The 144,179-nt window shown below is 43.8% G+C and overlaps 3 protein-coding genes and 1 long non-coding RNA gene across 14 annotated transcripts in view; 2 read left to right on the forward strand and 2 right to left on the reverse strand.

Annotated features, from left to right (window-relative positions):
• Window positions 1-4,464: 4,464 nt before the first annotated feature.
• LOC130273099 (protein adenylyltransferase SelO-like) lies at window positions 4,465-71,156 on the reverse strand. Of its 3 annotated transcripts, none has more exons than XM_056519350.1 (20): window positions 71,018-71,156; window positions 64,784-65,052; window positions 63,421-63,539; window positions 61,143-61,271; window positions 60,939-61,003; window positions 60,000-60,056; window positions 57,862-57,960; window positions 54,999-55,066; window positions 47,478-47,565; window positions 46,313-46,382; window positions 41,508-41,580; window positions 38,088-38,171; window positions 26,083-26,212; window positions 22,717-22,761; window positions 22,557-22,638; window positions 22,376-22,468; window positions 21,469-21,548; window positions 6,486-6,529; window positions 6,019-6,098; window positions 4,465-4,667 (listed from the first exon to the last, which is right to left on the reverse strand). In XM_056519350.1, the coding sequence occupies exons 2-20, from the start codon at window positions 64,989-64,991 to the stop codon at window positions 4,545-4,547; spliced, it is 1,737 nt and encodes a 578-aa protein (XP_056375325.1). In that variant the 5' UTR covers window positions 64,992-65,052; window positions 71,018-71,156; the 3' UTR covers window positions 4,465-4,544. The 3 variants fall into 3 exon arrangements, 2 of the variants coding, with proteins under 2 accessions (XP_056375325.1, XP_056375326.1); XM_056519351.1 differs by lacking the exon at window positions 71,018-71,156 and adding an exon at window positions 70,922-71,001; XR_008843870.1 differs by lacking the exon at window positions 6,486-6,529 and having other exon boundaries at window positions 4,528-4,667.
• On the forward strand, window positions 70,964-100,215 carry PDSS1 (decaprenyl diphosphate synthase subunit 1). 3 transcript variants are annotated; one of them, XM_056519353.1, is made up of 11 exons: window positions 70,964-71,082; window positions 82,088-82,146; window positions 83,346-83,481; window positions 84,221-84,351; window positions 84,474-84,615; window positions 85,525-85,636; window positions 87,006-87,115; window positions 91,906-91,986; window positions 93,246-93,359; window positions 95,277-95,357; window positions 99,839-100,215. In XM_056519353.1, exons 1-11 carry the CDS (start codon window positions 71,029-71,031, stop codon window positions 99,977-99,979), a joined length of 1,161 nt encoding a protein of 386 aa, XP_056375328.1. In that variant the 5' UTR covers window positions 70,964-71,028; the 3' UTR covers window positions 99,980-100,215. The 3 variants fall into 3 exon arrangements, with proteins under 3 accessions (XP_056375328.1, XP_056375327.1, XP_056375330.1); XM_056519352.1 differs by having other exon boundaries at window positions 71,019-71,278; XM_056519355.1 differs by lacking the exon at window positions 70,964-71,082 and adding an exon at window positions 81,850-81,988.
• A 15,819-nt stretch (window positions 100,216-116,034) lies between these two features.
• The window catches only part of ABI1 (abl interactor 1), a 100,802-nt gene continuing 72,657 nt past the window's right edge, over window positions 116,035-144,179 (reverse strand). The window contains exons 4-12 of one of the 7 annotated variants that reach the window (XM_056519361.1): window positions 141,136-141,150; window positions 140,249-140,349; window positions 139,125-139,265; window positions 137,433-137,533; window positions 135,500-135,568; window positions 128,503-128,679; window positions 123,539-123,625; window positions 119,901-120,086; window positions 116,035-118,270 (exon numbers count right to left, since the gene is read on the reverse strand). In XM_056519361.1, coding sequence (XP_056375336.1) covers window positions 118,095-118,270; window positions 119,901-120,086; window positions 123,539-123,625; window positions 128,503-128,679; window positions 135,500-135,568; window positions 137,433-137,533; window positions 139,125-139,265; window positions 140,249-140,349; window positions 141,136-141,150 — 1,053 coding nt within the window. In that variant the 3' untranslated portion in view covers window positions 116,035-118,094. The remainder of the gene's footprint in view (window positions 118,271-119,900; window positions 120,087-123,538; window positions 123,626-128,502; window positions 128,680-135,499; window positions 135,569-137,432; window positions 137,534-139,124; window positions 139,266-140,248; window positions 140,350-141,135; window positions 141,151-144,179) is intronic. The other 6 variants (XM_056519356.1, XM_056519357.1, XM_056519359.1 and 3 more) reach the window with 6 other exon arrangements.
• The window catches only part of LOC130273103 (uncharacterized), a 42,140-nt gene continuing 33,006 nt past the window's right edge, over window positions 135,046-144,179 (forward strand). Inside the window, exon 1 of the long non-coding RNA XR_008843871.1 lies at window positions 135,046-135,090. This is a non-coding gene — a long non-coding RNA (uncharacterized LOC130273103). The remainder of the gene's footprint in view (window positions 135,091-144,179) is intronic.

A 144,179-nucleotide genomic window follows, 5' to 3' on the forward strand; every position in this document is an offset into this window, starting at 1 on the left:
CTTAAAGGGGTACTCCAGTGGAAAACTTTTTTTTTCTTTAAACCAACTGGTGCCAGAAAGTTGAACAGATTTGTAAATTACTTTTATTAAAAAATCTTAATCCTTCCAGAACTTATTAGCTGCTGAATACCACAGAGGAAATTATTTTCTTTTTGGAGCACAGTGCTCTCTGCTGACATCTCTGTTCATTTTAGGAACTGTCCAGGGCAGCATATGTTTGTTATGGGGATTTTCTCCTACTCTGGACAGTTCTTAAAATGGACAGAGGTGTCAGCAGAGAGCACTGTGCTCGTGATTCAGCAGAGAGCTCTGTGTTCCAAAAATAAATAATTTCCTTCGTAGTATTCAGCAGCTAATAAGTACTGGAAGGATTTAGATTTTTTAATAGAAGTAATTTACAAAACTTTCTGGCACCAGTTGATTAAAAAAAAAAAGTTTTCCACCAGAGTACCCCTTTAAAAGGGTTGTCTCATCAGGAAACCTCTATCTATACACCCTATTAAATCTATGGACATCGCAGAGGAAGGGGGTCCCCTGTACAGCTTAACCACAGCTTAACCCCCCAAGGTTTGCAGATGGTTGCCGGAGGTTCTAGGATCCAGAACCACAGTGTCCAGTTATTTTAAGAGAAAAGGTTCCTTTGATGAGACAAAGCCTTTAAGCTGTATCTGCCTGAGATGAACATGTTAAGTCTATGGACATGGTGGAAAAGTGGACATAATTGCCGCGCTATGCTTAATAAGACTCAATCGGAAACACTTAAAATTCCAGACTCTCATAACTTAACAGAAGATTGACTGCCAAATGTAAAATGAGCGCTCTCCGCGAATATAACCCTGGGTGAAAGCAATCTGTGCAGGAAAGAAGCTGGCAAGCCATGCTGTGTGCTGTGCTACCGCTACAGGCGGGAGGGGCTGGCGTTACCTACAATGACCACCTGCTCCAAATTAACCTGGACCTGTTCAGGCAGCTGCGCCTGGCACATAATGGATGAGAGTCATTATAGATGGGCAGAATTAGCAAAGAAAAATAGCTTCTGGGAGAGAACACGCTTCCGCCCCCCAGGCATTGCCTCTAATGAAATCACAAGCTTCAATTTGTCTTTGGTGTGCGCAGTGCTACCGCTTCAGATACCGCTATCTGTACATACAGGCGACAGGTCCAAAAACTTAGAGATGTAAATCAGTGGTCTCAAACGATGGCCCTCCAGATGTTGCAAAACTTCAACTCCCAGCATGCCCGGACAGCCGTTGGCTGTCCGGGCATGCTGGGAGTTGAAGTTTTGCAACATCTGGAGGGCCACAGTTTGAGACCACTGATGAAAATCATCACAGGCAACATTATAATATGTATATTAATAATAGGTTATATGATTTTGTACGGAAGAGCTATATTTTAAAGGGCGTTTCTTGTAGTATTTTAAAGAAATTAAATAAAGCCTTTTGAGTTTTACTCCTATTGCTAGATCCATTTTGCCTTTGTTCTGGATATCCACATCAAGCATTGTCGGCCCAGTGCTGATCCGTACGAACTGCACAGAGGTGAGCTGGACTGTACAAATATTCACTGTCTGCTGGTCTTATCACTGCTAAAAGCCATTTAATGGTTTGCATCCCTTTAAGGGGTACTCCACCCCTATACATGTTATCACCTATTCAACAGGTAGGTGATAACATGTCCCAGCCGTCATGCCACCTCTCATAGACATGAATGGAGGGGGCGCGGCGTGATGTCACGATCACGGAAGCCCCAAGCTGGATAGGGAATAACATGTCTAGGGGCAGAGTACACCTTAAAGGGGTACTCCGGTGGAAGAAAAAAAAAATTAAAATCCACTGGTGCCAAAAAAGATTTGTAAATGACTTACATAAAAAAATCTTAATCCTTCCAATACTTATCAGCTGCTGTATGCTCCACAGGAAGTTCTTTTCTTTTTTAATTTCTTCCCAGTCTGACCACAGTGCTCTCTGCTGACACCTCTGTCCGTGTCAGGAACTGTCCAGAGCAGAAACAAATTCCCATAGCAAACCTATCCTATCCTGGGCAGTTCCTGATATGGACAGAGGTGTCAGCAGAGAGCACTGTGGTCAGACAGAAACGAAATTCAAAAAGAAAAGAACTTCCTGTGGAGCATACAGCAGCTAAGTACTGGAAGGATTAAGATTTTTTTAATAGAAGTAATTTACAAATCTGTTTAACTTTCTGGCACCAGTTGATTTGGAAAAAAATTGTAACCCTTTAAGATCACGGAAGCCCCAAGCTGGATAGGGGATAACATGTCTAGGGGCGGAGTACTCCTTTAAAATCACTATATAAATGATTTGTATACAAAAGACGACAGGGATGGCAAAGCCAACATTATCAATATTATCCAAAATAATAAATAGAAAATACTGTAGTTATAATCATAAATGCAAAAAGAATCCGAAAATTGTAAAAGAAAAGAAAAGCTAAAGTTAAAAAGAACAAAAAAAACACACAAACCACTATAATAATTCTCATGGTACTGAGGTAATAACGCTTTTTCTTTGGAGCAGAACACCAAAAGGAGACTTAGGTTATGTTCACACGCGCGGGGAAGATTGGCATTAGTGTGAATGAGTCTTTCCGCGAGACCCATTCACACTGAAGAATTTCAATGGCGGACAATTCCGCCGCTGAAATTGTTCCATGCAAAGAACATGTTCATTCTTTGCGCAGAAGTCCACAAGCACTGCATGGCCATCAATGGTGACGACACAGTGCCAAGCGGTCCTACAGATGAAGTATTTTCGGCAGCGCCCGCCAGATGGAATCTCCACTCGTGGAATTCTGAAAGTGGAGATTCCGCAATGTGAACATACCCTTAGGTTATGTTCACACTAAGGAATTGACAAGGAATCATGTCAGGAAATTAAGCATATCTGCCATCTTTTGCTTGGCAGGGAATTGGTGTGGAAATGGTGCAGAATTTGACACAAAATTTTAAGAGGAAATCAGAAAATGCTGTGGAGGAAGTTCAGCTAATTTGGGGCTTGATCTGCATGAAAATTCTGCTCCAAACTCATTTGGTCAGGAAAAATAAAGTCCCAATGGCTTCAATGGGCTTTTCCCCGTGAATTCTGCCAGAAAATAAGTTCAATCTTCTGGTGGAATATGATTCCGAGGGAAATTCCTCAGTGTGAACTGATCGATGGAAAGACCATTACATTCAAAGGAACTTTCATTGAAGGTGGAATTGGAGCTAAATACTGGCGTAGAATCACAGCAGTAAACATACCCTTATAAGTCTGGGAAAAAAGGATACGCAAAGTAGCTCGGAATCTGTTGGCGTTACATAAAAAAATGACTCTGCCCCAGAAGGAATAGAGCTTGTTCTCTGGTGTCACTTATTGGAGATGAGCATCGCTGCAAGTCAATTCTCTTAAAGGGAATCTGTCAAACATTTAGGGTGCTGTATATACATATACAAAATATAACCATAAAAGTTTAAAAAGTTAAATCTTTAAAAAGTCAAGGAGTGTTGAAGAGAATGATCCGGTGTCCGCCACGCTCTGGGGCCACAATGCCACGCACGCACTGCGAGTGATTAGGAACCTCTCTGACACACCACGCATGTGTCATAATAGCTCATTGGCTCCCTGCCTCTAGTGACAGCTCTGTTATTATTGGTGCCACATGATTTATAGGCACAGAACGTTGATCCAGGGATTTATTCTGATAGACGTATTTGAAGACGGGAGACTTTTTTTTCCTCTAGTATGGTGCGGTTGGCGTCAGCCTAATGTTTTTTTTTTTAATTTAATTTTATTTTTATTTTTTTGCCTTCCTCTGGATCAACACAGTGGGGAAACAATAGGGATATAGGTTGAACTTAATTGACTCTGGTCTTTTTTCAGCCTTATAAACTACAGAGAAGATTTATCAAAACCTGTGCAGAGGAAACGTTGACCAGTTGCCTATAGCAACCAATCAGATCCCTTCTTTCATTTAAAAAAAGGCATTTAAAAAATAAAAGAAGTGATCTCATTGGTTGCTGTGGCAACTGGTCAACTTCTTCTTTGCACAGGTTTTGATAAATCTCCCCCTATGTTACTATGAACTATGTGCAGGACAACTACACAGAGCTGCCATGGACAGGCAAGCCCTGTTTGTCAATCAATAGAAAGATTGGGAGTGACGTAAGTGGAGTTACAGCCCTGGAGCATAAAAGATCCCAGGCCACATCTTTAAGAAGGCTAGGACATGGCTGGGGATTTAATAATTTCTCAGAAGGGAAAGCAACCTATATGTAGACAGCGCTTTTGGGGTTGTTGCCCATGGTCAGTACAGAGCACTGTGCACCCAATAATACACAGAAAAAGTACAATTAATGGATACAGTATATGATATTTAGGAGCGTTCATTTAAATGATGTCACTAGATTGAAACACTCCATTGGAATCCTATGCAATACATATATTGCTTTGTTACTATTTGTATACGCAGCAAGATGGCAGAAACCTGGCACAATGAGGTTTATATGAATTTATTGATAATTCTCACATCCATCAGTTTACGCCGTATCAGGATGAGCAGCTCACTTTCAAGTCTTTGGCCCATTCTGGAGGTCTTTGGGAGTATCCAGCCAGCTCAGCCATCTTCTGCATTTGAAAAGGTCGCTGTAATACTTTCTGCAGTAGGTGAACCTGAGGCAGAGGGAAATATACACAGTTTTTTTTATTCCAAAGGAAGTCTGTCCAACTCCTTTCAGACTTCTGCAAACGTCATTGTACGGCCGTGTTCACATAAGTCAGTTTCTTTTATTTTCTTTCTGGTAAGCCCCTAAGGGCTCTATTTTATAGGACAATTATCTGCTAAACAGGCCGCAAATCACCATACGTAACAAGGCCAGTGATCAGATAGATAGATATATAGACAGACAGACAGGAGATAGATAGGAAATAGATAAATAGAGACAGACAGGAGAATACAGCAGCACACTGCTAGCACAAAGATACAGATAAAACATGAAATGCTATATTGCTACAATGAAAAATTGAGGTGCTTCGCTCACCATTTGGCTAGATAGTTTGGACCATCCCACAGCGATAAGATGACCTCATAGGGATGGACCCTACACATGTGCCTCTGCGCAATCAGTTACCAGGCTTGTAAGGTCTGAAACATCCAGCACCTTATAAGATGGATGAGGTGCAGGAACTAACATGGAGGTAGCCTCTCCCCCATATGTATAACACAAAAAAGCATAAGTTGGCCAGCACATACTGATTGCACAGAGGCACATTCACAGTGTAGGGTCCATCCCAATGAGGTCACCTTATCGCGGTGGGATGGTCCAAACTATTTGGCTGGAGCACCTCAATTTTTCATTGTAGCAATATAGCATTTCATGTTTTATCTGTATCTTTGTGCTAGCAGTGTGCTGCTGTATTCTCCTGTTTGTGTATATTTAGTCTAGCAGCGTGCACCTGTATGCCGGGTCCATGCAATAGTTTGGTATCAGTTTGCGCTGGCCAACTTATCCATTTTTTAGATAGATAGGTAAATAAATAGATATATAGGTAAATAGATCGATAGATAGACAGATATGAGATAGATAGATTTGAGATATATAGATAGCAAAAAGAAGATCACTACAGCACTCCAATGGTATGGAATAAAGTGAGGAGCGTTTATTCCATAAAAAAACAACAGGCAACATTTTAGTTGCTACAAGGTGCAGCCATTCTCAAGCCTTGTAGCAGGTGAAACGTTGCCTGTTGTTTTTAAATGGAATAAATGCTACTCACCTTATTTCGTACCATTGGAGTGCTGCAGTGATCTTTTTTATTTACTATCGTGAATTGGAGCCCTGAGACCTGGGAGTTCTATACTGGTTTGCACCCAACCAGATGTTTCATCAATGGGTGTGCTGCTACCTTCTTTGTTGTTGTTTTTTTCTCGATAGATAGATAGTTCTACTGTACCACAATATACTTTTCTGGAGGTATACAAAATGTTGACAAACAATGCAACATTTTCCAATCTCAAACTAACCTCTGAAAAGTCATTCTTCTCAGCCTTGCGAACTGCAGATTCCGCCATCCAGTTCCGTAGTATATATCTAGGGTTGGTCGCTGTAAATAAGTAACATTCATTGTTGATTACAGAGAAAGAAAACGATGTTCCCCTTTCCATATGACATATTAGGTCACATGGGTACTGGGGGAGAAGGGGTAACAGGCTCGGTAATCGAATGCCGATCTAGGAGACAAGTTGTGACCTCCATATTAGTTGGAGCAGAGAGCAACAGCAACTTGTGTCACACAGTTTTACATAACCACATATCACATGGTCGCCCATTTAGTTGAATGTAATACCACATACTGGTCATCCACAGCTCGAACCATTGGTACCCAATGGTTAAAGGGGATCTCTGTTACTAGACTCAGTCACAACAACCCTTTTAATACGACAGCAAAGGGAAGATACAGTAAAGAAGGCAGCACTGCCTCAGGTCTTACTTTTCATGCGTTGTCTTCTTTTAGAGTCAGACTCATCTGGATTACTAAGTGGAAAAAGAGATGTCAGATAAGATATCAGTAATGAGGAATCAACATTTCTTGTCAAACACCAACTGGAAGTAAAGTGACAGGTGCCTTGCCCCCTTTGTACACAGTGAAAGGCGTCCCCGCCCACCTCTCTTTGCTTCCTGACTTCACCAAGTAGATGTCTAAGTGACCATGGTCTGCTATGACAGCCGCAAACCCCTATTTCCCACATTAGACACCCCTAAAAGTAACATAGCTGGGGTATGTAGGAATATACCGATGAATATAAAAGGCTCTATGTAAGTGGTCGGGAATGATTTTAATGTGGAATCTAACACCGGTCATTCACAGAGTAAGCAGAAGCTGCATAAAGTTTTGCATTTAATGCAGTAGAGATGAGCGAACTTACAGTAAATTCGATTTGTCACGAACTTCTCGGCTCGGCAGCTGATGACTTTTCCTGCGTAAATTAGTTCAGCCTTCAGGTGCTCTGGTGGGCTGGAAAAGGTGGATACATTCCTAGGAAAGAGTCTCCTAGGACTGTATCCACCTTTTCCAGCCCACGGGAGCACCTGAAAGCTGAACTAATTTATGCAGGAAAAGTCATCAACTGCCGAGCAGAAAAGTTCGTGACGAATCAAATTTACTGTAAGTTCGCTCATCTCTACAGAACAGCTTTACATACAAAAACTTAGGAACCTAAAGTCCTGATATAGTACCGTACATGGCTATTCTGACTCTCGTGATTCCCTTTCTAGGTGCACAATTTACAGTTATGTTACACCCGCTTTATAGGTGTTTCAGGTACTATATGCATGACAAATATTCAGGAAAATATTGTGTTAGCCAAAATAATATACATTGCAACCAGGTATTGTTCCTAATTAAACTAAGTATCAGTGGTGGACTAAATGGGTTAGAGTGCTTTCCTAGTGCACTCTGCTTGTGTAAACATTAGTAAAACACATTGCCTGCATTTCTTCTCACAGTGAACAAGCCCTTTCAGAACACCATACAGCTCCAGAGACATAGAGCAATTTACTTCTTGTAGTACCTGAGACGTGAATATAACAGTTTCTCCCTACATCTATAAAGTGTCCCTCACCTGTGCAGCAATATAAAGTAAAACAGCATAAAGAAACCGAAGACAGTGTGAATGTTTACAATAGTGGATTCATAGCATTCTATTCCTGAAATAACCAATACAGCAAAAACAGGACCTCCAATGTGATGACGGGATTGAGAGCGCAGAACACCCAAGTAAAAGGAAATGAGGTTTATTCACCCATGATGCAAAGCGTTTCACAGATAGACTGCTTCATCAGGCATCAAATAACCAATAACCAACATACATCTCTTTTAATACTTACCAGGTCCAGTCACAGAGGGGGTGTCACTACGGCCGGAGCATTGGGACCTGGTAAGTATAGCTCCCCACCCAGGGGACTACTTACAGCAGGAAGACTTTTAAACTTCATCTCCTCACCATCCCTGCAGGCAGAAACGTCCCCTGGGGATGGTGAGGATAAAGATTTTACCACATATATATATAACTTTTTTTGCCAAGCATTATATATAGTAAAATCTACTGCTTGGATCCCTTTAAAACACACTGCCTTTTTAAATATGAAACTATTCAAGAAAAAATTCTGTTCATAAAGTTGTGATAGATCTGCCAGAAAGGTCTTCACTGAAAGAGAACATCTCATGATCTTGTTAAATGTTATAATCCTCCCAGTTCACTGCCCCCATCATGATAAACCACCCCCTGCCTTTATTTTTATTATTTTAAAATTTTCTTCCTTGATATTGCTCTGTATTTTCTGCTCAGTCTCAGTCAGATTCACAGACTAGGAAGGGGCGTTCCCCAGAAGGCTGTGACATCATCTGAAGCCATACAGGGGAGAACTTCCTCCCTCACTCTGCTACACACAGCCCAGAGCAGTTCAGTGTGTGAGATAAGCTATGACTGGATAAGGCTGCACACGCCCCCCTCAGTATTTCCTGTTTTTTTTCGACTTCTGCCAGGCCAGCAGGAGTCCAAAGTCTGTGCAAGAGATGGGGGAAATGTGCTCTGAACAAGTAGGGAGACACATAGTGGCAGCTTTTTTAAACACAAATAATACATAGGAAACGTCATTTTTTTTAAACAAAGTACTTATTATGATTTTTTATTTACCATAAAGAGTGCAATAGTAAAAATTTGTTTTAATGAGAGTGCCCATTGAACTTTGTTTATTACAATGGGATCCAGTGGGTATCTTTCAGGATTCTGTCTTTTAGCAAAAAATAAATGTTTCATGCTACAACACTGTATTTAACTTGATGGAAACCACCAATATGACATGTCAGATGTTATATGAATGTTTAGGTAAGTTTTAAAGCAGTGTTTTGCAACCAGTGTGCCTCCAGCTGTTCCAAAACTACAACCGTGTTTCCCCGAAAATAAACCCTACCCCAAAAGTAAGCCCTAGCAGGATTATCAGGGTGGGCTGCAATAAGCCCTACCCCGAAAATAAGACCTAGGCCAGGTGTAATCAACTGGCGGACTGCAGTCCAGGTCCGGACCATGGCCGCCAGTAATGCCTGCAGACCAGACCGGGGCAGGGACGCTGTCACTTTAAAACATCCGCGCGTATGCACGGCCGACGTCACAGAAGGAGATCCCGTACAGTACAAGGGAGGAAATGTGTAAGGTACCGTAATTTTTTATGGCAGAGGGGTGGGGGGCACTGTAGGAGTGTGGAGGACGATGGGGGAAGGGAAGAATTGGGGGCCTGTAGCAGTGTGGAGGATGGGGGGCTGTAGGAGTGTGGAGGATGGGGGGGCTGCAGGAGTGTGGAGGATGGGGGGGCTGCAGGAGTGTGGAGGATGGGGGGGGGTTGCAGGAGTGTGGAGGATGGAGGCTGCAGGAGTGTGAAGGATGGGGGGCTGCAGGAGTGTGGAGGATGGGGGGCTGTAGCAGTGTGGAAGATGGGGGGGTGCGGCATCCTCCACACTGATACAGCACCCAATCCTCCACACTGCTGCAGCCCCCCATCCTCCACACTCCTGCAGCCCCCCATAAATAAATAAGCCCTACCCTGAAAATAAGCCCTAGTGTGTTTTTTGGGACTAAAAAATTAATATAAGACCCGGTCTTATTTTCGGAGAAACACGGAACTACCAGCATGCTGGGAGTTTTAGTTTGGCAAAAACTGGAGGCACACTGCTTTAAACCATTGTTTTTCCTCTCATCTAGGGGAAATATTTAGTGTCTCATGGTGGTTCTGTGGGACCTTAAATATTTTGACTTACTATCCTTTCTACAAGAAGTACATTGTATACTCTTTGGTTAATTGATAACATGTTACTGGGTACATGTATACAAAGAGAATTCATTCACTTAAAACATTTATAATTTGCTTTTGTTTTTTTGCTTTTTTTCATTATTATTTATTTTAAATACCATAATCACTTAAAGTCGTCTACTGCACATTTTCCCCCTTGCGATCAGCTAATTATCCCCCTTTCCGGTGGATAGGGGATAAGTTTGGTTTGGCTGGACAACCCCTTTAAACAAGTACTACAGTGTAAGACAATTTTTCCCCTATCCAAAAGATAGTGTATATGTGTGTGATAGCGGGGGGGGGGGGGGGGGGGTGGTCCGACTGTTGGAACCCCCACAATTTCCTGCACGACGTGAGCAAGGGGCTAAGCACGTGTCCTCTCGTCATCTCTACAGGAGAGCCATAGATAACCGAGCGCTGTATACAAAAGTGTAAAATAAAATGTTTTCACAAATATAAATTAACCCCTTTCATAAAAAAAAGTTCAAATCAACCCCCTGTTTCCATTTTCCCCCTAAAAATGTAAATAAAATAAAAAGAAACATATTTGAAAAAGTCTTCAAAAAGTCCCATCAAAACAAACAAAATTGTACCAATAAAACCTATGGATCATGGCACAAAAAATTACCGATAACAGCTCAATAGGACGGAGCATAAAAAAGTTATATAGGCCAGAACTGGGAAATTTTTAGCATCCAAACATTTTTTTTCTTCACGTTTTTTATTTTTTTAAACTAGTAAATTATATATATATATATATATATATATATATATATATATATATATATGTATATATATAAAACTATGTAAAATTAGTATCGTTGTAATCATAGTGAAGGTAACATTTCAGTTTGACTATATGGTGAACAGCGTAAAAAAAGTACAATTAGTCCTGGAAAAAACAAGTGCCTGTAGGTGCAAAAATAGTTATTGTATTAAAAGGCAAGGAAAAAATGCCCTGTATTTAAATGGGCATGGTTTAGATTAAAAAACTTCTTATATGTTGTACATCTTGGCAAAACATTTATCTTTCTAATTGTTACGCCGAGCGCTCCGGGTCCCCGCTCCTCCCCGGAGCGCTCGCTTCACTCCCTCCGCTGCAGCGCTCCGGTCACGTCCTCTGACCCGGGGCGCTGCGATCCTGCTGCCAGCCGGGATGCGATTCGCGATGCGGGTAGCGCCCGCTCGCGATGCGCACCCCGGCTCCCCTACCTGACTCGCTCCCCGTCTGTTCTGTCCCGGCGCGCGCGGCCCCGCTCCCTAGGGCGCGCGCGCGCCGGGTCTCTGCGATTTAAAGGGCCACTGCGCCGCTGATTGGCGCAGTGGTTCCAATTAGGGTTTTCACCTGTGCACTTCCCTATATTACCTCACTTCCCTTGCACTCCCTTGCCGGATCTTGTTGCCTTAGTGCCAGTGAAAGCGTTCCTTGTGTGTTCCTTGCCTGTGTTTCCAGACCTTCTGCCGTTGCCCCTGACTACGATCCTTGCTGCCTGCCCCGACCTTCTGCTACGTCCGACCTTGCTTCTGCCTACTCCCTTGTACCGCGCCTATCTTCAGCAGCCAGAGAGGTGAGCCGTTGCTAGTGGATACGACCTGGTCACTACCGCCGCAGCAAGACCATCCCGCTTTGCGGCGGGCTCTGGTGAAAACCAGTAGTGGCTTAGAACCGGTCCACTAGCACGGTCCACGCCAATCCCTCTCTGGCACAGAGGGTCCACTACCTGCCAGCCGGCATCGTGACAGTAGATCCGGCCATGGATCCCGCTGAAGTTCCTCTGCCAGTTGTCGCTGACCTCACCACGGTGGTCGCCCAGCAGTCACAACAGATAGCGCAACAAGGCCAACAGCTGTCTCAACTGACCGTTATGCTACAACAGTTGCTACCACAGCTTCAGCAGTCATCTCCTCCGCCAGCTCCTGCACCTCCTCCGCAGCGAGTGGCCGCTCCTGGGATACGCTTATCCTTGCCGGATAAATTTGATGGGGACTCTAAGTTTTGCCGTGGCTTTCTTTCCCAATGTTCCCTGCATCTGGAGATGATGTCGGACCTGTTTCCCACTGAAAGGTCTAAGGTGGCTTTCGTAGTCAGTCTTCTGTCCGGAAAAGCCCTGTCATGGGCCACACCGCTCTGGGACCGCAATGACCCCGTCACTGCCTCTGTACACTCCTTCTTCTCGGAAATCCGAAGTGTCTTTGAGGAACCTGCCCGAGCCTCTTCTGCTGAGACTGCCCTGTTGAACCTGGTCCAGGGTAATTCTTCCGTTGGCGAGTATGCCGTACAATTCCGTACACTTGCTTCAGAATTGTCCTGGAATAATGAGGCCCTCTGCGCGACCTTCAAAAAAGGCCTATCCAGCAACATTAAAGATGTTCTGGCCGCACGAGGAATTCCTGCTAATCTACATGAACTTATTCACCTAGCCACTCGCATTGACATGCGTTTTTCTGAAAGGCGTCAGGAACTCCGCCAAGATATGGACTCTGTTCGCACGAGGCGTTTCGTCTCCTCGGCTCCTCTCTCCTCTGGTCCCCTGCAATCTGTTCCTGTGCCTCCCGCCGTGGAGGCTATGCAGGTCGACCGGTCTCGCCTGACACCTCAAGAGAGGACACGACGCCGTATGGAGAACCTCTGCCTGTACTGTGCTAGTACCGAACACTTCCTGAGGGATTGTCCTATCCGTCCTCCCCGCCTGGAAAGACGTACGCTGACTCCGCACAAAGGTGAGACAGTCCTTGATGTCTACTCTGCTTCTCCACGTCTTACTGTGCCTGTGCGGATGTCTGCCTCTGCCTTCTCCTTCTCTACAGTGGCCTTCTTGGACTCTGGATCTGCAGGAAATTTTATTTTGGCCTCGCTCGTCAACAGGTTCAACATCCCAGTGACCAGTCTCGCCAGACCCCTCTACATCAATTGTGTAAATAATGAAAGATTGGACTGTACCATACGTTTCCGCACGGAGCCCCTTCTTATGAGCATCGGATATCATCATGAGAGGATTGAACTTTTGGTCCTCCCCAATTGCACCTCGGAGATTCTCCTTGGACTTCCCTGGCTTCAACTCATCTCCCGCTTCTATTGGTGGCCGACTCTGGAGACGGATGTTGGGGACTTTGTGCGAGCCTGCACTATCTGTGCCCGGGATAAGACTCCTCGCCAGAAGCCCGCTGGTTTTCTTCATCCTCTGCCTGTCCCCGAACAGCCTTGGTCTCTGATTGGTATGGATTTTATTACTGATTTACCCCCTTCCCGTGGCAACACCGTTATTTGGGTGGTCGTTGATCGATTCTCCAAAATGGCACATTTCATCCCTCTTCCTGGTCTTCCTTCTGCGCCTCAGTTGGCTAAACAATTTTTTGTACACATTTTTCGTCTTCACGGGTTGCCTACGCAGATTGTCTCGGATAGAGGGGTCCAATTCGTGTCTAAATTCTGGAGGGCTCTCTGTAAACAACTCAAGATTAAATTAAATTTTTCCTCTGCATATCATCCCCAGTCCAATGGACAAGTAGAAAGAATTAACCAGATCCTGGGTGATTATTTGCGACATTTTGTTTCCTCCCGCCAGGATGACTGGGCAGATCTCCTTCCATGGGCCGAATTTTCGTATAACTTCAGGGTCTCTGAATCTTCCTCCAAATCCCCATTTTTCGTGGTGTACGGCCGTCACCCTCTTCCCCCCCTCCCTACCCCCTTGCCCTCTGGTCTGCCCGCTGTGGATGAAATTTCTCGTGACCTTTCCATTATATGGAGAGAGACCCAAAATTCTCTCTTACAGGCTTCTTCACGCATGAAGAGGTTCGCGGATAAGAAAAGAAGAGCTCCCCCCGTTTTTTCCCCTGGAGACAAGGTATGGCTCTCCGCTAAATATGTCCGCTTCCGTGTCCCTAGCTACAAGTTGGGACCACGCTATCTTGGTCCTTTCAAAATTTTGTGTCAAATTAATCCTGTCTCTTATAAACTTCTTCTTCCTCCTTCTCTTCGTATCCCTAATGCCTTTCACGTCTCTCTTCTCAAACTACTCATCCTCAACCGTTTTTCTCCCAAATCTGTTCCTCCCACTCCTGTTTCCGGCTCCTCGGACGTCTTCTCGGTCAAGGAAATTTTGGCTGCCAAAAAGGTCAGAGGGAAAAATTTTTTTTTAGTAGACTGGGAGGGTTGTGGTCCTGAAGAGAGATCCTGGGAACCTGAGGACAACATCCTTGACAAAAGTCTGCTCCTCAGGTTCTCAGGCTCCAAGAAGAGGGGGAGACCCAAGGGGGGGGGTACTGTTACGCCGAGCGCTCCGGGTCCCCGCTCCTCCCCGGAGCGCTCGCTTCACTCCCTCCGCTGCAGCGCTCCGGTCACGTCCTCTGACCCGGGGCGCTGCGATCCTGCTGCCAGCCGGGATGCGATTCGCGATGCGGGTAGCGCCCGCTCGCGATGCGCACCCCGGCTCCCCTACCTGACTCGCTCCCCGTCTGTTCTGTCCCGGCGCGCGCGGCCCCGCTCCCTAGGGCGCGCGCGCGCCGGGTCTCTGCGATTTAAAGGGCCACTGCGCCGCTGATTGGCGCAGTGGTTCCAATTAGGGTTTTCACCTGTGCACTTCCCTATATTACCTCACTTCCCTTGCACTCCCTTGCCGGATCTTGTTGCCTTAGTGCCAGTGAAAGCGTTCCTTGTGTGTTCCTTGCCTGTGTTTCCAGACCTTCTGCCGTTGCCCCTGACTACGATCCTTGCTGCCTGCCCCGACCTTCTGCTACGTCCGACCTTGCTTCTGCCTACTCCCTTGTACCGCGCCTATCTTCAGCAGCCAGAGAGGTGAGCCGTTGCTAGTGGATACGACCTGGTCACTACCGCCGCAGCAAGACCATCCCGCTTTGCGGCGGGCTCTGGTGAAAACCAGTAGTGGCTTAGAACCGGTCCACTAGCACGGTCCACGCCAATCCCTCTCTGGCACAGAGGGTCCACTACCTGCCAGCCGGCATCGTGACAGTAGATCCGGCCATGGATCCCGCTGAAGTTCCTCTGCCAGTTGTCGCTGACCTCACCACGGTGGTCGCCCAGCAGTCACAACAGATAGCGCAACAAGGCCAACAGCTGTCTCAACTGACCGTTATGCTACAACAGTTGCTACCACAGCTTCAGCAGTCATCTCCTCCGCCAGCTCCTGCACCTCCTCCGCAGCGAGTGGCCGCTCCTGGGATACGCTTATCCTTGCCGGATAAATTTGATGGGGACTCTAAGTTTTGCCGTGGCTTTCTTTCCCAATGTTCCCTGCATCTGGAGATGATGTCGGACCTGTTTCCCACTGAAAGGTCTAAGGTGGCTTTCGTAGTCAGTCTTCTGTCCGGAAAAGCCCTGTCATGGGCCACACCGCTCTGGGACCGCAATGACCCCGTCACTGCCTCTGTACACTCCTTCTTCTCGGAAATCCGAAGTGTCTTTGAGGAACCTGCCCGAGCCTCTTCTGCTGAGACTGCCCTGTTGAACCTGGTCCAGGGTAATTCTTCCGTTGGCGAGTATGCCGTACAATTCCGTACACTTGCTTCAGAATTGTCCTGGAATAATGAGGCCCTCTGCGCGACCTTCAAAAAAGGCCTATCCAGCAACATTAAAGATGTTCTGGCCGCACGAGGAATTCCTGCTAATCTACATGAACTTATTCACCTAGCCACTCGCATTGACATGCGTTTTTCTGAAAGGCGTCAGGAACTCCGCCAAGATATGGACTCTGTTCGCACGAGGCGTTTCGTCTCCTCGGCTCCTCTCTCCTCTGGTCCCCTGCAATCTGTTCCTGTGCCTCCCGCCGTGGAGGCTATGCAGGTCGACCGGTCTCGCCTGACACCTCAAGAGAGGACACGACGCCGTATGGAGAACCTCTGCCTGTACTGTGCTAGTACCGAACACTTCCTGAGGGATTGTCCTATCCGTCCTCCCCGCCTGGAAAGACGTACGCTGACTCCGCACAAAGGTGAGACAGTCCTTGATGTCTACTCTGCTTCTCCACGTCTTACTGTGCCTGTGCGGATGTCTGCCTCTGCCTTCTCCTTCTCTACAGTGGCCTTCTTGGACTCTGGATCTGCAGGAAATTTTATTTTGGCCTCGCTCGTCAACAGGTTCAACATCCCAGTGACCAGTCTCGCCAGACCCCTCTACATCAATTGTGTAAATAATGAAAGATTGGACTGTACCATACGTTTCCGCACGGAGCCCCTTCTTATGAGCATCGGATATCATCATGAGAGGATTGAACTTTTGGTCCTCCCCAATTGCACCTCGGAGATTCTCCTTGGACTTCCCTGGCTTCAACTCATCTCCCGCTTCTATTGGTGGCCGACTCTGGAGACGGATGTTGGGGACTTTGTGCGAGCCTGCACTATCTGTGCCCGGGATAAGACTCCTCGCCAGAAGCCCGCTGGTTTTCTTCATCCTCTGCCTGTCCCCGAACAGCCTTGGTCTCTGATTGGTATGGATTTTATTACTGATTTACCCCCTTCCCGTGGCAACACCGTTATTTGGGTGGTCGTTGATCGATTCTCCAAAATGGCACATTTCATCCCTCTTCCTGGTCTTCCTTCTGCGCCTCAGTTGGCTAAACAATTTTTTGTACACATTTTTCGTCTTCACGGGTTGCCTACGCAGATTGTCTCGGATAGAGGGGTCCAATTCGTGTCTAAATTCTGGAGGGCTCTCTGTAAACAACTCAAGATTAAATTAAATTTTTCCTCTGCATATCATCCCCAGTCCAATGGACAAGTAGAAAGAATTAACCAGATCCTGGGTGATTATTTGCGACATTTTGTTTCCTCCCGCCAGGATGACTGGGCAGATCTCCTTCCATGGGCCGAATTTTCGTATAACTTCAGGGTCTCTGAATCTTCCTCCAAATCCCCATTTTTCGTGGTGTACGGCCGTCACCCTCTTCCCCCCCTCCCTACCCCCTTGCCCTCTGGTCTGCCCGCTGTGGATGAAATTTCTCGTGACCTTTCCATTATATGGAGAGAGACCCAAAATTCTCTCTTACAGGCTTCTTCACGCATGAAGAGGTTCGCGGATAAGAAAAGAAGAGCTCCCCCCGTTTTTTCCCCTGGAGACAAGGTATGGCTCTCCGCTAAATATGTCCGCTTCCGTGTCCCTAGCTACAAGTTGGGACCACGCTATCTTGGTCCTTTCAAAATTTTGTGTCAAATTAATCCTGTCTCTTATAAACTTCTTCTTCCTCCTTCTCTTCGTATCCCTAATGCCTTTCACGTCTCTCTTCTCAAACTACTCATCCTCAACCGTTTTTCTCCCAAATCTGTTCCTCCCACTCCTGTTTCCGGCTCCTCGGACGTCTTCTCGGTCAAGGAAATTTTGGCTGCCAAAAAGGTCAGAGGGAAAAATTTTTTTTTAGTAGACTGGGAGGGTTGTGGTCCTGAAGAGAGATCCTGGGAACCTGAGGACAACATCCTTGACAAAAGTCTGCTCCTCAGGTTCTCAGGCTCCAAGAAGAGGGGGAGACCCAAGGGGGGGGGTACTGTTACGCCGAGCGCTCCGGGTCCCCGCTCCTCCCCGGAGCGCTCGCTTCACTCCCTCCGCTGCAGCGCTCCGGTCACGTCCTCTGACCCGGGGCGCTGCGATCCTGCTGCCAGCCGGGATGCGATTCGCGATGCGGGTAGCGCCCGCTCGCGATGCGCACCCCGGCTCCCCTACCTGACTCGCTCCCCGTCTGTTCTGTCCCGGCGCGCGCGGCCCCGCTCCCTAGGGCGCGCGCGCGCCGGGTCTCTGCGATTTAAAGGGCCACTGCGCCGCTGATTGGCGCAGTGGTTCCAATTAGGGTTTTCACCTGTGCACTTCCCTATATTACCTCACTTCCCTTGCACTCCCTTGCCGGATCTTGTTGCCTTAGTGCCAGTGAAAGCGTTCCTTGTGTGTTCCTTGCCTGTGTTTCCAGACCTTCTGCCGTTGCCCCTGACTACGATCCTTGCTGCCTGCCCCGACCTTCTGCTACGTCCGACCTTGCTTCTGCCTACTCCCTTGTACCGCGCCTATCTTCAGCAGCCAGAGAGGTGAGCCGTTGCTAGTGGATACGACCTGGTCACTACCGCCGCAGCAAGACCATCCCGCTTTGCGGCGGGCTCTGGTGAAAACCAGTAGTGGCTTAGAACCGGTCCACTAGCACGGTCCACGCCAATCCCTCTCTGGCACAGAGGGTCCACTACCTGCCAGCCGGCATCGTGACACTAATATACTTCATATGGATATAATGGCTTATAAAAAAAAACACAACTAACATAATCTTTGTCCAAGATAACATGCACGGCCCAGGCATGGACAAAGTCCAGTTATTGAGGGTGGGACTAGCACTCCTCTGTGCTCACTCCTGTCCTATCAGACTGCAGCATGAAAACAGAGAGGAGGAGGTTACAGAGCCTGCAGTGATTGGATGCACAGAAGACTGTGGAGGAAGTGAATGCATATGAGGACCCCCCCCCCCAAAAGAAAAAAATACACAATGAAAAAGCAAGTGAGCAGCAGATGTATTTGTGAGAGAAATATAGGTGCTAGACAAATATACATTATATGTACATGATCAGAATTAGGTACTGAGTAACATATAACTTTTTAATAGGTGCTTTTTAATGGTTAACCCATTGGTGGTCACCAACTTGTGGCTTTCATGCTTTAGCAAAACTATAACTCCCAGCATGCAAATGGAATGATAGAAGTGTGTAGTTTTGCATCTGGTTAGGAAACATTGCTTTAGATGTATCTCCAGTTCTGGGCGGACATGTTATTTTTGTAGTATTGAGCGCACATTCAGATAGTGCTAACCCACAGCCTGTCCTATTACAGTAGCAGCTTCCTCCTTCTCATCATTTACGCTCCTGTATAAGTTCTTGGGTTGCACCATAAACATATAAATATACACATCTTCCAGTAACATCTTCCTTGTGTTCTCTTTGGGATCTCTACATGAATACAGCGCAATAAAAGGGGACGGTATGTATTGCTCCTGCAGCTACTGGATACTTGTTGCGCTAAGCATCTGGAAGTACTCGAAGATGTCGGGTTCCAGCTTCGTCACACACCATTAACTTAATAACAATGCAGATGGCGGTATTTTTTATACACATGTTAAAAGTCATTTAAACACCATCAATTTCTGACGTGAAATCCATGTATACATATACATTCCTTCCCTTGTTTTGTCAAACGCCAATGGAAGCAGAATGATCGCTAATTGAGTATTAATAAGCTGATAACAAAGCGCCCCCTACTGGAATTCCTGGCGATCGGCTGTAATCTATGGCAGTAATTGTTCAATTTCCCTGCAGTGTCCCCGGAGGGGAAATAAAGCATTACACAGTGTCCATTCACATCATTGTGTTGTCTGTGTGATGCAGGACAGGACTGGTCCTCCAGACTGAGAAGGACACTCTTTGAAGCCGATTTTTTATCTGGATAAAAGATGGGGATCCTAAACAGAGGACTCTTTCTCTATTAACTTATAGGTCCTTAAAGGCTATATGAAAATGTTTTTTGTTTTTTTTTACTGGACAACCCATTTTAAGAGGTTCTCTAAAAAGAAGCATTTATAACAGTGGTCTTTAAACTGTCACCTCCAGCTGTTGCAAGACTACAACTACCAGCATGCCCGGACAGCCAATGGCTGTCCAGGCATGCTGGGAGTTGTAGTTTTGCAACAGAAGCCTGGCGGTGGAACATGCATTGGGGTCTGAGGTGGAGGTCTGGACCCAGAGCTTGAATTTTTGATTTTGGGTTTTTATTGTATTTATCTGCTATTTATTGCACCACCACATTTTGGTATCTTATTGTATTGTGATTTAGTACTTGCTACCGTTACAATTGCTATAGTCAGATAATTTTTTATTTTAATTGACATACAACCAGGTTATATATTAGGTTAGACTTTAACCTCCCCACCATACGTGTTTTTACTTGTTGTCATTTGCATTCAACAAAGATCGATTAGGCTATGTTTACATTACGGAATCTCCGGACAGAAATATTCGCCTGGCGATGACTGAATCAGCCTGTGCTACAACCACGTGGACATTGTCCCCATAGATGGCAATGTATTCCTTGCGGATTCTGCCGAGAGAATGAACAGGATCTTTCTTTTGTTAATTTCCGCCACGAAAATTCAGTTGTGTGCACTGTGCAGCCGAATCCCATTGGCAGCAAAGGCACCGGAAAATTCTGTTTTGAAATTCCGCTAGGAATTTCCGTAGTGTGAACCCGGCTTTATTATTGTTACATTTGGTGTGCCAGGTTATTTTGCAGGATATAGGAAAAACTGTGAATTTCTCTGAGCAGTGGTTTACATGGGGGATGGGGGGGGGGGGGACGGAGCTTCAGGGCACAACCGTGTGGAAATAAGTCACATGTTATTTCTTTTTTGGAGTCAAGGGGAGCTTGTGCTACGTCTCTCGGCACTGATCTGGGCAGAAGGGGTGGGAGAGCAGTCTGGACTTACAATTTAGCGGTACGTACACATGGGCAGATGTTGTACGTGTTTAGAAAGATAAGCAGCAGATTACATTGACTTCAATAGGGTCTGCTGCTGAATTTCCGCCACGGAAAATTTGCTATGGCTGAAACCCGATGTGTGAAACTCGTAGTAGATTCTGTCTGGGTGACCGTACTCTTACGAGTTTATCTAGGAAAACTTAATAATTTGCAGTATGCCTCCCTATGCAGTAAGACAACAAAAGCCTGCATACTTACCTCACCCACTCCCCCAGCACTGCAGAAGAAAAGCACAAGAGTGGCAACCAGAAGACACAACAGCAGCACAGGGGGAGTAGGTGAGGTAAGTATGCAGGCTTTTGTTGTTTCAATGCATGGGAAAGCATAGGGTTACCGTAACTATTGTTTTTTTCTGGAAAACCCCTAAAAGGTAGGGTCACGTTTGCCTCTATTTTTTGTATTTGCTGCTGGTATTTTCCTACACAATGAAGTCAATGGGTAGCAAAATCAGCTAAATATTTTATTACCCTTAGACTTCAATGGGTAGTAATATACACAGCAGCAAATATGCAGCATAATACAACACGTGTGACCCTACCCTAAGGCTAGGTTCAGACTACGGAATCTCCGGGCAGAAAATTTCCGTCCGGAGATTCCGAGTGCGGCCAGCGCTGACTGAATCAGTCGGCGCTAGGACCGTGCGGACACTGCAATCTCCAATAGACTGCAATGCCAAGAAAGAGCAACGCCATTCTTCAAGCGGAAATTTCCAAGCGGATTTTCCGTTCACAAATTCCACTTCACAAATTCCGAAGTGTGAATTTGTGAACGGAAACCCATTCACTACACTATGCATTTTAGCAAGCGGAATTTCCGCCTGCAATTTCAAAGCGGAATTGCAGGCGGAAATTCCGTAGTCTGAACCTAGCCTAAAGGTTCTGTTCACGTTTACATTTTAGGTTTCTGTTAGGGGGACCCATATTTTTGATGGTAAAAACTGTAGCGCTGTCATGGCCATTAAAAATAATGTAACCCTGATAGATGCCACAATAAGTCAATAGGGCCCATCGCTAGTATGATTTGGTAGAGCTATCATAGCTCCGTTATACATGCAAATCATGACACATATTTCAACAGAGCCTAAAGATTCATGACTTTATTATATAGTTTTTACCTTTTTATTCTCTGTAGGTATGCAGTTACCCAAGCTGGGAAATCCTTGTGTTGGCTAATATCATGGAGCGCCCAGAATTCCTTTCAGAATAAACAAAGACATAAAAGCATCAGGTTGGCGACACATAGCAACAACAAGAAATATTATAAATCACTCCTGCTCAAATACTTATTCCAATCAATTGGAAAGCAAGGCCAATAAAGGAGCAGGATCAATATCACAGCAACATAATCACGGGCCATGGGTTATAGCGGTGACATTGGTGGTGGGTTCCCATTGGGATATAACCTTGTAGTGAACTTAATTGTATATGCTGTAATAAGTGAATACAACACATAATAAATATAAATAAATAATAAAGGCATTTTCTGTGACGTTAAAGAAGCACTTCGGGTTTGTTTGTTTGTTTTTTGCCCATATCATGCACCCTCGCCTTCACGAGTCCTATAGTGCTATCAGTTTCTTTCATTTCTGTAACTGGGTCCTGTGATCACCAGCCTGACCTACAGTGTTTAATGTGTCGGAAGATATGGTCCTGGGGCAGCAGACTTCTAGTGAACTACAGGATGACATAATCACCTACCAGAATCTCCTGGCAGCTTCCAGAACTATCTGTATACTGCTACAGCGGCTAACTCACACGTTGCATTATTGCCAAGCTTTTTCAGGTTTTTTTGCCATGATTTTTTTAAAGTCACAACAAAAAATGCAACTTTTTTTTTATTTTGCAATAGCTGGAGGCACACTGGTTGGGAAAGACAGCCATAAAGAATTAAAAATAGTATGGGATCTATAACACATATTTTGTCTTGCATAACAAAATATGTCATGTTAAAGGGGTACTCCACTGGCCCTTTAACATGGCCCTTTAACTACCCCCTTAACATGGCCTGAGTCTGGCAGATACCTCAGGAATGGCAGGACTCCTTAGCTCCTTATCTGTTATCTCACTCAGCTGACGAAATGACATTGTAAAATCAGCCTTTGTGTCTTCCATCATCTGCATGGAGAAAAAACACAAATACACAGTGATATTCTGCTCAATCTGAACATCCTATTCACACTGCCCCCTGCTGGATATAACATACATTTAGGAAAGACACAATCAGCATCAAGTCTTCTTCCCTTGCACCTAAAAATCCCAGTTTGGCGCTAAAGAGCTCTGTGAATCTAGAAGGAAGAAGAAGAACATCCTGAGATTGTAGACCAACCCAGATCAGGAGGAGATGATTCAAATTACTAACATACCTCTGGTAATATAGATCTGGAAATCCTGCAAGAATTTGGGAAGCTCTGAAATGAAATTGTATCTAGTTAGTATACCAGCCTGTTGCAGATAGAGGGTACGGATATGTCTGCCACCATTTTGACTACTACAATGCATTTGTAAAAAAAATAAAAAATAAAAAAAAAAGAACCAATTTGTTCTGCATAAAAATAATAAAAAGAAGCAATTTGTTCTGCATAAAAATAATACTGTTTTTTTTTTTGGGATACAGCTCTTATGCAGGCAAATGTGTCTCCATGGCTACAGACTACAAACAAATCCTATGTGTAGTCTGATTCTGCAGTTGTGTTATTTACGTCTTTCTAATCTAATATACTGTATTTATTTTATTTATAACAATACATATATGGTAAAATAATATGCATTTACATTAGTTATTACAATAATAATTATAATAATAAAAATGGGCATTAAAGGGGTATTCTAGGATCTTTTTTCTCCAGTCTTGGAGCACAAGATGTCAAGTTATAATACAGTGTAATACGTTTCTATTACCTCCATGCGCCGCTTTGTCCTGTTTCATGCACAGGACCCACACCCCAAAGTGCTGTAATTAGAGATGAGCGAATTTATAGTAAATTCGATTCGTCACGAACTTCTCGGCTCGGCAGTTGATGACTTATCCTGCATAAATTAGTTCAGCTTTCAGGTGCTCCCGTGGGCTGGAAAAGGTGGATACAGTCCTAGGAAAGAGTCTCCTAGGAATGTATCCACCTTTTCCAGCCAACGGGAGCACCTGAAAGCTGAACTAATTTATGCAGGAAAAGTCATCAACTGCCGAGCCGAGAAGTTTGTGACGAATCGAATTTACTGTAAATTCGCTCATCTCTAGTTGTAATACAAGTCTTTTAGTTTTACTATTGTCTCTGATCTTTCCCAGCACTCCATGCGGCCAGAGACATTATGTCATAAGTCATATGGTCTCCCAGGACGTGGCTATAAGGCTGTGGGTGGGTGGATAGCAGGATGGAAGGGATTTACTAAAGCAGTGTTTCCCAACCAGGGTGCCTCCAGCTGTTGCAAAACAACAACTCCCAGCATGCTCGGACAGCCAAAGGCTGTCCGAGCATGCTGGGAGTTGTAGTTTTGCAACATCTGGGGCCCCTGGTTGGGAAACACTGTACTAAAGTATTGTCATACACCCACCCACTGCAGCATAGCCAAGCCTCCTTAAAGGGGTATTCCAGGAAAAAAACTTTTGTTTATTTTATTTATTTTTTTCTAGATCAATTGGCTCCAGAAAGTTAAACAGGTGTGTAAATTACTTCTATAAAAAAAAATCTTAATTCTTCCAATAGTTATCAGCTGCTGAAGTTGAGTTGTTCTTGTCTGTTTGACAACATTGCTCTCTGCTGACACCTCTGTCTGTCTCAGGAACTGTCCAGAGCATAAGAGGTTTGCTATGGGGATTTGCTCCGACTCTGAACAGCTCCCGAGACAGGTGTCATCAGAGAGCACTTAGACAGAAAAGAACAACTCAATTTCAGCTGCTGATAAGCACTGGAAGGATTAAGATTTTTTAATAGAAAAAATTTACAAATCTGTTTAACTTTCTGGAGCCAGTTGATATATTAAAAAAAAAGTTTTTTCCTGGATAACCCCTTTAAGACCATGTAACTTATGACATTTTGTGGTTAGCACAGTTGCCTTGCAGCGCTGGTGTCCTAGGTTCAAATCCAACCAAGGACAACATCCCACAGGGGACACAATACAAAGACATAATAGGTGAATTTGGGGACCAATTTGAGTGAACAGTGTTCAGCTCTGCAGAAAATGTGTGCGCTACATAAATAAAGAATTATTATTATCATCTAATGGGAACCAACGCGCTCGTTGCAGGAAGTGCAGCCTGTTCACTTCTTCCAGAAACACCACTGTCTAGTGGCTGGCAGCTATACCAGCTCATTCTATTGATGTAAATGGGACGAGTTGCAATATCAGGTACAGATGCTGCCCAATGTATACAGTGTATGGTAGGATGTGAAGAGGCCACAACTCTTTTGCATGAGCGGCTTTAATCGGCAGATAAGTGGCGGTGCCAGGAGCCGGACCACCACCGATTGGATATTGATGGCATATCCTAGGAATAGGCCATCAATAAATACTGGAAATGCTAATAAAACATTAAAGGGGTACTCCACTGGAAAAAAAATTATTTAAAGGACATCTGCAGCGTTACAAACACTTATCCCCTATCCTCAAGATAGGGCATAAGTGTTTGATCGCGGGGGGTCCGAACGCTGGGGCCCCCGGCGATCTCCTGTACGGGGCCGCGGCTGTCCCGTGCAGGGGGCGTGCCAGCCGCAGCATGACGTTTCGGCCGGCACGCCTCCTCCATACATCTCTATGGGAGAGGCGGGGAGGCAGCATTCGTGCCTTCGCACATCCCCCATAGAACTGTATGGGGACGGGGAGGAGACGGGGCGTCACCGTCGACCTCTAGGTCGACGCTACGCACCTTAGCGCTCACCATGAGCGCTTATGGCGGCGCCCCGTTAGGGAGATCGGGGGGGGGGGGGGTCCCAGCGGTCGAACCCCCCGCGATCAAACACTTATCCCCTATCCTGTGGATAGGGGATAATTGTAATGCCACTGCAGTTGTCCTTTAAATCAACTGGTGCCAGAAAGTTAAATAGATTTGTAAATTACTTTACTTTAAATTACTTGTAAAAGTTCTTTTGGTTTTGGATTTCCTTTCTGTCTGTCCACAGTGCTCTCTGCTGACACCTTTGTCCAGAGTAAGAATTGTCCAGAGTAGGAGTAAATCCCCATAGCAAACCTATCCTGCTCTGGACAGTTTCTGACATGGACAGAGGTGTCAGCAGAGAGCACTGTGGTCAGACAGAAAGGAAATTCAAAAAGGAAATAACTTCCTGTGGAGCATAAAGCAGCTGATAAGTACTGGAAGGATTAAGATTTTTAAATAGAAGTAATTTACAAATCTGTTTAACTTTCTGGCACCAGTTAATTAAAAGAATTTTTTTTTTCCAGTGGAGTACCCCTTTAATGTTTAATACGTATGCCTTGGGTACCAAGCTCCAGAAGTTAACCTGAAGAAGGCTTCACATTTACTCTCACTGTGCTTCCAGCAGGCTGTCATGCGGCTTTTGAAAATGGCTCAGTCTTCTTTTGCAAAAATAAACACCTAATTCCATCTGTCACTGGTCATTTATCAACACAACATTTCTCAAAGTCTGTCCTAATCCTCCAAGGGATTCAGTATCAACATGTTCAAAGGGCCAAAAGAACACACACACTTAGCTGCCTCCATTGCCACCATACCAGCTTCATGGGGTCCTAGACCGTTCCTGAATGATGGGACTCACATCTGTTTTTGTCTGTTGTCCATCAGGGGGTTTAAGGCTACAAGCAGCTTGTTCAGATTATACATTCCAACATTGGCCTGGTTTCCGATCCTATACCTCCCTTCATCGTCAGATGTGTTTGGAACATAACCTATTTAATGAAAACAGAGCGCAAATTACCAAGGTACCGACCGAAAAAAAAAGGAATTAAAATAAATAGTAATTGCAGTAATTTCAACAATAGACCTGGCTCAAGAACTAAATGAGAAGCTTAGAAGGAACCAAAGCCTTTCCCATCCGCAGCGCTGCGAGCTATAGGGTATTTATTTTCGCAGGAGAGGCTACAGATTTCCAGATGCTCCCCCATCATCCTCCTGGCAGACACAAATTGTAAGGCAATTGATTGTTAGTGGTACATAATAAACCTTCCCCTGTTATGTTAACCAGAGTAATCTGTGTAAGTTGTGGCAAGCGCATAATGCTCATCTATCATCTTGAACATTTGTTTTCTTTGGAAAATATGTTAAATCCTTCCGTGCTAGGGGCAAGGTAGCCAGGGCACTGCGCATAAGGTTAAAAGGGAATGTAGAAAACAAGACTTCGGAACATAGAAGTAAAGTTCTTTTGTACTATAAATTACACAAATACAGTCATGGCCATAAATGTTGGCATCCCTGAAATTTTTCAAGAAAATTAAGTATTTCTCACAGAAAAGAATTGCAGTAACACATGTTTTGCTATACACATGTTTATTCCCTTTGTGTGTATTGGAACTAAACCAAAAAAGGGAGGAAAAAAAGAAAACTGGACATAATGTCACCGAACTCCAAAAATGGTCTGGACAAAATTATTGGCCCCCTTAACTTAATATTTGGTTGCACACCCTTCGGAAAAAATAACTTAAATCAGTAGTGTCCTATACAGGGGCGGACACAGACAGCAGAGGGCCCTTGTGCAAAGAATGTGCCTGGGCCCCCCCCCCCAAAAAAAAAACATCAATTGTTCAGGACCCCCCCCTCCATGTGTCACCTACTCAGGTGGACCCCCATATGTCACTTGCTCGGGAAGACCCCCCCCCTGTATAAGTATCTAATTATTTATTAAGGGCTCCCATATGCCGCAGCTCATTCAAGCCCCCCACATTAGGTAGCATAGCTTTCCCACGTTAGGTAGCATAGATTCCCCACATTAGGTAGCATAGATTCCCCACATTAGGTAGCATAGTTTCCCCACATTAGGTAGCACAGATTCCCCACGTTGGGTAACATAGTTTCCCCACATTAGGTAGCATAGTTTCCCCACATTAGGTAGCATAGTTTCCCCACATTAGGTAGCATAGTTTCCCCACATTAGGTAGCATAGTTTCCCCACATTAGGTAGCATAGATTCCCCACATTAGGTAGCATAGTTTCCCCACATTAGGTAGCACAGATTCCCCACATTGGGTAACATAGTTTCCCCACATTAGGTAGCATAGTTTCCCCACATTAGGTAGCATAGTTTCCCCACATTAGGTAGCATAGTTTCCCCACATTAGGTAGCATAGTTTCCCCACATTAGGTAGCAAAGATTCCCCACATTAGGTAACATAGTTTCCCCACATTAGGTAGCAGTTTCCCCACATTAGGTAGCACAGATTCCCCACATTAGGTAGCACAGATTCCCCACATTAGGTACCATAGTTTCCCCACATTGGGTAGCACAGATTCCCCACATTAGGTAGCACAGATTCCACACATTAGGTAACATAGTTTCCCCACATTAGGTAGCCATAGCCCCCACGCAAACACACAGAGACACAGACACACACACAGACACACTTAACTGCCCTGCACAGCGCTTCTCCTCTCCGGCGGCGGCCTGACGAGTGACGTCACTGACGTCCTCCTGAGCAGGTCTGCAGAAGTACGTCACTTGTGCGACGTCCCTCGTCAGACCCCGGTCGGCCGGAGGCAGACTCACTGTCTAAAGTGCCCGCTGTGCTATTATACCCCGCAGCTGCTTTAGAACAGTGAGCAGCGGCGGCGCCAACCCTACCATGAACCTACTAGGCACAAAAAAAGGGGGGCAGCAAAATGCCACCCCTGAAAAGTGCCACTTGGGACTTATGGTCCCACCGGGTCCCATGGTAGGGCCAACCAGAGGCGGCTCTAGACTTTGTGAGGCCTTCGGCGAAACTTGAACATGAGGCCCTGCTTTATTTTCTGCTGAAATTACATGGTGGTCCAGCTGTGAGATGGTTATACTGTGTCATCACTGTGTATTATCCCTGTACTGTGACATCACTGTGTATTATCTCTGTACTGTGCCATCACTGTGTATTATCCCTGTACTGTGACGTCACTGTGTATTATCTCTGTACTGTGCCATCACTTTGTGTATTATCTCTGTACTGTGACATCACTGTGTATTGTCCCTGTACTGTGACATCACTGTGTTTTATCCCTGTACTGTGACATCACTGTGTGTATTATCCCTGTACTGTGACATCACTGTGTATTATCTCTGTACTGTGACATCACTGTGTATTATCCCTGTACTGTGACATCACTGTGTATTATCACTGTACTGTGACATCACTGTGTATTGTCCCTGTACTGTGACATCACTGTGTGTATTATCCCTGTACTGTGACATCACTGTGTATTATCTCTGTACTGTGACATCACTGTGTATTATCTCTGTACTGTGACATCACTGTGTATTATCCCTGTACTGTGACATCACTGTGTATTATCCCTGTACTGTGACATCACTGTGTATTATCCCTGTACTGTGACATCACTGTGTATTATCCCTGTACTGTGACATCACTGTTTGTATATTATCCCTGTACTGTGACATCACTGTGTATATTATTCCTATACTGTGACATCACTGTGTATAGTATCCCTGTACTGTGACATCACTGTGTATTATTCCTGTACTGTGACATCACTGTGTATTATTCCTGCACTGTGACATCACTGTGTGTATTATCTCTGTACTGTGACATCACTGTGTATTATCCCTGTACTGTGACATCACTGTGTATTATCTCTGTACTGTGACGTCACTGTGTATTATCCCTGTACTATGACATCACTGTGTATATTATCCCTCCCTGTACTGTGACATCACTGTGTGTATATTATCCCTGTACTATGACATCACTGTGTATATTATCCCTGTACTGTGACATCACTGTGTATTATCCCTGTACTGTGACATCACTGTGTATTATTCCTGTACTGTGACGTCACTGTGTATTATTCCTGCACTGTGACATCACTGTGTGTATTATCTCTGTACTGTGACATCACTGTGTGTATTATCCCTGTACTGTAATGTCACTGTGTATTATCCCTGTACTGTGACATCACTGTGTATTATCTCTGTACTGTGACGTCATTGTGTTATCCCTGTACTATCACATCACTGTGTATATTATCCCTCCCTGTACTGTGACATCACTGTGTGTATTATCTCTGTACTGTGACATCACTGTGTATTATCCCTGTACTGTGAAATCACTGTGTGTATTATCTCTGTACTGTGACATCACTGTGTATTATCCCTGTACTGTGAAATCACTGTGTGTATTATCTCTGTACTGTGACATCACTGTGTATATTATTCCTATACTGTGACATCACTGTGTATAGTATCCCTGTACTGTGACATCACTGTGTATTATTCCTGTACTGTGACATCACTGTGTATTATTCCTGCACTGTGACATCACTGTGTGTATTATCTCTGTACTGTGACATCACTGTGTATTATCCCTGTACTGTGACATCACTGTGTATTATCTCTGTACTGTGACGTCACTGTGTATTATCCCTGTACTATGACATCACTGTGTATATTATCCCTCCCTGTACTGTGACATCACTGTGTGTATATTATCCCTGTACTATGACATCACTGTGTATATTATCCCTGTACTGTGACATCACTGTGTATTATCCCTGTACTGTGACATCACTGTGTATTATTCCTGTACTGTGACGTCACTGTGTATTATTCCTGCACTGTGACATCACTGTGTGTATTATCTCTGTACTGTGACATCACTGTGTGTATTATCCCTGTACTGTAATGTCACTGTGTATTATCCCTGTACTGTGACATCACTGTGTATTATCTCTGTACTGTGACGTCATTGTGTTATCCCTGTACTATCACATCACTGTGTATATTATCCCTCCCTGTACTGTGACATCACTGTGTGTATTATCTCTGTACTGTGACATCACTGTGTATTATCCCTGTACTGTGAAATCACTGTGTGTATTATCTCTGTACTGTGACATCACTGTGTATTATCCCTGTACTGTGAAATCACTGTGTGTATTATCTCTGTACTGTGACATCACTGTGTGTATTATCTCTGTACTGTGACATCACTGTGTGTATTATCCCTGTACTGTGACATCACTGTGTGTATTATCCCTGTACTGTGACATCACTGTGTATTATACATGTACTGTGACATCACTGTGTGTATTATCCCTGTACTGTGACATCACTGTGTATTATCCCTGTACTGTGACATCACTGTGTGTATTATCCCTGTACTGTGACATCACTGTGTATTATCTCTGTATTGTGACATCACTGTGTATTATCCCTGTACTGTGACATCACTGTGTATTATCCCTGTACTGTCACATCACTGTGTATTATCCCTGTACTGTGACATCACTGTGTATTATCCCTGTACTGTGACATCACTGTGTATATTATCCCTGTACTGTGACATCACTGTGTATATTATCCCTGTACTGTGACATCACTGTCTATATTATCTCTAAACTATAACATCACTGTGTGTTATCTCTATACTGCAACATCACTGTTGATACTTACACTGCACTGTGACATCACTGTATATATTAAGCCTGTATACCCTAATGTCACTGTACATATTTACCTTGCACTGCGAGTGACAATACAGGGTAAATATGCACAATGACATCACAGTTCAGAGTTAATATAAACAGTAATGTCTCTGTACAGGGACAATAAACAGTTTTGCCACTACAAGGTTAATAAACGCAGTGTTGTCACAGTAGAGGGTAACTATACAGTGATGTCATTGTACCGGGAAAATATACACAGTGAAGTCAGCATTCAAGAATAATAAACTGTGATGTCACTACAGGGTTGTTATACACAGTGACATCAAATTACAGCATGAAGCACAGTGATGTCAGTTTATTATGAAGCACAATGATGTCACAGTTTATTATGAAGCACAGTGATGTCACAGTTTATTATGAAGCACAGTGATGTCACAGAGACTGCAGAATGTACAACTGTACGTATGATAAAGATGGCGGGATGCTATCGAAACGTCACACATACATGGGGGAATAAAACACTTTGTTTTTGCACCTTATCTGGGAGTGCCGCTGGATCTTTAGTTTTGTAGATAGATAGATAGATGATATATAGATAGATAGATAGATAGATAGATAGATAGATAATAAATATAAGATAGATAGATGATAGATAGATATGAGATAGATAGATAGATGATAGACATGTGATAGATAGATAGATAGATAGATAGATGATAGATAGATAGATAATAGATATGAGATAGATGATAGATAGATATGAGATAGATAATAGATATGAGATAGATAGATAATAGATATGAGATAGATGATATATAGATAGATAGATAGATAGATAATAGATATAAGATAGATAGATGATAGATAGATATGAGATAGATAGATAGATAGATGATAGACATGTGATAGATAGATAGATAGATAGATAGATAGATAGATAGATGATAGATAGATAGATAATAGATATGAGATAGATAGATGATAGATAGATATGAGATAGATAATAGATATGAGATAGATAGATAATAGATATGAGATAGATGATATATAGATAGATAGATAGATAGATAGATAGATAGATAGATAATAGATACAAGATAGATAGATGATAGATAGATATGAGATAGATAGATAGATGATAGACATGTGATAGATAGATAGATAGATAGATAGATAGATGATAGATAGATAGATAGATAATAGATATGAGATAGATAGATGATAGATAGATATGAGATAGATAATAGATATGAGATAGATAGATAGATAATAGATATGAGATAGATGATAGATAGATAGATAGATATGAGATAGATAGATAGATAGATGATAGACATGTGATTGATAGATAGATAATAGATATGAGAGATAGATAGATATGAGATAGATAGATAGATAGATAGATAGATAGATAGATCAGTGTATCCCAGCCAGGGGGCTTCTAGCTATTCCAAAACGACAACTCCCAGCATGTCTTTGGCTTTATGAGCATACTGGGAGTTGTAGTTTTGCAACAGCTGGAGGCCCCCTGGTTGGGAAACACTGTTCTATCTATCAATCATCTATCTATCTATTTATCTATCCATCTATCTCCTATCTATCTATCTATTCATCCATCTATCTATATCCATCTATCTATTTATGTATCTATTTTTCTATTTATCTATCTATCTCATATCTATCTCAGATAGATGAGAGATAGATAGATGAAAGATAAATAGATATGAGAGATAGATAGATACATAAATAGATGGATATATAGATAGAAAGATAGATAAATAGATGATAGATAGATAGATACTATCTATCTAAAACAAATAAAAACGGCACAACCAAAATCCAGAAATTAGATAGAAGTCGGGGTGCCCGCATACTTGGAACCTGGGTCCACTGGTTCCTCAGTCGGGACAAAGAACAATATGATGCAGCACGCCACAAGTTTGCAGAAAATGGTGGTTTATTCCATCATGTGCATAGACTATGCACATGATGGAATAAACCACCATTTTCTGCAAACTTGTGGCGTGCTGCATCGTATTGTTCTTTATCTATCTATCTATCTATCTTTCTATATCATATCTATCTATATCATATCTATCATCTATCTGTCATCTATTTATCTATCTTTCTATCTATCTATCTATCTATCATCTATCTCTCATATCTGTCTATCTTTCATCTATCTCTCATCTATCTGAGATAGATATGAGAGATAGATAGATAAATAGAAAGATAGATACATAGATAGATGGATAGATATATAGATATGAGATAGATAGATATGATATAGATAGATAGATATGAGATAGATAGGAGATAGATATGAGATAGATAGATATGAGATAGATAGATAGATAGATAATAGATAGATGAGAGATAGATAGATAGATGATTGATAGATAGATAGATCAGAGTTTCCCAACCTGGGGGCCTCCAGCTGTTGCAAAACTACAACTCCCAGTATGCTCATAAAGCCAAAGGAATGCTGGGAGTTGTAGTTTTGCAACAGCTGGAGGCCCTCTGGTTGGGAAACACTGAACTATCTCCCACTGTCTCCTACAACTTTCCCCCTCTCCCCCAAGCAAGTTACTTACTTTAAAAGGGCAGCATGAGCAGTGGGCACTGGGCAGGTAAGTCTTCCATACTGGTGGTGTCCGGGCCTGTATACACACAGCGGGCCTGCTCCACAAGGTCCAGTATACAGGGGAGTGAGAGAGGGGGAGGAGCTTCCTGTCTGCTCTTCCCAGTCTGCATAGCGCAGCCCCTGCGTGGTGACAGGGCTGCAGGCTGAAGATTTATTTAAAAAAAGGATGCGGAGTAGATGGCTCCGGGGGGCGGGGGTGCAGCGGGGGCTCGGGCCCCTTACTGGTGAACTAGCTGTACCCCCCTGATGGCCATGAGAGCTGCTAGTGACATACTGCTGCTAGGGGGGGGGGCAAAAGGGGGGGCAATCATGATGTAGGGGGGGCCGTGCCCCCCGTGCCCCCCCTAGAGACGCCACTGGCTGCAGGGGTGGTTGAACGCAGCGTCCATCTGGGTGCTGTCAAACTTGCTGTGGTCGGGGAGTATGCGGTGGTCTAATGCTCGCCTCTGGGGCCGGACCTGGAGAGGGCAGCGGCCCCCTCTCACGCTGGGCCCCTGTGCAGCTGAACCGGCTGCACAGGCGATATGTCCGCCCCTGGTCCTATAACCATCAACAGGCTTCTTACACCTCTTAGCCGGAATGTTGGACCACTCTTCCTTTGCAAACTGCTCCAGGTCTCTCTTATTGGAAGGCGTCTTTTCCCAACAGCAATTTTAAGATCTCTCCACAGGTGTTCAATGGGATTTAGATCTGGACTCATTGCTGCCCCTTCAGAACTCTCCAGCGCTTTGTTGCCATCCATTTCTGGGGGCTTTTGACGTATGTTTGGGGTCATTGGCCTGCTGGAAGACGCAAGATCTTGGACGCAAACCCAGCTTTCTGACACTGGGCTGTACAGTGTGACCTCAAATTTGTTGGTAATCCTCAGATTTCATGATGCTTTGCACAAACTCAAGGCACCCAGTGCCAGAGGCAACAAAACAACCCCAAAACATCATTGAACCTCCACCATATGTCACTGTAGGTACTGTGTTCTTTTCTTTGTAGGCCTCATTCCGTTTTCAGTAAACAGTAGAATGATGTGCTTTACCAAAAAGCTCTATCGTGGTCTCGTCTGTCCACAAGACATTTTCCCAGAAGGATTTTGGCTTACTCAAGTTCATTTTGGCAAAATGTAGTCTTGCTTTTTTATGTCTCTGTGTCAGCAGTGGGGTCCTCCTGGGTCTCCTGCCATAGCGTTTCATTTCACTTAAATGTCGATGGATAGTTCACGCTGACACTGATGCTCCCTGAGCTGCAGGACAGCTTGAATATCTTTGGAACTTGTTTGGGGCTGCTTATCCACCATCCGGACTATTGAGCGTTGACACCTTTCATCAATTTTCTCTTCCGTCCATGTCCAGGGAGATTAGCTACAGTGCCATGGGTTGCAAACTTCTTGATAATGTTGCGCACTGTGGACAAAGACAAATCTAGATCTCTGGAGATGGACTTGTAACCTTGAGATTGTTGATATTTTTCCACAATTTTGGTTCTCAAGTCCTCAGACAGTTCTCTTCTCCTCTTTCTGTTGTCCATGCTTAGTGTGGCACACACAGACACACACTGCAAAGACTAAGGGCACTTCTCTCCTTTTTATCTGCTTTCAGGCGTGATTTTTATATTGCCCACACCTGTTACTTGCCCCAGGTGAATTTAAAGGAGCATCACATGCTTGAAACAATAATTTTTTTCCACAATTTTGAAAGGGTTCCAATAATTTTGTCCAGACCATTTTTGGAGTTTGGTGGGATATTATGTCCAATTTGCTTTCTTTCCTCCCTTTTTTGGTTTAGTTCCAATACACACAAAGGGAATAAACATGTGTATAGCAAAACATGTGTTACTGCAATCCTTTTCTGTAAAAAATACTTAATTTTCTTAAAAAATTTCAGGGGTGCCAACATTTACAGCCATGACTGTAGAAGATAAAGATAATTAACTTAAAAGTGGTAATTTCTGGGGTCCAACTGATCCTCAAAATGAAAGTGCGTTGTACTAAACAAGCACTGTGCCCCTTTATACTAATGATTTGGGGGGGGGATGCTCCCAGCAACTTGCTTTTTAGAAAATGTTAATGTTCACTGCGCGTAATTCCACTCGCGAAATTTCGTGGGAATTACACAGTGTGAACATACGATAACCCTGTTAGTTTTCATATTATGCTGAGAAGCAATTAGATCAAAATACAAATGTTGGATGTGCGGCTATGATTCTCAATTTTTTTGTACATTTGTAGTCTTTCCCTTCTTCCATGGCCAGCACTCCGGTCCACCCATTCGGCCCAGGCATTTTTAATTAACAGGAGGCTTCATATGGGTTTCCTCCTTACATTCTCCCAGCCCTCTGGCAGAGAGCACATGGTAGGTGTTCACACTGGTGTGGTGCTCTGTGGCAGCCATTGTATCTATGATGCCTTGTCCGTTGGGTGGTGTGGCCCAGAGCCAGGGGCTTGGTTGGGCAGCAGTGGGGCTTCCTGGCAACTGGGTGGTTCCCCCGGTGGGCTTGGTGTCTCGGAGGCAGTGGACGCCGCCTGGTGCTACACCAGTGTAAGGTTAGGGACACACTAGGTGGCCTTGACGTGGCGAGTGGGCTTGTACTTTTTGATCAAAATGTATACTAAATGTTAGTTTTTATATTATACTGAGAAGCAATTAGATCAAAATACAAACTGTGGATGTGCAGCTATGTTTCTAAATTTTTGTTGAACATACGATAATACTATAGTGGTTTGAATCACTTATGAGGCAGATGAATGGGGTTGTCTGCTTTCCTCTAGGACCAATATGGTAGAGTTATACAGTGGGGCAAAAAAGTATTTAGTCAGCCACCAATTGTGCAAGTTCTCCCACCTAAAAAGATGAGAGAAGCCTGTAATATTCATCATAGGCATACCTCAACTATGAGAGACATAATGAGAAAAAAAATCCATAAAATCACATTGTCTGATTTTTAAAGAATTTATTTGCAAATGATGGTGGAAAATAAGTATTTGGTCAATAACAAAAGTTCATCTCAATTCTTTGTTTTATACCCTTTGTTGGCAATGACAGAGGTCAAATGTTTTCTGTAAGTCTTCACAAGTTTTTAACACACTGTTGCTGGTATTTTGGTCCATCCTCCATGCAGATCTCCTCTAGAGCAGTGATGTTTTGGGGCTGTCGCTGGGCAACACAGACTTTCAACTCCCTCCAAATGTTTTCTATAGGGTTGAGATCTGGAGACTGGCTAGGCCACTCCAGGACCTTGAATACTTCTTACGAAGCCACTCCTTCGTTGCTTGGGTGGTGTGTTTGGGATCATTGTCATGCTGAAAGACCCAGCCATGTTTCATCGTCAATGCCCTTGCTGATGGAAGGAGGTTTTCACTCAAAATATCAAGATACATGGCCCATTCATTCATTCCTTTACACGGATAAGTCGTCCTGGTCCCTTTGTTTAAAAACAGCCCCAAAGCATGATGTTTCCACCCCCATGCTTCACAGTAGGTATGGTGTTCTTTGGATGCAACTCAGCATTCTTTCTCCTCCAAACACAACGAGTTGAGTTTTTACCAAAAAGTTCTACTTTGGTTTCATCTGACCATAAGACATTGTCCCAAAACTCTTCTGGATCATCAAAATGCTCTCAAGCAAACTTCAGATGGGCCCGGACATATACTGGCTAAAGCAGGGGGACACGTCTGGCACTGCATGATTTGAGTCCCTGGCGGCGTAGTGTGTTACTGATGGTAGCCTTTGTTACTTTGGTCCCAGCTCTCTGCAGGTCCTTCCCTCGGTCCCCCCGTGTGGTTCTGGGATTTTTGCTCACCGTTGATCACTAGTGATCATTTTGACACCACAGGGTGAGATCTTGCGTGGAGCCCCAGATCGGGGGAGATTATCAGTGATCTTGTATGTCTTCCATTACCTAATAATTGCTCCCACAGTTGATTTCTTCACACCAAGCTTCTTGCCTATTGCAGATTCAGTCTTCCCAGCCTGGTGCTGGTCTACAATTTTGTTTCTGGTGTCCTTCGACAGCTCTTAGGTCTTGGGCATAGTGGAGTTTGGTGTGTGACTGTTTGAAGTTGTGGACAGGTGTCTTTTATACTGATAACAAGTTCAAACAGGAGCCATTAATAGAGGTAACGAGTGGAGGACAGAGGAGACTCTTAAAGAAGAAGTTACAGGTCTGTGAGAGACAGAAATCTTGATTGTTTGTAGGTGACCAAATACTTATTTTCCACCATAATTTGCAACTAAATTCTTAAGGAAATCAGACAATGGGTTTTTATGGATTTTTTTTCTCATTATGTCTCTCATAGTTGAGGTATACCTATGATGAAAATTACAGGCCTCTCATCTTTGGGAGAACTTGCACAATTGGTGGCTGACTAAATACTTTTTTGCCCCACTGTATGTTAAACTCCATGGACTCTTTTGGAGGGATTTACGAAAACCTGAGTAGCGGAAGAGTGATGCAGTTGCCAATGGTAACCAATCAGATCGCTTCTTTTTTTTTAAAGTCTCTCCTACAGGAGGAAGGAATCAGAACAGACAGCAGGGGAGACTCACCAGCATCATAATTTTCCATGAAACCAAAAGGACCATAATCGATAGTGATTGACAGGAGGCTGAAGTTATCTGTGTTGCACACACCTGCATTAGAGCACATTTTTTTTATTGAAAAGTATTTATTAACAAATGTCATAAACAAACTTCTGTAAGGGCAAGGTCACACAGCGTCACGCAGAGAAATCAACTGGGCAGAGGAAAATATGCTGCACATTTTGAGATGAACAGACACACAGCCGTGTGTGTGCAGTAAGGTCAAAACCTTACTTCACACACAAGGCTGCAACTTGATTGACGGCCCGCGTCAGGGGCCGTCAATCAAGCCTAGGGGGGCGTCACTATGGCCAGAGTGGCGGGACTAGGTAAGTATAGCTCCCCGCTCAGGGGACTACTTAAGAGGCGGTGGGGGAGACTTACAAACTTCATCTCCTCACCATCCCTGCAGGCAGAAATGTCCCACGGGGATGGTGAGGATGAAAAGTTTACTATATATAACGCATTGCCAAGCATATATATAGTAAAATCTGATAATTGGTTCCCCTTAAAAGGCCTGGGAAGAACGTGTGAATCTAAAAAGAAGTAAACCATCTCTCTAGTGCCACCTGTTGGGGGTAGCTTCTTTTTAAAACATTACTGTCAACTTTTCACATGCCACACAGACACGACAAAAGGTACTGCCTCCAATCATTAGCTATAGCTGGGTGAAGCACGCTGCTGTACGCTTCACTCACCTGGCTAGCCCCTCAGTCTGACTGATTGCAGGAGATGAGCTGCATTAAAAGTCTATAGAGCCTGTCTCCTGTAAAGAAGTGAAGCGCAGAGCCGCACACTTCTCACGGCTGTACTTAATGATTGGACTTAAAGGGGTACTCCGGTGGAAAGCTTTTTTTTTTTTTTTAAATCAACTGGTGCCAGAAAGTTAAACAGATTTTTAAATTACTTCTATTAAAAAAATATTAATCCTTCCAGTACTTATTAGCTGCTGAATACTACAGAGGAAATGGTTTTCTTTTTGGAACACAGAGCTCTCTGCTGACATCACGAGCACACTGCTCTCTGCTGACATCTCTGTCCATTTTAAGAACTGTCCAGAGTAGGAGAAAATCCCCATAGCAAACATATGCTGCTCTGGTCAGTTCCTAAAAAGGACAGAGATGTCAGCAGAGAGCACTGTGTTCGTGATTCACGGAGAGCTCTGTGTTCCAAAAAGAAAATAATTTCTTCTGTAGTATTCAGCAGCTAATAAGTAATGGAAGGATTAAGATTTTTTAATAGAAGTTATTTTACAAATCTGTTTAACATTCTGGCACCAGTTGATTTAAAAAAAAAAGTTTTCCACCGGAGTACCCCTTTAAGGATAGGAGGGGGTCTCAGGACTAGGACCCTTACCCAATAATAATTTTGACATGTCAGTATTACATGCTTATTTTATGTTACATTGTTTATTAATATAACACACCGTAAAGGAACATTCTATAGACCAGAGTTCCCGAACCTGTGGGTACCCAGCTGTTGAAAAACTACCCCTCCCATCATACCCTGACAGCCGAAGGCTGTCAGGGCATGATGGGAGGGGGTAGTTTTGTAACAGCTGGGCCCCCACAGGTTAGGGAACTCTGGTCTATAGAATGTTCCTTTATGGTGTGTTATATTACTCCGTCTCTGTGGTCGGGAGGCATAACACTGAGAGCCTCCAGCGCTTCCTGCAGTGCTTACAGGTGGGTGCTGCATGCTAGATTGCAGCGGGACCCCCACCATCAGACATCTTATCCCCTATGTAGAAGCACCAGCTCTCCAATCCCCTGCAATGTGCCTGGATCGGTGTCCAGCCAACACCAGCAATGAAAATGTTCACCGAGAAAGAGCGCATGCGCTCGAAACGCGTCTGAGTTTTGGCCGATTTTATCCGTGTGCTGTGTTTTCAATAAAGCTGCAAAGAAATAGTGCTGGATCCTCTGTTGTTCATTTTCATCTTATCCCCTATCCTTTGGATAAGGGATTAGATGTCTTGGGGCCAGAGTACCCCTTTAAAGACAGTAATATTTAATTCAGAAACTGTTCACCCTACATGATGGTGGCTCAGCGGATAGCGTGGCGTCCCAGGATTGCTTCTGACTGAGGATACATGTGAATGGGGTTTGTGCAGTCTCCCTATGTTTATGTTAGTTTCCAAGTACTCCCACTCTGATAGGTGGTAGGTGAATTGGTGTCCTATGACACCATGTGTATCAGATAGAAATATTAGACTGTGAGCCAACATGGGGACAGGGACTGATGCTGCAGAATACATTGGCGCTATATAAAAGCAAACCAAAGTGAATAAATACATTACAAGGATTATAAGCAGAACAATCAGTCTATGGAGATCTGTGACAAGCGGGAAATCTATATGGAAGAAGAGATAAGAATTCTGAAGGAAGGTCACAGCAGTCTCACAAGCCCATAGCGAGCGGAGTGTTAGACAAGATAACAGAGATCAGAGATGTGGCCGGGGGATCAGGGGACAACTTTACAGCAGAGATCACAGATAGTTTATATGGACAGAAGAAATGCAGTGAGATGGGAGCCCAGACAAAGTATGAGGGTCTATTAACACAGAAATTCCACCGTGTGAATAGACCCTGAGGTTGCTTAGCCTGGATTCTCTATAGACCACTGTTTCCAAATCTGTGGCTCAACGATTGTTGCAAAACTACAACTCCCATCATGTTCTGAGTGCCTTTGGTTTTGGAACACCTAGAAAGCTACAGGGTGGAAAACACTGGTCTAGGACACGTTCCTTTATGATGTGTAATGTTAATAAACAATATAACATTCAATAATGGTTGTATTTTTTATGATACTAGTTTCGGGCAGACATTCCATGTGCCGCAGGTGCCCGACATAATCAGTCAGCGCTAGGATGGCTTGTACATGCGACATCTCCACAAAAATCTGCTGCAGAAATTCTGCCGTGTGCGCAGTGCAGCAGAATGTCCATGCAGAATACTTTTGCGGAATTCCATGTGGACATTTCACCGTGTGAACATGGCCTTTCAGGGGAATAGGCCCTTAAAGGGGAAATTTGGTGGAAATTAAATGTTTTTAAATCAACTGGTGCCAGAAAGTTATACAGATTTGTAAATTACTTCTATTAAAAAATCTTAATCCTTCCAGTACTTAGCTGCTGTATGCTCCAGAGGAAGTTAAGTAGTTCTTTCCAGTCTGACCATAGTGCTCGCTGCTGCCACCTGTATGCGTCAATGTTCTAGCACAGTGTTTCCCAAACAATGTGCCTCCAGCTGTTGCAAACCTACAACTCCCAGCTCGCCAGGACAGCCGAAGGGACAGGTGTTGTACACTTTTTTTTTTTTTTATCCTGAAGAACCCATATTGGTCATGAGCGCACTGGAATAGGAGGGGGTCCCTGTGTACACTTACCATGTGCAAACCCTATGGACATCCACAGTGCAATCATATCTGCCGTCTGAGACACCACTATGTTGAAGAAAGCCTAGAACGAAAAGTCCTGTTATACAGCATGACTACACAGACACATAATGTAAACCTTTAATTCAGAAGATCAGCTAGTAATCTAATGTTTATAGGGTTCTTAGAGACCTCAATAAGGTGTATTGGATTTTTTTTTTCTTAATTCCATCAAGAAAGTAGAATCAGTAATGTCTGACAGAGGTGCCTTCAATTCCTAACTAATTTTGTTAGATCCCAACATATTAAATTTGGTGAATGTTAAATGGGCACTGTCAGAATCAGAAAACTTTTTATACGTTGTAAATATTGGCAAAACATTAACCACTAGGGGTCCCCGTACCATCCAAAATGTAATCCTGTCCGGCTGATGCATCATCTTTGTCTCAGTTGAAGCACAGGCTGGGACAAAGTCCAGGAAGTAAAGCCAGGACTAGCACTCCTCTGTGCTCACTTCTGTTCTATCAGACTGCAGCATGAAAACAGAGAGGAGGGAGTAACAGAGCAGCCTGCAGTGATTGGATGCACAGCACAGCACATCAGACTCAGGGAGGAAGGGAATGCATGGGGAGTGAGGGCGGGCTCAGTGCTTGTCTCGGACACTCCCCTTCCAGAGCAGTGGATGTCAGTGGGAGCAGCAGAACAGAGAGATTTGTGAGCCAAATACAGAAGCTAGACACATAAATGGCATGTATAGGATCAATATGACCTAGTGAGTAACATTTAAAAGCATTATTTTTTCTCTGTGATATGACAGGTACGCTTACAGAAGAAGTCCAGTGGTGCCAAATGTATCTCCTATCAAGGGGATAGGATAGGGGATAAATGTCTGATCGTGGGGGATCCGACCGCTGGGACCCCCATGTGATCTCCCGTACGGGGCCCCGACTTGTCTGAGCTGCTGTCACGTTTCGTACCCAGCAGGTCAGCTGGTACAAACACTGGTACAGCATTCCTGTGTCTCCGCCTCTCCCATAGAGATGAATGGAGGGAGCGTGTTTGTACCAGCTGACCTGCTGGGTACGAAACACGCTCTAGCAGTGCTGATAGCTAAAAACGACAAAAATCAAAGCGCTCCATGGTGTAATATAAGAGTAACTTGTCAGGCAAATTATGCGCTGAAAGAGGAGGCTCACCTGGAAGTGTTGTGTACCCACATACACAACAATGGTGAGCGCATGTAGTGTCTGCAGCCAGCCGGCTGAGCAGGAGGTATATGGAGGCAGACTTCAGACAGAGGTGCCGGCTATCAATGGCGCAGGTCACAGAAGAAGCATGGATAGGTAAAAGCAAGGGTAGTTTATTCTCCCAGCATGCAACGCGTTTCACTGCAACAGCAGCTTCATCAGGCATCTGATAATGAAGCTGCTGTTGCAGTGAAACGCGTTGCATGCTGGGAGAATAAACTACCCTTGCTTTTACCTATCCATGCTTCTTCTGTGACCTGCGCCATTGAAAGCCGGCACCTCTGTCTGAAGTCTGCCTCCATATACCTCCTAGCAGTGCTGAGCCAGGGCCGAGCCCGGGCCCCGTACAGAGGATCTCAGGGGTCCCAGCGGTTGGACCACCCCCGCAATCAGACATTTATCCCACTGCACTTCTTATTTAAATTTATGTGCCGTTTTCCTGAAAAATGTGGCTACATTTTATTTACAGTTGCATTTACACTGAATGCGGGCACAATTTCTGGGATAATCGGGGCGTATTTTAAATTACGTGTCAAAATTTTACACAGTGTGAACCAAACTTAACATAGATAGGTTTGCTGGAATATTATACTGAAGAACACAGCAAAATGATATGAAGTTTGGTTAAAGGGGTACTCTGGTGAAAACTTTATTTTATTTTTTTTTTTATCAACTGGTGCCAGAAAGTTAAAGGGGTATTCCAGGCAAAACTTTTTTTATATATATCAATGGCTCCAGAAAGATAAACAGATTTGTAAATTACTTCTATTAAAAAATCTTAATCCTTCCAATAGTTATTAGCTTCTGAAGTTTTCTGTCTAACTGCTCAATGATGATGTCACGTCACGGGAGCTGTGCATGATGGGAAAATATCCCCATAGGAGCTGGACAGCTCCCGGGACATGAGTCATCAGAAAGCAGTTAGACAGAAAACAACAACTCAACTTCAGAAGCTAATAACTATTGGAAGGATTAAGATTCTTTAATAGAAGTAATTTACAAATCTGTTTAACTTTCCGCAGCCAGTTGATATATAAAAAAAGTTTTTGCCTGGAATACCCCTTTAACCCCGTAAGGACTCAGCCCATTTGGACCTTAAGGACTCAGACAATTTTATTTTTACGCTTTCGTTTTTTCTCTTTTATATTTTCATCCACAGACTAGTATGAGGGCTTGTTTTTTGCGCGACCAGTTGTCCGTTGTAATGACATCACTCACTTTACCATAAAATGTATGGCGCAACCAAAATAATACTATTTGTGTGGGGAAATTAAAAAGAAAACCGCAATTTTTCACATTTTGGAAGGTTTTGTTTTCACGCCGTACAATTTTTGGTAAAAATGACATGTGTTTTTTATTCTCTGGGTCAATACGATTAAAATGATACCCATGATTATACACTTTTCTATTACTGTTGCGCTTAAAAAAAATCGCAAACTTTTTAACCAAATTAGTACGTTTAGAATCCCCCTATTTTGAAGACCTATAACTTTTTCATTTTTCTGTATAAGCGGCGGTATGAGGGCTCATTTTTTGCGCTGTGATCTGTACTTTTTATTAATACCATATTTGCTTATACAAAACTTTTATTACATCTTTACTAATTTTTTGGGAATAAAATGTTATAAAAAAGCAGCTATTTTGGACTTATTTTTTTTTAACGTTCACGTCGTTCACTGTACGGGATCATTTACATTTTATTTTAATAAGGCAGATCAGAGCAGAAGACTCCCGGAAGACAGCGGAGGCAGGTGAGGGGACCTCCGTCTGCTGTGCAGGATGATCGGATCGCCACAGCAGCGCTGCAGGCGATCTGATCATCCTGTTAAGTGACCGCGATGCTGCAGATGCCGTGATCTGTATTGATCACGGCATCTGAGGGGTTAATGACGGACATCCGCGGATCCCTGGCTGCGATACACAGCCGGGATCTGCTGCGCATGATGCCGGCATCGCTCTGATGCCCGCGGTTATGCTCAGGACTTAAATGTACGTCCTGGTGCGTTAAATACCACCTCAACAGGACGTACATTTACGTCCTGCGTCGTTAAGGGGTTAAACAGATTTGTAAATTACTTTTATCTAAAATCTTAATCTTTCCAGTACTTATTAGCTGCTGAATACTACAGGGGAAATTCTTTTCTTTTTGGAACACAGAGATCTCTGCTGACATCACAAGCACAGTGCTCTCTGCTGACATCTCCATTTTTTCATGTCCATTTTAAGAACTGTCCACAGTAGGAGAAAATCCCCATAGCAAACATATGCTGCTCTGGACAGTTCCTAAAATGGATAGAGATGTCAGCAGAGAGCACTGTGGTCATGATGTCAGCAGAGAGCCCTGTGTTCCAAAAAGAAAAGAATTTCCTCTGTAGTATTCAGCAGCTAATAGGTACTGGAAGGATTAAGATTTTTTAATAGAAGTCATTTACAAATCTGTTTAACTTTCTGGCACCAGTTGATTTAAAAAAAAAAAAAAAGTTTTCCACCGGAGTACCCCTTTAATAGTGGCCAAGCCACTATAATCTAATACAGTGATCCCTCAACTTACAATGGCCTCAACATACAATAGTTTCAACATACAATGGTCTTTTCTGGACCATTGTAAGTTGAAACCAGATTCAACATACAATGACAATCTGGACAAAGACAGTCCAGATCTGTGAAACTTTTCAATGGCCTGAAGATGTGACAAATCAGAATGGGCATTCACTGGTAAAACACCTGTATTACTGAAGCGTATGCACTGACTGATGTCTGGTAGCGCCCCCTACAGTACAGAGAGGTATTACATGTTCTGTACACTTTACCTGTACCAGGGTTAACTGCTCCTTTGGACACCAGGTGAGGGCGGCTCCATGTTACTTTTTTAGGACACTGTGTGTACTGTACAGGACCCCGAAGAAGCTCCTGTCCTCTACATAGACCAGTGCTTCCCAAGCAGGGTGTCCCCAGTTGTTGCAAAACTACAACTCCCAGCATGCCCGGACAGCCTTTGGCTGTCCGGGCATGCTGGGAGTTGTAGTTTTGCAACAGCTGGAGGCTCCCTGCTTGGAAAACACTGACATAGACAGTGATTACAGCTCCCAGCAGATCTTTATTACTTTTATATGTATGGAATTGCTTTATCTATATTAGTTATCTACTTATTTTTCTTTAATCCTCACTTTTTTTCCTATTTTTGGATGACATTTTGGTGCCTTTTGGTGCCAGGTTTCCATAGAGTTCTGGTCTCAACATACAATGGTTTCAACATACAATGGTCGTCCCAGAACCAATTAATATTGTAACTTGAGGGACCACTGTATAAGTATTTTTAAGAAAAGCCCTTCTAATACCTTGGGTAACTTGAAATGACATTTTCTTGTAGTCAAAATGGGCGCCCGTAAGTGTTCATTAGATTTCAACCGATTACCTTAGAGATTCTGATGGGAAACCCTACATATTTGTTATAACAGACTGTCTAAGCAAAGTTAGACAATACCTTCAGTATGGCTGGCATCACATTTCTATAATAATAATAATAATAATAATAAATAACAATGGGTAAAAATATGGGTCAATTCTCACCAAAATTCTATTGGGATCGGTTGGGATGATAGCCGGAAAATGTTCTTTAATGATAAAGTCAACTAATTCCCTTAAAAAAACCAAAATGTAGAATGTAAATTTCAATGTAATAAACATGTGCAGACAGATAAACCAGTGTTCTTCAACCTGCGGACCTCCAGATGTTGCAAAACTACAACTCCCAGCACGCCTGGACAAGGAGTTGTAGTTTTGTAACAGCTGGAGGCTCACTGGTTGGGAAACGCTAGTCTACACTGTATAGACCAGTGTTCTTCAACCTGCGGACCTACAGATGTTGCAAAACTACAACTCCCAGCATGCCCCGGACAGCCAACATGCTGGGAGTTGTAGTTTTGCAACATCTGGAGGTCCGCAGGTTGAAGAACACTGAGATAAACTACCCTTTATTGCAGTGTTTCCCAACAAGGGTGCCTCCAGTTGTTGCAAAACTACAACTCCCAGCATGCCCGGACAGCCTTTGGCTGTCCGGGCATGCTGGGAGTTGTAGTTTTGCAACAACTGGAGGCACCCTGGTTGGGAAACACTGCTTTATTGGCTATATAAGTATTATCTTTTCTGTACAACAGCAAGAATAATAGATGGAAAAGCTCGCTACTGCACACTTCTCCTCGCTCGTTCTACTGATCAGCACTGACTGAGACCCCCACCGATCAAAACTTTTGACAACGTTTTTTGAAACAACAAGACAAGGACACTTTAAAGGGGTTATCCAGGAAAAAACTTTTTTTTTTATATATCAACTGGCTCCAGAAAGTTAAACAGATTTGTAAATTACTTCTATTAAAAAATCTTAATCCTTTCAGTACTTATGAGCTTCTGAAGTTTAGGTTGTTCTTTTCTGTCTAAGTGCTCTCTGATGACACGTGTCTCAGGAACCGCCCAGTTTAGAAGAGGTTTGCTATGGGGATTTGCTTCTAAACTGGCCGTTTCCCGAGACACATGTCATCAGAGATTACTTAGACAGAAAAGAACAACCTTAACTTCAGAAGCTCATAAGTACTGAAAGGATTAAGATTTTTTAATAGAAGTAATTTACAAATCTGTTTAACTTTCTGGAACCAGTTGATATATAAAATAAAAGTTTTTTCCTGGAATACCCCTTTAAATGTTTTTTTTTTCCAATACCCCACCCCCTTTTCCTTACCTTAACAAATTAAATTCTCCAGAGTTAGTCAGAATTTCAAGTGAACCAATCCGAAACCAAGATTTGGCAACTCGCAATACCACCGCCCCTAAATAGAAAGATAACATACTGCAATATTCACTGTGCTTGTAGTAAATACTTACTGTAAAAAATACAGTGTTTTATTTTGTATCGATTTGTGTTCTGCTCAATTTTTTCTGTTTGCTATATAGTACTTTATTTTTATTAATATACATTTGTAGATGTGTATGGTGCACTTTATTTTTTATTAATATACTTTTGTAGGTGTGTATGGTGCACTTTATTTTTTATTAATATACTTTTGTAGGTCTATATGGTGCACTTTATTTTTATTAATATACTTTTGTAGGTGTGTATGGTGCACTTTATTTTTATTACCGTAATATACTTTTGTAGGTGTGTATGGTGCACTTTATTTTTATTAATATACTTTTGTAGGTGTGTATGGTGCACTATATTTTTTATTAATATACTTTTGTAGGTGTGTATGGTGCACTTTATTTTTATTACCGTAATATACTTTTGTAGGTGTGTATGGTGCACTTTATTTTTATTAATATACTTTTGTAGGTGTGTAGGGTGCACTTTATTTTTTATTAATATACTTTTGTAGGTGTGTATGGTGCACTTTATTTTTATTAATATACTTTTGTAGGTGTGTATGGTGCACTTTATTTTTATTAATATACTTTTGTAGGTGTGTAGGGTACACTTTATTTTTTATTAATATACTTTTGTAGGTGTGTAGGGTGCACTTTATTTTTTATTAATATACTTTTGTAGGTGTGTATGGTGCACTTTATTTTTTATTAATATACTTTTGTAGGTGTGTAGGGTGCACTTTATTTTTATTAATATACTTTTGTAGGTGTGTATGGTGCACTTTATTTTTTATTAATATACTTTTGTAGGTGTGTATGGTGCACTTTATTTTTTATTAATATACTTTTGTAGGTGTGTAGGGTGCACTTTATTTTTATTAATATACTTTTGTAGGTGTGTATGGTGCACTTTATTTTTTATTAATATACTTTTGTAGGTGTGTATGGTGCACTTTATTTTTATTAATATACTTTTGTAGATGTGTATGGTGCACTTTATTTTTTATTAATATACTTTTGTAGGGGTGTATGGTGCACTTTATTTTTATTAATATACTTTTGTAGGTCTGTATGGTGCACTTTATTTTTATTAATATACTTTTGTAGATGTGTATGGTGCACTTTATTTTTTATTAATATACTTTTGTAGGTGTGTATGGTGCACTTTATTTTTATTACCGTAATATACTTTTGTAGGTGTGTATGGTGCACTTTATTTTTATTAATATACTTTTGTAGGTGTGTATGGTGCACTTTATTTTTTATTAATATACTTTTGTAGGTGTGTATGGTGCACTTTATTTTTATTACCGTAATATACTTTTGTAGGTGTGTATGGTGCACTTTATTTTTATTAATATACTTTTGTAGGTGTGTAGGGTGCACTTTATTTTTTATTAATATACTTTTGTAGGTGTGTATGGTGCACTTTATTTTTATTAATATACTTTTGTAGGTGTGTATGGTGCACTTTATTTTTATTAATATACTTTTGTAGGTGTGTAGGGTGCACTTTATTCTTATTAATATACTTTTGTAGGTGTGTAGGGTACACTTTATTTTTTATTAATATACTTTTGTAGGTGTGTAGGGTGCACTTTATTTTTTATTAATATACTTTTGTAGGTGTGTATGGTGCACTTTATTTTTTATTAATATACTTTTGTAGGTGTGTAGGGTGCACTTTATTTTTATTAATATACTTTTGTAGGTGTGTATGGTGCACTTTATTTTTTATTAATATACTTTTGTAGGTGTGTATGGTGCACTTTATTTTTTATTAATATACTTTTGTAGGGGTGTATGGTGCACTTTATTTTTATTAATATACTTTTGTAGGTCTGTATGGTGCACTTTATTTTTATTAATATACTTTTGTAGATGTGTATGGTGCACTTTATTTTTTATTAATATACTTTTGTAGGTGTGTATGGTGCACTTTATTTTTATTAATATACTTTTGTAGGTCTGTATGGTGCACTTTATTTTTATTAATATACTTTTGTAGATGTGTATGGTGCACTTTATTTTTTATTAATATACTTTTGTAGGTGTGTATGGTGCACTTTATTTTTTATTAATATACTTTTGTAGGTGTGCATGGTGCACTTTATTTTTATTAATATACTTTTGTAGGTGTGTATGGTGCACTTTATTTTTTATTAATATACTTTTGTAGGTGTGTATGGTGCACTTTATTTTTTATTAATATACTTTTGTAGGTGTGCATGGTGCACTTTATTTTTATTAATATACTTTTGTAGGTGTGTATGGTGCACTTTATTTTCTGGGGTTTTTACTTTGCTTCTACCTCACTGTATTCTGAGAACTGTAACTTTTTTACTTTTCAGTCAACATATGAGGGCTTGTTTTTTGTCAGATGCGTTGTATTTGTATTTTTTTTTATTGCATTATTTAGGCGTCAATTTTTTTGGGGAGAAGGGGATGGAAATAAATTAAAATAATAATATTAAATTAAATTAAATAAATATAGTATTTAGCATTATTTATTATACAAATAACAGGAGAATCAGAAGAATACAGGCGAAGGATGACAGGCTGGAGCAATGATGTTTACCATGACATGTAAACGTCATATTATTCTGCTATTCTATTTATTCTGCTGTTCAGTACGATGAAAGTGATACCAAATTTATATAGTCTTTTTTTTTTTTAGGTTTTCCTACATTTGTACAATAAAAACACTTGTTTCTGTGCCATATTCTTAACGTATAACTTTTTTTCTTTTTCTTTTAAAGGGGTAACCTGCTGGAAAACGTTTTTTTTTTTCTGATAAGTTAAACAGATTTGTAAATTACTTCTAGTTAAAAATCTTAATCCTTCCAGTACTTATCAGCTGCTGTATGCTCCAGATGAAGTTATGTAGTCTATCCAGTCTGACCACAGTGCTCTCTGCTGCCACCTCTGTCCATGTCAGGAATTGTCCAGGTTTGCTATGGGGATTTGCTCCTGCTCTGCACAGTTCCTGACATGGACAGAGGTGGCAGCAGAGAGCACTGTGGTCAGACAGAAAGGAAATTCAATAGGAAAAGAACTTCCTCTGGAGCATGTAGCAGCTGATAAGTACTGGAAGGGTTAAGATTTTTAAATAGAAGTCATTTACAAATCTGTTTAACTTTCTGGCACCAGATGAAAAAAAAAAAAGATGTTTTCCAATAAGCTGTGTTAGAACCTTTTTTTGATAATCAAAATGCTTTTTTGTATTGGTATCATTTTGGTATATATTTGGTATATACATGACTTTTTAAAGGGGTTATCCAGGAATAGAAAAAGAGAGCTAATTTCTTTTTAAAAAAAAAACTCTCCACGTCTGTCTCCAGGTTGGGTGTGGTATTACAACTTGGATCCATTCACTTCAATGGAACTGAACTGCAGAACCACACCCAACCTGGAGACAGATGTGGAGCTGTTTTTAAAACAAATTAGCTCTCTATTTCTATTCCTGGATAACCCCTTTAAAAAGTCATGTATATACCAAATATATACCAAAATGATACCAATAAAAAAAAGCATTTTGATTAACAAAAATAGGTTCTAACACAGCTTATTGGAAAACATAATTTTTTCATTCATCTGGTGCCAGGAGGGGAGCGGTTTTAGAAAGAAATTAACTCAGTTTTTTTTTTATTCTTGGATAACCCCTTTAAACACTTTTTTTTTTTTGGGGGGGGGGGCGGGGCAAGGTGGCAGAATAACTGTCCTAGCATTTGCTTATTTTTTCTTTAACAGTGTTCACTGTGCTATGCATAGTTATACATATTGGGGTCATATTCAAAACTCTTCACATCAAAAATTTAGCGTTTCTCACCAAAGTGTTGGCATAAAAAAGTTCACATCAGATATTTAAGGTGTTTTACATGAGAATTATCCGAGGTTTACACTAGTCACAGCAGTTTTGCAAAAGTGGGCGTGGCTATGTAAATTTAATGTTTTACATGATATTTTCAAAGGGATGAGAGACCATTTTACATCAAAAATTTCACAACAGCTTTTTGCTAGTGCAGAAATCACAGAAATGGTTGTAGTTTTTTTTTCCTTTTTTTTCTTTAGTATTTTTTTGGGAAAAGGCGTTATTTTATCGATTATTAAAAAATAAATAGCTATTATTGGAAAATGTTATTAATATATATATATATATATATATATATATATATATATATATATATTAGAGATGAGCGAATTTACGGTAAATTCGATTAGTCACAAACTTCTCGGCTCGGCAGTTGATGACTTATCCTGCATAAATTAGTTCAGCTTTCCGGTGCTCCGGTGGGCTGGAAAAGGTGGATACAGTCCTAGGAAAAAGTCTCCTAGGACTGTATCCACCTTTTCCAGCCCACCGGAGCAACTGAAAGCTGAACTAATTTATGCAGGATAAGTGATCAACTGCCGAGTCGAGAAGTTCGTGACGAATGGAATTTACTGTAAATTCGATCATCTCTAATATATATATATATATATATATATATATATATATATATATATATTTTTTTTTTTTTTTTTTTTAATGGTCACTGCCCTGAACTCGCATTTAAGCCCTAGAAATGTTTTATGTATACAGCTATCGCTTGTCTGGGCACTAGTAATCATGGAATATTACATGAGATGCTTCCCTCAGGATTTTTGGGGATGTAGGATTTGGCGCAAAAAGTGCCGATTGTGGCGCCAAACTTGGTAATTTTGGTGCAAAAAAGTCCAATATGGCGGCAACAAGAAAAACAATTGTGGCGCAAAATTTAGCAATTTTTTGTGTGAAAAAAACAAAAGTGTAATAAATGGTGCCAGAAAGTTAAACAAATTTGTAAATGACTTCTATTAAAAAATCTTTACCTTTCCAGTACTTTTTAGCAGCTGTATGCTACAGAGGAAATTATTTAAATTTTGCATTTTTGTCTTGTCCACAGTGCTCTGCATTTTAGGAACTGTCCAGAGCAGGATAGGTTTGCAATGGGGATTTTCTCCTACTCTGAACAGTTCCTGACATGGACAGAGGTGTCAGCAGAGAGCACTGTGGACAAAAAAGAAATGCAAAAAGAAAAGAATTTCCTCTGTAGCATACAGCTGCTAAAAAGTACTGGAAGGGTAAAGATTTTTAAGAGAAGTAATTTACAAATCTGTTTAACTTTCTGGCACCAGTTTATTAAAAAAAAAAAATGTTTTCCACCGGAGTACCCCTTTAAGAAAAAAAAAGGTATTTTTGTTTATTTTAAGAACTTTTTAACCCCTTAAGGACTCAGCCCATTTTGGCCTTAAGGACAATTTAATTTTTACGTTTTCATTTTTTCCTCCTCGCCTTCTAAAAATCATAACTCTTTTATATTTTCATCCACAGACTAGTATGAGGGCTTGTTTTTTGCGCGACCAGTTGTCCTTTGTAATGACATCACTCATTATATCATAAAATGTATGGCGCAACCAAAAAACACTATTTTTGTGGGGAAATTAAAACGAAAAACGCAATTTTGCTAATTTTGGAAGGTTTCGTTTTCACGCCGTACAATTTATGGTAAAAATGACGTGTGTTCTTTATTCTGAGGGTCAATATGATTAAAATGATACCCATTATTACATACTTTTCTATTATTGTTGCGCTTTAAAAAAATCACAAACTTTTTAACCAAATTAGTACGTTTATAATCCCTTTATTTTAATGACCTCTAACTTTTTTTTTTTTCCGTATAAGCGGCGGTATGGGGGCTCATTTTTTGCGCCATGATCTGTACTTTTTTTGATACCACATTTGCATGTAAAAACTTTTAATACATTTTTTATAATTTTTTTTTAAATAAAATGTATTAAAAAAAGTAGGAATTTTGGACTTTTTTTTTTTTCGTTCACGCCGTTCACCATACGGGATCATTAACATTTTAATTTAATAGTTCGGACATTTACGCACGCGGCGATACCAAATATGTCTATAAAAAAAATGTTTTACGCTTTTTGGGTGTAAAATAGGAAAAAACGGACGTTTTACTTTTTTATTGGGGGAGGGGATTTTTCACTTTTTTTTTACTTTTACATTTTTTTACATTTTTTTTTTACACTTGAATAGTCCCCATAGGGGACTATTCATAGCAATACCATGATTGCTAATACTGATCTGTTCTATGTATAGGACATAGAACAGATCAGTATTATCGGTCATCTCCTGTTCTGGTCTGCTCGATCACAGACCAGAGCAGGAGACACCGGGAGCCGGACGGAGGCAGGTGAGGGGACCTCTGTGCAGCGTTCTGAATGATCGGATCCCCGCAGCAGCGCTGCGGGCGATCCGATCATTCATTCAAATCGCGCACTGCCGCAGATGCCGGGATCTGTATTGATCCCGGCACCTGAGGGGTTATGCACAGGACGAAAATGTACGTCCTGGTGCGTTAAGTACCACCGCACCAGGACGTACATTTACGTCCTGCGTCCTTAAGGGGTTAAAGCTTCTAATAACTTTTATTTGTGAGCCAGTATCACTATACAGTGACCCCCCTCCGACCTACAATGGCCCCGACATTCGATCATTTTAACATACGATGGCCTCTCAGAGGCCCTCGCATGTTGAAGGCAGCATCAACATACGATGTTTTAGTATGTCAGGGCCATCGCATAAACGCCTATTCGGCAGCGCAGACTGCTTCAGCCACCGCCGGATAGCCGTTTACGGTGCCCCGGTTGCTCCGGTGATGTTCACTCACCTGTCCCCGGCGCTCCGGACCGTCCTCTTCAGGATACCCTGCATCGCCGTCGCTCTCCTTCGTCGTCATCACGTCGCCGTGCACGCCATTCCGTCATCCAATAGGAGTGGCGTGTGCAGCGACGTGATGACGTCAATGGATCCCAGGCAGCAGAGACGGTCCGGAGCGGCGGAGACACCCGGGGACGCGGAGACATCGATGGAGGGCGACATCCAGGGCAGCGGTGATGGTCCGGAGCGGCGGGGACAGGTGACTATAACTTCCTATACTTTACATTGCACGGATCCCTCAACATACGATGGTTTCAACTAACGATGGTTCATTTGGAACGAATTACCATCATATGTTGAGGGACCACTGTATTGGACTTTAATATACATAAAAACACTGTCTGCATAAAAACACTGGTAGAGCCTAAAACATACAATGTGGGGAGACCTTGGAGGCCTTTATCACTGATATACTAACACTTTATTTAGAACAGTGTTTCCCAACCAGGGTGCCTCCAACTGTTGCAAAACTACAACTTCCAGCATGCTCGGACAGCCAACGGCTGTCCGGGCATGCTGGGAGTTGTAGTTTTGCAACAGCTGGAGGCACCCGGGTTTGGAAACATTGCTTTGGAGAAAAAGCCCCTTATTGATGGCATGAGCATTCACAGTCATCTCCAAGTACCTTATTACAATACATACCTCTTTCTTTCTTAACACTTCCATTATAGAACTGATCTCTCCAGACGGCATCATCGCTTACAACAAGGCTGTTTACATAACAAAAAAAGCCATTAGATCAGTAAGTCACTAGAGAGGATTCTGGGTAAGATGCATATTAAAAAAGGCCCGAGCCACATTATAATTGTGCAGGGAGGGCTGCACTGCACGGTTATTGGATCACTCATACAGCACTTTCCTGTAATAAGCTGTCGGCCACACATCGCCTATTACATAGAGATGTGCGGCTGATGGACAAAGATTTTTTAACCTGGCAAAATAACCAGATCGGTCGCCGTTTTGCTTGTTGGTCAGCTGATCACTGGGCCTATTACACAGGGGTGATGTCAGCCCATTCGGCTGATAATCGCCCATGGAATAGGGCCCTGACATTGGGGCAGATTTAGTATTACAAAAGAGCCAATTTTTGCCACAACGAGTTTAAAGAATACCTGTCAGGATCTTGTTACATTTTATAATCCCCCCCAGATCACTGCCCCCAACATGATAAACCACCCCCTGCCTTTACTTTTATTATGTTTTAGTTTTCTACCTTGAAATTGCTCTGTATTTTCTACTCAGTCAGATTAACAGACTGGAAAGGGGCGTTCCCCAGCAGGCGTGACATCATCTGAAGCCATACAGGGGAGAACTTCCTCCCTCACTCTGCTACACACAGCCCAGAGCAGTTCAGTGTGAGATGAGCTATGATTGAATAAGGCTGCACACCCCCCCCTTTAGACTGCATTTCCTGATTTTGGACTTCTGCCAGGCCAGCAGGAGTCCAAAGTCTGTGAAAGAGATGGGGGGAAATGTGCTCTGGACACGTAGGGAGAAACCTAGTGGCAGCTTAATAAAAACTAAATACATCAACCCCTTAAGGACCAAGCCCATTTTAACCTTAAGGACCAGGCCAATTTTATTTAAGTGTTTTTGTTTTTTCCTCCTCGCCTTCTAAAATCCATCTCTTTTATATTTCCACCTACAGACCCATATAAGGGCTTGTTTTTTGCGTGACCAATTGAACTTTGTAATGAAACCTCTCATTTTACCATAAAATGTACGGCGAACCCAAAAAAAAATTTTTTAAGGGAGGAAATTTAAATGAAAACCACAATTTTGCACATTTTGGAAGGTTTTGTTTTCACACTGTACACTTTATGGTAAAAATGACATGTGTTCTTTATTCTATGGGTCAATACAATTAAAATGATCCCCATGGCTAGTTACTTTTATATTTTTGTACCGCTTAAAGAAAAATCTAAAACTTTTTGTACAATATCGCCCTATTTTGACCACCTATAACTTTTTCATTTTTCCATATATAGGGCGGTATGAGGGCTAATTTTTTGCGCCATCATCTGTACTTTTTATCGATGCCAAATTTGCATACCGGTATATAAAACTTTGAGATAATTTTTTATAAATTTTTTTTGGAATAAAATGTGACAAAAAAGCAGCATTTTTATTTTTTTTTTTTTTTAGGTTTACACCGTTCCCCTTACGGGATCATTAACATTATATTTTGATAGTTCAGACATATACGCACGCAGCGATACCAAATATGTTTATAAAAAAAACTTTACACTTTTTGGGGGTAAAAATGGGAAAAACAGACAATTTTCATTTTTATTGGGGGAGGGGATTTTTCACTTTTTTTTTCCTTTTTTTTTTTAAATCTTTCACTTTTTATGTCCCCATAGGGGACTATCTATTGCTAATATTGTTCAGTGCCATGCATAGGACATAGCATAGCACTGATCAGTATTATCGGCTGTCTCTTGCTCTGGTCTGCTCGATCTCAGACGAGAGTAGGAGATGCCGGGAGACGACAGAAGCCAGGTGAGGGGAGCTCCAGCTGCCATTACAGATGATCAAATCGCCGCGGCAGCGCTGCGGGCGATCCGATCATCTATTTTAACATGCACATTGCCGCAGATGCCGTGATCTGTACTGATCACGGCATCTGAGGGGTTAATGGCGGACATCCGCACGATCGCGGATGTCGGCCATTACCGGCGAGTCCCCAGCTGCTAATAACAGCCGAAACCTGCCGCGCATGACACGAGCACCGTTCCGATGCTCGTGGTCATACACAGGACGTATATGTACGTCCTGGTGCGCGAAGTACCGCCAAACCAGGACGTACATTTATGTCCATGGTCTTTAAGGGGTTAAAAAGAAAAAAGATAAATACATTACAAAGATTTTTTATTTACCATAAGCAGTGCAATAGCAAAAAAAAAAAATTATGACAGTTCCCATTTAAATAACGTGCACTCAATTTTTTGTGTGTATTAGACATTTTTGTTCCTCATCCAAAAAAGGGACATGAATTCATTGAAAGGAGACATGGCTTTAATTTGCATGATTCTGACATAAAGTAAAGTAAGCCAAACCTAAGCCAGTGTTTCCCAACCAGGGTTTGACTGCTGGGACCCCCTGCAATCTCCTGTATAGTACCACAGCTAGGTAAGTGTCCTCGGAGCAATCCTGCCCCCACCTTCCTGGACGAATACAAGTGATGGGACATCACTGTGGCCAGTGATTGGCTGAGCAGGCGTTCATCCAGGAAGGTGGGGGCCGCTCTGCTCCAAGGACATGTAAGTAGCCAGTGACGTGTATAGGTCTGACTGATGGGACCTCTAAAAAGTTCAGTTTCCTAGACTGCCCCTTTAACTGTGGGGACAAGGCATCACAGAATGTAGTAGGGAGCATCAGCTATTGGAATGGCATCTGCATTTTAATAAATACCTTGTCCTTATGTGGATTAGAGGAATCTACATACATTGCCCATCATGAAGCCCATCTGTAAGACAAACTAGGTTTAGGTGTATACATGTACCTGGCAGCTCTGCTGGTGGGAATACCCAGGTGGTGCATGGCCTCGCTGCACAGGAACTCTCTCACAGAGGAGCGCAGCACAGCTCTGCCATCTCCCCTCCTAGGACCAAATAAAATAAAATAAAAATATATCTACATCTATATATATATATATATATATATATATATATATATAAATGTATGTGTGTATGTATGTTCCCTATGGACTTCTAAAGTGCTTAACCGATTTTGATCAAATTTTCAGGGACACTATAGCATAGTCTGAGGATTGTTTCTGTGAAGTTTGGTTGCGATCGGATGAGGAGGTGTGACACCCATGATATAAAAGAAAAAACTAATTTGTCATATAAGCTGTCCAAAAGAAAATCTGGGTTGTCCATAGCAAGCAATCACAGCGCAGCTTTCACTTTACCACAGCAGTATAACAAATAGCAGCAAATCACAACCCAGCTCTCATTTTACCTCAGCAGTATAAGAACTGGCAACCAATCACAGAGCAGCTTTCAGTTTACCTCAATGGTATAAGAAATAAAAGCTGAGCTCTAGCAACCAATCACAGTGCATCTTTTGTTTTACCTCGGCAGTATATGAAATAGCAACCAATCACAGTGCATCTTTTATTTTACCTCAGTACTATAAGAAATAGCAACCAATCACAGTGCAGCTTTCATTTTACCTCAGCAGTATAAGAAATAGCAACCAATCACAGTGCAGCTTTCATTTTACCTCAGCAGTGTGAGAAATGAAAGCTGAGCTGTGAATGGTTGCTATTAGCAACAAAAATTACAGGGGAAGTCAGTGATGTGAGTCTATATAAAAATGGATGTATGAATGTACGTTCCCTATGGGCTTCTAAACCGATTTTCTACTGATACGTGTTCAAACAGGGGCGGTGCCGGACACCCTCTATATGTCCTTTTGACTGAACTACTGAATGTGTGTCCAGAGATATTCCAGTCAACCGAAATCAATCAATGCTATGACCAGGTGGACATGCGCCATCCACATTGACGTCAATGCAGTCCAGGTGGAATTCCACCAAAGGAATGGACATTTATTCTTTCGTCGAAGCTCAGAATTAAGAATTTCCGTAGTGGAGTTTATGTGGCGTTCTTCAGAATGAACGGTGCAGCAGAATCCCATTGAAAACAATTGGAGGCTGCTGCTCCAGTATTTCTGAGGGAAATTTCCTTGCTCAGTATTCTGTAGTGTAAATTGTATTCTGTAGTGTAAATGGTATGGTAAGCCTTATTCTTTTCTTTTTTTGAAAGCTACACCTACACAGTAAAAATTATGTATTCTATTGAAGAACAAGGCATTAAAATTAAAGCATTTTCTCCCTCAAATAAAAAAATAAAAATACCAGGTAAAATAAGTCGTTGGCTTATAGGAGGTACATTGGTACCAGTCACCGCTGGACCATGATATCTGTGGGTGGAGGAGGTAAAATGCAACTCTATCACATGTGAAGGTGACAGATTTTGCATTGGGGTTATACCTCGGACTTCTCTTGTCAAGCTGTTTTGAGTTACTCAGTCTTTTTATTAGTTATATATGTTTGTATGTTAAGCTGCATAGAGCAGCAGACGGCTCCATGTATTGTCTACTTGGCACTCCCATTGATAATGCATGGAGGAGGGGCAGATGCTATGTGCCATCTGCTGCTTCATGTAGCTGAAAGAGCCAGGGCCCCGTTCTGGAAATCACTGGGGGGTTTCAATAGGACACCCTGTGATCAGATGCTTATTTCTTAAGGGATAGTTTTTTTGGGCTTAACCTCTTTAAAGCGGGTACTTTGCTGAAAACATAGTATCCCCTATCATATTATCCTGCTGCTGGGGACCCCCGCGATCTCTGCTGCGGCACCCTTGTCATTCGGTGCACGGTGCGAACTTCGCTCAGTGCCCGATGACTGGCGATGCGTCTACCACGCCCCCTACATTCACGTCTATGGGAGGAGGCATGACGGCTATGTACTAGCGTTTACATCCCCTCCAATAGACATGAATGGAGGGGGCGTGGCTTGATGTCACAAACCAGCCACCTCCCAATAAAAAGATATTTAGAGCTGTGTAACCCTTTAAGTAAGGTTCCAATTGGCTGACTTATAAATAAATCACACACAAACATTAGTATTACCTGGAATAAGGTGTTTTTCCCGATCCTTTTAACTGAAGTTCCCATCTTTCTCCGTACCTGAAAGAAAGATTTAACATAGTGGGGGGAAAAATAGACAGTGACATATAAGATAGATAGAGGGGGCAGCCAGGTAGATGATAAATAGATAGATAGATAGATAGATAGATAGATAGATAGATAGATAGATAGATAGATAGGCAAAAAAGGCTGGTGCACACCATCCAGTTCCCTTTGCTGCTCTTTAGTACTACAGTTCTTGACACTTGTTTTTTTTTCCTTTTTTTCTCTCTTCAATATCGGACATGGATGGATGTCTCTGTTAGGACTCATAATATTCCATTACCAGCAATTTTATTCTGGTATAGTAGCCATGTATGCAAATCAAGAGGGAGACATCTTGTGGGCAATCCACAGATTTCATCTTGACAGGATTTAGGCCAAGATTACAGCTGTCCTTCTTACTGCATTACCAAGATGATATATAATATCATATATGTAATGTAATGTGTATATAAATATATATATGATGAACTGCATTTTTAACACTTTTACTGATGTAAATGTGTGTGCTATACTTAGGTGACTGTGAAAATTAGCTTTGTACCATTTATGCAAAAAGAAGTTGACTTCTCACTGAAAAAAAAATAAGACAAAAATAAGAAAAAAACCTCTACGATACCAAATAATGAATTTGGGTACGTTCACACGGGGGGGGGGGGGGGTTACCCCAAGTTTACAGCAGAGAAATTCCTGCAGCAGAAAATCAGCCAAAGACCCCATTAAGGTCAATGTAATCTGCTGCGGAAATGCTGGAAATTCATGGGAAACTCTCCTGTGTGAACATGCCCTTTACAATTTTCAAACTATTACTACAGCAGAAAGTAAAGGCCCAAAACAGTCATTTATCAGAGATCACTGATGACAAGATTTGTACGCTACCTGTTGATGTAAGTGCCAACTAAATGTGCTCGACCATCTCCAAGCTGGCCTGCCCAGACGCCAAACTAGCGTGGAGCAAAAAAAGGAGAATAAACCAAGATCAGCTAGAAACAACTTATCTGTATTAACAATATCTATAACAATAGCATATATCTAGAAACAGCCACAGAGTGAAAACTACAATAAAGTGTAATCCATAGTCACCTGGTGGCCTCCGTATCTGTGCGCCAGAGGTGCGAATCCTAGAAGTGATTTTCCGCCGCTAACAAACTGGAGGAAATCGCGTGTGTCTGCAACAGAAACGTCTAGGTCCAGAAGATTCTCCAGTACATCCTGGGATTATAATAATACATTTCAACATAGGATAATGTAATCATAATGATATAATAACACATATTGACAAGAATAATATACTAAAACATATTAAAAACAACAAAGACGTGGCCTCAAATGGCTGGAGGTGCTGAAGCCCTAATGCAGTTGTGCATATATATTGGGGGAGCAGATCCTACACTTGTGGTCCATTGCTAAGGGCGATCCCCAGCATAAAATGCATACAATGGGGGATGCCTGCAGAAGACCACAAGTACCACAATGGCCTCCTATACCAGATAAAAAAGGTGTGGATGTATAACACTTAGAATAGTACAATACAGGAATATGGGTGCACTACTGTGGTAGATGTAAACAATGACATTGGCTAACCCTCAAAACTGATGTTAAAATTGAGACATTAGCCAGTATATCCTTAGATGAAGGACCTGAGTCCGCACACCCACGTCACTTGAGAAACCTTGGCATTGGTGTGCGGGCTCAGGTATGTCCTTCATATAAGGATATACTGGCTAATGTCTCAATTTTAACATCAGTTTTGAGGGTTAACTAAAACATATTAACATGAAATTATATAATAACACATATTAACATGAATAATATACTAAAACATATTCACATGAAATAATATAATAATACATATAAACATAAGATAATATAATAATACATATAAACATAAGATAATATAATAATACATATAAACATAAGATAATATAATTATACATTTGAACATAACATAATATAATAATACATACTAACATGAAATGATATAATAATACATATAAACATGAAATTATATAATAATACATATAAACATGAAATAATATAATAATACATATTAACAGAAAATGATATAATAATACATATTAACATGAAATGATATACCGTATTTATCGGCATATAACACGCATTTTTTAGGCAACAATTTTTAGCCTAAAGACTATTGTTATACGCTGATAAGCCGCTGCAGTTCAATGATTTTTAAATCAATGAACTGCAGCGGCTTTTGCAGGTGCAGAGACCTGCCGTCGCTGCCGGCTTCTCTCCCCCTGCTATCGGCACTGCTGCCCCTTCTCTCCCCCTGGCTATCGGTGCCACTGCCCCATTGCCTCAGGCCTCCGGCCTTATGCTTTAGGCCCCTGGTGTGGCATCCCCTGCGTCGTTGCTATGCGCTGCACGGCGCAATGACGAGTGACACCACTCGTCATTGCGTCTCACAGCGTATAGCAACGACGCAGGGGACGCCACACCGGAGGCCTGAAGCAGCGTGGACCCGACCTCGGCAACAGGTAATTATACAACCGGGGATGGGGGAGGCAACCCATTGCCGGCGCCGCTGCCGATTCTCTCCCCGTCTGTCGGCACCGCTGCCCCATTGCATGCGCCGCTTCTCTTCCCCTGGCTATCGGCGCCGGCAATGGGGCAGCCAGGGGGAGAGAAGGGGCAGCGGCGCCGATAGCCAGGGGGGAGAAGCGGCGTCAGCAGGGCTCTAGACCCCAGGAAAGGCAGGGGGAGAGAAGCGGGCAGCGATAGCCTCTCTCCCTCTGCCTTTCCTGGGGGCTTCTGCGGGGTCAGAAACAGTGTATCGGGGTATACACACGCGCACACACGCACCCTCATTTTACCAAGGATATTTCGGTAAAAACCTTTTTTCACCCAAATATCCTTGGTAAAATAAGGGTGCGTGTTATAGGCCGATGCGTGGTATACCCCGATAAATACGGTAATAATACATACTAACATGAAATAACTGGGCAGGTGGCGATAGATGCAACAAAGTCATCAGATAATGTATATTATATGTTCCAGGCACTGCCACAGTGTATATGTGACCAAGGTTTTCTATACAAGATCTAGAAAATTCCAAGTCACAGCCAAGGGATATGAAGAGATTGTCATTGTCTTATATTCTATTAGGGAGTTCTGAGTTAATGGGGGGGGGGGGTATAACAGCTACAAAGAGCATTGCGCAGACAACTTGCGCACCCCATTCCCACAGCACCGTGAGCTTAAATCTTACATAAAATGTTACACATTATGCATTTCTGGGCATTAACATGTAAATTTGAACTTCAGCCAGCATCCTTCCTCCAGGGCTACCTATAGGCACGGGTTGCAATTTACAAAAAGTCACTGTTATGTGATTTACCTCTGAGACTGCAACGAGACGTACATCAGACACAAATGTGGTTGGGTAGACATGAGAGAAGATGCAGTCTTTCACCTTTCTTACATGATTTCCTCTGGTTGAGTCAATTGGCAATTGGGCTGCAAAAGCATAAAAAGCAAAAAAAGAATAATAATACTAATTTAAAAAAAAATAATAAAAAAAAAAAAAAATATATATATATATATATATATATATATATATATAAACTCATCCCGTTTAGTTGGTCTAAGGCCCCTCATCTCAGCCAAGCCAGATTACCCTGCTCTGTTACTGACGAGGGGCAAGTACCCCGAAACAGCTGTGCAGATGGGTGCTCTTTCCTTCTGAAGAGAGAGTTCTGGCTTGGCATTAATCCCGATTAGCTTTTTATATACCGTAACTGGAGCTAAGCTGATACCAGGGAACATCGCCTGAAAAGGTGATGTAATGAGCTGATTTGCATATTCCCCAATATATATATATATATATATATATATATATATATATACACATATACATATATATATATATATATATATATATATATATATATATATGTATTTATTTTATTTTTTTCATGGGTCCCTGTACAAGTAACAATAGTGTGCAGCTTGGTAGAAGAGAAAGTTGTTTTATCATAAAAAGGCTGTAGTTCCACAGTTTTCGGTTATGTACCCTCTACAGGTAAAACACACAGAACCCACTTGCTTCACCTGTACAATCTGCGTGACGGAAAAAAAACGATTTTCCAAACATCGTCAATTTTCTTTAAAACTACGCCATTTTACTCCTTAGCACACTGCCTCTATGAATACAGGACTGAAACAGAGACACAGAATCAATCAAATTAAACATCTGTTTCTTTTACAGGGGTACTCCAGAGAGGGAAAAAAAAGTTTTCAAATCAACTGGTGCCAGAAAGTTGTACAGACTTGTAAATTACTTCCATGTAAAAATTTTAATCCTTCCAGTACTTATCAGCTGCTGTATGCTCCAGAGGAAGTTGTGTAGTTCTTTCCTGTCTGACCACAGTGCTCTCTGCTGACACCTCTGTCCATTTCAGGAACTGTCCAGAGTAGGAGCAAATCCCCATAGCAAACCTATCCTGCTCTGGACAGTTCCTGACACGGACAGAGGTGGCAGCAGAGAGCACTGCTCCATTACCATATTAGTTTATATAAAACCCCTTTAAACTTCTGACATATAAGGCAGTGTTTTCCAAGCAAGGTGCCTCCAGCTGTTGCAAAACTACAACTCCCAGGATGCCCGGACAGCCAACGGCTGTCCGGGCATGCTGGGAGTTGTAGTTTTGCAACAGCTGGGGCCACCTTGCATAGGAAACACCGATATAAGGTAATCATACCTAGGTCATCGTCCAGCGATGCGCTCCATAAACTCAGAGATGATACTCTCTTCCTCCTCCCACAAGAGTCACTGCTGTTCAGAGTCTGTATATACAACGTCTTCTCGCTGTTCTTCGCACTCGGAGGGATGTTAAGTTTCCCGGGCAGGCCGTATATTCCATATGTCGCCCATATACAAACCAGAGCAATATAGCTGCGCTGCGTCATGGTTTTTCCATTTATTAAGTATTAGATATCATCATATCAGTGAAGAAAAGACATCCCTCCCCTGCTGGGAAAAATCAGATCAATACATTTGAAAACTTTTTATCCACAGAAAATGTTTTCTTCACTTTGGGAGGTCAGTGACTAAAATATTTACAGAATGCTTCTAATGTAATGTTTTCCTTAAATGGGCACTGTCATTAAAACTAATTTTTGCTATTGCACTCCTTATGGTAAATAAAAATTCTTTATAATGTACTTTGTTTTAAAAAAAATGAAGTTTTCTATGTTTTATTTGTGTTTAAAAAAGCTGCCACTAGGTGTCTCCCTACTTGTCCAGAGCACATTTCCTCCATCTTTTGCACAGGCTTTGGACTCCTGCTGGCCTGGCTGAAGTCCAAAATCAGGAAATGCTGAAGGGTGTGTGCAGCCTTAGCCAATCATAGCTCATCTCACACACTGAACTGCTGTGGGCTGTGTGTAGCAAAGTGAGGGAGGAAGTTCTCCCCTGTATGGCTTCAGATGATGTCACGCCTGCTGGGGAACGCCCCTTCCCAGTCTGTGAATCTGACTGAGACTGAGCAGAAAATACAGAGCAATATTAAGGTAGAAAACTAACAAATAATAAAAATAAAACAGGGGGTGGTTTATCATGATGGGGGCAGTGAACTGGGGGGATTATAAAATTTAACAAGATCATGAGAGGTTCTCTTAAATTTTTTTTATTGATGTTCTATCCTCCAAATAGGACGTCAATATTAGGGTGCATTCACACCACGTTTTGTACATATGGGTGCCGGATCCGTCTGGGGGTGGGGCAAACCGGGCGCTCCCGTACCCCGGCCAGATCAGCCCGTGACTCCATTTATTTTAATGATCCAACCGAAGTCAAACGGTGACTCCGGTCGGCTCAGTTTTGACCCGTATGCGGTTATGGACCGGACCTAAAACCGTAGTATGTACAAAACGTATGTACAAAACGTGGTGTGAATGCAGCCTTAGATCTGTTGGGTGCCGAAACCCAGCACTCACACCAATCAGCTTTTTGTCAGGCCCCCCCCCCCCTATACACAATGAACAGAGCCGGAAGGGGACAGCTTTGTACAGCTGGAGATACACTGTTCGGAAAACACAGCTCTATGAGAAACAAAGTCACTGACAACCTAGATTTAAACTGTGTTTTGTGCCTGACCAAATGTCACGGTGCAGCCCTCGCTTCAGCAGAAATAATTATTCCTATTTAGACATTTATAGGATCTTTTTATTTGCTTTTAGGCTTTACAACAGCAGCTCCCACAGTCCAAATATAAGCGAGCACCAAGATATGTAAGTCAACATGACATGCTGTGCGATATTATAGGAAGACACAGGAGCAATCTATAGAACCAAAAAAGAAAAAAGCATTGTCCATCCCCTAAATTGCTTCAGGATGGTTGGGAGAAGTTGCTCTTTAAGGGGTATCCTGTAGCTCAATCCTCTTTAGGAGACGGTCCTGGCACTTGCTGATTTCTAAACCTCCTTTAAAGGGGTACTCCGCTGCTCAGCATTTGGAACAAACTGTTCCGAACACGGGAGCCGGCGCCGGGAGCTCATGACGTCTTACCCCCGCCCCCTCAATGCAAGTCTATGGGAAGGGACGTGACAGCTTTAAAGGAGGTTTAGAAATCAGCAAGTGCCAGGACCGTCTCCTAAAGAGGATTGAGCTACAGGATAGGTTCATCACCAGTAAAGAGGTCTCTCAGCAATGGCAGCAGGCAGGTGTCAGCGCTCATTGAGGCGGAGGCTTTTGGAGGCATCTGGTGTTAGGAAGGGCAGCAAGGAAACATCTTCTCTCCAAGAAAAACATCAAAGATGGTGACATTCTGCGGGAAGTACAGGGACTGGAGGTAGAGTTATTTTCTCAGATAAAGCGCGTTCATCTTATTTGGAACATCCGAAAGGATCATTGTCCAAAGAAGAAAAGTTGACGCTACCATGAGTCCTATGTCATGCCAACGGTAGAGCCTCGTGAGAACATCTATGTGGCCAATCTTCATCCAAGGAAGTTGGATAACTCACAATTTTGCCTAAGGACACAGCCATGAATAAAGAATGGGATCTAAGGGCAACTCCTCCCAATGATCCAGGACTTATTTGGTGATGGACATTGCTTTATCCAGTATGATGGAGATCAAGTCCCAAGGGAATAGTGATAACTAAATGGTCCAGTGAACAAAACATTGAAATTGTGGGTCCATTGCCAGGAGACTCCCCTGATCTCTATCCCATTGAGAACCTGTGGTCAGTCCTCAAAAAGTAGGTGAACAAACACAAAATGTGATAAACACTGCACACAGATTAGACAAGAATTTATTGTCACCAGTCAGAATTTGGCCCAGAAAACTGATATCAACACGACCAGGTGAACTGCAGAAGTGAAGTCTTTGAAAAAAATGGTTCACCACAGTAAATGTTAAAGGGGTTATCCAGGAAAAACTTTTTTTTATATATCAACTGGCTCCAGAAAGTTAAACAGATTTGTAAAGTACTTCTATTAAAAAATCTTAATCCTTTCAGTACTTATGAGCTGCTGAAGCTGAGTTGTTCTTTTCTGTCTAAGTACTCTCTGATGACACCTGTTTTGGGAACTGTCCAGAGTAGAAGCAAATCCCCATAGCAAACCTCTTCTACTCTGTGCAGTTCCTGAGACAAGCAGAGATGTCAGCAGAGAGCACTGTTGCCAGACAGAAAAGAACAACTCAACTTCAGCAGCTGATAATTATTGGAAGGATTCATATTTTTTTAATAGAAGTAATTTCCAAATCTGTTCAACTTTCTGGAGCCAGTTGATATAAAAAAAAAAAAAAAGTCTTTAAAGCGTACCTGTCATGGTGCAAAAAAAAAAGAAAAAAAGTGATATGTTACTCAGGACCCAATCCTGATCATGTGCATATAATGTTTATGTGTCTCGGACCTATATATCCAGAGATATAAGCATTTATCTGCTGGTGAGTTACTTTTTCATTGTGGAGGCTGGAGGGGGCGTGTCAGTCTGTCTCCCTCACAGGAGCAAGCCTGGGCAGTCAGCCAATCAGTACTCTCTACTCTGTAACCCTTTCCTCTCTGGTTTTATGCTGTGTCATGTGTCAGAGGAAAATACTTGGAGCTTGCCTGCAGTAATCAGAAGACATTATGGTGAATTCATAACAGGATAAAATGTATAAATATAAGAACAGATCTTTATAAAATTAGTGCAAGGATCTTTTAGATAAAAGTACAGCATTTTTATGAATACATGTTCTATCTCTTTTATCTTCTCCTAGTAAAGCTGGATGCTAATCAGCATAGCTGTCACTATGTGTGTCATTCATCTTTCACAGACTCCTGAATGTCTGATCAACTTCTTTGTCATTCAGGAGTTCGAGAAAGCTTTGACTATTTCAGCATGCTGGGAGTTGTAGTTTAGTAACAACTGAAGCTGCAATGTTTGTAAATAACTGTGTAAGAGCAGTGTTGCCTCCAGCTGTTGTAAAACTACAGCTCCCAGCATGTCCACACATCCTTTATCTGTAGTTTTGCATACACAATAGAAATCTCCTATACTGGATACCGGTATGCTTTACGGCCGGTATCCAGTATGCTGTAAAATCTAGACTAGTCTGTCTGGCTAAAAGACAGGCGACCCCTAGTGGTGGCTATTTTGAGCTTGAATTTCAGGTGAAAATGTACATTTTTTTAACAGGTGTATATTGTGAAATGTCATATTATAATGAGTCCTGCAATATATGAAAAGTTTTTAACAATGACAGTGCCTCTTTAAGTCTTTGTATAAACTATGTATTTGTCATTAAAAGTTTAAAAATGACATAATGCTTCAGCAACCATAGAAACATCACCAGTGCCGACATATGTGTAGTGTGAACTTGCCCTATCATAGACTTCTGCAGACGCTACATAAATACATATGCAGTGAGCTCCCACATGTGGCAGCATCAGACAAACTTACTTTATAATCTTAAAGGTTTCTCCAAGTATTAAAAAAAATAAAATTAACTACCAGCTTGAAGTGACATAAACAAGCAAAAAAATAAAATAAAATAATAACAATAATTTGGCCTAAAAAAATGCTGCTTCCCTCTGTGTCCTCTGCAGGTCCTGTGGCGATGACATCATGCACACTGTTCAATGCCACACAGACATGAGATTACTGAGACTAATGATTGGCTACAGTGTCAGGTGAACAATGTATGTGATGTCATCGCGGCACTTTTGGCGGAGGACACTGAAATGAACTTGACAGATTTAGGAGTGAATAACACTTTTTTACCTCATGCCATCCTGTATTGGTTGCTAATACTACTACTCCCCATACTCCTCCTATCCCTACTACAACTACCCCTACTACTCTCCCTACTACTACTACTACTCCCATTTTCTACTACTGCCACTACAAGTACCCCTATTAATCTCTGTACTACTACTGCCCCTTTCCCTACTACTATACCCATTACTCTCCCTACTACTACTCTCTACCCTACTACTCTCCCTACTAATTCTACTATAATTCCCCCTGCTACAACTACCCCTACTCTTCTTTCTACTACAGCTACTCTCACTACCACTACTACTCTCCCTACTACTACTACTCCCATTTCCTACGACTGCCACTACAAGTACCCCTATTAATCTCTGTACTACTACTGCCCCTTTCCCTACTACTATACCCATTACTCTCCCTACTACTACTCTCTACCCTACTACTCTCCCTACTAATTCTACTATAATTCCCCCTGCTACAACTACCCCTACTCTTCTTTCTACTACAGCTACTCTCACTACCACTACTACTCTCCCTACTACTACTACTCCCATTTCCTACGACTGCCACTACAAGTACCCCTATTAATCTCTGTACTACTACTGCCCCTTTCCCTACTACTCTCACTACCACTACTACTACTCCCACTACCCCTACTACTACTAATCCCTCTATTACTACTACTTCTGCTACCCCTACTTAGGGTTGCCACCATTAAAAAAATATCGGCCATGCTAATTTGTATAATTTAATTATATATATGCGTGACATCACAGGATACACATATGCAGGGGAAATGTTGTCCAATTCTGACCCCTATAACTTTTTTATTTCTCCTTATACGGGACCTGTATGAGGGCTCATTTTTTTCACCCCAATCTGTAGTTTTTAACAGTTCCATTTTTGTTTTGATGGGACTTTTTGATCGCTTTTTTTTTAATTAAATTCGGGAGTTGCAGTTAGTTACTAACTACAACTCCCAGCATGCCCTGATACAGCCTGTGGCTCAGCAGCTGCCGAAAACAAAAACTCCCAGCATGTCGGACTATATAGTAGTATATAGTATAAGTCAGTGTTTCCCAACCAGGGGTGCCTCCAGCTGTTGCAAAACTACAACTCCCAGCATGCCCGGACAGCCATCGGCTGTCCGGGCATGCTGGGAGTTGTAGTTTTGAAACAGCTGGAGGCGCTCTGGTTGGGAAACACTGATATAGGTTACGGTGCAACATTCTGGGAGTTGGAAGATTGGTTGGATAAATACCGGCCATTGCATTGACGGTATTTTATATATATAAATACCAGCAGGGTGGCCAAAATACCGGCTGTGCCTTTAAGATACCCCCACTACTCAACACACTCCCATACTACTACTACTCTCCCTACTACTGTTACTTCCACTCCTATTACTCCTTTTTCCCTTTAAATCCATGGCTGCAGGTAAAAATAAAAAAATAAAAAAACTCAGAAAACTGCCAATTTTCCCCTTTTCTACATTTGACCCTATTTGGCTCATAGAACATCACGTGACGCGTTAGCTCTATATATGGAAGTACATAGGAGCACATAGGAGATGAGCACCGTCCACTTTTGATGACGTAATCTCATTCTAACCCGCGCACATCCGAATTATCCTTACATTCCCGCTAACAACGTCATCCGATAACGTCTATAGGAGACACAATAACGCTATACGTTACTTCTAGAGCAAGATAAAGAAAAGATGACATCTTACCCTCACTAAATATGGCCGACGAGTCATTTCCGGCTTCTGGTTTTCGTTCGACTTCCGATTCTAGGGCAAGTGTGGAGGGGGCGGGGCCTGGCAGTTGACCGGCACCGGGTGGTGGCTGAGCGGTGACGGGAGATGATGGGCTGGAGGCTGCGATGCTGCGGACATCATGCTGCTGCTCTGGCCGGGATACGGGGTGCGCTCAGCGGCCACGGAGGAGGCTGGGGCCGGGCGGCCGGAGGAGGAAGAGCAGAGGCGGGGAAGGTGAGGGGGAAGGTCACGGTGTCACTGGCGGATACCATGCTGCACTCCCATTCATAGTGAGCGTGCTGCTGTATAGGGCTGTGTGCCCTGTCACTGACCGCACTGCTGGGTTTCCCAACCAGTGTGCCTCCAGCTGTTGAAAAACTACAACTCCCAGCATGCCCGGACAGCCAACGGCTGTCTGGGCATGCTGGGAGTTGTAGTTTTGCAACAGCTGGAGGCACACTGGTTGGGAAACACTGCGTGTACTCTATCGTGTCATGTTTATGTGGCCCTACCAGATATTTCCAGTGTTCCCTGACAGGTTATGCTGGGAGTTGTAGTTCTGCAACAGTTGCACAGCCACAGGTTGGGAGTGTCTGTCTTCAGCTGTTGCAAAACCACAAATTTTAGTTTTGCAAAGGCTGGAGGCACATTTACGGGGAAACACTGGCATGGGGTATATGGTTACTTGTTCTCCATAGTTCGGGGCATGCTGGGAGTTGTAGTTTTGTAACAGCTGGAGTTCCACAGTTTGGAGACCACTGGACTCTAGGGGTATATGGTTACTTGTTCTCCACAGTTCAGGGCTTTGTGGGAGTTGTAGTTCTGCAACAGCTGGAGGCCCCCTGTTTGTAGATCCTCGGTGTAGGTCTCGGCCTCATACAGTGCTCTTCCTTGTGCACATAGTCCAGTGACATAGTCTCCTGTGGATCCTGGAGCTGCTCATGTTGTCCCTGATCCTATCATTATAAAGTGATTCCTGTACAGTAGTGACCAGAGAGGCGACTGTCTCCTCATCAGCTCTGTCCTAGAGTCTTTATAACATTTATACTGTTATTACCCTGTATATTATGTTCCAGAGTGTCCTGCTGAACCTCCTGTTACTGCTGTCACCTTCCCTCCTGCCTCACCTCCTATCACCCTGCTTCCTACTGTCACTGCTGTCACCTCACCTCCCGCCACCCTCACCTCCCGCCACCCTCACCTCCCGCCACCCTCACCTCCCGCCACCCTCACCTCCTGCCTCCCGCCACCCTCACCTCCTGCCTCCCGCCACCCTCACCTCCTGCCTCCCGCCACCCTCACCTCCTGCCTCCCGCCACCCTCACCTCCTGCCTCCCGCCACCCTCACCTCCTGCCTCCCGCCACCCTCACCTCCTGCCTCCCGCCACCCTCACCTCCTGCCTCCCGCCACCCTCACCTCCTGCCTCCCGCCACCCTCACCTCCTGCCTCCCGCCACCCTCACCTCCTGCCTCCCGCCACCCTCACCTCCTGCCTCCCGCCACCCTCACCTCCTGCCTCCCGCCACCCTCACCTCCTGCCTCCCGCCACCCTCACCTCCTGCCTCCCGCCACCCTCACCTCCTGCCTCCCGCCACCCTCACCTCCTGCCTCCCGCCACCCTCACCTCCTGCCTCCCGCCACCCTCACCTCCTGCCTCCCGCCACCCTCACCTCCTGCCTCCCGCCACCCTCACCTCCTGCCTCCCGCCACCCTCACCTCCTGCCTCCCGCCACCCTCACCTCCTGCCTCCCGCCACCCTCACCTCCTGCCTCCCGCCACCCTCACCTCCTGCCTCCCGCCACCCTCACCTCCTGCCTCCCGCCACCCTCACCTCCTGCCTCCCGCCACCCTCACCTCCCGCCACCCTCACCTCCTGCCTCCCGCCACCCTCACCTCCTGCCTCCCTGCCTCCTGCCTCCCTGCCTCCTGCCACCCTGCCTCCTGCCACCCTCCCTCCTGCCTCCTGTCACCCTCCCTCCTGCCTCACCTCCTATCACCCTGCTTCCTACTGTCACTGCTGTCACCTCACCTCCCGCCTCCCTCACCTCCCGCCTCCCTCACCTCCCGCCTCCCTCACCTCCCGCCTCCCTCACCTCCCGCCACCCTCACCTCCCGCCACCCTCACCTCCCGCCACCCTCACCTCCTACCTCCTGCCTCCCGCCACCCTCACCTCCTGCCTCCCGCCACCCTCACCTCCTGCCTCCCGCCACCCTCACCTCCTGCCACCCTGCCTCCTGCCATCCTGCCTCCTGTCACCCTCCCTCCTGCCTTGCCTCCTATCACCCTGCTTCCTACTGTCACTTCTGTCACCCTGCCTCACCTCCTGTCACACTGCCTCATTGCTTGTCACCTCCTGTCACCCTCCCTCCTGCCTCACCTCCTGTCACCCTCCCTCCTGCCTCACCTCCTGTCACCCTGCCACCCTCCCTCCTGCCACCCTCCCTCCTGCCACCCTCCCTCCTGCCATCCTCCCTCCTGCCATCCTCCCTCCTGTCACCCTCCACCCTCCCTCCTGCCACCCTCCCTCCTGCCACCCTCCCTCCCGCCACCCTCGCCTCCCGCCACCCTCGCCTCCCGCCACCCTCGCCTCCCGCCACCCTCCGCCTCCCGTCGCCTCCCCTCCGCCTCCCGTCGCCTCCCGTCACCCTCCGCCTCCCGTCGCCTCCCCTCACCCTCCGCCTCCCGTCGCCTCCCCTCACCCTCCGCCTCCCGTCGCCTCCCCTCACCCTCCGCCTCCCGTCGCCTCCCCTCACCCTCCGCCTCCCGTCGCCTCCCCTCACCCTCCGCCTCCCGTCGCCTCCCCTCACCCTCCGCCTCCCGTCGCCTCCCGTCGCCTCCCGTCACCCTCCGCCTCCCGTCGCCTCCCGTCACCCTCCGCCTCCCGTCGCCTCCCGTCACCCTCCGCCTCCCGTCACCCTCCGCCTCCCGTCACCCTCCGCCTCCCGTCACCCTCCCCCTCCCGTCACCCTCCGCCTCCCGTCACCCTCCGCCTCCCGTCACCCTCCGCCTCCCGTCACCCTCTGCCTCCCGTCGCCTCCCGTCACCCTCCGCCTCCCGTCGCCTCCCGTCACCCTCCGTCACCCTCCGCCTCCCGTCACCCTCCGCCTCCCGTCGCCTCCCGTCACCCTCCGCCTCCCGTCGCCTCCCGTCACCCTCCGCCTCCCGTCGCCTCCCGTCACCCTCCGCCTCCCGTCACCCTCCGCCTCCCGTCGCCTCCCGTCACCCTCCGCCTCCCTTCGCCTCCCGTCACCCTCCGCCTCCCGTCGCCTCCCGTCACCCTCCGCCTCCCGTCGCCTCCCGTCACCCTCCGCCTCCCGTCGCCTCCCGTCACCCTCCGCCTCCCGTCGCCTCCCGTCACCCTCCGCCTCCCGTCGCCTCCCGTCACCCTCCGCCTCCCGTCGCCTCCCGTCACCCTCCGCCTCCCGTCGCCTCCCGTCACCCTCCGCCTCCCGTCGCCTCCCGTCACCCTCCGCCTCCCGTCGCCTCCCGTCGCCTCCCGTCACCCTCCGCCTCCCGTCGCCTCCCGTCACCCTCCGCCTCCCGTCGCCTCCCGTCACCCTCCGCCTCCCGTCGCCTCCCGTCACCCTCCGCCTCCCGTCGCCTCCCGTCACCCTCCGCCTCCCGTCGCCTCCCGTCACCCTCCGCCTCCCGTCGCCTCCCGTCACCCTCCGCCTCCCGTCGCCTCCCGTCACCCTCCGCCTCCCGTCGCCTCCCGTCACCCTCCGCCTCCCGTCGCCTCCCGTCACCCTCCGCCTCCCGTCGCCTCCCGTCACCCTCCGCCTCCCGTCGCCTCCCGTCACCCTCCGCCTCCCGTCGCCTCCCGTCACCCTCCGCCTCCCGTCGCCTCCCGTCACCCTCCGCCTCCCGTCGCCTCCCGTCACCCTCCGCCTCCCGTCGCCTCCCGTCACCCTCCGCCTCCCGTCGCCTCCCGTCACCCTCCGCCTCCCGTCGCCTCCCGTCACCCTCCGCCTCCCGTCGCCTCCCGTCACCCTCCGCCTCCCGTCGCCTCCCGTCACCCTCCGCCTCCCGTCGCCTCCCGTCACCCTCCGCCTCCCGTCGCCTCCCGTCACCCTCCGCCTCCCGTCGCCTCCCGTCACCCTCCGCCTCCCGTCGCCTCCCGTCACCCTCCGCCTCCCGTCGCCTCCCGTCACCCTCCGCCTCCCGTCGCCTCCCGTCACCCTCCGCCTCCCGTCGCCTCCCGTCACCCTCCGCCTCCCGTCGCCTCCCGTCACCCTCCGCCTCCCGTCGCCCTCCGCCTCCCGTCGCCTCCCGTCACCCTCCGCCTCCCGTCACCCTCCGCCTCCCGTCGCCTCCCGTCACCCTCCGCCTCCCGTCGCCTCCCGTCACCCTCCGCCTCCCGTCGCCTCCCGTCACCCTCCGCCTCCCGTCGCCTCCCGTCGCCTCCCGTCACCCTCCGCCTCCCGTCGCCTCCCGTCACCCTCCGCCTCCCGTCGCCTCCCGTCACCCTCCGCCTCCCGTCGCCTCCCGTCACCCTCCGCCTCCCGTCGCCTCCCGTCACCCTCCGCCTCCCGTCGCCTCCCGTCACCCTCCGCCTCCCGTCGCCTCCGCCTCCCGTCGCCTCCCGTCGCCTCCGCCTCCCGTCGCCTCCGCCTCCCGTCGCCTCCCGTCGCCTCCCGCCTCCCGTCGCCTCCCGCCTCCCGTCGCCTCCCGCCTCCCGTCGCCTCCCGCCTCCCGCCGCCTCCCGTCGCCTCCCGCCTCCCGCCGCCTCCCGTCGCCTCCCGCCTCCCGTCGCCTCCCGCCTCCCGCCGCCTCCCGTCGCCTCCCGCCTCCCGTCGCCTCCCGTCACCCTCCGCCTCCCGTCACCCTCCGCCTCCCGTCACCCTCCGCCTCCCGTCGCCTCCCGTCACCCTCCGCCTCCCGTCGCCTCCCGTCACCCTCCGCCTCCCGTCGCCTCCCGTCACCCTCCGCCTCCCGTCGCCTCCCGTCACCCTCCGCCTCCCGTCGCCTCCCGTCACCCTCCGCCTCCCTCCGCCTCCCGTCGCCTCCCGTCACCCTCCGCCTCCCGTCACCCTCCGCCTCCCGTCACCCTCCGCCTCCCGTCACCCTCCGCCTCCCGTCACCCTCCGCCTCCCGTCACCCTCCGCCTCCCGTCACCCTCCGCCTCCCGTCACCCTCCGCCTCCCGTCACCCTCCGCCTCCCGTCACCCTCCGCCTCCCGTCACCCTCCGCCTCCCGTCACCCTCCGCCTCCCGTCACCCTCCGCCTCCCGTCACCCTCCGCCTCCCGTCACCCTCCGCCTCCCGTCACCCTCCGCCTCCCGTCACCCTCCGCCTCCCGTCACCCTCCCTCCTGCCTCGCCTCCTATCACCCTGCTTCCTACTGTCACTTCTGTCACCCTGCCTCACCTCCTGCCACCCTCCCTCCTGCCACCCTCCCTCCTGCCACCCTCCCTCCTGCCACCCTCCCTCCTGCCACCCTCCCTCCTGCCACCCTCCCTCCTGCCACCCTCCCTCCTGCCACCCTCACCTCCTGCCACTTTCCCTTCTGCCTCACCTCCTGCCACTTTCCCTTCTGCCACACCTCCTGTCACTGCTGTCACCCTCCCTCCTGCTGCACCTCCGGTCACCCTGATTCCTACTGCACCCCCTGTCACTGCTGTCACCCTCCCTCCTGCTGCACCTCCTGTCACCCTGCCTCACCTCCTGTCACCCTCCCTCCTGCCTCACCTCCTGTCACTGCTGACACCCTCTTTGCAAAAAGTGTTAAGCAAAAAAAAAAACTTTTAGAAATATAAGCCCCCTTTCTAATCAAAATTAAAATCCCCCCCTTTTCCAATTGTCCAAATTAAAATAGATCCAAAGTATCAAATTATCCTCATCACCTCAGTCCTAGAGTCGGTGCTGGTTATAGTCATACATTACTGTTCTTACCCTGTATACTATGTTCCAGAGTGTATTTAACTACAGTTAACCCCTGTATGCCCATGCCATAGTACCTAGTACTGTCCTGAGGACTTTATTTTTATTACTTGGCATAAACAGGTTAGTGTTTATTCTACGGAAATTCTACATGCATCAGCCTACAACGTAATTGGTGCTTAATGTCCGCGTGGACATTACATGTCGTCCCATTGACTGTTCATTTTTTTTCCACTTCGGAAGTTGTTACAGAAATTCCAACGTGCCGACTGTGTAGCGGAATCCTGGTGCAAAACTACTACTCCCAGCATGCCCAGACAGCCTTTGGCTGTCTGGGCATGCTGGGGGTAGTAGTTTTGCAATGATGGGAGGTTGCCGTAAGCGGGTCCTTCTTGTGGAAACTCCGAGTGGACATTCCGCAGTGTTGTAACGTTCCCTTACCATTTTACTAGATGTGCAAAAATAGTGAAAAATCATGTTTAAACCACCACAAAATTTGCGCTGTTTCTTTAAAAGTGAATTTGTGAAGCCGTGCTCTATAGGACTTTTGAGCATGCCATTGACTTCCATGGGTCCACTTAAAATCTGCAAATCTACCACTATTGCCAATTTACCTATACCCAATGAAGTCAATGGTATGAAATGGTTACATGTGAACCTAGCCATACGCAGTTTACGAAGCTCCCATTGACATTCCGCAGTAAATCCGATACGCGTGTCTAGATACAGTTGTGGTCATGGTTTGAAGGAGCAAAATAGTTAACCTACCTTACACTGATAAGAATGAAAAGGAATAACGTACTCACCGACCTGATGACTGGAGGCCCATCACGGAAGACCTAGAACGTAATAAGACATAGCAAGCAGTTGAAGTGTGCCCAAAAACCGCAGACATGGGCACGCCTATGGAGGGCAAAGAGACAAAGTGTACGATACAACTCTATTTTAGTTGAGAATCACAAGACAAGAATATGGAATACATTTGCCATCTCGAAAGATGGATCTGGGATATAACGGTCAAAGCAAGCAGAATTCCATCCGGAAGGAGTGACATGAAATGCTAGTTGGTTCATGACCTGGGATTTTTGCTAATATGCAGACAAGTTTTATGAACTGTGAAGTGGTTAGAGCTAGAGCTGGGCGGTATGAGCAAAAACATGTATCGCAGTATTTTTGTAAGTGATGGCGGTTCCACAGTATTTAACGGTATTCCCCTCCCCACCCCATATGACCTGGGCGCCACTTCTCTCCCAACACCCACCCCCCCCCCCAATTAATTATCAGCTGCGCTGCCCCAACAACATGTCATCTGCAAACGCTCCTCTGCTCGTCCTCCTATGAGTTGCGGGCCGTCGGCGATAGAGATCTGTACTGTACTTCAAATAACGTTTCCCGGGCTGCAAAAATATACAAAATAAACTTTAATTCACCTGCCTACGTTCCCCCATTGCTCTGGTACCGTCTTCACTGTCCTGTCCTGCAATCCTCTTGCTGTTTCCTTGGGATGGGAAAGTCACATAGCCGCCAGCCTATCATCAGCCGGGACGGGACATCGCTGCGGCCGTTCATAGGCTGAGCGCACTGTCATGTATGAAGCCGGCCTGCTCCTTACATGACAGTGGGCTCAGCCTATCAGAGGCCGAGGCGGGACATCGCTGCGGCCGGTGATAGGCTGACGGCTTTGTGATGTTCCCATCCCCAGGAGGTAGGTGAGCAGGCCGGCGGCCCGCAGCTCATAGGAGGAGGAGCAGAGGAGCGCTTGCGGGTGACATGTGGGGACAGCGCAGCTGATAATTCATTGGGGGTGGAAGAAAAGCAGAACAGCGCTCGCGGGTCACACATGATTAGTTCCCCGATGTGGGGACAGCGCGCTGAGCAGTGCAGTGGTCAGCTGATCGAATAACCACGGGCTGCTATTTGCCCCAAATGTTAACCTGACAGCAAAGTAGTATTTCCCTAACCACTTTACGCCATTGCCAAAGGTCTTGTCTAATGGGAAGCAATTTGATCGCGTCTGTTATGTCCACTTTTGAAAGCCAAGTGTTGCTACCCAGCTGCAAAATGACCTGGATGGCCTGATCGATGGAGGCATATTTCATTGGATGGTGTCAGTGCATTGATGCTAGGGACCAGGAGGAATAAGGAGCATTCGTAAATGAACTGTGGTAATGCGACAAGGCCAGTATGAAAACCTTTGCAGAACCCCAATACTAACCATCTCACCCAGTCGGGATCAGGGTGACTGTCGAGTACCTGCACCAAAACCTGCGCTTGTACCACATCTAGTCATTCCTGGGGTCCCTTCTGGATACAGATGGTGCTGGGGTGCGCTCTAAAACAGTTGAAACAAACAAAGGAGGCGACAATTGCTATACGTACAGGTGGCGAGATTGAAATTGTTGCATATCTGAGTCTTACCGAGATATTGGGCCGAGCCGGTCTACTGTGGCAGTGCCATTTTGACCAGAAGTGACGGGAGTAGCAGGGGTTTGCTGGTGTTGGGTTCAGACTGGTCATTCACTTGGGAGCACCATGCAGAGGTATGTGAAATGGAATTGCACAAGCTGCACGATGGGGCTTTCAAACACGTGAAATGCTTAATAAACAATTCAGCGTCTATCGTGCCCCAGGTGGTGGTGTAATAATGCGTGTAAGCGGCGGCTGCCTTTGCAGCGAATGACTTATGATAGTTGTAAAAGGCTGTCCTGACCCGATGCAGCTGCATGATACCAGTGCATGAAAGATAAATGGGCCGGAAACCGGCGCTTACTGCTGCTAAATCTTAAAGGGGTATTCCAGGCCAAAACTTTTTTTTATATATCAACTGGCTCCGGAAAGTTAAACAGATTTGTAAATTACTTCTATTAAAAAATCTTAATCCTTCCAATAGTTATTAGCTTCTGAAGTTGAGTTGTTGTTTTCTGTCTAACTGTTCTCTGATGACTCACATCCCGGGAGCTGTGCAGTTCCTATGGGGATATTTTCCCATCATGCAAGGGATATTCTCCCATCATGCACAGCTCCTGGGACGTGACATCATCATTGAGCAGTTAGACAGAAAACTTCAGAAGCTAATAACTATTGGAAGGATTAAGATTTTTTTTAATAGAAGTAATTTACAAATCTGTTTAACTTTCCGGAGCCAGTTGATATATGTAAAAAATTTTTTGCCTGGAATACCCCTTTAATCCTGGAAGGGTACAGTAAACTCTGCTTCTCACCTCCGGGGGACATATGTGCTAACACGGTGCTCTAAGAACAGGAGACCCTGCCAACTCTCCATACGCACCCTACCTATGTGGGAGGGGAGTTTATATACCCCACGCCACTCCCACAAGCACAGCCTTGCAGGCTTAAAGGGGTTATCCAGGAAAAAACTTTTTTTTATATATCAACTGGCTCCAGAAAGTTAAACAGATTTGTAAATTACTTCTATTAAAAAAAATCTTAATCCTTTCAGTACTTATGAGCTGCTGAAGTTGAGTTGTTCTTTTCTGTCTAAGTGCTCTCTGATGACACGTGTCTCGGGAACTGTCCAGAGTAGAAGCAAATCCCCATAGCAAACCTCTTCTACTCTGTGCAGTTCCCGAGACAAGCAGAGATGTCAGCAGAGAGCACTGTTGCCAGACAGAAAACAACAACTCCACTTTAGTAGCTGATAATTATTGGAAGGATTAAGACTTTTTTAATAGAAGTAATGTACAAATCTGTTTAACTTTCTGGAGCCAGTTGATCTAAAAAAAAAAAAAAAAAAAAAAATTTTTTTTTTCCCTGGAATACCCCTTTAACACTTACCAGCTTGTATAAGAGATCTGAAGTGTCCTTGACTAAGGGCATTCTATCGACTCTAACCTTATAATCTATAGGAGGGGCCGAGCTGTAGTCTCTAATACAATCTTAAGAATCCTTATTGATCGTCCACATGTATAATGATTTATAGACACTTTACTTTGTATCATTCTGAATAATCAATCACGTGATCGTTCAGGAGTCCTAGACTAGAGTTTACATAAGTGAAATTGTTTATTGTGTTCACTGATACTTTATTTTGCTATATTATCACTTTATATTGTGTTATCATCACTTCATATTGCGGTATTAAATTATCACTTTATATTGCATTTATATAATAATGCAATATAAGGTGGTGATATAATATCACATTATATGGCATTATTACATTATCCCTTTATATTGTATTATTATATTATCACATTATATTGTGTTATTATATTATCACATTATATTGTGTTATTATATTATCCCTTTATATTGTATTATTATATTATCACTTAATATAATACAATATAAAGCGATACTATAATAACACAATATAATGTAATATTATAATACAATATATAGGGATAACATAAGGCAATATAAAGGAATAATTTTATAACGCCATATTAAGTGATAATGTACCTCCCAGAATGCAAAGGATAAGAGCAAATACTGTGTAGACCAGTGTTTCCCAACCATGGTGCCCTCAGGGGTTGCAAAACTACAACTCTCAGCATGACCGGACAGCCTTTGGCTGTCCGGGCATGCTGGGAGTTGTAGTTTTGCATCAGTTGGAGGCACCCTGGTTGGGAAACACTGGTCTACACAGTATTTGCTCTTATCCTTTGCATTCTGGGAAGCGCAGTATTCACACTACATACTGTATAGTCATGTGATAGCTTTATCCCACTGCTCAACTAAGCCGTAAACCGGTAAGGGATTATCTGGCAGTAAGCTCACGGACTGTTTTATTAAGGCCTTGTTCACATCTGCATTGGAGGCTCGGTTCAGGGCCAGAAAACTGACCCGAATGGATCATTGCACGATAGACACCGATGGTTCCCATTGACTTTAAAGGGGTCTGTCTGGTTTCCGTTTATTTGCAGGATCTGACCAAAAAAATTACCATTTGCAGCTTTTTTTTATGTCCACTCAGGTCCTGCTAACTAAACTGGTTCTGCGATGGACTGGCCAAACATGTGACCAGACCTAAACCCTATTGGGCAAACAGTGTTCAGTCATTGGTGGAGTGTCTAGGTATTCACCTTTTTGGCAGAGAGAATGGTAACGGCCATTTTATTCATGCATTTCCGGGAGGAGCAAAAGAGGAAAGGTTTGTGATGGACACGTGACACTCATGCTGCCATTTTTCTTCTCTTGCAGTTACATTGCTCCCTTTTGAAGCCAATGTTGTTAAGGAACTCTGTGAGCACTCTGTTGTGGTAAGTGTAAGGCAAATCACTCCTTGTGTCTTATTCTTAGCAAACTCCATGTTTCGTCTAGTTTAATTTGTGCGTACACATTGTGATATGTGATTAAAATTTTGTGTGTACCTCTGGTCCCCTGTTACTTCTGTTATTCTGTGCATGTTTTGTGACATGTCGTCATCCTTCGTCCCCATCCTGGACCGTCAACACAGGACCAATCATATGAAGGGAGGAAGGTGGTGGTTTTACAGTTCATTAGATAAGGCAGCAAGGAGCCCCTGTTCAGAGCCTGAACGAGGCTCCTGGCTGCCTTATCTAATGAGCCATAAAGCTAATGATCTGTAAAACCAGCCCCCTTCCCCATCACACACAGACACACACACCCTCCCCTTGTTTCATATGTCTGGTTCTGTGCTGTCATTTTGGGACAGAGGCGGAGGTCATTGCTCAGTCCCCGTGAGGATGAAACACCATACACAGTTTTTTCTTGTCGCCAGGCAACCCCTTTAAAGTAAAATTTCTATAAGAATAAATACATACATGCGCAACATACAGCCAACAATGTCACACTGAATCTTTAAAAAATCTTTCCAGGCCTTTAATATTGATGTTCCCTGCTTAGGAAGGGCCATGAAGAGTAGATCGGTTCTGACTCTCGGCATCCCCCACGATCAGCTGATTGCAGGGGCACTCCTTTAGATCCGAGGCATCTTATTTGCTAGACACAGCATTGGATGTTTTATGTTGTCTATCGTTGGCTCTGCAGAGAGTTGTAGTTAAGTCCTATTCAGGTGAATGAGACTGAGCTGTAGTACCGTGTCTAGTAACCATTGAATCAGTCCCATCAGTTTCCTGATCGGAGAATTTGGACCCCCACTGACTTGATTTTGATGGTCTATAATAAGAATAGTTTATCAGAGTTAAAGGCTGAAAAAGCCATTTTAGAGTTTAGCAAAGACTTCTAAACAGAACACTGCCTTTGGCTTACTGAAAATGGGGAGAGACCCAGCATAGAGACATGGCAGCAGGATTGGTGATATCTTTTGCTTTCTACCGCTCCGACACCATTACCACGTGAAACAGAACGCCAGCGCCCCATTGTGTTACGTCATCTGTTTGCATAGGAAGGTGATGTAATCCTTTGACAGGATATGATGGAGCTAGATGAGGACATCCCATGTATCTCTTTATAATTTTCTATATTTCTTCTGTAGCAGGCCGCAGTCCAGGCTTCTTCATTCATCTCGTGTAGTGTGCTGCCACAGTAAGACCAACAGCGAGGCCAAATATAAAGACCCGTTCAAGCTCGGGAGCAGTGATCTAAAGAATCTCTATGAGGACATCAAGAAGGTGATTTATGGTGTGGGACGTCTGATGTGGTGATGGCTTGTAAAATAGGAGGGTGTGCTGTGACTACTGGGCAGGTGAAGATGGCTATGGGGATTAATCTGAGAGATAAAGGTGACTGCTGTTACTAATGGGGTCAAGGTGGCTGCTGTGACTACCGGGGAGGTGAAGGTGGCTGCTGTGACTCCCGGGGAGGTGAAGGTGGCTGCTGTGACTCCCGGGGAGGTGAAGGGGGCTGCTGTGACTCCCGGGGAGGTGAAGGGGGCTGCTGTGACTCCCGGGGAGGTGAAGGGGGCTGCTGTGACTCCCGGGGAGGTGAAGGTGGCTGCTGTGACTACCGGGGAGGTGAAGGTGGCTGCTGTGACTCCCGGGGAGGTGAAGGTGGCTGCTGTGACTCCCGGGGAGGTGAAGGTGGCTGCTGTGACTCCCGGGGAGGTGAAGGTGGCTGCTGTGACTACCGGGGAGGTGAAGGTGGCTGCTGTGACTACCAGGGAGGTGAAGGTGGCTGCTGTGACTCCCGGGGAGGTGAAGGTGGCTGCTGTGACTAGTGGTGGGGCTTGCTGTGTCTACAAGGGGGTGGTCTACTATTGATAGTGACTCCTGATGAAACGGTTTGTTCTGAACATTTTCAGTGAGGAAAAATGTAAAAAAATAAAACAAAACTTTATATAGTCGTTTTATAGGATTATTACTGTTTTAAACCCATTTGACTTGACCTCTGTTCCTTTGGTTGTAATCTCAGGAGCTGTTCATGGCGACACAGGAGCTGAGGGAAATGTGCGAATATTATTTCGATGGGAAGGGAAAAGCATTGAGGCCGATGCTGGTGGTGTTAATGGCGCGAGCTTGTAACATCCACTATAACAACTGCCGGTAAGTACAGCCCACAACAACACCACCACCATCTTTCTTATCAGCTGCATTGTGCTCCAGTTTATTATTTTCCTATCACCTATTGTGCATTGTGTGATGTCGTCCTTTGTATACCGCCACAGGGAAGTGCAACCCCAGCAGCGCTCTATCGCAGTCATTGCTGAAATGATCCACACGGCCAGTCTGGTGCACGATGACGTCATCGATGGGTCTGATGCACGGAGGGGAAAGAAGACTGTCAATCAGATATGGGGTGAAAGGCAGGTAAGTGGGTGGTTATGTCTATACAGTGGTCCCTCAACATACAATGGTAATTCGTTCCAAACGACCCATCGTTTGTCGAATCCATCGTATGTTGAGGGATCCGTGCAATGTAAAGTATAGGAAGCTGTACTCACCTGTCCCAGTCGCTCCGGACCAGGTCCTCACCGCTCCCGCTGCTGTTCCAGGGGCTCCCGATGCTGTCCCGCTGCTCCGGTGTCTTCTTCGCGATCCTCCGGTGTCTTGCGCATCTTCTGCAGGGTCCGGGCCTCGCTTTCTGGTGACGTTATTACGCTGCTGCGCCGGCGCGGCGTGCGTAGTGACATAATAACGACACCGGAAAGCGAGGCCCGGACCCTGGAGAAGATGCGCAAGACACCGGAGGATCGCGAAGTGGACCCGGAGCAGCGGGAATAGGTAGGCGAACCTGCTGGGGCACATTACACTGCTATCCGATAGCAGCTTAAGCATTTTGCGCTGTCGTATAGCAGTTAATGCGATGGCCCCAACATAAAAAAGAATCGTATGTCGATGCTGACATCGACATGCGATGGCCTCTGAGAGGCCATCGTATGTCGATTTTATCATATGTCGGGGCCATCGTAGGTCGGGGGGTTACTGTATTGGTATTCTTATCTCAGAGTTTCCCAACCAGGGTGCCTCCAGCTGTTGCAAAACTACAACTCGGGCATGCTGGGAGTTGTAGTTTTGCAACAGTTGGTGGCATACTGGTTGGGAAACACTGTCCTATGTAGTAGTTTCAGCCATTCCCTAAAGGTGAAACTGATTGTACACAGTGTATGATTGTAACCAGTCAATATCCTGCAGTAATTTATGGATTGTATTGGATGGGGCAGGACCACACATACGCAAATTTATGTCTAAACTCTTTCACTGCTGGTTGTTTTTTAGGCTGTCCTGGCAGGTGATTACATATTGTCTGCGGCCTCCGTAGCCCTGGCCCGAATTGGAAACGCCACTGTCATTTCTGTTTTATCTCAGGTCATTGAAGATTTAGTACGTGGTTAGTAAAAAAAAAAATACATACATTCTATTTTTGTTTGCAGCATTGAAATCTGGTCTTTTTTTAATCAATAGTGGAGGAGAGGATGCTGTGACTGGTGGGGAATTAGAGGAGGCCTGCTCTCAACACTAGAGGGCGGTCTGTCTAGAGGGAAGCAGGGAAGCTGTTTTAACTTACAGGAGAACTCCGGAATAGGAAAATTGCCCGTCATACTCCCGGCAGTAAAAAAATATAGATACATACCTTCCTTCGCTCCCCCGGGGCCTCCGGTAACCCTCTCCGGTGTCCGCCGCGATCCTCTTCCTGGTTGCCTGTGGTCGGTGAGTCATACTGCGCTCAGGCAATCACCGGCTGCAGCAAAGTCCCGACTCGGCCGGCGTTAGGCTGAGCGGCAGTGTGAAAACTCTTTAGGACACACAATTCTTCACTACACCAGCACCTGTTGCCGGGGCCGAAAACGTCACCCTGCCGCTCAGCCTATCGCCGGCCGAGTCGGGACTTCGCTGCGGCTGTTGATTGGCTGAGTGCAGTATGATTCTCCGACCACCGGCAACCAGGAAGAGGCAGGAGCGGGTTACCGGAGGAGCGAAGGAAGGTATGTATCTCTTAATTTTTTTACTGCCAAGTGTATGACTGCCAATTTTCTTTATTCCAGAGTTCTCCTTTAAAGGGGTGCTCCACCATTCTGAACATTTTATTCAGAACGCTCGGAGCCGTAGGCCGTGATCATGACATCATGGCCACGCCCCCTCATGCCATCACGCCTCACCCCCTCCATTAATTTCTATGGAAGGCAGCTGTCACGCCCTTTCCAATAGACATGAATGGGGTGGGGGATGCATGACGCCACGACCACCGCTACCGGAACACAGCATTTGTTTAGAACGCCAGATGCTGCAGGAGATTGCAGGGGGGGGGGGGGGGGGGGAGAGAGAGACATCCAAAGGATATGGGATAAGATTTCTAGCAGCGGAGTACCCCTTTAAAGGGAATTGTCAGCTACTGGTTCCAGTCAGCTCATTTTCCCACCGTATTCAGTTTTTGAACCGGAGTTAAAAAAAAAAGGCCGAGCAGACCACAGTTTTTAGTCTAGTTAAAAAACCCGGATCGAGTCACCTTGTTGAAATGAATGGGATACAGCAAGAGGTGGTTCTGAAATTCCATAACGTGGTGTGGTGTGAATGAACCCTAAAACCACATTTTACCTCTTGATTGTCCAGTGGAGGGTTTTCGGGATGCACCCACGACAGCCCCTCGTCCAGCAGTGCATAAAGCCATAGCATAATTCTCTCATTGGAATATCAATGTGTAAGCATTAAATATAAGATATTTGGCTGTGCATTAATATTGGTTATCTCGTGTTATTTAGGTGAATTTCTCCAGTTGGGCTCCAAAGAGAATGAAAATGAACGATTCGCTCACTACCTCGAAAAGACGTTTAAGAAAACTGCGAGCCTGATAGCCAACAGCTGTAAAGCAGTATGTACGTTCCGCATTTTCTTATAGCTAAATGCAACACTTTGAGCTCTCGTTATTGTAAAGTCACTAGGTGGAAAACAGGATTATTTTACAACACTGGGGAAGATGTATAACACACCTTTTATGTATATACTAGTGCAGTGTTTAGCAAGTGTGCTGCATGGCTTCAGTTAGCGAGCATTCACACCACGTTTTGTGCCTCCGAGGCAAGGATCCGCATGACGCATCCGTGCTGGACCACATTCAATCCATTGACTCGATTGTAGTCACCTAGTGACTCCGTTCAGTAATTTTCCAACAGTATCCAACTTTTGGCCTGAACTAAAAGCCGCTGTCTGCTTTGGTTTTAATTCTGGGCCAAAAGACTGATCCATTCGGAAGATGACCCAAACATTGGGGTCATTGGATTAACCTGTTAAGGACGTTCAGGTACGCCCTTGTGTCATGGTACTTAAAGCGCAACTGTCATGAGGTTTGGGGCATATAACCTAACCACAGTGTGTGTATGGTGTGTAAAATATGCCTCCAGCCTTACTTGTATCCCTCTTATTACGGCTTTTATTAGCTCAAAAAACACTTTTATATGCAGCCACTGACAGTGGGATGGGTGTGGCCAGGGGTTCGCTATGCCCTGTGGCCGTCACGCCTATCCCCCGTACACCAGTGCTGGGACCGCTGTGTGATTGACACACAGATCCCAGCGCATGCGCCCCTTATCTTCCTTATGTGAGCGCCGACATTTCTTTACAGAGCCCGAGCGCTCACTACAACTGTCTGACGCCTCTGTGCACACGGACAGTGCTCGTCCTTCTCCTCTTCTCCCCATGCAGGAGAGGCACTGGACTCTTCTGCATTCATTAGAGGCAGAGAGCGCTCACTCTCTGCCTCCACTATTGCCTGGGTGCACGGAGTTGTCAGACAGAGCGCCCGCTCTGTAATGTCGGTCAGCGCTCACATATGATAAGATAAGGAGCCCATGCCCTGGGACCTGTGTGTCAATCACAGAGCTGTCCCAGCGCTGGTGTACGTGGAATAGGCGTGGTGGCCGCGGGGCATAGCGAACCCCTGGCCACGCCCATCGGACTGTCAGTGGCTGCATATAAAAGTGTTTTTTGAGCTAATAAAAGCCGTAATAAGAGGGATACAAGTAAGGCTGGAGACATATTTTACACACCATACACACACTGTGGTTACGTTATAGTCCCCAAACCTCATGACAGTTGCGCTTTAAGGACTGAGGGCGTACCTGTATGCGAGCTGGGCACGCTTCATACCTGGTGGGTCCCGGTTGCTATCAGCAGCCAAGAGCAACGGTTAATGCCAGACATCGCTGATCAGGCCAATGCTCGACATTAACCTTTTAGACACTGAGATCAAAGTTGATTGCGGCATCTAAATGTGGGTGTTGACGGTGGGAGTTAGCTCAGCGGAGCTGATCGGGTCATCTGCGATAAAATCGCAGGTCTCTATCAGCTGCGTGGACCGCGGGAGGGCCCTTACCTGCCTCCTCACTGTCAGATCGGTGCTCTGAAGCTCTGGCCAGCGATGGCAGGTCAAAGCAGCAGAGCACCGATAACACTGATCAATGATGAGCTAAAGCTCAGCATTGAACAGTGTATGCAATCATAAGATTGCATGTTATGGCCTCCTATAGGGAGTAAAAAGAGTTTTTTTGGTATCGCCGAGTGCATAAATGTCCGAGCTATTTAAAAATAAGGTTAGTTAAACCACACGGTCGATGGTGTACACATAAGAAAATATCAAAGTCCAAAATTGCACATTTTTGGTCACTTCATATACCATAACAAAATTAATAAGAAGTGATCAAAAAGTCCCATGATAACAAAAATGGTACCAATAAAAACTAAAGATCACGGCACAAAAAAATTAGCCCTCCTATCACCCCGTATGTGTAAAAATAGAAAAGTTATAGGGGTCAGAAGAGGACATTTTTAAGTATACTATTTTTGGTGCTTGTAGTTTGTATATATTTTTTTTAAGTAGTAAAATAAAACCTACATGAATTGGGTGTCCTTGTAACCGTATGGACCTACACAATAAAGATAAGGTGTAATTTTTACCAAAAGGTGCACTGCGTAGAAACGAAAGCCCACAAAACTTACAAAAAAAAAACAAGCCACTATATGGATCTGTAGGTACAAAATGGAATGCATTATGAGTTTTAGAAGAGGAGGAGAAAAAAAAGTAAAGTGCAAAAATGAAAATTGGCCTGGTCCTTAAGGGGTTAAATGGGGTCCGGCATGGTGGTTATAAGCGTCTCCTGCTGGATTCATGCCATGGAGGCACAAAGCGTGGTGTGAATGCACTCTTATTATAGAGGATCTTTGGCCTCTACTGACATGTCTGATTTACTATTTGTATTAACCCTAAATTAACAATACTAGAGTTGGGCGAACTTAAAGTAAATTGGCTCGTAGCGAACCTCGCAGCGCGGCTGTTGATTACTTTAGTCTGCATAAATTAGTTCAGCTTTCCAAGGGCTCCAGTTGCCTGGAAAAGGTGGATACGAACCTAGGAGACCTAAGACTGTCATCCCGGAATTTTCCAGCCAACCAGAGCCCTTGGAAAGCTGAACTAATTTATGTAGACTAAAGTAATCAACAGCCGAGCTGCGAGGTTCGCTACAAGCCAATTTACTGTAAGTTCGCTCAACTCTAAACAATACTAGAGCTTATCCTCTTAGAAGTCTGCATTGTGCCCCCATTCCTCTTATTTCCAGGAGGAATAGCAGAGGGACATTACAATGCAGAGTTTTGAGAACAGATGCTCAGTTTTTTTTATTTCTTTTTTATTGGGAATACATAGACTTCTAACAGGTCCTCTGCCTAGCCACAAAAGGGATGGTCCATTCTCCTGTGAACATACTGATCTGTCTACATAATATGTATCCAATAGAGCAGAATTTTCCCAACCAGGATGCCTCCAGCTGTTGCCAAACTACAACTCCCAGCATGCCCGGACAGCCTTTGGCTGTCCGGGCATGCTGGGAGTTGTAGTTCTGCAACAGCTGGAGCCACTCTGGTTGGGAAATGCTGCAATAGAGACTCAATTTGTGACAGAAAAACAGAAAATTTATTTTTATTATTATTAATAATAATAATTATAAATCAATACAAATACAGCAATGCCACATGGCACAATTTTACAGATGATGGCGATATCCGACTGATCATATCACATAATATATATAATTAAATAAAATAAAAATAGAACGAAAATAAAGGGGAGAGGAAGGGGGGGGGGGGGGGAACACAACATAGAGGAATGGCAAAGTTCCTCTTAAGTGATTACAGGTCTGACAGTATAGTAAAGTATCATAGAGTCAAAGCTTCAATTTGTCATGGATTCAAGTTCAAGTGGACCCTGTCTGATAGCTAGTAGAAAACGCATGATTTTCTCTAAATGAGTTCCAGGCTGACCAAACCTTATTAAAGGGGTACTCCGCCCCTAGACATCTTATCCCCTATCCATAGGGAATAAGATGTCAGATCGCCTGCCGTGGGTCCACCGCTGGGTACCCCCGGGATCTACCATGCAGCACCCACCTTTAGCAGCTTCCGGAATCGATGGAGGTCCTCAGGCTGTGTCCATCACGACTACGAGGACGGAGCATAGTGACTTCACGGCTCCGCCCCCGTGCGACGTCACGCTCCGCCCCCTCAATGCAAGTCTATTGGAGGGGTATGACAGCTGTGACGCCCCCTCCTATAGGCTTGCATTGAGGGGGGCGGAGCGTGACGTCACACAGGGCGGAGACGTGACGTCACTATGCTCCGTCCCCGTGATCGCCAGTAATCAGACCCGGAGTGAGCACGCTCCGGGGACTGATTCAAACAGGGTGCGGTGTGGAAGATCACGGGGCTCCCCAGCGGCGGGACCCCTGCGATCAGGCATCTTATCCCCTATCCTTTGGATAGGGGATAAGATTTCTAAGCGCCGGAGTACCCCTTTAAAAGTATCCACCGTGTCTTTATCTATAGATACCATTTCCTCCATTCTACGGATACGATTAAGCGTCTCCACAAACTCCAGTCTAGAGGGTGTAACAGAACAATTCCAATGTCTCGGGATGACCACCCTTGCAGCACTTAAAAAGTGTCGTAATAGTCACTTTTTTGCCTCCGAGATTTAAAAAAAGCCGCCAATTTAACGTGACTAGCAGCCAAATGTCTATGGGGGCCACAAGCCCCCTGATGAAAATTGGGTCTCAATTGGGCACAGATCATTAGCTGCACATGAGGATTGATCGCCACTTTTGTGCCACTGTTTAAGAATTAATGCTAGGCGGAGGACCAGTCAGAAGATTGAGGAATAGAAAGATATTACCTTTTAGTAATATATTTGCCCTATCACCTGTCGGTATTAGTCAGTGTGAGTAGTAGCCATCTCACCTGTAATGTAAAGCCCATTTTCAAGGTGAATGGGGAAACACATTAAATTAAAGGGGTTATCCAGTTTAGAAGAGGTTTGCTATGGGGATTTCCTTCTAAACTGGGCGGTTCCCGAGACAGGTGTCATCAGAGAGCACTTAGACAGAAAAGAATAACTCAACTTCAGAAGCTCATAAGTACTGGAAGGATTAAGATTTTTTAATAGAAGTCATTTACAAATCTGTTTCACTTTCTGGAGCCAGTTGATATATAAAAAAAAAAGTTTTTTCCTGGAATACCCCTTTAATGTAGATGGATTTGGCGATATTACTCTTCAGTGTTGTTGGGGGAAAAAAGGGTTATTCCATGTACTGACGATGGATTTCTCTGTAATTTCAGGTGTCAATCTTAGCCTGTCCTGACCCTAAGGTCCATGAGATTGCATACCAGTATGGGAAGAACATTGGCATAGCCTTCCAGGTACGCGTTTCTATTTCCTCCATTATTAGGGTGCTTTCACCCTACAGTTCATGGATATGGCTTTATATTATAGAACCTTATTTGTCACCGTATCCATAGATGACTGATTCCCTTATAGGTGCCCATAATAATGACATCATTGTTGGTAGAACCAGACCAATTTGGTGGGACCTGCTGACTAATGTGTATGACAGTGTTTCCCAATCAGGGTTCCTCCAGCTGTTGCAAAAGTACAACTCCCAGCATGCCCGGACAGCCGAAGGCTGTCCGGACATGCTGGGAGTTGTAGTTTTGCAACAGCTGGAGGCACCCTGATTGGGAACCACTGGACTAAGGGGGAGATTTATCAAAACCTGTGCAGAGGAAAACTTCTTTCATTTTCCACAGGCCTTCATAAAAATGAAAGAAGCAAGCTGATTGGTTGCTATGGGCAACTGGGCAAGTTTTCCTCTGCACAGGTTTTGATAAATCTCCCCCTAAGTGAAAAAAATAACAGTTGCTGGCTGTCCGGACATGCTGGGAGTTGTAGTTTTGCAACAGCTGGAGGCACCCTGATTGGGAAACACTGGACTAAGTGAACAAAAGAACAGTTGTTGGCTGTCCGGACATGCTGGGAGTTGTAGTTTTGCAACAGCTGGAGGCACCCTGGTTGGGAAACACTGGTGTATGGGGTTGACCCTTTTTTTCTCCTATGGCAAAAGTCAGGGAAAAGAAGGATTTGCCTTACACCATTATTTTGTTTTCAGGGATGAAAAGCCACTGCCAGAGATGTCCTGCAGCAGCTTTCTCTCCTATCGCCATTCAAAGCACTCGCCCGCTTGGCCGAGTGGTTTAGTTCCACTTTGCACAGTCCCGTACAGCATAAAACGTCCTGCTTTTTTCACAAGCAACACCAGTCACCTGCATTGGTTGAGGTGCAATCCCGGATATAACCTGTGGCCATAAGAGGCACTGTTTTCCAGGATCAAAATGCAAACCATTTTGTCTAATCCCATACACCAGCCTATAAATGCATTATAGGGTAGGGCTCGAATGTCTACTGGTTATCATTGCGACCCCTAAACGGTCAGTCTGTGGGGCAGTGTTTCCCAATCAGGGTGCCTCCAGCTGTTGTAAAACGATAAATTTGAATGCTTTCTGGGCATTCTGGGAGTTGTATGGTTGCAACAGCTGGAGGCACCCTGGTTGGGAAACACTTTTTATAAGGGGAAAATAATTGCCACCTGCTTACATCACATGCAGTGTTTTCCACCTCGCAGCTCATCGACGACGTGTTGGATTTTACATCTTGTGCTGATCAGTTGGGAAAACCAGCGGCCGCAGATCTGAAGTTGGGATTAGCCACTGGTCCAGTTTTATTCGCCTGTCAACAGGTAACGTACGGGAGGCGGCATCCTGATACAAGGCTGAATTTGCCTGTAGTTATTGACCACTGATATTCTGTGTTTGTGTAAAGCTGTAGGGTTCAGGATGCCACTTATATCTATTGTATTATATGAAAACCAAGTCACCTGCCCTCCTATACCCAATTACCATCCTACCATGAGGTCCTGCCTGAATCGAGCCAATCGCTGTGCTATCTTCTGCATTCCCATACACAATGAATGGAGAGGCAGCGCAGCTTAAAGGGGTACTCCGCTGGAATGTTTATTTTTTTTTTTTATCAACTGATGCCAGAAAGTTAAACAGATTTGTAAATTACTTCTATTTAAAAATCTTAATACTTCCAGTACTTATCAGCTGCTGTATACTACAGAGGAAGTTCTTTTCTTTTAGAATTTCCTTTCTGTCTGACCACAGTGCTCTCTGCTGACATCTCGGTCCATGTCAGGAACTGTCCAGAGCAGGAGAGGTTTGCTATGGGGATTTGCTCCTACTCCGGACAATTCCTAAAATGGGCCGAGGTGTCAGCAGAGAGCACTGTGGTCAGACAGAAAAGAAATTCAAATATAAAAGAACTTCCTGTGGAGCATACAGCACCTGATAAGTACTGGAAAGATTAAGATTTTTAAATAGAAGTAATTTACAAATCTTACAAAAAAAAGGACACTTGGTCAAAAAAAATGGAGGCTCTTAGTGCACTTTTTGATCAAAACGTGTCCCCCCATCCACCACACGGAGGTGGCCTCATTTCGTATGAGACCCTAACACACATTCTGAGCCTAACACTCATAACACTCACCTCTGCTGGACATATGGCCTCTGACTGGGTGACACGCTGGATCCATTATCAATTTAAATTAAAATACCTCCTGTGAGGCTATATGCCCAGCAGAGGTGAGTGTAAGAAGTGTTAGGCTCAGAATGTGTGTTGGGGTTCCATCCGAAATGAGGCCACCTCCGCGTGGTGGATGGGGGTGGGCGAGACACGTTTTGATCAAAAAGTGCGCTAAGAGCCTAAATTTTTTGACCAAGAGTGCTGCTGCAATCTTCTTTTTTGTATACTCTGTATTTGCCACAGCAGTGTGCACCCGTGTATTAGGTAGTTGTGCTGGCTATTTTTCTTATGTTTTTTTTTTGTGCAACTTAGGGGGAATAGCACCCTCTGTAGCAGTGCACCCCTCCCCTTTTTCACAAGAGGTATTTTAATTTAAATTGATAATGGATCCAGCATGTCACCCTCAGAGGCTATATGTCCAGCAGAGGTGAGTGTTAGGCTCAGAATGTGTGTTGGGGTCCCATCCGAAATGAGGCCACCTCCGTCTGGTGGATGGGGGACATGTTTTGATCAAAAAATGCGCTAGGAGCCTCTATTTTTTGACCAATGAGTGCTGCTGCAATCTTCTTTTTTTTGTATACTCTGTATTTGCCACAGCAGCGTGCCCCGGTGTATTAGGTAGTTGTGCTGGATATTTTTCCTTTTTTTTTTTTTGAACTTACAAATCTGTTTAACTTTCTGGCACCAGTTGATTTAGAAAAAATAAAATTCCAGCGCAGTAACCCTTTAATTCAGGAGCGGCACTTTTGGGGTCCCATTCTCAAGATCATGAGGGGTCCCAGCACTTGGACACATTCCCTATTCTGTAGATAAGAGATTTGTGTCCAAGATGGGGAAACCTCTGTAGTGCTGGGACTAGCCAGTCTATTGACCAATCACAGTCACTGCTGCACAGAAGCCAACAGATTAGACATCAAACTCTAAATACAGCAGAAGATTGCGGGATATTACGGTGTCCCTGTTTAATAGCACGTAATGAAGACGATGCGCCCACCCCATGCTTCTATTATGACGTCTCAGCGTTATGTGGAATGCCGTATTAATTGTTACCATTGTGTCCTCTGGCTTATAGTTCCCGGAGTTGAACGCCATGATAATGAGGAGATTCAGTTCGCCAGGAGATGTTGAACGAGCGTGGCAGTATGTTCAAGAGGTAAGGAAGGGGAACGGTTCAGCCAAGAGGAGATCGGCAAACACCCAATATACCGTGCCTCAGTGGTGCCCAGCCACCTTCACATACTGGTCCAATAAAGGGTGTATTCACACAGGTACAGTATTCTGCGCATATTTGATGTGCAGGATTTGAAGCTGCAGATTTGAAGCTGTGTTCAATCATATAGTTTACATTGAAATCTGCAGCTTCAAATTCTGCGTATCAAATATGCACAGGATACTAAGGAGAAAAAAAAGGAAAACCTGCGGCACTCACCAACCCGTGTTAGTACCGTATATCCCGGCGTATAAGACGACTTTTTAACCCCGAATTTTCTTCTGAAAAGTCGGGGGTGGTCTTATACGCCGGGTATTGACGTCCGGGATAGGAATACCTTTGATTATCTGCCCGGGCCGGCTCCGGTGTGTGGCTGCAGGCGGGGGCCGGCCAGAGCAAGTAAAAACTAATACTGTATACTAAAAACCAGGGGGCCTCCAGCTGTTGTAAAACTACAACTCCCAGCATGCCCGGACAGCCTTTGCCGTGCTGGGAGTTGTAGTTTTACAACAGCTGGAGGCCCCCTGGTTTTTAGTATACAGTATTAGTTTTTACTTGCTCTGGCCGGCCCCTGCCTGCAGCCACACACGGGAGCCGGCCCGGGCAGATAATCATAGATATTCCTATGCCGGACATCCCTGTGTCCCGAAAAATCTTTTCGGGACATAAGGATGTCCGCTGGTCACTTACCATTCCCCGGTGGCGCGTGTCCTCCTGCGATCCTCCTTCGGTCCGGTCCTCCGTCTCTATGGTTGTACGCACGGGACGTCAGTGACCTCACATGCCTACAACCATAGAGGCAGAGGAGCGCAGGACCAGGACGACGCGCGCCGACCGGGGCCTGGTGAGTGACCGGCCGTGCTATCTTAAGTAATCCGGTCACCGTTCCCCGGTCCCGGCACCTACTGCTATGGTCCATAGGCCATAGCAGTAGATGGTGACCCGGGCCGGAGGAGCGGTGATCGGAACACTGTGGGGGCAGTACAGACATACAGCCTCCAGCCATACACTGTATATGGCTGGAAGCTGTATGTCTGTTGGGGGGAGCTGCCAATCTAATGTGGGGGGAGCTGCCTACTATTGTGGGGGAACTGCTGACCTAATGTGGGGGGAGCTGCCTACAAATGTGGGGGGAGCTGCCTACAAATGTGGGGGGAGCTGCCTACAAATGTGGGGGGAGCTGCCTACAAATGTGGGGGGAGCTGCCTACAAATGTGGGGGGAGCTGCCTACAAATGTGGGGGGAGCTGCCTACAAATGTGGGGGGAGCTGCCTACAAATGTGGGGGGAGCTGCCTACAAATGTGGGGGGAGCTGCCTACAAATGTGGGGGGAGCTGCCTACAAATGTGGGGGAAGCTGCCTACAAATGTGGGGGGAGCTGCCTACAAATGTGGGGGGAGTTGCCTACAAATGTGGGGGGAGCTGCCTACTATTGTGGGGGAAATGCTGACCTAATGTGGGGGGAGCTGCCTACTAATGTGGGGGGAGCTGCCTACTAATGTGGGGGGAGCTGCCTACTAATGTGGGGGGAGCTGCCTACTAATGTGGGGGGAGCTGCCTACTAATGTGGGGGGAGCTGCCTACTAATGTGGGGTAACTCCCGACCTAATGTGGGGTAACTCCCGACCTAATGTGGGGTAACTCCCGACCTAATGTGGGGTAACTCCCGACCTAATGTGGGGTAACTCCCGACCTAATGTGGGGTAACTCCCGACCTAATGTGGGGTAACTCCCGACCTAATGTGGGGGAGCTGGCAATCTAATGTGGGGTAACTCCCGATCTAATGTGGGGGAGCTGGCAATCTAATGTGGGGGAACTGGCAACTTAATGTGGGGGGAACATGATGCCTACCTAATGTGGGGGGGGAACTACAATGTACCGTACATCACGGTAGGAGGGGTAGTCTTATATGGCGAGTATATCCCAAACTCTATATTTTAACTGTAAAAGTTGGGGGTCATCTTATACGCCGGCATATACGGTACTTTATCCCGGTAAGAGCCATTCAAAAATAACTGTTCAACAGGGTATCAATAATGCCTGTCTGGTATAAAGCACAAAGCTTTATATTACAATGATTAGACCATTAGATGGGACATCCCTTGTTGGTCCCCGCTTGAACGGTTATGTGAACTGCTTTGACTGAAATAGGAAAACCTCCGGCACTCACAAACTTGTTTTACTTTTTTATCTTTTTTTATAAGTATTTTCATTGGTTAAAGGTGTACTCCACTATTTCAAAACTTATACCCTATTGAGTGGATCCGATACAAAGGCTGTATTCAGGTCTACGCTCTGTTGACATACAGGGCTTTCCTTACAGCAATGTTTTCCAAACAGTGTGTCTCCAGTTGTTGCAAAACTACAACTCCCAGCATGCCCGGACAGCCAAAGGCTGTCCGGGCATGCTGGGAGTTATAGTTTTGCAACAGCTGGAGACACACTGTTTGGAAAACACTGCCTTACAAGTTTGCTAATCTTACAGTTTCTCTATTGGTAAGCAGAAGGGAAACCTTACACATACATGTTGGAGAACTGCATAAACAGCTGTATACTAAACAGCTGTATACTCCATTCAGTTTTTAGAGCTTCTGACATGGCAAAGCTGTTTGCACAGACCCTATGAAGCAGCACCTGGAGTCCCTATGGGCCTATATGACAGACCTGTAGAGAATTTTTTTCTAATACATTGTAGAAGCCGAAGAAGAATGACAAGACGGTACTCACCATTTGTAGAAAAAAAAAAAAATCTAAGCGTTAATTCTCTTCAGTACATCACCATAATACAGCAGGGAGCGAGGTTCAGAAAGACAGAGAAATTGCAATGAACAACAGCTGTTTTGTGTGAACACATGAAACAGCTGTTGCTGATTGCTAATTATAGTTTTAAAGAGATTTTCCACAAATGGTGAGTGCCTTTTTTTTCTCCCATTCTTTTTCGGACTGTACAATGTATACTTTCACTATTGGTAACTGGATGGAATCCTTACACATATGTGTTGGAGAACTGCATAAACAGCTGTATACTTACTGAGGTAACCTCCATTCGGCTTTTACGGCTTCTGACTATTCAAAGTGGTTTATACAGACCCAATGCTGCGGCACCTGGAGTCCATATGGGCCTATAGGTCAGACCTGTAAAGAGGAGAATTATTTTCTAATACATTGTACAAGACGAAAAAGAATAAGGAAATGGCACTGACCATTTCTAAAAAAAAAAAAAAAAATTATCTATATGTTAATTCTCTTCAGTACATCACCATCATGCAGCAGGGAGTGCGGTTCCGAAGGACTGGGAAGTTGCCATATGTGACAGCTGTTTCTTGCGTCCGCTTGAGAGCATGTTTGTGTGTGGATGCATGAAACAGCAGTCACTGATTACTAATTAAAGTTCTAAAGAAATTTTCCTCAAATGGAGTGCCTTTTTTTTTTTTTTTTTTTTGTCATTCTTTTTCGGACTGTACAATGTATAATTTCACTATTGGTAACTGGAGGGAATCCTTACACATACGTGTTGGAGAACTGCATAAACAGCTGTTTACTTACTGAGGTAACTCCATTCGGCTTTTACAGCTTCTGACTATTCAAAGTTGTGTATACAGACCCAGTGCTGCGGCACCTGGAGTCCCTATTGGCCTATAGGTCAGACCTGTAAAGAGGAGAATTATTTTCTAATAAATTGTACAAGCCGAAAAAGAATGAAGAAACGGCACTCACCATTTCTAAAAAAAAAAAAAAATTCTCTAAATGTTAATTCTCTTCAGTACATCACCATCATGCAGCAGGGAGCGCGGTTCAGCAGGACTGAGAAGTTGCAATCAGTGACAGCTGTTTCTTGCGTCCACTTGTGTGTGTGTGTATGGACGCGTGAAACAGCTGTTGCTGATTGCCAATTAACGTTTTAGAGAAATTTTCCACAAATGGTGAATGCCGTTTCTTCATTCTTTTTCAGACTGTACAATGTAAAAATAGATTGAAACAGTGCACCTCCACAGAAGTGGATACCAGTACGTTGACCGGATAGTACCGCTTCTTTACTAATGTGAACAGGTCCCACGTCATAAGTAGTGCCAGACACTATTCCTATTGTGATTATTATGGGAACTACTTTACAGATCTATAGTACAGCTATATTGGTGAAGCAGTCTATACATTAGAGAAGTTGTGCAACTTTTCTACACCCAACATAGCAGTGTTTCCCAACCAGGGTGCCTCCAGCTGTTGCACAACTACAACTCCCAGCATGCCCGGACAGCCAACAGCTGTCCGGGCATGCTGAGAGTTGTAGTTTGCAACAGCTGGAGGCACCCCGGTTGGGAAACACTGCCTTACACTGCTGTTCTGCTAAACTTGGTGTCTATAAATATAACCGGACTACAACATTGATCGATATTTTTTTTTTTTCTTTCCTTCCACCAACCAGAGTAATGGCGTCCACCAAACTACCTACCTCGCCCAGCGCTACTGTAGCGAAGCGATCCGCGAGATCAGCAAGCTGCAGCCATCCCCTGAGAGAGACGCTCTCATCCAGCTGACAGAGACTGTGCTCACCAGGGACAAATGATTGGGGGGGCGGGAACTGGAACCGTACCGGGCAGCTACCACCAAACAGTGCCTCAAGCAACCCTTACCATACACAGCTGGTTTTGCGTCACGGGTGGGCTACCAAAAAAAATGGACTTACAAGAAAACTATTCATGATGTTTATTATGCCTTTTCACCATGACGGTACTGTATATTTTTTTTAAGGGTTCAATTTTATCAGTGGAAGCCATATCATGTCTGAGCGAGAGGGGTCGGGGGGGGGGGGGGGGGGGAGAAGATATTTACAACAGGATAAAACTTATTCTGAATCTGTTTTTGTTTTTTTATTTTATTATTTTTTACTCTTTCGATTCAATCAAGTAGCAATATCACTAAAACTGAACGATGAAGTGGCGGAAATGTCATTGACTGGTAGGACGATTAATATAATGTAACATTAAAGGGGTTATCCAGTAAAAAAAAAATGTATATATCAACTGGCTCCAGAAAGTTAAACAGATTTGTAAATTACTTCTATTAATCTTAATCCTTTCAGTACTTATGAGCTGCTGAAGTTGAGTTGTTCTTTTCTGTCTAAGTGCTCAGCAGCTGATAACTATTGGATGGATTAAGATTTTTTTAATAGAAGTAATTTACAAATCTGTCTAACTTTCTGGAGCCAGTTGATCTAAAAAAAAAAAAAAAAAATATTTTTTTTCCTGGAATACCCCTTTAAGTTGCATCCCAATAATTTTGGCATAATGTTAAAAAACAAAACAAAAAAAACCCTTTATAATAGTAAGCAAGAAACGATAGTCTTCAAACATTGGGGAAGGAAGGTGTGTACTAATCCTAAAGAAAATGTGCAAAACAAATGCAACTATGGATTGGCTGGAGTCAATAGACCAGTGTTTCCCAACCAGTGTGCCTCCAGCTGTTGCAAAACTACAACTCCTAGCATGCCCGGACAGCCGTTGGCTGTCCAGGCATGCTGGGAGTTGTAGTTTTGCAACAGCTGGAGGCACACTGGTTGGGAAACACTGCAATAGACAATGGTAAATACTACAGGTCTGGGGGGGGGCAGGAATGTCCGCAGTATCGTATTGGCCCCAGGGGCTCAATGTTGTGTCATTATAATGTGAATATTCAGGCTATAAAGGAACCCTGCGCATAATAGATACACAAAATATTGATATCAAAAGAGATTTGTATAAATTCTATATGCCACCTGGGAGATCAGCTTTTCCCGCTTTCATACTCCTAACAATTCTATGACTGGCTGTAGGATAACTTGCTGCAGAAGGCACCTCCCGCACCATTGTAGTCAAGCCCTGCTATCTGCTAGCCAAAAGAAAAAGGGAGAAACCAAAGCTAAGGGGTACTCTGAAGGAAAAAAGACATTTTTTCACATCAACTGGTGCCAGAAAATTAAACAGATTTGTAAATTACTTCTATTTAAAAATCTTAATCCTTCCAGTACTTATCAGCTGCTTGTATGCTCCAGAGGAAGTTGTGTAGTTCTTTCCAGTCTGACCACAGTGCTCTCTGCTGACACCTCTGTCCGTGTCAGGAACTGTCCAGAGCAGGAGAAAATCCCCATAGCAAACCAAGGACAACTTTGTGATATTCAACATACAAGGAGTATATACATTTCCACTCCCAACACCTAGATCAGTGTTTCCCAAGCAGGGTGCCTCCAGCTGTTGCAAAACCACAATTCCCAGCATGCCCAGAAAACCAAAGGTTGTCCGGGCATGCTGGGAGTTGTAGTTTTGCAACATCTGGTTGGGAAATACTGATCTAAGTGTTGGGAGTGAAATTGTATATACAGATTACATATTGAATATCACAAAGTTGTTCATAAATCTAAAAGCACAAAATGTGAGAAAGGGCTACCAACCCCTACTGTCATTTCAGCTGCTACAATATATATATATATATATATATATATATATAATATATTTATTATTAATATAAATGTATGTATACTGTAGTAAACTGGACATAACTAGCGGTGGGGACCTTGGTTGCGGCTCATAAAGCCTTGTAAAAATGTTGTGACTGGCACCACGACCATTCCAAAATCTATACCAGAACCAAGGTTGCAGTAATGTATGTCCTGTGACTGTATGTACCGTATGCTCCAGCTTGTACTTTTGGATGGATGTTTTACATCATTTCATCTCTTTCTCCTTGCATTTAAATTACAATGAATTTGTACAAAAGTAGACCATCTCCCTTAAAGGGGTATTCCACTGCTCAGCGTTTGGAACAAACTTTTCCGAACCCTGGAGCCGGCGCCAGGAGCTTGTGACGTCATAGCCCCGCCCCTCATTAGTCACACCCCCTCTCATAGACTTGCATTGAGGAAGCGGGGCGTGACCTCATGAGGGTGCGGGGCTATGGCGTCACGAGCTGCCGGCTCCAGCGTTCGGAACAGTTTGTTCCAAACATTGAGCAGCGGAATACCCCCTTAAGCAGTGTTTTCCAACCAGGGTGCCTCCAGCTGTTACATAACTACAACTCTCAGCATGCTAATTTGATTGGCTAAATCGATCTTTTGTTGTTAAATTTAACTTGACAAACAATTGTTTTGGTTGAAATTATCCATTGTTTTTATGAGCTTTAAGGGTGCGTTCCCACTTGGTATATACGCAGCTTATTTCACACTGTGCAAAATTTGCAGCAGCGGGAAATACGCTGTGTATTCCTCGCTCACTATACACACAAGGCTTTCCGGCAGCAGCCCTATGTGTGTAGTGAGTTTTGGAGGCGGAGCCGTGTGGCGGCGTGTCTGTGACGCGCAGCTCCGCCTCCAAAACTCACTACATGCATAGGGCTGCTGCCGGAAAGCCTTGTGTGTATAGAGAGCAAAGAATATACAGCGTATTTCCTGCTGCTGCCGCAAATTTTGTGCAGCGTGGGAACGCACCCTAAAGGTGTTATCCAGGGTTAGGAAAACAGCTGATTTCTTAAAGGGGTACTTTGGTGGAAAACATGTTTTGTTTTTTTTTTTAATTAACTGGTACCCGAAAGTTATACAGAATTTCTTTTCTTTTTGAATTTCGTTTGTCTGACCACAGTGCTCTCTGCTGACACCTCTGCCCATGTCAGGAACTGTCCAGAGTACAAGCAAATCCCCATAACAAACCTCTCCTGCTCTTGACAGTTCCTGACATGGACAGAAGTGGCAGCAGAGAGCATTGTAATCAGACTGGAAAGAACTACACAACTTCCTCTGGAGCATACAGCAGCTGCTAAGTACTGGAAGGGATAAGATTTTTAAATAAAAGTAATTTACATATATGCTTAACTTTCTGGCACCAGTTGATTTAAAAAAAATAAAAAAATAAAAAAATAATTCACTGGAGTACCCCTTTAAGCACCTTGCCAGTCCTCCTCCAGGTTGGCAGTGGTATTGCAGCTCAGGTCCATTAAAGTGAATGGAGCCAAGTTGTAATACCATCCACATCCTGAGGACAGACGAAACTTTATATATAATATTAATAAATAATCTATAAAAGGGCTTTACACTGCCCCCAGACAGGGTAGATAATAGACTTAAGGCATACTTGTCAGATCCTACAAAAATTCCAAAGCTGTTATATATTACTCAGTACCTAATCCTGATCATGTACATGTGATTTGTATGTCTCTATCACTGATATTTCACTAAAAAATAGCATATTAACACTGCTCACTGTCTGTTCCATCTCACCAAAGGGAGGGGGCGTGTCCTTTTCCTACCTGTACTGGGACTCGTACTCCTCCCACACTCTGCTGACTCACTGCTCTCGGAAGCCTGGCAGCCCTGCTCTGTAACCCTTCCCTCTCTGGTTGCTGTACACACACACACACACAATGATTATTGGACATTGGTAGAGCAAAGGCAAAGAGAATATGGTGAGAGTATGTATAACTGAGAGTATGTATAACTTACATCTTCCTAAATTAGTGCAAAGGTTTAGTGCTAAAAGTACAGTGTTTTTAATGCATACATTTTATATATGTTCCTATGTCATTCATGTGCACCATCCTTTGCCAGTCCTGTAATGCTGGAGGTACACTACTTGGATAACTCTTACTTTGGAGCGGTGCTACCTTCAGCTTTTGCAAAACTACAACTCCCAGCATGCCCAGATATGCTTTGGCTATCCAGGCATGCTTGGAGTTGTAATCTTGCAACAGCTGGAGGCACATGTTTGGTAAAACTCTGTGTTACAGCAGTCTTGCTGCAGGCTGCGTTCCTCCTGCAGCCTTGTCAAGCAGCCATCTCGTGTCCATGACCCTTCTTGGACACCCTCATGCTTCTGTGGGACTTATCAGTGTCCCAGGAGGAATGGGGACCCCTAGTGGTGGGATTTTCAAAAGCAGATTTCTTCAATAAAATGTGAATGGTTTTTAAAGAAGTAGATTAGAAAAAATATTGTTTTTCCAAGATTTACAACATATAAAAAGTTTTTTACAGTCAGGTCCATAAATATTGGGACATCATTTTTGACTCTATACACCACCACAATTGATTTTAAATGAAACAAACAAGATGTGCTTTAACTCCAGGCTGTCAGCTTTAATTTAAGGGTATTTACATCCAAATCAGGTGAACGGTGTAGGAATTACAACAGTTTGCACATGTGCCTCCCACTTGTTAAGGGACCAAAAGTAATGGGACAGAATAATAATCATACTGTTCCATGGCCAGGTGTGTGCTATTCCCTTATTATCCCAATTATAATGAGCAGATAAAAGGTCCAGAGTTCATTTGAAGTGTGCAAGTAGCTTGAGGAAGTGCCAGACCGGCACAAAACCGCGCTGTCCTACCCGCACCCCCTGCCATCTCCTGCTTTATGTACTCATGTGAATGCCTTTTGGATTAAAAAGAGAAGCTTTTGCAGCACATTGAGTTGCCGGGTCTTTCTTTTCTATGCTCTTCATTTCAAGTGTGATATTTGCATTTAGGGTCTGTTGCTGTCAACTCTCAAGATGAGATCCAAAGAGCTGTCACCATCAGTGAACAAGCCATCATTAGGCTGAAAAAAACAAAACAAACCCATCAAAGAGATAGCCAAAACATTAGGCGTGGCCAAAACAAATGTTTGGAACATTCTTAAAAAGAAGGAACCCACCTGTGAGCTCAGCAACACCAAAAGACCCCGAAGACCAAAGAAAACGATGAGCGAAGAAATCTTTCCCTGGTGAAGAAAACCCCTTCACAATAGTTGTCCAGATGAAGAACACTCTCCATCCAGGAGGTAGGTGTATGTGTGTCAAAGTCATCAAGAGAAGACTTCACCAGAGTGAATACAGAGGGTTCCCCACAAGATGGAAACCATTGGGGAGCCTCAAAAACATGAAGGCCAGATTAGAGTTTGCCAAACAACATCTAAAAAAGCCTTCACAGTTCTGGAACAATATTCTATGGACAGATGAGACCAAGATCAACTTGTACCAGAGTGATGGGAAGAGAAGAGTCTGGAGAAGGAAAGGAACATGATCCTAAGCATACACCTCATCAGTGAACATGGTGGTGGTCGTGTCATGGCATAGTGGGCATGTATGGTGCCAATGGAACGGCTTCTCTTGTATTTATTGATGATGTGACTGCTGACAAAAGCAGCAGGATGAATTCTGTGTTTCGGGTTATATTATCTGCTCATATTCAGCAAAATGCTTCAGAACTCATTGGACGGCGCTTCATAGTGCAGATGGACAATAACCCAAAGCAAACTGCAAAAGCAACCAAAGTTTAAGGGAAAGAAGAGGAATGTTATGCAATGGCCAAGTCAATCAGGTGACCTGAATCCGATTGAGCAGCATTTCACTGAAGACAAATCTGAAGGGAAAATGCCCCAAGAACAAGCAGGAACTGTAGATAGGTGCAGTAGAGGCGGCAGAGCATCACCAGGGATGAAACCCAGCAACGTCTGCTGATGTCTATGCGTTCCAGACTTCAGGCTGTAATTGACTGCAAAGGATTCGCAAACAAGTATTAAAAAGTGAAAGTTTGATTTGATTCTTATTCTGTCCCATTACTTTTGGTCCCTTAACTAGTGGGAGGCACATATGCAAACTGTTGTAATTCCTACACCGTTCACCTGATTTGGATGTAAATACCCTCAAATTAAAGCCGACAATCTGGAGTTAAATCACATCTTGTTTGTTTCATTTCACATCCATTGTGGTGGCGTACAGAGCCAAAAATATTAGAATTGTGTCAATGTCCAAATATTTATGAACCTGACTGTATCAGACAGTGCCCATTTAAGGCTGGGTTCATGTACTATGTAGTGTACTGGTGCCAGATCCCCATTCATTTCAATGAGCCAACCGGAGTCAAACGCTGACTCCGATCGGCTCATTTTTGCCCTGTATACGGTTCTCTAACCGGACCTAAAACCATGGTATACCACGGTTTTAGGTCTGGTGGGAAAACCAAATACGGGGCAAAAATTAGCAGCCTGGAGTCAGCGTTTGAATGGGGCACCCGTACACTACAAATGTAGTGTGAACCGGCCCTCCTCCAGGTTGGCGGTGGTATTGCAGCTCAGGTCCATTAAAGTGTATAGAGCCAAGTTGTAATACCATACACAACCTGAGGACAGATGTTTTTTTTTTTTTTTTCTTTTCTTTTTTGTAAAAAAAAAAAAAAAAACTGCAGTAGGGCTAGGACAGTGGATCATAAAAATGCTCTTGTGAAAAAAATGTATATACTATAAATTTTTTTTTTTTTTACATCCCCCTCTATCTATCTCGTGCCTTTACACTGCCCTTCCTCCAATCCTCTTCTGCCCCCAGACAGAGTAGATAATAGGCTTAATGCTTAATAGATCCTAGTGTGAACCAGTCATTTTACAAACCTCGTCCACATCTTCCTGCCATCATGTGCGTTGGAGACATCATTTTTGCTTTCAACCATTCGGAAAATGTGTAATTGGGTCCAGAAAATGTACGACTTGTGCCATATTTATCACATCTCTGCAAAAATCTAGAAGCCTCCTTTTCTAAAAAATTGCGCCGCTCTTATCCATGGGCTGGATCTGGTATTGCAGCGCACTCCCCATTCACTTCCATGTAACACAAGATACAGCCCATAGATGAAAGGTGTTGTTCCTCTGGGGAGGAGCTATATTGCAGGGGTGTGGTGAAGACATGGCTTCCTCCTCCCCTCCCTTACTCCAGTGTTTCCCAACCAGGGTGCCTCCAGCTGTTGCAAAACTACAACTCCCAGCATGCCCGGACAGCCGAAGGCTGTCCGGACATGCTGGGAGTTGTAGTTTTGCAACAGCTGGAGGCACCCTGGTTGGGAAATGCTGCCTTAATGCACTGAATGTATCTGCTCCTGTGTGTTCCACGCCTCATGTCCTCTCTGTGGCCAAAAAAAACCCTGTGCAACCAATAAAGACAACATTTTGTGAATTTTTGTTTTTTCATTGTTGTTTTTTTTTTCCGTGATTGACAAATGCTGCATTTGGATTACATAGGAGAATGGTTTATTATAAAAGACTGTACATAAATTTTTTTTTTAACAGGTTATATACAAATGAAAGGAAAAAAAGGGAAGAAAAAAAAATCCAATCCAAAGAAAATAAAGGAACAATGTCAAATAACAAGAGTGTGTTAGAATGAAAGGTGGTTGTTGTTGTTGTTGTTTTTAGATCTTCAGATACAAACAATATAGTTCACAGCGAAGCTCTGCATCAAATACAAAACGTTTCTCCGAAATATCACTAAACCTAAACGTATGGGTTACCTTATAGAAAAAGAACTGCACCCGTATCCACAAAATGTATATGTAAAAAGGAAGTGGCCCGCCCCCGAGGATCTGGGTGCCATCTTTCATAAACAATATGGCTGCTTTCTTTCATAAACGTGTGGGTCTGCTCCACCGCCGTCGTACAAGATTTCTCTGCTAAACTCCCGTCCTTCTGGCCGAATTGCCGATGGAACTCCGAATAACGAAGTCTGACAGCAATGGGAACGAGGCCTTAGGCTGCGTTCACATCACGATTTCTCCATCCGACTTGAGTACACGATTTTTATAGCTTAAAATCGTATAAAGTTGGATCCATTGACCTCCATTAAAAAATCGGATCCATTACACACATCCGATTTGATCCGCATCTGATTTCACCCGAATTTTGTTAGTCTGAAATCGTGGTCAAACCAGATTTCAGACCCCAACAAAAATCGTGTGAAATCGGATGCAGATTAAATCGTATGTGTGTAATGGATCCGATTTTTTTAATGGAGGTCAATGGATCCGACTTTATATACGATTGCATACAATTTTATGCTATAAAAATCGTTTACTCAAGTCGGATGGAGAAATCGTGATGTGAACGCAGCCTTAGAGTTTTTGTTTTTCTTGAGTATCACAATTGGTGTTGAACATACAACTGCGGTTATTCCCAACATGTTACCCACACCAGTCCTGGAGTTGTAGGGGGATATTTATCAATGTTGGTGTGAGGTCGTATAGATTTTACCCATGTTTCCTTGGTGTATGTTTTTTGCACAGCTGCACAAAATTTACCAAAATGGCGCATGGGACTTGGGATAAATTTTGCGCAATTATAGAAACCAATGAGCTGCAGGGCTAGGGTTAAGCTTTGTGCTCTGGCATCTGACACATTTCTGCATGCCCTCTGAGGGTGTATGCTTGCGCAAAAACTAGTGTGCAATTTATGAAAAAGCGCACATGATAACTCGCTATCCACAAACCCCCATAACTCAAAAAAACTAATGGAAATCTTTTTGTAGAAAGGTGATAAGATGTCTAGTAACGGAGTTCCCCCTTTAAAGGGGTACTCCGGTGGAAAACATGATTATTATTTTTTTTAAATCAACTGGTGCCACAAAGTTAAACATATGTAAATTATTTATATTAAAAAAAATATTTACCCTTCCAGTACTTATTAGCAGCTGTATGCTACAGAGGAAATTCTTTTCTTTTTGAATTTCTTTTTTTGTCTCGTCCACAGTGCTCTCTGCTGACACCTGATGCCCGTATCAGGAACTGTCCAGAGAAGGAGAAAATCCTCATAGAAAACCTATGCTGCTCTGGACAGTTCCTGACATGGACAGAGCTGCCAGCAGAGAGAACTGTGGACAAGACAAAAAAAAAAAAAAAGAAATTCAAAAAGAAAAGAATTTCCTCTGTAGCATACAGCAACAGTTAATGCATCCACTTAATAATTTTCTTCGCTCTCTTTGAGCCAAATGGGCAGCAAAAAATATAGTACTAGCACACTGGTGGCACAATTCTAAGTATTGCACATCCAGCAATGTGAATACAGGTGATTTTATAAGCAGATAATTAAAAGGGGTTATCCAGGATTAGAAAAGCAGCTGATTTCTTCAAATAGCACCACACCTGCCCTGCTGGTTGTGTGTGGTATTGCAGCTCAGATCCATTGGAGTGAGGGTAGACAACCTGCAATAAAACACGGGGGGGAATATATTTAAAGAATTTAGTGCTTTTTTTTTTTTTTGCTTTTGCTGCGTCACATTTGCTTAAAATGTGACACACACTATTAGCGCCACATATTCAGATAATTAGCACCTGATTAAGGGCCTTGTTCGCCAATTTTTTTCCAAAAGGGGCATGGTTAGGATTTTTATTTTTTACTATTAGCACCCTATTTTCAAAGGTTTAGCATCACTTTCTGACGCAAAGTGTCGCAGCTAATACCAAGTATACCGGGTAGTAAATGGTTTGCCATTTGTCCCAAATTTTCAAAAGACCAAACACATTTCTGAAAATGAGGTGCAATTAATACTCTTTGAGGCGCAAAATAAAGAGCCCTCCTAAGGCTAAGTGTCCACTTGGTTTTCTTTCTGGCAGTTTTTGGACATCTGCCGCTGCAGTTTTTGAGCCAAAGCCAGAAGTGTATTCAAAAGGAATAGGACATATAAAGGAAGAACTTACACTTCTCCTCCCTTATGGATCCACTTCTGACTTTGGCTCAGAAACTCCAGTGGCAGATATCCAAAAACTGCCAGACAAAAAAAAAAAACAAGTGGAAACTTTGCCTAACACAAGTGTTTGAATATTCCCCCCACACTCTGAGGATGGGGTGGTGCTTTTCGTCCCGCCCTATTCCGGGGTAACCAATTTTAGGAAAAAAAAACCCCAATGTCTGCTTACTGCTAGTAGGGGACATTTATCAAGCTTTTTATTGCTTTTTGATGTCAATTTGTGAGACTTGTACAAAAAGACTTTTGCTTTTTTCACTTTGGAGTGACACACAGCCCTCCATGACACCACAGATATACAGCAGCCCAGACCTGGCTTACATCACTGGTTGTAGACGACATTTTAGAAATATTTTTGTCGGTAGGGTGTAAAAAGTCATAGAAGGAATCAAACAAAGTGGTATTCTGAAGTGAAAGTTTTTAAAATGATGTAGCAGTCGTATATTTATCATCTGCCCTGTACCATTTAATGTGCATGTACACTCCAACTCCACCATTAAAACCTGTGTATACGATCAGTGCACCTACACGAACTTTGATAAATGTTCCCCAATGACTGCTGAACCAGCTCTAGTGTGAGGACCTCATCCTGGACCTTAGTGGGTTTGACATCTGAAGGAAAACTTTATAGAGATGAGCAAAGTTACAGTGATTCGATTCGTCACAAACTTCTCAGCTCGGCAGTTGTTGACTTTATCCTGCATAAATGAGTTCAGCTTTCAGGTGCTCCGGTGGCTGGAGACTCTCCTAGGACTTTTTCCACCTTTTCCAGCCCACGGGAGCACCTGAAAGCTGAACTCATTTATGCAGGATAACGTCAGCAACTGCCGAGCCGCGAGGTCTGTGATAAATCTAATCACTGTAACTTCGCTCATCTCTAGAGATGGGCTTAAAGGGTACATGTAAAGTAATATTTAAAAATAAATAAAAAAGGTTACAGTGCTGTACTGTGCACAATAATCATTTTATTTAATTTTCAAATCAGCATCTGAATAGCTATACAAAGTGGCTGTTTGCTCATAACTACTGTGTTAGGAGATTAAAGGAGTATTCCAGGAAAAACCTTTTTTTTTATATATATATCAACTGGCTCCGGAAAGTTAAACAGATTTGTAAATTACTTCTATTAAAAAATCTTAATCCTTCCAATAGTTATTAGCTTCTGAAGTTTTCTGTTTAACTGCTCAATGATGATTTCACGTCCCGGGAGCTGTGCATGATGGGAGAATATCCCCATAGGAGCTGCACAGCTCCCGGGAAATGAGTTATCAGAGAGCAGTTAGACAGAAAACAACAACTCAACTTCAGAAGCTAATAACTATTGGAAGGATTAAGATTTTTTTAATAGAAGTAATTTACAAATCTGTTTAACTTTCCGGAGCCAGTTGATATATAACAAAAAGTTTTGGCCTGGAATACCCCTTTAAGCCTCTTGCTCCATCTCCATAGCCAGCACGAGACTCAGTTTAATGTAAATCAATGGCGCTGGGGCCCACACAGTCTATGGGTGCAATAGAGACGGAGCAGGAGGGCTAATGCAACGTTATGAACCATTAGTTGTGTGGACAGTAACCACTTTGTACAGATATTTAGACAGGGAATGGAATATTAAATTTAGAAAATGATTATTGTGCACACTGCTGCACTATAATCATTTTTCATACACATTAAATGTTTCCCTACCGTAGTTTGACAAGCACAGGTGGACAGCCACGTTATACATAGATTTTGGAAAAGGACATTTTGGAGGTTGTTAGAGGATGACAGCAGTCACTCACGTCAGACGCCCCTACTTATAAGTCAAAGAGAAAAACCACTTAACTCATACGCCTCACATATATAAAGGAAAGCTGCAGCCCTAGACACTTACTCCCTATCCGCAGGAAAGGGGATAAGTGTCTGATCGCAAGGGCCCCGGCTCTCCCCGTGCAGGAGGCGTGTCCGCCGCAGCATGACACCATGGCCAACACGCCCCTTCATGTATCTCTTTGGGAGAAGCGGAGATGCAGTGTTTGTGCCCCCCGCCTCTCCCATAGAGATGTATGGAGGGGACGTGTCAACCTGAGTGAGGTCGAAGACATGCACGTTAGTTGTGCAAAGCAGGAGATCAAGGGGTCCAAACGGTCGGACCCCCCACGATCAGACACTTATCCTAAGACTACAATACTTCTTTAATGGACCCCAAGATTAAATCCAAGGAATGTATCTTGGCAGATGACTCCTTCCCATTTCAGCGTCTTGTAAAAAGGAGATCTCCGGCAATATTAACTAAAAAAATTAACTGATCCCCTACCCATAAGTTGCTGAGCGCAGGGGGTCTAAGCACTGCTATAAACAAATAGGAAACCAGAGAAGAGAACACAACGGAACAGAGCCTTAGGATTAGACTTGAGCAAACATACAGTAAACTGGTTCGTAAGGAACCTCGCGGCTCGCCGCGAGGTTCCTTACGATCCAGTTTACTGTATGTTTGCTCAACTCTACTTAAATAATATCCATCATAAATGCCATTTCACCCTAACCACGAAGGTCACTGTATGAATAGGATTGGGGAATTTTTGAGGATTTTTGCTTTTCCACACAACTACTACTCCCATCATTCACACCTGAAAAAAATTGTAATTATACAGAAAAAAAATTGGCAGTTCTGTTTAACATGATTCTATCCCTAGGTATGGTCATGTAATACTTCTTGGGTATAGGGTAAAAAATAGGGTAAAGGGATAATAAAATTGCAGTGTAACACTTCAGTGCAGCCCCCCCGAAACTTCCCCTCCCACAGTCCCTTTAACCCCTTAAGGACTCAGACCATTTTATTTTTAAGTTTTCATTTTTTCCTCCTCGCCTAGTTAAATCATAACTTTTATATTTTCATCCACAGACTAGTATGAGGACTTGTTTTTTGCGCGACCAGTTGTCCGTTGTAATGCAATCACTCACTTTACCATAAAATGTACGGCGCAACCAAAAAAAAAAAAGTGTGGGGAAATTAAAAAGAAAAAAAACTCAATTTTGCTAATTTTGGAAGGTTTCGTTTTCGCGCTGTACAATTTATGGTAAAAGTGACATGTGTTCTTTATTCTTTGGGTCAATACGTTTAAAATGATACCCATGATTACATACTTTTCTATTATTGTTGCGCTTAAAAAAAAAAACGCAAACTTTTTTTTTTTTTTACCAAATTAGTACCTTTAAAATCCCCCTAATTTTAAGACCTATAACTTTTTCATTTTTCCATATAAGCGGTGGTATGAGGGCTCACTTTTTGCTCCGTGATCTGTCATTTTAATTGATACCTTATTTGCATACATAAAACTTAACACAATTTATCAACTTTTTTGGAATAAAATGTTATAAAAAAAAAGCAGCAATTTAGGATTTTTTTTCACGTTCACCGTACGGTATCATTATTATGTTTTAATAATTCGGATATTTACACACGCGTCCATACCAAATATGTTTGAGTTTTTACTTTTCATTTTACACTTTAATAGTCCCCATAGGGGACTATTTATAGCAATCATTCAATTGCTAATACTGTTCAGTGCTATGCATAGGACATAGCACTGATCAGTGTTATTGGTCATCTTCTGCTCTGGTCTGCTCGATCGCAGACCAGAGCAGAAGACCCGTGGTAGGCAGCGGAGGCAGGTGAGGGGACCTCCGTCTGCAGTTCTGGATGATCGGATCGCCGCAGATGCTGTGATCTGTACTGATCACGGCATCTGAGGGGTTAATGGCGGACATCCGCGTGATCGCGGATGTCGGCCATTACCGGCGGGTCCCTAGCTGCTATCCGCAGCCAGAACCTGCTGCACATGACTCGAGAATCGCTCCGATGCTCGCGGTCATGTATAGGACGTAAATGCACGCCCTGGTGCGTTAAGTACCACCGCACCAGGACGTACATTTACGTCCTGCGTCGTTAAGGGGTTAAAAGGAATCGGTCAGCTCTATAATGCCCACGTGTCAAGGGGATGTAACCATGCCGCAGCATGCAGGCCTCCATGATTGTAGTACAGTCGTGGGAGCAAGGAGGCGTGTACACTGTACCTTGGCACCTCCTCCTTGACACTTGAGCTCTAAACAGGATATAGAAAACAGCAGTTACCACATCAAGGACACCAGCCATATTTCTCTGCTGCAAATTGTTGGGTCATTTCTCCCTGGAATCTACATTTACCTCTAACAAAGCCGCTGCCAGGGGAGGAAGTGGTACAAGCCTTGTGAAAATGACAACAGCTGATAGCAGAGTTGCTCCATAAAGACTTAATAAAGCGACCAAAGGTTAACCCCTTAAGGTCTAATCACGGGAGCAGATTTTGTGCAGATTTTGCTACTATAGACTTCAACAAGTTGGCAGGAAATCTGCAATAGTGGCAGATTTTCAGTGGACCTTTTGACGACAATGGGAGCAAAATTTGCACAAAATTGGCCCGTGTAAACGGACCCTTATAGACCAGCACAATTCCCTCCTTTAGTCCAGTGGTCACTTAAAAAAAAAAAAAAAAAGTATATATTGGTGTTGGCTGATGGCTCACGGACTCCCTGAATACAATAAGCTAATCACAGTGTATCCCATCACTAGGTCCCCCAGTATTAGCTGTGATCTGCAGCACCTACTAGCATTAAAGGAGATCTCCAGCGGGAAAAAACGTATCCCCTTTCCACAGGATAGGGAACAAGCAGCTGATCGGGACCCCGGTACTCAGTGAGGAGTGCATGCTGGAGCCGTTATGCGATCCATTCATTCCTATGGGAGCGCAGAAAAGACCGAAGTACAGCTCTCATCTGAGCTTCCATAGGAATGAAGTATGTGCCGTCTACCGGTAGACAACATGCACTCCTGACAGAGAGCCGGGGACAGCAGGGAGTTCCAGTAGTTGGACCCCCAGTGATCAGTTACTTATCCCTTTATCCTGCAGATAGGGAATACATGTTTTTTTGTTTGTTTTTTCGCCGGAGTACTCCTTTAAGTGTTCAATTTCTCAGCAGCATCACCACAGGTGAAATTATGCATTACATGTTGTTCATTAAAAGGCAATGGGGTGAGGTGGAGGACCCAGGCTTGACGTGCATGACGTACAGAGGTTCTTTCACACTGAAAATTCCAGGCAAAATTCCACTTGCAGCAGCCTCCCATTGACTTAAGAGGGATCCTGCCGCTCTGTTCACCTGTTGGAAGTTCCACAAGGTTTCAACAAGGAATTGGATTCCGGTGAAAACGTGTCTGTCAATGGGACAGGCAAATCCGGATCATTTCTGCTCCATGGAGGAAGATTCCATGTGCAGCAGAGCCACCCATGCAGTCTATGCAGAATTCCCATAAATTCCCATACATTTTTAAAGAATGGATATGTTCATTCTTTTGGCAGAGCCCCGAATCCAAAATTTCCGTGGCGGCATTCTGCAGTATGCATGGTGCATAATAATCCCATTAAAAAGAACAGGAGGCTGCTGCACTGGACTTCCACCTTGGACATTCCATACTGTGAATGGGCCCTTTGTCTATCCAGAGAGCACTAGGACCCAAACCAAAACTTTGGACATGTCTTTGGGTTGGTACAACAGCCCTTCCAAGTTCTCAACCCTCATCAGACCAATAAAAAAATAAAAATACGTTAAATTACTCACCACCAACCTATTGGCATGAGCTTTCTCTCCAAACGGGACCGCTCCATTAAATCTACTACACCAACTAGTTGAGTGGTATAAGTGCATATAACCTATAGCAGGTTGTGCCAAGGTCAGTCTCCAGCACAGATTCTGATTAACATACTACTCATTTAAAGGGGAACTCTGGTACATCACATCTTACCCCTATCCTCAGGATAGGTAATGGGTGTCTGATCTCCTGTGCGGTCCCCCAGCTCTCCTCATGTATAGAGCGACACTCCAGGCACAGATTACAGCGCTTGTGTATCTCCAGTTCTTCCATAGATTATATATATATATATATATATATATATATATATATATATATGGGGGGGGGGCATGTCGACCACATTTTTGTGCAGTGGTCAACAGTAATACGGGATGGAGCGGACATTGCTCTGTGCATGAGAGCTGGGGCGACAGGCAGGAGATCGAAGGGGGGAGGGGGTGGCCTAGCAGTCAAACACCCCACCCCCCCCAATCAGACATTTATACCATATCCTGTGTATAAGAACTACGTTATTATGTACTGGAATTCCCCTTTAAGCTTTACTCATGTAGCCGTTTTGAGTCTGTCTTTTGGAAAATTGCAAAGTGTGAACACAAATATACAGTCACTATACTATTCGTAGAATGTATCCAGGATAGTCAGCCCCATTTAGTTACGTTGCCACTTTACCAGCCCCAGTTCTTTAATCCCTAAAAGGAATAGGCTTGTATTGAAAAAAAAAAACTACTTCTGTAGCAGATCTTTTTGGAGGGTCAATATGCAGCTTTTCTGTAAATAATACCGTATAAAAATACACAATTCAGCAACCATATTTCCCTTTGTCTTTTTTGCCCTTTACTTAATCCATCACTACAGGATGAGGCGTTCATGCCAGGTTAGTGCGAGGAGAGACATTTCAGGTTATGCCAGCTGAACCGGATAAATGGGAGGCGTTGAGATTTTCACTAAAATCGGATATAAAAACCACATCATGGGGAGGTAAAGATAAATGTCTAAATGCTGATCTATGTACATTTTACAACATCGTATTGAACATCACATAATCTCTTACATGCCGCACATTTACAATCCACCTACATAGAAAACTGCAGAAATGGAATTCCTACCGACCTCTGGTCTTCACCCTGGCAGGTATGAGGTGGCAGGTACTGCTGTGCCCACAAGTAAAGCATTAAGTCAGTAAAAATCAATGACAACATCGCAGAGCAAAAAAGAGCAAAAAAATAAAAAAAACTGTAACAAACCAATAGATTAAGATGACACTTTTGTAGGCCTGGTTGCCGGGCCTGGATCAGTAGGCTGTGCCAAGATCGGAGTGGTCTCGTATGCACGTAACGGGCCATGCCGCCCGGTCACATGACAGTAGTTAATCCAATAGTAATACAAAATGAGCTCATATCAAAAAGGTCCAAACGCTTACACGTATGATCAAAGTAACATCCAATCGTGTTTAAGACATGCAGTGATGGCAGCGCGGCGCTGTATACAGACAGTTTATTAGAGACAGAATAAAACCAGGTATCAATTCTCAAATATTAAAATAAAAAAAATCCAGAAGTGTCTACAGGATTTCCTCTTCCTGCGCTACATTCCAGAGGAATTGTGCCTTTAGGTAACACATATAGTCCATGATTTGGCTCCGTATTATGGAAAAGAAAAAACGTGAGCCGTCATGGCCGCACGCGTTAAAAACATGGAAATACGACTTAAGTGGGACTCAGTGTTGAAGAGTGGCGTATTCGGGGAATGGCCGGCGCAGCAGTTGAAGCGGTACAATTTACAAAATACAGATAACAACCAGTATTGTTACACAGACATTATTTTTTTCTTTTTTTTTTACCGGTGAGTAGTTATAACGATTCGGAAGCATTGCGGATTTTAAAAAAATATTTCGGTACATAAATTTTTATGCGTGATTCTTTTTTTTTTCGTATGCATGCTTTAAAAACAATTACATTTTGTTATATTAAGAATGAACAGGTATGTAGAAGGCAATACAACCAGCAGTAGCATCGAGTCGGAGTCCAATGTTATAATGGCGGCCTAACGTAGTGTTAGTTTTCATGCTGCATGGAGAACGTGTGTTAAGAGCAAAACATACGTCGGTGGCACAGGATGATTGATCAACGGTCGTTACACCCTATACCCCTACTTCCCAATGAAGTTCTAATCTGGAAATGTAAAAAAAAAAAAAAAATGCTAACGCAAGAATACACAAGCAGGAAACTGGCGCCAATTTTGTTAGGTCCATCAACCAATTTGGTCTTGAGGCATTTAGGTAAATTTGTTTTCCTAGACCATAAATGGATTAGGTATAAATTCTTTTTGGTGCAAGAGCAGATCTCCAGCACGAAATGGGTTAAAAAGGAGAAAAAAAAATTTGATAGGAGAAAAAAAAAAAAAAAACGCCACAGTTTTATATGTATGAAAACATTATTTCTTAAAATTTAAAATCAGATTAGACTTAGTACTGGATTTTGGAGAAAAAAAAGAAAAAGGAAAAGTAGGTAAAACATTAATCCGCATAGTGCATGATTGTTTCCACATAATTTCCGGGGAAGAGGCCGGTTACTCCGTTGGAGACCCCTTCATACCAGCCGTCATCATTCTTCTTAATGACGTATATTATTGATCCCTCCATGAAGGAAAGCTCGTCTTCTTTGTCCTTTGAGTAGTCATAAATGGCAACAACTAGAGAGAAAAAATACAGAAGGGTGTAAAGGAGGCAATGGGAGAGGTAGAAGTAACAATGTGTGATGGTGGCCGGGGTCCTGTACTTTATAACACTGCTCAGGGGAGGTTAAAGGGGAACTCCAATACTTAAAGTGTACCAGTCTGATCCCACAAATAAAAAAATAAAAGAATGCACCCTTGTCCCTGTGTTATCTCTTGTCCATGCCTCATGGACAAGCTGATGCTGCTGCAGGACTGGTTAGTGACAAAGTAAATATAGGGACCACTAGTGGTTTTAAATAAATACATTTTAAACAAATATATTACAAAAAAAATCTTTAATTTTCATCAGTAACAACATATAATGTGTTTTTGGATCAGACAGTGTCCATTTTAAAGGATAAGTGTCTGATGGAGGGGCTCTGAAGACTGAGACCCACTGTGATCACCCACCCCTCCCCTGACTCTCCCCATGCACGGAGCATTGGCAGACATGTCCCCTCCATGTATCTCTATGGGAGAGACCGATACAGTTCTTGTGTATTTCCAGCTCTCCCATAGAGATACATGAAGGGGGCGCGTCGGCCACCGATTCGTGCCGTAGTCGACATGCCATTCATGAGGAGAGCCTGGGCGCTGGGCAGCGGGGGTCCCAGCAATCTGACACTTATCCCCTGTCCTAGGTATAGTGGAAACGTCTTGATACTGTATAACTCCTTTAAAACCTGACATCCACAGATAAGGTTGGAGGGAGAGAGGGATAGAGAATGTTGTATTTCAACTGTCTGATCCCTTTGTTCTAGGGGAGATAACCCACCACCAGTGGAGTCTTGCTGTGGTTTTTAAACCCCCAATGATCAATAAAATAAAAGGTGTCAGCGTTGAGCTGTACTCCTTGTGACATGTGAAGATATTGAGACCCCCAAGGATCAATCAAATCAAGTGTCAGCGTTGAGCTGTACTCCTTGTGACATGTGAAGATATTGAGACCCCCAAGGATCAATCAAATCAAGTGTCAGCGCTGAGCTGTACTCCTTGTGAAGATACTGAGACCCCCAAAGATCAATAAAATCAAGTGTCAGCGCTAAGCTGTACTCCTTGTGACATGTGAAGATATTGAGACCCCCAAGGATCAATAAAATAAAGTGTCAGTGCTGAGCTGTACTACTTTTCTGATCTGTTCTGAGCAAAGCCACACAGAACATAATGAAGGAGTACAGCTCAGCGTAGACACTTTATTTTATTGATCCTTGGGGGTCTCAATATCTTCACATGTCATAAGGAGTACAGCTTAGCAGTGACACTTGATTTTATTGATCCTTGGGGGTCTCGGTATCTTCACATGTCACAAGGAGTACAGCTCAGCGCTGACACTTTATTTTATTGCTCCTTGGGGGTCCCAGTATCTTCCCATGTCACAAGGAGTACAGCTCAGCGCTGACACTTGATTGGTCTCCGTATCTTCAAGTCACAATTTTTAAGAAACGATCGCTATTGTTAAAGAGGATGTCTATGGTGAATCCTACTATTAGGTCGATCTGTACTTTAGACCAATCAAGAGGAACGTGAAGGATCCCGGCTACAATAAGCCTATCCAACTCTATTTGAATCGGTTATTTTGACACCAAAAACCACCGAGAGCACTCACCTTTTTCAATATAAGACTTGGGAGCCCATATGGGATCTCCATCTGCGTAAGGGTCACTGTATTGGACCACAGCAGCTTCTTCTTCCTCATAGTCTACAGGGGGCGGCGGTGGGGGAGGAGGAGAGTCATCGAACAGCGGAATCTCATCAGGCGGGGGCGGAGGCGGTGGTGTAGGACTATCAGCAACTTGGGAAGAAATGAGGTACAGAAGAAGAGTCCATTATATAGGTGTGTGCCAAAAGACTTACATTTAACCCTTTTACTATGAGTTTAAGACCAAAAAAATTTCTAGAATTGAGTACAAAACCTCAAATGTGAAAGGGTTAAAATGCTTTAAACAGCATTACTGTATATAGATGGGCATGCATTAGAGAGGTCATGCATCAGCCGCGGCAAATAAGCATCTTCTCAAAACCCCATTTTTTTTGCTCATTTTCCAAGCACAGCCAAAAACTGCAACAATTCACTTTCACTGTAATATCTTCGGTCAAATTAGGTCAGGTTTCCCAAAAAAGTGTAACAGGGGTCAAAAACACCCAATACACACAAAGACATCATCATACACAAACACACAGCAAACAAGAAGACACCGTAAACGTGGGCATTGACATTGGCATTGATAGTGTGGAGTTTCCCAATCAGGGTGCCTCCAGCTGTTGCAAAACTACAACTCCCAGCATGCCCGGACAGCCGAAGGCTGTCCAGGCATGCTGGGAGTTGTAGTTTTGCAACAGCTGGAGGCACCCTGATTGGGAATCACTGCTCAGGTGGTATATGTGTGCAGGGGTCCACATTTTTTAGAAAATAAAACAAAACAAAAACAGGTTCCCCAGCCCCACCAATAAATAATAATAGTGTTTTCTGCAGTATATGAATAGTTTTGAGCCAAAATAATGAATGGAGCAGCTTCCTTTCCTCTCTCACAGCAGGAAGTCCCAGCACGACCAATAAGCATTGGCGTTAACAAACGGGCAGTCAGCTGCCTGTACACATAACCTGGTCTCTGTGTGTTAAAGGGGTATTCCGGCCACAGATAGGAGATAAGATGTCTGATAGAGGGCCCGCTGCTAGGACCCCCCCCCCCCCCCCCCCCACGATCTCCGTGCAGCACCAATACCTGTTTCCACGACTGGAGGGGCGACGTTACCCTCTTCATTCATGTTGTGGCAGTCACGCCCCCTCCCATAGACATTAATGGGGGTGGCGTGGCGTGACGTCAAGTCTCCAGTTGGGGGGGGGGGGGGTAATTGTCCCCCGTGATCAGACATCATCTCCCCTATCCTTAGTTTAACCTCACATTTGGGAGAAATAAATGTGGATTTGTGAACTAAAAGCTCCATGGTAGTATTTGTCACTCCGATGGTACAAAATAGTAGAGTCACTAGTTCATGTAAGACAATATCTACTTAAAAGGGGTTATACAGGAAAAAACACATATACATATATATATATATATATATATATATATATATATATATATATATATATATATATATATATATATATATATATATATATAGTTTTTTCCTGTATAACCCCTTTTAAGTAGATATTGTCTTACATGAACTAGTGACTATATATACATATATATATATATATATAATCTATATCTATCTATATATCAACTGCCTCCAGAAAGTTAAATAGCTTTGTAAATGACTTCTATTTAAAAATCTTAATCCTTTCAGTACTTATGAGCTGCTGAGGTTGAGTTGTTCTTTTCTGTCTAAGTGCTCTCTGATGACACCTGTCTCGGGGACTGTCCAGAGTAGAAGCAAATCCCCATAGCAAACCTCTTCTACTCTGTGCAGTTCCCGAGACAAGCAGAGTTGTCAGCAGAGAGCACTGTTGCCAGACAGAATAGAACAACTGAACTTCAGCAGCTGATAATTATTGGAAGGATTAAAATTTTTTAATAGAAGTCATTTACAAATCTGTTTAACTTTCTTGAGCCAGTTGATTAAAAAAAAAATGTATATATATATATATATATATATATATATATATATATATATATATATATATATATATATTTCTCAAACACCACCACTGTCCTCAGGCTGTGTGTGGTATTGCAGCTCAGTGCCATTAAAATGAATGCAGCCAAGTTGTAATAGCACACATGACCTTTTCCTGGATAACCCCTTTAATAAAATGTCTTTCCCCTTCCAATCTTATACAACGGGTGAGAAGACCATAGCGCACATGGGCAACAAAAAGTTACCAAGGCAACCATACAATGCCCAGGGAGTACCGTGTATGGGTCCTACTGTATTTAAAGGGGCCATTACAAGATTGAAAGTTATCGCCTATTACTAGGATAGGGGATCAATAGCTGATTGGTTTGGTCCCCCAACTGCACAGAAAGTGTAAAAACCTTAACTACAACTCCCATCCAGTCTCTATGGGACTCCACAGCATTGCTGCGTTTGGTGCAATGGCTGAGTGTTTTATATTCACTCGGGTGACGCCGGACCCAAGAGAGCGATACAGCGGAAATGAAGTAAAATAATACTCATCACAAAGTTTGTTGAAAAAATAAATAAAATAATAATAAATAATAATAATAATAGAGATTTGTTAATTTAAAGCAGATTTAAATTTAATTGTAAAGTTGTCTGTAACCAGTAAATAATCAGAGCTGTAGCCAATGACTACATTTGAAGAATATGACAATTTCTTTTTGTCTTGTGGCAGATTTAACAACAGGAAGTGTTTTTTTTTGTTTTTTTCCTCAATTGTGGACTAGGTTCTCAGAAGCCGACATGATCGTCCAAAATGGCCGCCATTCACCAAACAAAAATTGATTTATCAAAACCTGTGCAGACAAAAAGTGGAGTAGTTGCCCATGGCAACCAGATTGCTTCTTTCTTTAAAATTAAAATAAAAGAAGCAATCTGATTGGTTGCTATGGGTAACTGGTCCACTTTTCCTCCTCTGCATCGGTCTTGATAAATCTCCCCCAATGTCACCATCTGTGCATGTAAAAAAAAATTAAATAAAATAAAAAAACAGAAACCAATCTGGTTGCTATGGGCAACTACTCCACTTTTCCTCTGCACAGGTTTTAATAAATCAGTTTTTGTTTGGTGAATGGCGGCCATTTTGGATGATCATGTCAGCTGAGAACCTAATCCACAGTTGAAAAAAAAAAAAAAAAAACAATATGGCTGCACTTCCTGTTGTAACCTGTTAAAAGTTTTTTTTTTTTTTTTTTTAAATAAAAAAATAAGCAGGAACCAAAGATGCGCTATTGTGGGAGATTAATCAAAACCTGTAGAGAATGAGTGGAGCAGTTGCCCATAGCAACCCATCTGATCGCTTCTTATTTTTCAGAGGCCTTTTTAAAAATGAAAGAAAGCATCTGACTGGTTGCTATGGGCAACTGCTTCACTCTTACTCTATATGGGTTTTGATCAATTTTCGTAATTGTATGTTTAGTCCAATTTACTGATAAAGACAATTTTACTTTTTGAGTGTAAATCCACTTGAAGATCGCTTACATTAGGCCAGATACCATGCAGAAGGGCCTAGTAGAACTTCAACCACCAAATGGCGAAAGCGCTACCGGCAGCCATGTTGCTAGCCATGCAGAGAGTGAGGCTTGGTGCTCCTTAGCAGCGAGTGGAAGGACTTACTGTTTTCTTGCACCCTGGCCACGAAGCCTGTGAGAGGTATCTGTGGAGTCAATTGAGGCATTGGGGGAGGGGGAGAAGCGATAGAAACTGGAAGCGACAACATCACGGGGGAGACGGAAAACAGGTGAGGAAAGAAAAGACAAACAGGCGGCAGTCAGTAACAGGGACCAAAAGCGGCAACATGTCTACAAATTACACAAAAAATTAAAATTAAAAAAAATTGAAATTTAAAAAACACAAAATAATAAAAAAAAAAAAAAAAATACACAAAAAACACTGGTGCACATTGTAAGGAAGCACAATAATTTCGGTGCAGTTTGTGATCATTATAACAGAGTGAATTAGGCAAAATTGTCAATGAAAACTGAAGTACCGGTAATGCAGGTTTATGATCGAGACAGAAACGCTGGAAATTAAGGGGGTATTCCAGGAAAACCCTTTTTTTTTTTATATCAACCGGCTCCAGAAAGTTAAACAGATTTGTAAATTACTTCTATAAAAAAATCTTAATCCTTCCAATAATTATCAGCTGCTGAAGTTGAGTTGTTGCTTTCTATCTGGCAACAGTGCTCTCTGCTGACATCTCTGCTTGTCTCGGGAACTGCACAGAGTAGAAGAGGTTTGATATGGGGATTTGATTCTAAACTGGGCGGTTCCCGAGACAGGTGTCATCAGAGAGCACTTAGACAGAAAAGAACAACTCAATCCTTTCAGTACTTATGAGCGGCTGAAGTTAAGATTTTTTAATAGAAGTAATTTACAAATCTGTTTAACTTTCTGGAGCCAGTCGATAGAGAGAGAGATAGAGATAGAGATAGAGATAGAGAGATATATATATATATATATATTATATAAAAAAAAACATTTTCTCCTGGATAACCCCTTTAAGAGGTTCTAAATCTGTGGTCTCAAACTGTGGCCCTCCAGATGTTGCAAAGCTACAACTCCCAGCATGCCCGGACAGCCAACGGCTGTCCGGGCATGCTGGGAATTGTAGTTTTGCAACATCTGGAGGGCCACAGTTTGAGACCACTGTTCTAAATGAACCCCGCCCCCCTTCAATAGCCAAATATACTTGAAAGAAAATGGCTTCCACTTTCCTCAAGACATGGAATCTATGCAATTTAAAGAATATAGGGGGAGATTTATCAAAACCTGTGCAGAGGAAAAGTTGCCCAGTTGCCCATAGCAACCAATCAGCTCGCTTCTTTCATTTTTAACAAGGCCTCTGCAAAATGAAAGAAGCCATCTGATTGGTTGCTATGGGCAACTGGGCAACTTTTCCTTGGCACAGGTTTTGATAAATCTCCCCCATATAATAGTTCTGTTAATTTAGAAAATTGTACTTCAGTTTTTATTGAAAGAAAAATGTAAATAAAAAAATAAATAAAAAACAAGTGGCTACTTCCATTGCTGGATTTAACAAGCAACATAAATTGACCAATAATACAGATTTGCGCCTCTTTAAAGCAGTGCAGTTCCTTCTTATGACCAGCAGATGTCAGCATTACTCTTTAAATATGAACGGCAGAGAGTGACGGTAACTGGACTGTAAAGAGGCGCAGCAGGAGGTGTGACTGATCTCACAGTAATGGAAGCCGCACCGGGATGAGCTGCAGACCATGAAATAAAACATTTTCTTCTTGTTATGCAATTGTCAATGTGCAGACAATATACGTTCAGAGGGGATTAAAGTCACAGACCGGATTTATTAGTATAGTGAACAGGGCTCGATAGTGCAAATATATTTCATTATAGATTATTGTCACCCAAAACCCTGACCAAAAAGGCAGTTTTATGTGGCTTTTTTATTTTATTTTTTCCAATGCATACCTATAGCATATAGCCAGAAGTAATGTAATGTGAACTGCTCCTATGGGGTTCACCTGAACTGGTAACTAAAATGTAGATGTGAACAGAGCCTTAAAGGGGTACTCTGGTGGAAAACTTTTTTTTTTTTTTTAATGAACTGTTGCCAGAAAGTTAAAACAGATTTGTAAATTACTTCTATTTAAAAATCTTAATCCTTTCAGTACTTATAAGCAGCTGTATACTACAGAGGAAATTCTTTGCTTTTTGAATTTCTTTTTTGTCTTGTCCACAGTGCTCTCTGCTGACACCTCTGTCCGTGTCAGGAACTGTCACGAGCAGCATAAGTTTGCTATGGGGATTTTCTCCTGCTCTGGGCAGTTCCTGATATGGGCATCAGGTGTCAGCAGAGAGCACTGTGGACAAGACAAAAAAGGAATTCAAAAAGCGAAGAATTTCCTCTGTAGTATACATCTGCTTATAAGTACTGAACGGGTTAAGATTTTTTATTAAATTTTTTTTTAATAGAAGTAATTTGCAAATCTGTAACTTTCTGGCATCAGTTCATAAAAAAAAAAAAATGTTTTCCACCGGAGTACCCCTTTAAAGAGATACTCCTTTGGAAACATCTTATCCTCTGTCCAAAAGGATAGGGGATAAGATGTTGGATCGGTGGGGGGCACGCCGATGGGGACCCCCCGCTTTCTCCGGAGCGGCGGTGTCCAGAACGTGGAAACTGCAAGCTTTGATACCAGGCCACACCTCCTCCATTCCCGTCTAGGGGTATGACGGCTAGTACATAGCCATCACGCCTCCTCCTACAGACGTGAATGGAGGGGGTGTGGCAGCTGGCATCGCCAGTCATCGGGCACGGAGTGGAGTTCTCTCCTTGCAGCGAATGACAGTGGTGCCGCGCCAGAGATCGCGGGGGTCCCGGCAGAATCCATAATGTGAACTAGGCAGCAGACTCCCATTGAGATCATTAGGAGGCTGCTGCAAGCAGAATCTCCATAGTGTGAAAGGGGCCTTAGGGAATTGAGAGTTAACAGGAGTGGGGGATGGGAGTGGGGGATAGGAGTGGATCCCCCCAGCTAGACTAGTTACACAGAACATCTCTCACTCTGGAGGACCTGTCCTCTATTACTTACACAGACCGCCCATGTATGGCAATGAGCACAGTGCTATGCCCAATTTTTCCCTGTGGTGGCGTTGCAGGGAAACTGAACACTTACTGCTAGGTTCCCCACAGCTGAGAGAGACACTATGTGACATAAAAGGGGTACTCTAGTGGAAAACTATTTTTTTTTTTTAATCAACTGGTGCCAGAAAGTTACAGATTTGTAAATGATTTCTATTTCAAAATCTTAATCCTTCCAGTACTTATCAGCTGCTGTATACTACAGAGGAAGTACTTTTCTTGTGCTCTGGGCAATTCCTGACATGGATAGAGGTGTAAGCAGAGAGCACGTGTGATCAGACAGAAAAGAAATTCAAAAAGAAAAGAACTTCCTGTGGAGAATACAGCAGCTGATAAGTACTGGAAGGATTAAGATTTATAAATAAAAGTAATTTACAAATCTGTTTAACCTTTGGGCACCAGTTGATTTAAAAAAAAAAATTCCACTGGAGTACTCCTTTAATAGTGATGGCCTTCCTCCTTTAGAACACACAACATGGATTAGGAGGTCAACCAAAGCTCTGTGAGTCAGGGGATGGGCATATTCCAGATATATTGTGGAAAATCCCGTAACAAAGTATGGACCATATATCCTGAGAGGGGGGGCCCCACCATATAACATAATCCTTAGTCTATTTTAGGCTTTTAGAAGAAGTAATGGTGTAAATCACTCAGCAAAGCATTGCAGTCCCTTTATTCTAACTATTCGGAATCCGAAGGCCATGGACCCCTAAGGCCATATTCACACATGTCCTGAGATCTGGAGTCATCCTGGATTTTAACTGGATTATTCAGGAAAGCAGAGCATTTAAAGGGGTACTCCGGTGGAAAACTTATTTTTTATTTTTTATTTAAATCAACTGTTGCTAGAAAATAAACAGATTTGTAAATTACTTCTATTAAAAAATCTTAATCCTTCCAGTACTTATTAGCTGCTGAATACTACAGAGGAAATTATTTTCTTTTTGGAACACAGAGCTCTCTGCTGACATCATGACCACAGTGCTCTCTGCTGACCTCTGCTGTCCATTTTAGGAACTGTCCAGAGCAGCATATATGTTTTCTATGGGGATTTTCTCCTACTCTGGACAGTTCCTAAAATGGACAGGGATGTCCGCAGAGAGCACTGTGGTCATGATGTCAGCAGAGAGCTCTGTTCAAAAAAAGAAAAGAATTTCCTCTGTAGTATTCAGCCGCTAATAAGTACTGGAAGGATTAAGATTTTTTTAATAAAAGTAATTTACAAATCTGTTTGACTTTCTAGCACCAGTTGATAAAAAAAAAGACAAAAAAAAAAAAGTATGCAACCGGAGTACCCCTTTAAACAAAACAAAAAAAAAAAACAGCGCCAACCCTGTACTCAGGTTGCGTGTGGTATTGCAACTCCGTTCCATTGAAGTGAATGGAGCCAAGTTGTAATACCGTTCACAACCTGAGGACAGATGTGGTGCTGTTTTTGGAAAAAAATTAGCTCTGTACTTCTTTTCCTGGATAACCCCACACCTACAGTCTCATTCGGCATTACAATGTCATGGAGGGATATTTGTTTGAATAATTACATTTCACTGATAAAAATTCCAAGAATTTCCAGTTTTGTGTACCAATACATACACCTGAAAGAGGAGAGAAACCAATACAAAACACATAACACTGTACATAGCACACGTATGCCGACAAACACCGCACACAACGATACGACGAGAGGGGAACGGTTAACGGACAGTCATGATGGTCTTCAGTGGCATGACAACTGTGTAAGACAGTGGTTTCCAAACTGTGGACCTCCAGATGTTGCAAAACTACAACTACCAGCATGCCCGGACAGCCGTTGGCTGTCCGGGCATGCTGGGAGTTGTAGTTTTGCAACATCTGGGAGGTCCACAATTTGGAGACCCCTGGTGTATATGAATATGAATGGAACCTGGAAGAATATAGATCCAATAAACTCATTACGTAAAAGGAAAAAGCAGCAGCTTACTTGAGTTTTGAGAATACAGCGGCCCACCGTTGATGTGAGGTTGACCCGTGAACTGGGAGGTGACAGAGGGTGTCCGCCTGTATCCCCCTGAAGAAGTCGTAGATGTGGTAGAGTTGTGCCGAGAGATCTGCCTTGCCATTGAGCCAAACTGGGATCCGGGAGCCGGGCCACCGCCAACTGCAAAAGAATCAGCCGAGAAGAACCCCGCGAGGAGCTGAGTTATTATTCATTGCACGGAGGGCGGTAACCGCGCACAGCCTCAAAACAGCACCGCAGATTATCTGCGCACGTACAGGAAGATCGGTAGGACTGCGCGGCGGTTCCGCTCTGTACGCTCTCTGATGCCATCTTCCCGACATCATAAGGGAACTGCCGCCCCCAGCACGCAGAGCCACTCGCAGATGGAAACCATGTCGTCACAAAGTTCACAGGTCACCAACTTTGCGGCACGCACCACATGTGTCCCAATATAAAGCCGGATTGGACTTTGCCATGTGGGCGCCATGTTTTTTGTGGATGCTCAAGCATGCAACGGCTCATAGTAGAAACATAGGTACATGAACAAAAGGACACGTTGAGATTGATCACCGAAGATGCAACCAGCGCCTGAACTCCGGATAAAAAAGTTTTTAAAAAGCGGTCACTTTTGACATTTCTGTAATTTTTGCTAGTAACTATTGTGCCTGTGATGCCAGGTAATGTATTAAAGGGGTACCCTGCTGGAAACTTTTTATTTATTTTTTAAAATCAACTGATGTCAGAAAGTTAGAACAGATTTGCAAATTACTTTTATTTAAAAATCTTAATCTCAAACTCTGGACAGTTCCTGACATGGACAGAGGCGGTGTGCACTGTGGTTAGACTGAAAAGAAATTCAAAAAAATAAAAATATTTTAAAAAAACTTCATGTGGAGCATACAGCAGCTGATAAGTACTGGAAGGATTAAGATTTTTAAATAGAAGTAATTTACAAATCTGTTTAACTTTCTGGCACCAATTAATAAAAAAGAAAAAAAAAAAAGTTCTTTAGCGGAGTACCCATGTGTGGGATGGATCGACCCCCTTTTTGTGATTTCATGCGATTTCCCCAGGACCAGCATTCATCTGGTGTATGGATAACAGTTGTCTCAAGCTTATCAGAGGATCTTGTTTGGCTCGTGACAACAGCTGATCACAGAGGGATAAGGCTAATTTGTCTTCCCTCATAATCCAGCCCCCTAATGACATGTGCTGTACGTGCCGCCACCGTCCCTGTGATCAGCTGTTCAAGTCGACTAGGATCCTGGGAAAGGCTCGAGAGAACAGCTGATCACAGGGGCAGTGGCATGTACAGCTGGACCATATATGTTATCAGGGGGCTGGCTTATCGGGGAAGACAAGCCCCCTGTGATCAGCTGTTGTCTCGAGCCAAACAGGATCCTGGGAAAGGCTCAAGACAACAGTCATCCAGAGTCCAAAGGAATGCTGATCCTAGGGCGGTGCATGAAATCACAAAAAAGGGGTCGATTTACCCCGCATATGTAGGGCAAGTAAATGCACTTAAGACACAACTTGTCTTCACGGGCACAATAGTGAAAAGTTAATAAAACCTGGGTAACCCCTATAATTTTAATGGAGTGTTGCAGACAACCAAGAAAATGTTAACACAAATGACATTCATGCCACTATATAGTATATAGCTGATTATCCCTTGTATCAGGCAGTAGTCTAAGAACAGGGGAAGCCCCCCATACTGCTCCTACTGAAATTGGCTGCTATGGACAACTGCAGGGAGCTCTGATAAAGTCCCAAACAACAGACCTTGATGGTCCCTTAAACAGCCATGGGTCTTAACGGGCCTTAAAGGGGTACCCCTGTGGACATTTTATTTTATTTTTTTAAATGAACTGGTGTCAGAAAGTTAAACAGATTTGTAAATAAGATACTAATAAGGCAATGGTGCAGCTCACAATTAGGCACTGACCAAGGTGGATTAGGCAATATACACCTATACCCCAAGTGTGTAAATTTGGAGAAATATAAAGAAAAAAAAAAAAAGGGGAGCCCATACCTCAAGGGCAGTGATAATATACATTGTAAATTGTATAGTGTAAATTTAATAAAATTGTCTGAGACCGTGCTTCAATTAACAGAAGGATAAAATTTCTTAAAACTAAAACCAGACACATCGGTAATATAAATCTTTTTCTAATCCCAATGGCCTATTAATCATCAAATTTGGATATTTCCATCAATTATTGTTCTATATTCTATTGCTGGACTGAAAGTCAGTACATTTCTGGACTATCAGATAAACAACAGTGCCGGATTATTGGTCACATTGTTGGATTATTTGGCAGCTACCATTATATTTTTCATCAATCTCTATTGCATTTTATGTTATTAATGTGATTATTCCTCCCACAAGGGCCCAGTGAGGGAATTTATATGCATTTGATATTTTAATAAATTTTATTCTTCTTTGTTAATTGACGCACGGTCTCAGACTATTTTATTAAATTTACAATATACAATTTACAATATTTATTATCACTGCCCTTGAGGTGTGGGCTCCTTTTTTTCTAGATTTGTAAATGACTTCTATTTAAAAAAAAAATCTTAATCCTTCAAGTACTTATTAGCAGCTGTATGCTACAGAGGAAATTCTTTTCTTTTTGAATTTCTTTTTTGTCTTGTCCACAGTGCTCTCTGCTGACACCTCTGTCCGTGTCAGGAACTGTCCAGAGCAGGAGAGGTTTGCTATGAGGATTTTTCTCCTGCTCTGGACAGTTCCTGATACGGGCATCAGGTGTCAGCAGAGAGAACTGCGGACAGGACAAAAAAGAAATTCAAAAAGCAAAAGAATTTCCTCTGGAGCATACAGCTGCTAATAAGTACATGAAGGACAAATATTTTTTAATAGAAGTAGTTTACAAATCTGTTTAACTTTCTGGCTTTTTAGTTGATGCACACTTTATTTTTTATTTTTTTACAGCGGTCACTGCCTCCAGCAACAGGTTCCCAGGTTGCCATAAGCCAGTGTTTCCAAACCAGTGAGCCTCCAGCTGTTGCAAAACTACAACTCCCAGCATGGAGTATACTGGGAGTCGTATACTGGTTGGGAAAAACCGCAATAAGCTTAAAAAAAATAAAAATAAAAATACACTCCAAAGACTCAGGTTGGCGCCCTTTGGTGATCATTCTCATTACAGAGCATTGTACATTGTAGCTAAATATACGAATGGATCACGGAATCTAATCCATCACCGGGAAAATTAAGACGTCTGGAATTAGCAGTTTTAGAATCATGCAAAATAATTTTATTTCTTCGCTGGATGAAACGAAAAAAAAAAAAACCGTCTTGGAGACTTTCCTTCTCGTCAGGTCCAGAACATGTTATTTCCACTAAAAACTACATACGAGAGCGGATTTCCGCCCCATCTGTTGTAGGTAAACACGGGGTGGGATGTGCCATTTTATTGGAATAGTCGGATGCGGCACAATGTGGTTTCTGATGTAGCGGTGTAATGGACAGGACACCGGGCTGGTGATGCTGCGGCGGTTGTAAGTTATTAACAATGCTCGGTAGGAACGCTGATGGCCAGGAAAGTCCACAAGACGATTTTTTTTTTTGCAAAGCCTCTAAAGTGAAATGTGATTTACGGAAAACCTTGGGCGAGAAAATGGGGAGTGATAAAAGCGAGAGAACAGTGGAGACGGGAAGAGATATAGATCCTATCCCTGAAGGACCCTGCCAGGATAATACCACACCATAAGTCAGTGTTTCCCAACCAGGGTGCCTCCAGCTGTTGCAAAACTACAACTCCCAGCATGCCCGGACAGCCGTAGGCTGTCCGGGCATGCTGGGAGTTGTAGTTTTGCAACAGCTGGAGGCACCCTGGTTGGGAAACACTGACATAAGTTTTCTATACATGGGAGGAGCTCAGACAGAGTGGGTTTTGTGGTGCGCATGCTGCATTCTGCAAAAAGCGGGCGCCCTGATGCAAGGACCAATTTGGAATTGTGCCATAGATGGCAAAGCATTTCTGAGCAGAAAGCGCCAAAAGAATTGCAGTGTTCATTCTTTCGACAGGCACCGGAATTGGAATTTCCACAGCCGACACATTTGTTGGGGAAAATGTTGCCGTGTGAACAGTGCAGCAGAATCCCATTGAAAACAATGGGATTCTGCTGCAACAGAAATTCCAATTGGAATTTTTCCACCGGATTCCACTCACTTACAGTGAGGGGGGACACTAGTAGATAAGACAATAGTAGCCAAGTCTCCCCTGCCTGTGGAATGACTTCTGCACAGGTCATAGAACATGCCTACAAAAGTTTCCCATTTAAAGAATGGGATCTGGAGAGGTTTATTGTGTCTCTGACCATGTGGCTTTCAGTAAAGTATATCACTAAGTGTTAACAGATCAAGATGGCTGCTTAAAAGCATCACTATGGACAAGCTTGGCATGTAAGTCTCCTTTCACACTATATATTGCTCCGTTTTAAAGACCCGTTACAATGTCATGTTAAGAAAACCCTTAAATGGGCACTGTCACCAACCTTTTTTTATTTTTTTTTGATATGTTGTAGTACTTATGTACTACAACATATCTCTAATACAGTTTCATTAAATACTTTATTTTACATTTGAAAACCGGCCACTATGGGTCTCCCTCCTAATGGCCAGCTGCAGCCTGCTGAATTAGGACCGATGCTGGCCGGGCAATCGGTCCTAATTCAGTCAGCCTGCACTTGCTCCCTTCCTGTCAGACAGGCGGTAGCTAACGCTGAGAACACAGAGGATGCGCGCATTGGCTCGCACGCTGGCCCCGCCTCCCTGCATACACGTGCCGCTGCTGCCAAGTCCTGCACTCCACTCTTGCATTTGGGTATGTCTTTTTTCGGGGTGGGAGCGGGTTACGGGGTGGGGTTCGGGGTAGCGGTTTGCAGGGTTTGGGGTAGTGGGTTGCGCGGCCATAACAGATATTCTTTTCCAGTTGTTTCACCACTACAACTCTCAGCATGCCCTGACAGCCAATAGATGTCTGGGAAAGGTGGGAGTTGTGGTGAAACAGCTGGAAGCACCCTGTATAGATGAGCTGAGGGCGGAAGTCGGCCCCCTACAGGCATCAGTGACGTCGCGCCTGCTGGGGAAGTCTGCCTGGTAAGTGGGAACACTACCAGGAAGACAAAAAGCCATTTCTAAGATAGTAAAAAAAAAAAAATTTTAAGGCAGGTAGGGGGTTAGGGATAGATGGGCAATAGGCAGGGACAGGAAAAAAATGAAAATAAAAAAATAAAAGGAGGGTAAGAGCTACTCTTTAAAAACTTCTATGGGATTTTTTGATTATCACACCTTCTAGCCAGTTATGAATAACAGATGTTATTTGTGATGGGAGAAAAATGAGTGCATGTAACGTTTTTTTCTCCTGTCACAAATGATGTCCGTTATTCATAACAGGCTATAATGGATAATCAAAAAGCCAATAGACTTGAATGGGATTTTTTAACGGCCGTTTTTAAGGGTTTTCTTAACGGGACATTGTAATGGGTCTTTAAAACAAAGCAACATATAGTGTGAAAGGAGCCTAAGTTAGAGGAAGCAAGATGGCGGCCTAATGGCCGCTTTAAAAGAACCCTATGGACAGGCTTGGAATGTATGTTAGGAGCTTTTCCCAGGTGTACACACGCTAAGTGGAGGCCATTAATGTGATGTTACCCCTTGCCTTTCCCTTTAAATATTGCATGCAGAGATCTTGAAAATCGTGGAGAATGGATAAATAAAAAAATTAAAAAGGAAAATGCTGATTTATTTACTAAAGCTAAACTGTGCCTTTAAACTGTTACATGATGCTGCAAAGACACAGATGTTTTCATATATATATATATATATATATATATATATATATATATATATATATATATATATATATGAAAATCCAACAAGCGCAGCACTCGAATTAAATAAAGTGCATTTATTTGTTCATGTCTCAATACAGCAAGGTTTCTGCCCCTATGGAGCCATTTTCAAGCCTCAGGCTTGAAAATGGCTCCATAGGGACAGAAACGTTGCTGTATTGAGACATGAACAAATAAATGCACTTTATTTAATTCGAGTGCTGCGCTTGTTGGATTTTCTATATTACAAGGAACTCTGATCAGGTTGGAGCGCTGGCACCACTAATGGACTGAGCAGAGTAGTGCTGCAGATTTTTTCTAATATATATATATATATATATATATATATATATATATATATATATATATATAGTCAAAGATGTCTGTATAGGCTGCATATTGGGATTTACAGGTAGCATTCATTTCGCCCAAAGTCGTAAAAACTAAAACTATTCCTTTCAGTGAGCGAGCAAAGACAGAGTCACTAGAGAAGGAGGCTGTAAGGGTTGTCAGGGGGGCATAGACAGAAGATCTCTTATAAAGATGGTCTAAGCCGGCATTTTCCAACCAGGGTGCCTCCAGCTTCTGCAAAACTGCAACTCCCAGCATGCCCGGACAGCCGTTGGCTGTCCGGGCATGCTGGGAGCTACAGTTGTGCAACAGCTGGAGGCACCCTGGTTGGAAGACACCGGCCTAAGTACATGCTAGGTATGTAGTTGTACTCCTAGACACTCCGTAGATAGAGGTTGCATGAAAACAATATAAGCATGAACCAGTCTATATACATATTCATGCATTACAAGGAAGCCAGGCATCACCAAATGCATCGAAGTAGTTATGAGGTCTCAGACAGGTGATGCCCATTTTATACACATATATATATATATGCAGAAACACGGATGGTTGTGGTATTCAGCCAAACACTAACTGGACTTCACTTCAGAGGCTTTTTACACCAAAATATGACAATACATGGATTAGAGACATGATAAGTCGTGTGAGTCACCTATGGATCATTAAACACCAGGAAATGAATCTACAATCATTGGTAACACCTTGAAACCACCATGGATTAATGGAGAGAAGGCACCCAGACTCCATGTTGTAGAGGTCTCACCTGGAGGAGGGGGTGGAGGTGGTGGCGGTGGAGGAGGTGGTGGTGAAGGTGTGGGACCACCAGAGACACCTGGGGGAGTTCGGGTAGTGAAATAATGTGTATTGTCAGAACAGACACAGGTTGTAAAGCGAGGCTTTTGAAGTCTCAACACATGACAGGCAATAATCTGATCAATGGTTCACTGAATCTGAATACAGAGCACTACATGAAACGTTCCTAATAGCAGGTCATGTGCGCCATACACCATACAATTCTAGGTAAGATTGGAGGATTTTACAAATTAAAGGGAGTACTGTGGTGCTGCACAACTGTTGGGGGGTCCAACCGATGGGACCCCCACGATCTCCGGTACATCATCATGGCTCTCCCCAGGAAGAGAGCTTGTCCACCCCAGCACAAAGTGCTGGCCGACACCCCCCCCATATGTATCTCTATGGGAAAGCCAGAGATCGTGTTCAGGTATCTCCGGATCTCCCATAGAGATACATGGGGGAGTGTTGTCTCGCTGCCTTCCTGGGAAGAACCAGGGTGCTGTGCAGGAGAACACAGGGGGTGCCAGCAGTCGGACCCCACACGATCAGACACTTATCCCCTATTATTTGAACAGTTAAACCACAGTACTCCTTTAATAACCGGGCAAAATGAGGACACACATGCCATCACTGGGGTGGTATGTTTTACTATGTATCAAGAAACTAAACCAAAAATGTTGGATTTTGGAGCTGCAGGAACAGCTTAAGGGTACTCCGCTGCTCAGCGTTTGGATGAAACTGTTCCGAACGCTGGAGCCGGCAGCTTGTGACGTCATAGCCCCGCCCCCTCACAACGTCAGGCCCCACCCCCTCAATGCGAGTCTATGGGAGGGGGCGTGACAGCCGGATACGGGAACCGTATTGCAAAAAGGAGATGTGAATGCAGCCTATATAGCACAATTGTAGATACTGAGGTCTCCATAACAATCACATCTAATGCTACAACCTCAGCTATGTCACCGATTTCCCAGAAGACCACACTGCCAGGTTTACACTATTAGCATATTTTACAAACTGGGGGAAGATTCCTCAAGACTTGTGCTGAGGAAAAGTTGCTGAGTTGCCCATAGCAACCAATCCCATAGCTTCTGTCATTTTTTGAAAAGGCCTCTGCAAAGTGAAAGTAGCAATCTGATTGGTTGCTATGGGCAACTGGTAGACTTTCCCTCTGCACCAGTTTTGATCAATCTCCCCCACTGTCCATAACAAGGTTACTGAATGACCTCGTAACTACAGATGTGTTTAATAGCCTTATAGCCATAATCCCCTATGCAGGCAGGTGCCATCTTGTCGATTCTCTATCACTTGTTCTCAGAACACTGATGTGTGAAGTAAAATCTCCCAGAGACTGGAGAAATACAAATAGAGACTGGTTCTAAGTTTACTGGAGCCAAAACTGAAGTCAAGACCCATTCACTGAGGTGTTTATAATGGAAATGTTCCCAGCATTGACTTCCTTTGGCCAATGTCATTGACGTTTGTGTAGTGTAACTTCTAAGGCTGGGTTCACATCACGTTTCCAGCCATACGGATTGGGGGGGGGGGAGCTAAAACCAGGCGCTCCCCTATGCCTGCCGAATGCCGCCCGTATGCACTTCATTTCAATGAATGACGTGAAATGTCGACCACGGTTTTAGGTCCAGTGGAAAACCGCACATGGGGCAAAAATGAGCCGACCAGAGTCAGCGTTTCACTCCGGTGGGCGCATTGAAATGATTTACATACAGGCGGCATACGGCAAGGATACCGGAGCGCCAGGTTTTAGCTCCCCCCCCCCCCCCCCCCCCCCCCCCCCCCAGCCGTATGCAGTCCCGTATGGCTGAAAACGTGATGTGAACCCAGCCCATCTACTGGATGCCATACAGATGGAGTACAGAGAAAGGCAACAAAGTCAGTCTTACCTTGCCCAATAGTTGGTGGTGAAGGTGTTGGCACAGCTATAGGAATGCCAATGCTACTGCTGCCACTGTTTTCTCTACTACCGCTGCCTCCACTGCTTCCACTGTTGATTTAAACAATACATTTAGAGAGTTATTACTCTCATTTCTTAGCATTTACAAGCATCTTTGGTCTATTTTGAACAGAATTCGGAGCAAGAGGTGTCACATGGGGAATTAACAGTCCGGAATGACCAGCCATGATAAATCTAGCGCAATTTTTCCCAACCAGGGTGCCTCCAGCTTTTGCAAAACAACAACTCCCAGCATGCCCGGACAGCCTTCGGCAGTCCGGGCATGCTGGGAGTTGTAGTTTTGCAACAGCTGGAGAGGAACCATGGTTGGGAAAAACTGATCTAGCGTAATGCCCTACAGCACGCCGCCTCTTGTGCTCAGGTAGAGAAAGCAGATGCCAGGGTTTATTTATGCGGTTGAATGTCTCTATGGGTATGATTTTTTTTCACCCAGTTTTGACCAGTTGCCAATGAAATAACTATGAATGAATCTTAATGAGTCTATTCACATGTACAGTATCCTGCGCATATACGAGGCAAAGGATTTGAAGCAGTGTTCGTTCTTTTAGTTTACACTGACATTTGCAGCATAAAATCTGCAGCTTCAAATCCTGCAGATCTAATATGCACAGGATACTGTACATCCGATTAGACCATAAAGGGGTATTCAGACATGAGGTTTATTAAAAAAAATAAAAAAAAATTATATATATAAAAATTATATACCAGTATATTATATATTTTATTAATAATTTTTATTATTATTAAAAAATTTTTTTATTAATTATTATAATAATTAATAAATATATTTTTTAATAATAATAATAATAATAATAATAATAATAATAATTATTATTATTATTATTATTATACTTATTATTATTATTATTATGAATAATAATGGTGCAGAAGCAAATAGCCTAAAACACCTGTCTGCCCCAGTTCTAAATTTATCAGAAAAACATCTGTAGTGTGGCTAGTCCTCCAACCCCTCCTACACCCTCAAAAAGGGGGTTGGTACCCTGGTCTCTGTTGGCCTGTCATTGGCTCCTGATTTGATTATAGCCCGACCCGGGCTATGCTTTTGTTTTGTTATGTACTTTCTTGTTCTCTTTTATGAAAACCTTTAATAAAATAAAAAAAATAAAAAAAAAGTGTTGGACTAGAATTTCTAAAACTAAACAGCAGAAAATGTTATAAAATAAAAGAACAACTATTACAAATTCTCTCCCCCCCCCCCCCCCCCCCCCATTCTACTGCTCCAGCGCAGATGTTGGCATGTACATTATGAGACTGCTGATGTTATGCCATCAATATATTAATAATATGGTGAAGAGATGAACCTACATTCATTGTTCGTGGCCAACTCTTCATCCTCTGCATCAGGTGGGTTAGCGAGAAGATCACAGCTGACACTCCGGTTGGGCGCCCATCACTATACTGGGTGCCCAACCAATGAAGATTCCGTGCCATGTTCCATGCACAGATGGAATCTTCATTGGTTGGGCACCCAGTATAGTGATGGGCGCCCAGCCATAGGCTGGGTGTTGTAATTTTGCAACAGCTGGAGGCCCACTGGTTGGGAAACCCTGCTTTATGAGATAGGAATACCCCCGTGAGCACTTCTGGCCTCTACACCTACCTGTGTGTTCTTGGTCTCTGATTCAGCGACGCGGTCCTGCCTGGGCTGTTCTGACTTCCGAGCCGAGCCGGACTGGTCATGTAATCATTAGGAACTGTAGGAGGTTTAACGGGTTCCAGGGTTTTGTATGGAGTATTGCGCCTGTAGAAGGAAAGTAAACGTTACATTTCGTGTACATTTTGTGTACAGATCGATCCATATTTGGTTTTCAGCCATTGCAATGTGCCTTAAAGGGCAACAGGTCAACAGGTGCCAGAAAGTTAAACAGATTTGTAAAGGACTTCTATTAAAAAATCTTTACCCTTCCAGTACATTTTAGCAGCTGTATGCTACAGAGGAAATTCTTCTCTTTTGAATTTCTTTTTTGTCTTGTCCACAGTGCTCTCTGCTGACACCTCTGTCCGTGTCAGGAACTGTCCAGAGCAGCATAGGTTTGCAATGGGGATTTTCTCCTGCTCTGGACAGTTCCTGATACGGGCATCAGGTGTCAGCAGAGAGCTCTGTGGACAAGACAAAAAAGAAATTCAAAAAGAAAAGAATTTCCTCTGTAGCATACAGCTGCTAATAAGTACTGGAAGGGTAAAGATTTTTTTTAATAGAAGTAATTTACAAATCTGTTTAACTTTCTGGCACCTGTTGATTTAAATAAAAAAATTAAAAATGTTTTCCACCAGAGCACCCCTTTAAGGCTACAGATGTAAACCAGAAATTACCATCAGCTAGAAGGGATCTTGAAAAGGAGGAACTGAAACAAAAAGCATGTTGGAAAGTTGGAGAAGGTGTCATTATTTATAGCTGCAAGCTGTCCGGGTATTGTCTGATTTGGAAAAACAATTAGGGAAGTCTGAGTTAGAGGGGGGGTGGGGGACTCTCCCATTTTGGACCCTTGTCTACTGTTAAGATCAAAGAGTGGCTACAAAAACTCTCACTCTGAAGGACCTAACACATCGAAGGATTTCACTGACCGCCTATTCATTTCAGTGAGGAAAGTGTAATACTCCACTTTACCTGCAGGAGTGCTAAAGAGTAACTTACAGCCAAGGTTGTGGCTCAGATCACAGTTGATCGCTGGGGATCGGCCTAAATTATCCAAAGCATACAACAGTTGTATTTTGCAATCTTACCCCAGGGTACCCCGGCCCTGCATGGGTGGACTGGGCGGCTTCTGTGTAGGAGGATTAGTCCTGCTTAATGTTCCGGTTCTTGCCGCTTGGTTACTTCCATGCTGGATTGGAAAAAATTACGAACATTAGAAAAAGATTTCCAGCAGACAATCTGTAGTTATTGATATTATATTAGGATGTCAGGGTTCCCAGACACAGCTCAAGGATGACGCAGGCAGATAAGCAAATAATGCTAATATTTTACTATATGTTCTCCACTATCCCAACACAAACCTAATACATCTGTAAAAGTACATAAGAATTTTAGGATTTTTATTTTCTGTTTGCCAAAAGGAAATATTCCTCAAAAAAGTCTCCGCCTTGTGTTTCCTGTAATCTGCATTTTCGGCCAAAGGCAAACACGAGAAAATGCTTTACAGGACACCGTAACCTCTTTGGGGCCTGTAGGTTGACATCGCAACCAGTTCCCAAAGTTTTCCTCCGATTCAGTCTTCGAGGCAGACTCTAAAGCCCCCCACACCTACATAGATTTATGGAAACTACACAAGACCAACCATGAATTTGGAAAACCCTTAAGAGTTTCATATACACAAATATATTGTCCGACTTGTCTGGGAAGCCTTCCATAATACAATGCAAGTGAAGAAAGCAAGAGGATCTACAAAATGAGGGAAGCACTATGATGGGGTTAGACTGATGAATGGCTAGACTAGGCCTAGAAGGTCAATACATCGGTGATACACGGCCACATAAAGCTGTACTGCATATCCAGAGGGATGGGAAAAAGAAGAAGAAAGATGGAGGATGTAATGGATTGATAGCTCGGCAGCCACGGTTACTGGCGCTATGGAATCGGATGGGATGAAATGACAAAGAGTGTTGCTTACCTTGGCTTTTAGCCACTTAATGATGGCAAAAGGGAGAAATAGAAAGGTAAAGATTAATGAATGATCACAATGAGAGGTCATATATTAGACAAACATGGAAAGAAGTCCAACAAGGGATTTCAGCCTACATTACATTATGACAATACCCAGCATTTCATCAACATGACCTGTTGTATATAAATCGAAAGTCTATGGTCTATACCAGAGATAACAAAAAAGCCAGACATACCCACCCTGGAGCCAGCTACATCAATACTGATGGCCTATTCTTAGGACAACCCTACAATCATTATCCACGGGGGGGGGGGGGGGGGGGGGGGTCTGTCATGATAGCATTGGGGTCCTAGCATTCTGTTCATTAGATCTCAAGCAACAGACCCTCACGTATCATAACCAGTGGGCCATAAATATCTGATAAAGGCAGGTCCAAGATTAGACCGTGTGATCGTGTGGACCCTCACCATCATAATAATGGGATTTCTCTGAACCCTGAGCGAAAGGAGCAGCGTTGCACATACTTGATGACTGTTCCATTCGCTTGCTATGGGACTGCAAAGCTAGCAGCATGTCGTACTACGAATAAACGAAACGGCATGATCGACTGCTGCTTTATTCAATCGGGGGACAAGAGATTCCCAGTTGTCAAGGAGTTTTAATCTTGGGATAAGCTCTTAAGATCTTTGTTGGAAAAGGGGATGGCTACTGGGGTGACTGCTAGATCCAGGCATGGTAAGGGTTGGGGGAAGCCCAGTTTAACATAAAAGATGGTCCCCAAAAGTATGGCCTCTAGCAGTAATACTAAAGGCATAGATTGTGCATGTCTGTGATGGGAATTAGACTTATAACCTATCCTAAGGATAAGCTATCAGTAGTCATGTTGTGGAAGTCCTCAAACTTCTTAAAAGGGGGTACTCTGCTGCTCAGTGTGTGGAACAAACTGGAGCCGGGAGCTCGTGCCCCCTCCCATAGACTTGCATTGAGGGGGCAGGGCTATGACGTCACGAGCTCCCGGCGCCGGCTCCAGAGTTCGGAACAGTTTGTTCCAAATGCTGAGCAGCAGAGTACCCCCTTTAAGGGTAGACCATAATTTGCTCCACTTCTTGGTGTCTGGCTTCCTGGATTTGTTCAGCGCTTATCCAAATACAATGGAGAAATTTATATACAAACACTTCAAGGGAAAGCGGCACCGCAAGTACTACAAATAGTTTCCAACTATGGGACCTGGATGTACACTGCGGGTATTCAGGGTAACGATTAGTGGTGGTGCTAAGACAATATTAAATAGCATCCATAAGTAACCGTAATAGTAGAAACAAAAAGATATCCTGCACTCACTGCAGCAGTACAGGTAATACAGCTCCTCTTCTGGACCTCCAGCAGACGGGTGGACAAGGCTGGCGTGGGGCGCTCAGAGGCGACTGGCGGGGGTTTCACGAAGTGTGGTGCACTTCTTCCAGCCTCTTAGAGGTCCAGAAGAGGAGCCGTATGGCCTGTACTTCTGCGGTGAGTGCAGGATATCTTTTTGTTTCTGCTATTACGGTTACTTATGGAGGAAATTATATAACAGAAGAATGTACAAAGTGCTCCACACTTCACTTTTGCCTGGCTGTATATTAAAAAGATAACCCTTTTCTACAATAAGTACATTTGACTTTTGCAGTCATGTCCTTGAAGGTTGGGTTGACCATATGCGGTTGATCGATTTGCAGCCAACCTAGACTAAAAACTTTCCTCTGTTCCCAAATTTTATACAGGGTCCTTCAATGTGAAGTTCTTTTGTCCTGTTTCTCTGTAAGAGGTCATCGAGGAACCAGATTGTGATCCAAAAAGGGCTTTGTATAAATAAATACACCCAATTATGACCAGTAGTGGTGTTGTAAAGTGGAGGAGAACCAAGGTTAGGAGAACACTAGGTATCTCCATGCTGTGGGACCCCAGGTAAGCAAGATAAATGGACCCCGGGTAATAGAAAAATAAAAAATTAAAATAATTTACCCACCCTAATCCTCCACTGCTTAAGGGTCGGCACATTAGGAAAAAGCTGACAGTACTGAGTAACCAGAAACCATCTAAACAGCAATGGGGGCAGGAGAGTATGCTTTATTGTTGCACGAAAATGTTTTAATTCTAAACTAAAAATAAAAATAAAATTTTAAAACTTTAAAAAGGGGTGTCTTAGGACAATTACATTTGAAGAAAAAAAAAGTTTTACACAATGTGCATAGTACTAAGCCATTTGTTGGGTTCAGCATGGCTTACCAAGCTTAAAGGGGTACTCCGGTGGAATTTTTTTTTTAAATAAACTGGTGCCAGAAAGTTAAACAGATTTGTAAAAATCTTTACCTTTCCAGTACCTTTAAGCAGCTGTATGCTACAGAGGAAGTTCTTTTCTTTTTTAATTTCTTTTTTGTCCTGTCCACAGTGCTCTCTGCTGACACCTGATGCCTGTATCAGGAACTGTCCAGAGCAGGAGAAAATCCCCATAGCAAACCTATGCTGCTCTGGTGTCAGCAGAGAGCACTGTGGACAAGACAAAAAGGAAATGCAAAAATGAAAAGAATTTCCTCTGTAGCATACAGCTGCAAACAAGTACTGAAAGGATAAAGATTTTTTATTAGAAGCAATTTACAAATATGTTAAACTTTCTGGCACCAGTTCATTTAAAAAAACAAAGTTTTCCACCGGAGTACCCCTTTAAGCTTCTTTCACACTGTGTTTGAGGCTCCGTTACAAACAGACGTTAAGGGATTTTTTTTTTTTGACCGCCTTTGACGTCTGTTATTGTAACGGAGCCTAACGGGAGTCATAACGGGCACAGAGGATCCCATTCACTTGAGGGTACGTTCACACATACAGGATCCTGCGCAGATTTGATGTGCAGGATTTGTAACTGCAGATTAGAAGCTGTGCTCAGTCATTTAGTTTACATTGAAATCTGCTGCGGAAAATCCTGCGCATCCAATCTGCGTACGTGTGAACGTACCCTGAATGGGATTCCTCTAACGTCCGTTATAACTCCTGTTATTGCAACCGAAGGTAGCGGG

This window comes from Hyla sarda, chromosome 5 (assembly GCF_029499605.1).
Source record: "Hyla sarda isolate aHylSar1 chromosome 5, aHylSar1.hap1, whole genome shotgun sequence".
Classification (NCBI taxonomy): domain Eukaryota; kingdom Metazoa; phylum Chordata; class Amphibia; order Anura; family Hylidae; genus Hyla; species Hyla sarda.

Bases quoted from the DNA above. Each gene is read 5' to 3' on its own strand.
- LOC130273099 (XM_056519350.1), bottom strand. From the start codon at position 64,991: ATGACGCAGCGCAGCTATATTGCTCTGGTTTGTATATGGGCGACATAT. The intron at 22,639-22,716 runs GTATGTTAGTAA...TCTTCCTTCTAG, and splicing joins CCAGATCTATATTACCAGAG to ATTCACAGAGCTCTTTAGCG. The intron at 6,099-6,485 runs GTAAGACCTGAG...ACTTATTTACAG, and splicing joins AAGAAGACAACGCATGAAAA to CGACCAACCCTAGATATATA.
- PDSS1 (XM_056519352.1), top strand. From the start codon at position 71,150: ATGATGGGCTGGAGGCTGCGATGCTGCGGACATCATGCTGCTGCTCTG. The intron at 71,279-82,087 runs GTGAGGGGGAAG...CTTCTCTTGCAG, and splicing joins GAAGAGCAGAGGCGGGGAAG to TTACATTGCTCCCTTTTGAA. The intron at 82,147-83,345 runs GTAAGTGTAAGG...TTTCTTCTGTAG, and splicing joins TCTGTGAGCACTCTGTTGTG to CAGGCCGCAGTCCAGGCTTC.